Source organism: Pipistrellus hanaki (genome assembly GCF_964339955.1).
Source record: "Pipistrellus hanaki genome assembly, chromosome: X".
NCBI lineage: Eukaryota > Metazoa > Chordata > Mammalia > Chiroptera > Vespertilionidae > Pipistrellus > Pipistrellus hanaki.
In genome coordinates, this window is record NC_140524.1 from 10,507,450 (window position 1) to 10,637,464 (window position 130,015).

Genomic DNA, 130,015 nt, shown 5'->3' on the forward strand with positions numbered 1-130,015 from the left:
TGCCCATTCTTTTGTTCCTAAGTTTTAATTTTATTGTATTGTTGCCAGAGATTGAACTGCAGGATATCTACATTTTGGAGATTACTGAGATTGTTTTCATGTTTGTTTGTTTGTTTGTTTGTGTCCACACACAGATTTTTTTCTTCTAACAAGTTTACATCAGTGTATAGCAATTATAGACACTTATCTTACCTAATAATAGACAAACATGTAAATTGACCATACATCCACTACACCCACAGCCAATCAAAGTGAGTATGCAAATTAGAAGGCCAAAGATGGTGGCCACCCAGCTGCTCCAGGTACGGTGTGGCCAGGTGGGACAGGATGCCTGCTATGAGTGGGGGGAGGTGCAAAGGGATCTACAGGGGTGGAGTGCTGCAGCAAAAACAAGACTACAGACTCAGGTGTCTACAGCGAAGACAAAGATGGCAGACTCCAGCCAGAGTCTGCAGCAAAGATGAAGATGGCAGATTCCAGCCGGAATGGAGGTCTGGGTCCCAGGTGCCGGAGGAAAAGTGGAAATGGAAGCCAAGGGAAGGAAGGCCTACTGCATGAATCTCTTCGGGCAGTGGGCCTGTAGTTTCATATTAAGAAACAACCATACTTGAGGTGAGGTAGGTAGGGAAGAGGGAGGAAAGAACATTCAGAAATGTTTTCAAACTAAAGCCCAGAACTAGTCTCTAAAATGACACAGACACCATCCTCCCAAATGGCAGACTCTTTCCTTTCCTTAGGATGAGTGGGAGAGGGTTCAATGGTCACAGCAGTGCTCCTGATGACTCCTTCTCTAGTCCCACTTTCTGTTTCCATTCTTGGCTATCAGATGGCATTCTGGGAACCAGAAATTATTACTATCACCAATAAGTTATCCAGAGAATTGAGAGTTATATCAATAAGCATAAAAAAGAAATATGAGGAGTAGCTGTTCACATTGTGGGGCAGGAGGTGGGATCAAGGACTGCTAAACAACACAAACCCATGGGAAGGAATCCCACTGAGATAATTTCTTCATGAGTTAACCATTATTTCTTAACTTAAAAATAAGGGCAGCGTGGCCAGTGTGGCTCAGTTGTTAGAGCATCATCCTGTGCACCAAGGGGTCACAGGTTTGATACCCAGTCAGGGCACATATTCAGCTTTTGGATTCAATCTCATCTGGGTGTGTATGGAAGGCTAATGTGATAGATTTATATTTCTCTCTTTCTCCCTTTCCCTTCCTCTCTAAAATAATTTTTTAAATAAGACAAAGTTATGATGGGAAAGTATGTGAGACTCATCTTTGAAAAACTTTTAAAAATATATTTATTTTTAAACATACTAAATTTATGCACATTGAAAGAAAATTAATTAGAAGAAATATTTTAATATTGCCATTTGCCCTTTATAATAGAAGTGTCAGAAATTTAAGAAAATTAGTAAAATGTACATGAAATAATATATAAATTGATTACTAATAAACAATAACAACATGATATAACAATGAATATTTTCCATGAAATTTTTATTGTCAGAATCTTTATTTATCATTCATTTAAAAAAATATATATTTTATTGATTTTTTACTGAGAGGAAGGGAGAGAGATAGTTAGAAACATTGATGAGAGAGAAACATCGATCAGCTGCCTCCTGCACACCCCCCATTGGGGATGTGCCTGCAACCAAGGTGCATGCCCTTGACTGGAATCGAACCCGGGACCCCTTAGTCCACAGGCTGATGCTCTATCCACTAAGCCAAACCGGTTTCGGCATATCTTTAATTTTTTAAAATATGCCAGGTATTCTGAAAAAAATTTATATCATTTGGAAAATCTTTGCCTTTGCTACAACATAGAATAAATTTTCCATCGTATGGTTTTTCATCAGAGAAATTTAGGGATAGGCAAAATTGACATGTAACAGTCATTCCACCACAACTGTGTTCAATAATTGCATCCTCATTTACCTCACTTTTGCTATGAAGGCAGTTTCTGCCAGTATTGGTAGTACTTGTCAATGACTCTTCTTTAGACATATTCTGTCGATGGCGTTGCTTTCTTTCAGCTTCAGCGGTATGTTGTGCCAATAGTTGTTTTTCAGACATATTCTGTCAATGATACCAGCTTGTTTCAGCTTCATAGGTACGTTGTGCCAATAGTTGGTCTTCAGACATATTTTGTCAATGATGCCACTTTCTTTCGGCTTCAGAATGTCAACAAAAGCAACCAAATTATGATTGACAGTGACAGATCAAAACACACACGTGCAATTGATGCCAGTGAGAGCTTTATATGTATCGCACATTTCTGAGTCAGCTTAGCCTTTTATATCTTATACTAGAGGCCCAGTGCACGAAATTCGTGCATGGGAGGGGGGATGTCCCTCAGCCTGGCCTGCACCCTCTCCAATCTGGGACCCCTCAAAGGATGTCCTACTGCTGATTTACAGGGATTGGGCCTAAACCAGCAGTCAGACATCCCTCTCGCAATCCAGGACTGCAGGTTCCTAACCGCTCACCTGCCTGCCTGATTGCCCCTAACCACTCTGCATGTTGGCTTGTTCACCCTCAAATGCCCCCCTGCCAGCCTAATCACCCCCAAATGCCCCCTGTGCCAGTGTGCTCACCCTCAACTACCTCCCCCGCTGGCCTTCTCACTCCCAACTACCTTCCTGCTGGCCTTCTTACCCCCACCTTCCCTCCCCACTGGCCTGCTCACCCCTAATTGGCACCCTGCTGGTCTGCTTCCCTCCAATAGCCCAGCCATCACCAGCCTGATCACCCACAACTACTATCCCATCCTGGCCTGATCATTCACAACTGCCTTCCCCTCTTGGCCTCTAACCGCCTCTACCCCGCCACCATGGCTTTGTCCAGAAGAATATCCGGAAGGTCTCCTGGAAGGTCTCTCAGTCTAATTAGCATATTACCCTTTTATTAGTATAGATAGAGGCCTGGTGCGTGGGTGGGGGCCAGCTGGTTTGCCCGGATCAGGGTGGGGGTTCCTTTGGGACATGGGGCAGCCTGGGAAAGAGGCCTGTGGTGGTTTGTAGGCCTGCCATGCCCCCATTGGGTGAGGATCCCCACTGGGTGGTGGCTTGGCCAGCCTGGGTGAGGGGCTGAGGGCTGTTTTCAAGCTGACCACAGCCCCTTCAGGATGGGAGTCCCACTGAGGTGCGTGGCCAGCCTGGGTGAGGGGCTGAGGGCTGTTTGCAGTCTGGCCATGTCCCCCGGATAATCCAGGCTCCCAGCTCCTTCCTTTTTTCTTTTCTTTCTTTTTTTTAAGTGCCTTCTTGAGTGGAGGCCAGGGTGGCTGGAAGCAGGGATCTGGATTTATTTATCTTCTATAATTGAAATTTTGTAGCCTTGAGCGAAGGCCAGAGCCGGCCAGGGTGGGCAGGAAGCTTGGCTTCCTCCATTGCCCTGGGTAACCGAAGCCTCCTGCTTGCTCCAGCTCCATGCAGCCACCATCTTTGTTGCCCTAATTTGCATACTTGCTCCTGATTGGCTGGTGGTATAGCAGAGTGATGGTTAATTTGTATGTTTCTTTTTTATCAGTGTACATAATAAAAGCTTAATATGCAAATTGACAGAATGGTAGAACAACTAGCAGAATGACCAGTGGCTATGATGCACATTGACCACCAAGGGGCAGATTCTCAATGCAGGAACTGCCCCCAGCTCACAGGCCCAGGCCAGCCAAGGCAGGTGCCAGAGGGTGGTCCCCCAATTGCCCCACCAGTCGCCCTGCAGAGGGAGACAACCAGCAGCGGCGGCAGAAGGGGGGATGGCGTGGGGGGGGGGGCACCAGCGAGCAGATGGTGCCAGGCCAGCCAAGGCGGGTGTCAGTGTGTCAGTACCCCCCCCCCCATAACCCTGCCAGTCACTCCACAGATCAGCCCTGATTGCCAACCAGGCCTAGGGACCCTACCAGTGCACAGATTTTGTGCACCAGGCCTTTAGTATATAGAATAAACTTGTTTAATTAGACCTGCTTTCTAATTTAGCTAAACTTTTTTCAGCCCAGTGAAGCACCCCAACTTGTCTTTCAGGTAATTGTCAGCAACACAGTAAATATCAACACGAAGAAAAACTATTATTGTAGATCATGCAGGGAGAACAAAGGGTAAAATATTTAACTGCAGCAGTGTTTGACTATATTCTGCACAGTGAGAAAACCTAAAGTCATTTTCAAGGTCCACCATTTCTTATTTCTTTTCAGTTGGGTCAAGTTTCTAAACTTTCTAAATTTCCATTTTCCGGCTAATGAAAAGAAAATAGGATTCTATCAAGTCTCCTATCTACCTACTCCAGGACTTCTGTGAGGATCAAATGAGATGAGGCACAAAAAATGCTTCACATTCATCTGGTTAAAGTGTGAAATGTTTGCACCTGGCTATAAAGCAAGTCATGTTCCTGGGTTGAAGAAACTTCGAGGAAGCTAGTCGCTAGGGAGAAGAAGCCTGGCATTGTTATGTGACATCATTACCTGGTGCCCACAGTGAACGTTTCCAGCTGGGCTGGGATGGGCTGTGGGCTGCATTTTGCACCATGGGGTCTTGGCAGCACTGGCTGCAATTTGGTGGGGTGTCACTCCGGGGTGGTGTGGGGGCCTGTGTCCCACTTGGGGGAAGCCAAGTGCTGCTTTGTCGGCACCAGGTCCATGGTGGTGTTTCTTTGTAAATTGCTAGTGTGCTCATGGCAGCTCCTGCATCGAGCATCTGCCCCCTGGTGATCAGTGTGCATCATAGCGACTGGTCAGATGGTCAGAGGAACACTTAGCATATTAGCCTTTATAGAGATAGATTGATTTCAGAGAGGAAGGGAGAGAGAAAGAGAGATAGAAAAATCAAGGATAATAATAATTGATTGGCTGCCTCCTGCACACCCCACACTGAGGATTGAGCCTGCAACCTGGGCATGTGCCCTGACTAGGAATCAATCTGTGGCCTCCTGTTCATAGGTCAACATTCAACCACTGAGCCACAACCAGCCAGGCTAGTCCTTGAAAATTAAATAGAAGAACCCAAGAGTGTGTTTTATTTTTCATTTTCTCCTTTATTTTCAATCTTTCCCTTTTCATGATACACATAAAAGCTCCACAACTCTTAAGGTATTGATTTATGCTATTAAACTGATTCTGTCTTTATTCTTTTGGGTTTTAAGATATCCAGGGTTTTGTGTGTGTGTGTGTGTGTGTGTGTGTGTGTGTGTGGTGGTGGTGGTGGTGGTGGTGGGTTTTTTTGTTTGTTTGTTTTGTTTTGTTTTAGTACAACAATAGTTGTGCTTCATACTAAAGATAAAGAGAAAGGAGGGGGAAACACCAAAATTAAACAAACAAACTTGGAATGCAGGCTCAGGCTGACACTGAACACATTTCTTCAGAGTACAGGTAACAAAATTATGACTATTAAATTATGTCTTAGTAACTGTGGCATTTCTGGTTTCCATGTAACTTATTCTCCAAAACTAACAATTCCAGGTAGTTTTGCTTAGATTTTTTTTTTTTTTTTTTTTTTTTTTTTTTTTTTTTTTTTTTTTTTTTTACCATGAGCAAAGCCAACATAGTGATCAATCTGGATCTTGTACTTCTCACAGACAATCGAAACATTGAAAATGAGCAGTTCAGCAAGAATCGGAAGGGTGATTTCATTGAAAATGGAATCAACAAGGTTATCAGTCACATTAAGACAACCAGCTTTAAGTACTCAACCAGATCTTCTACCAGAAAGAGAGAATAATGAGTTTCCCACGGCCGCATTCGCGTATTTAAGGAAAGTTTTGAATGGATGGCCTTCTTCTGAATTCTGTATAGCATGGATGGCAACCTTGTAGATCCTGAAGCTGATGGTGACAGAAAAGAGTCAGGATGCGGTAAGAAATCACACTGATGACACCTAAAGCTTCCGGGGAAGGCAGCATGACCAGTGTGGTGCCAAAGACAAACCTTCACATCTCGCCAGGAAATCAGATCATGCACTTGATAATGTCATATTGAGACAGATTAACATCAGTGTTTGCTGATCACTTCCTGACAGGATGGATTTCAGTGGATCTCTGTTGATAGTCCTATGGCTCGGCCAGCATTAAACACCAAAACCATCTCAAGTGTGGCTGGTAAGGGTTTGAAGCTGGTGAAACCAAAGGCTCAGTCTCAAGGCTAGGCTTCAGGTAGGACCTGAGATTTAAAAAATATATATGCTTATTGATTTTAGAGGGAGGAAGAGATGGGGGAGAGAGGGAGATAGAAACATCAGTGGTGAGAGAGAATCATTGATCGGCTGCTTCCTGCACGCCCCACACTGAGGCTGAGTCCACAACCCAGGCAAGTGCCCTGATAGGGAGTCGAACCGTGACCTCGCAGTTCACAGGTCAATGCTCAACCACTGAACCACACCAGCGGGGCAAAAAAAATGTATATTTTCTATCAGTTCAAGGAATTTTTAGACAGATGGAGTAGAAGTTTGCACTCTGTCTGCCATAGCCATAAAATCCTTGTGGTTGTTAGTTTTCTGTCAATTGCTATCTCTATGACATTTTCCTGGTTTTTATCTTCTATAGTCCCATTTTTAAGGAGAGCCATTTTTAAAATGTTATAGTCCCATTTTTTAAATGACCCATTTTAAATTCTTCTAGCAAATGCTTTAAACTATTTTCCTACTTTCAGATGGAAAGGGTGAAATTGTATCATTTAACTCTTATTTATTCAAAGTAAAGATTTTATTTTATTTTATTGATTTTTTTTTTTTTTTACAGAGAGGAAGGGAGAGAGATAGAGAGCTAGAAACATCGATGAGAGAGGAACATTGACCAGCTGCCTCTTGCATACCCCTACCAGGGATGTGCCTGCAACCAACGTATATGCCCTTGACCGGAATCGAACCTGAGACCTTTCAGTCCGCAGACCGACGCTCTACCACTGAGCCAAACCGGTTTCGGCCAAAGTAAAGATTTTTTAGCAAGACCCTCTTCATTGGTATTCTCTTTCAAAAGTGTCTGAACTTCTAGTCTTGTATACTTACTCTTCTCGGTCTAGCATTAACTTCTTACAGACTATAAAAACTCCTGGAATTTTACTCAGGCAAAGAATTTCCAGATTAATTTATGAAGAATTGACATATTTATTATTGTCAACTCTTCCCATAGTACGGTGGTCGGCAAACTCATTAGTCAACAGAGCGGCAAACCACGGCTCCAGAGCTGCATGTGGCTCGCGAGCTGCAGTTTGCCGACCACTGCCTTAGTAGTTTTTTTGTGTGTGTTTTTTTCAGGTCTTCTTTTATGTTTTCAGTAAAGTTTTATAGTTTTTTAATAGACATTTTAGCTTTTTTAAAATTAAGTTTATTCCCAACTATTTTATAATTTTTGTAGCTAGAGTGAGTTGAATCTTTTCTCCTCCATTTCTTTTTCCAGCTTTTAATTACTACTAGATGGATTTCCATCACTGCATTCTAACAACCAGAGAATCGATTTGGGATTAATGTGTCTTTCTCCTCATGGTGAAACTCCAAGGATGAAAGTTAAAAGAGAGTGGGAGGAAAAGCACATATTTGTTTTAATTTACATGAATGATATTGTACTGTAGATCTTGTCTGTTCTTGCTTCCTTTCCACTTGATACCATTAAATATGATGTTTGCTCTAAGTCTTTTTATAGATACCTTTGATTAGAGAAGTTCCACTCTATTCATAGTTCTCTAAGTTGTTGTTGTTGATTCTTTGTGTGTCTGTTGTTGTTTTTTTAAACCTCACCCAAAAATATTTTTCCATTCATTTTTAGAGAGAGTGGAAGAAAGTGGGAAAGACAGAGAGAAATACCGATGTGAGAGAAATATCTCAACTGGTTGCCTCCTGCATGCGCTTCCCCCATCCCCCACCCCCCGGCTGTGGAGGAGCCTGCAACTTGACAGGAATCGAACCTGGGACCTTTCAGTTCCTAGGCCGATGCTCTATCCACTGAGCCACGCTGGCTAGGGCTTGTTGTTAGTTCTTTGTTTTTGTTTTTTATCATAAGTAGGTGTTGAATTTTACCAGGTCCCTTTTCTGCATTGATTGGCATAATCATATAATTTGTTCCTCTTAAATCTCTTCACTTTGATTTTCTAATTTTAAACCATCCTTGCATTCTTAGGATAAAACTCAACTTGGTTATGACATATCATCATATATTGCTGGATTCCGTTTATTTGTCTAGGATTTCTACCCCTATTTTCACATCCTGTGTCACACTTTCATTGGCTCATTATAATAGTTATATTGGTCTCATAAAAGTTTGAAGAGACTTTTTTCTTTTCCGTCTATGATTGGAATTGCCCACTCACTAAAGATTTGGCAGAACTCCTCTATAAAGCCCCCTGAGCTTGTTCTTTTTGGGAGGTAGATTTTTAAAATATATAGTCAATTTCTTTGTGGTTCTAGAGGGTCTAGCCAGGTTTTCTGTTCCTAGAGTCAGTTTTGGTAAGCTGTTCTTTTTCTAGAAATCTATTCCTTGTGCTTATGTTTTCCAATTTACTGACATACAGTTTTGCATAATATCCTTTAAAAACGTATCTGGACAATCTTTGCGGAGAGTCACTGTGGTTTCCTGCTTCAACAGTGCTTGGGCAGAACCTGGAGCTTGAGCTATCCCAGCCAGCTGCCCAGATCCAGCCTTCCGCCACCTCCTCAGTGTGCCCGCCCTCGGACAGCCCCAAGGCCCCTGCCACCACTCTGACACTGTGCGGCAGACTCTTCTCAGCTGCCCACCATGAAGACTGGGTCCACCTCGCAGGTGCACTAGACCTACCACCAGAGCTCGGAGGCCACCATGGACCACCAGATCAATCTGGAGCTCTATGCTTCCGAATCTTCCTGTCCATGTCTTACTACTTTGACCGTGATGATGTGTCTTTGAAGAACTTTTGCCAAATATTTTCCTCACCACCTCATGAGGAGAGGGAACATGCTGAGAAATTGATGAAGCTGCAGAACCAGCGAGTTGGCCGAATCTTCATTCGGGATATCAAAAAACCAGACCATGATGACTGTGAGGCTGGGCTGAATGCAATGGAAAGTGCATTACATGTGAGAAAAAGTGTGAGTAACATCACTACTGGACTTGCACAAACTGGCCACTGACAAAAATGTGTGTGACTTCATTAAGATTCACTACCTGAATGAACAGGTGAAATTCATCAATGAATTGGGTGACCACGTAACCAACTTGAGCAGGTTGAGGGCCCCTGAAACTGGCATGGCAGAGTTTGTCTTTGACAAGCACATCCTGGGAGACAGTGATGAGAGCTAAGTCATAGGCTGGCTTCCCGTAGCCATGGGAGTGACTTCCCTGGTCACCAAAGTAGCACGTGCATGTCAGAGTTGCCTTTACCTTCTCTATAACTTGTACCAAATCATCCATTCATGACTTTCATTTGTACCATTCCTTCAAATGAAGTAATTTGGTACCCCCCCTCAAAACACACACACACACACAAAAAAAAAAAAAAAAAAAAACCCAAAAAAACACCCCCACATGTATCTGTGTTATCAGTCATCTATTGTATAATCTATTGTATCTGTAGGTTATGTTTCCTCTTCTTTTCTAATATACATAATTGACTTTTCTCTTCTCTCCTTATATCTAGCTTTTCAAAAAAATATATTTTATTGATTTTTTACAGAGAGGAAGGGAGAGAGATAGAGAGCTAGAAACGTTGATGAGAGAGAAACATCGACCAGCTGCCTCTTGCACACCCCCCACCGGGGATGTGTCCACAACCAATGTATTGTACATGCCCTTGCCCAGAATCGAACCTGGGACCTTTCAGTCCGCAGACCTATGCTCTACCGCTGAGCCAAACCGGCTTCGGCTATCTAGCTTTTTAAAGGGTTTGGTTTTGTTTTTTAGCTTTTCAAAGAACCAGCTTTTGTGTTCTCAATTCTATCACTTGTTTCTGCTTCATCAATTTCTGCTCATCCCATTTTTCTTCTACGTTTTCTAGCTTTACTATGCTTTTCCTTTTATAGCTTCTCAAGTCGAGTGTTCAGCTTGCTGATTTGTTGACTAGTTGACCCAACCACCTACTCAATATCTCCACTTGCACATCATAGTGAAAGGCATACCTTTACTTAGTTGCTTAGGCCAAAAACTCCTTGTTTCTTCTCTTTCTTTATGCCCCACAGCCAATCCTTTCTGCTTGATTTTGAAAATATAGCTTGAATCTCACAGTTTCTCAGAACCTCCACTGCGACTACACTAATTAAAGTCACTATCATTTTTCCTAGACTGTTGTGAGAGCTTCTGACTGGGCTCCTGCTCCTAATGTTGTCCTAGCACAGGTAGTTCTCCATGCTGCACTTATGACATAGATCTGATTATGTCAGCTGCTCCAAGTTCAAAATTACTCATGGGTTTCTCATTTCAGAATAAGCTCCCAGTTCCTGTAGTTGCTCCAGCTTCCTTTCCAACTGCACACCCCAGCCCTCTCTAGCCACATAAGCTTCCTTGTTAGCCCCCCAAATGCCAGACATAATCTTCCCTCAGGATATTTGAATTTGCCTGAAATGTTCTCTCCCCAGATGTTCATATGGGAGAATAAAATGAGGGCAAAAGCCTGTGGATATCTATAATATTTTTAAAATATATTTTTATTGATTTCAGAGAGGAAGAGATAGAAACATCAATGATGAGAGAGAATCGTTGATCAGCTGATCGAGCCCACAGTCCTTGACCCTAATTGAACCTGGGACCCTTTAGTCCGAAGGCCAACGCTCTAGCCACTGAGCCAAACCAGCTAGGGCTGAATATCTAAATACATTCCCTGCACCCTTGTTTTATCTATCTCAAATCCCTTATCACTATGTGACATTATAATATACACTTATTTGTATGTTTAGTATGAATCTTCCATATAATGTTAGTTTCCTGTCTTGTTCAGTACTGTGCACCCAGAGCCTGGAACAGTGCCTGGCTGTTTAATGAGTGGATTGGAGCCAACTCAGAATCAGAGGGTTCCTCATTAATCATAGAACTAGCACAAGCACTGGATGAATTGGATGATGGCTGGAATCAGAGTAAGGTCGCTTTGACAAACAGTCTTGTCCCGAACACTCCATTGGTTAAAACTTTTCTCACACTCTGAAATATTTTTACAAAACAGAATTGCTGGACCTTAGCTCCCAAATCACCTCTTCTAGGAAGTCTTCCCTTTCCCCTCCAGGCAGAGCTTGGTCTGTTCTCCTGTGATCCCACTGTCCCTTCTTCACACCTCCACCAAACCATCTGATCCAACAATGTCAAGTGTCATGCAGCTTGGCATGTACCCTCTTCCCCCATGAGAGTGTTTCACCAAGGCCAAGGCTGTGATTTGTTGTCAGCTTATTCCCTGCCTCTATGAGAGTGAGACTCACGGCAGGCTCTGGTGAAAGAATGCAATGGGCCTATTAAATCAAGGTCCCTTAGCTGGATCAGGGCCCAGGACATGCAACTTTGCTGCTTCTACTGAAGGTGATGGGATTTAGGGAAAGTGGGTGCAATGGAACACTTATTGCAGCGTACTAGGTGCACTTGTGGACAGCATGTCAATAGCCAGGGAGGGCCGCAAAACCAGGAGTCTGGAGCCTAGGCCTTCAATTGCCCCAGCATCCGCAAGGGCCCATTAATCCTTAATATTCAAATTCCGCCCACTAAACCAGCCCCTTCGTGCCAAAGCCACCTCTCTTCACCAAATGATGGCCAATGGCAGCCAATAGGCAGCTGGACAGGGTACCCGCCCCCTTTTCCCTGGCTAGAATGGACACAAACTCCCGCCAATTGGTCGCGTCGCCGCCGAGGCCCCGCCCCTCCACGGCCATCGCACCCAATCGCGGGCGGGCTCGCTGCGGGGGCCGGGGGGCGGGACGCAGGCGCGCAGGTGCAGCTGCGCGCATGCCGGCCGGGAGGGCGGGGCGCGACGTCGGCCGTGCGGGGTCCCGGCGTCGGAGGCGCGCGCTCCCTCCTCTCGGAGAGAGGGCTGTGGTAAAAGCCGTCCGGAAAATGGCCGCCGCCGCCGCTGCCGCGCCAAGCGGAGGAGGAGGAGGAGGCGAGGAGGAGAGACTGTGAGTGGGACCGCCGCAGCCGCGGGCGGGGACCCTTGCCGAGGGGCGGGGGGTAGGGGCGGGACGTGGCGCGGGAGGGGCCCGCGGGGTCGGCGACACGGCTGGCGGATGGCGTCCCTCCTCTCTACCCTCCCCCTCCCGCCGCCGCCGGTGACGGGCTCCCCCCGGCCCGTCACCCACACTCGCGGGTGTCCGTCCTCGACGCGGCCTCCCCGGGCCGCCTTCGCCTGGCGTCCCGCTTCCTCCCGCCACCGGCGCGCATCCCGACCCCGAGCGCCATGGGCGCCTCTTTCGCCAGAGCTTCACTTGTCCGGGCTGCGTGTGCGTCGTGCCCTTCTAGGGGCTTCGGGCCCGCGGCACCGTCGCGCGCCCGCGGCCCCGGCCTCTCCCTTCCTCGCGCTCTCCCCTCTCCCTTCCCTGCGCGCCCCCTCTCCCGTTACTCGCCCCCCCCCACCGGCGCGCGTGCGCAGTCCGTCTCCTGTCGAGAGAGTGCGCCACAAGGGCTCCTGCGCTCTCACCCCCATCTCCAGGCTTTGCCTCCCCCTCCTTCTCGCCCATTCCATGAATTTCTGCCCCCGTTGCGAGCGAGTCGTCCACCATCTCCTTTCCTGTCTAGCAGGACCAAGTAGGTGAGAATTATTGTCAACCCGCAAAAGGAACTAGATATTGTGCGTCTGGTCCCACAACTCATCATAAAGAGGCTGTTCTAGTTCCCATCCAGAGCCGTGGGTAGGGGATTGCGTGTCCGGCGGCACCTGAGGCTCTTCTGTGTAAGGAGTGCCCCCGGGGTCTTTGGGGGGGTGCTGTGGCCTCGGAATATGAGTGCCCTTCCATCCTCCTCCCTTCGCCGGCGATCTTCCAGTTACATAAGTGGAATGGGACATAGTATGTAACGGGCTCCCATGGTCTCGGATCGCGAAGATCACCAGTACCAGATGGGGCAAGTTCATCTCATCGCTGTGGTTCCTGTCACTCGTCCCTGAAAGTTGATTTTCTTTCTAGTTTGGTTATGCCTGAATCACCCAAACTGAGACTCAGGTGACTTGTGCGTGGCGATGTGTCTGTCTGTGGCTTTGCACTGAAGACTTACGGGGTCATTGTGAAGAGTCTTAAAAGGGTGCTCTTACAGAGGAGACCGTGTATGACATTGCTAAGTATGGCCCCGAGAAGGGGAAGCTTGCTCTGGAATATCTCTGTGGCAGTCGCCTCTGTTGTGTGTTCGGTGTGGATTGGTCACAGCAGAAATGGGCTCCACCACAACATTGATATTCCTGACTCATGGTCAGGCAGATGTGTGCTTCTGGTTATTTTTCCAGGAACAGGAATGGGCTTTGCAGAGCCCTTCACATGTTGTGTCTGCTGTGTTCGCACGTTGTGTCTGCTGTGTGGGATCAGTATCCTAAATAATGAGATGATAGGATCAAATTCAGGGGGTGGTTGGTGATCGTGGAGCCAAACCCTGTGTGTTGCTAAGTGGCTTAGACTTTGTAGAACTCTCACAAGTTGTGGGCGTAGTAGGAAAAAAATGAAGCATAGTCGGACCTCGGTAGTAAAATTCGCTGTTAATAGGGGAATGTATTACTTTAGAGGAGAAATTTGGGTTTTGTGGCTGGCATTTTCATCTGGATCACAGCGACTGCAGTAAATAACAAGATCGAGCTGATCTCTTGGGTCGTTTGAAATATGCTGGATCCTTATGAAAAATGCAGGGTCTGGATTTTTCGGTCTTTGGGGAATTTCCCTCTGGGATTCAGGGAAATGGGATTTTTTAGGACTCCTACTTAAAATCCTAGCGGGGAAGCCTCGGACACACTTCCTTTCAAAGGGCACAATCAGTCTCGTACAAGTACAGTTGATTAAGTCGCTAGAGAGCACCCATTTGTAGCATGTCAGCGAGGTGGCTGATCACTGAGGTACATCCTATCCATGCACACAGACACACAAGCCTCACTTGACTAAGATTCCAAAGAATGCACTTCTAAACCTGAGATGTGGCCCGACAAGGGCTCTGCTTTGTTTTGCCATTATTGGCAGTGTGTTCACCTCCTCAGACGCGCTCCAGCTAGTTGTTTGTTATGCCCCCAGCCAGCCCTTCAAACAGCACCGGCAGCATCCAGAATGCAGTTTCTCTGCAAAGTTCCTGGTGGCATTTGAAGTCAGCATGTCCTAACAGCTTGAAGGCTTTCTTGCTAGTACTGGCTTATCACACTGTCCTATTTCTTGTTGTTACAAATTTGCCTGGAATGCTTTAAACCTAGAGTACTTTGTTGCACCTGACCGAGCATGATGCAGTCAAATCCTACTGTTTTTGTGTCGGTGGGGGTTAAAATACAAGTTTTGCATTCTATTTGCAGTTTCTAACCGGAGTCATTGTTTCCCTGTCTGCCCTGCCTCTGAGTGGCCGAATCTAGTGGGGTGGGGAGGCGAGCTGTGGTGTTTGACAAAACTGGCTGGATGACTGCAGTGTTATGTTGCCCCCACCCAAATGTTCCTTCCCCCGCATAGAGATGGAATGAGAAGCTCGCTTCTTTAACTTAGAATAAAGAAGAGCAGAGGTGAAATTGTTAGTCCCCGTCTCATGGCCGGTTTCCACCGCTAATGTACCTGCCGGGGACTATTTGCATGATAAATGTGTCCTGAAACTAGTAATCTTTTATAAAGGTGAATATCAGTGGAAATATTTAAATGGCTAAGAGCAGTGTGCTGGCAGGTTGCCTGGGTATCTGTGAGGAGGGGAGAATCAGACTCCGGAGATAGATGACGTTTGTAATAACTAGTGTTTTGAACGCACGGGGGTAAAGCACAGTCCTAGACTGGCGGCAAGTCCCAGGGAGTTTGGCAGGACACTTGCCTGTGCTCACTGCCCTCTGTTATGGTGACATGAGACCAGCCTCCTCCGGCCCACAGGCACAACCTTTTTCTTGGGTACAGCATTATTGCCGCCCCAGTGGAAGGACCTTGTCCTCGATGCTTCTGTACAGTGTTCAGGCAAACTGCCATTGTCACCACTGTGCTTCTACCTTGTTTTGGTTATGACAGACAGATGTAAATGGGTTCCTCTCATTTGGGCTCACTCACACAAAGGTTGTGCTCCTCTGCCTTTTACCTGCGCTCTTCTGCCTTTCTCTCGCAAGGATCCTTTTCCTATTGAAAACCTGACTTGCATGCCATTGCTTAAAAACTTGGTTCCACCACTTGGATGGGAGGTATGGTGTGTAGGGGACCTGCGTGGAAATGGGTATTTGGGGGTGGGCAGGGCATCCCCACTCAATGGGCGAAGTGGCTATTCTGTCAGATAAAGCCTTGGCCTGTATAGCTTTTTCAAGGCACACTGGTGTTGGGTCTGCTGGCATATGGATGTGTTCTCACTGTAGCTGTTTTGCTGTTACTGCAGAAGTCTGGACTCTCGGGAGCAAGCCTGAGGAAGCGGTCACTTGTCTTCCTTGCCTAAGAGCTGGGGCTGTTATATATATGGACCTGCAAATCACCGCTTTATTGGGTTTTCACCTAACTGCTCTCATCTGCTGGCTCTTTTATTTCCCCCATGAAATCTTCAGTTAATTAAAGATCTTAAACTTTCAGAGCTGGAAGGAACCTAGTCCAGCACCCTCAGTGTACAAGTAGAAAAACAGTTGTGGCTGTGAGAAATTGTGGCTTTTCCAGGGGTTCCAAGCCAGGATAGCAGTTTGATTTTTATTACATAGCTAACTGAGTAATACCGTTACTTCGACTTTGGGGATTTCAAAGCATTCTATGACTCGACTGTTTAAGGGAATTGTAAGGCCTCACTGCACCTCAATAGGTAATTTTAGGTACCATCCTGGTAGTTACAGACCAGCCGTGAGTAAAAGACTTGCTTGGTGATGTCCTTCTGCGTTTGATTACACAAGTAATTATGTGAATAGTCTCTCTAAGTTGTACACACTAGACTTTTTTTTTTTTAGCGTAAAGATGAAAGTGCTGCTTTTGGGCCTGCTAGGTATCCGAGATTAGCTAATATGGGCCAGTTTGGGTTTTAACAAGGAAATGATGGTTATCTTAATGATGAAAAATGTGATGACAAAAGTCCTTTTTTTGAGCATGTGTTCAAAAGCAAAAGAGAAACTGTCAAACTAATAACTCAGCTTGTTGAACATGGCAATTTACTGATCCGAGAGGCTTTTAGAAAGTGATTGCTCTGAGTCAGACTTGTGTATTTTGGAGGTTGGCTTTGGATCCCCCAGGGCACTTGGTTTCCATTGCTACTGCTTTTTGCTCTTACGGTGAGAGCCCTATTTGCATAATGTTATAGCAACTTGTTGCAGCTTCAGCTGCTTGAAAAAGAAGGAAGATTTTGCCTCTGGGTTTCACGTGTTCTTTTGAGGATGAGATATTAATGTCGCATGTTCTCTTGAACATGCATTCTATCCCTGAGTGTTTCTGTATGACATGGTATAAGAAATACTTACCAGAGACCATCACTAACGATATGCTTTATAGTGTCAAAGTGTCCTTCAGAAGTGACAGGACCTGTGATGGTGTTGATTCTAACCCATGAATCTTTCCTTTATTTTAGCACTGTGTTTTATGTGCCAGTAATTTGCAGTTTATCCTTTGTTTCTAGCTAGGTAAGCTGGGAACTAGCATAGTACTTTGTCTATATGTTTATCTTCAAAATGTCCCAAATAGCCCTGGGAAAAAGGTCGTGCAGCACAATGGGGGCTTTCAACTTACGATTTTCTTTGTTTTAGGCTCCATAAAAATACAGACTCACCAGTTCCTGCTTTGATGTGACATGTGACTCCCCAGAATACATCTTGCTTCTGTAGACCAGCTCCAACAGGATTCCATGGTAGCTGGAATGTTAGGGCTCAGGTAAGTAACCTTCCTTTTTTTTTTTTTAGTATATGTCCTGGTTTGGCCATCTGTTTTTAAAAAACAAAAATGAAAACAAGGAAAAAAAAGATATACTACTCTTGGACAGTATAAAAGTACCCCAAAGACAAAAGACATAACTGTGCCAAACTGTGCCATATAATAAAAAAAAGTCACTTCCCTGAGCCCTGAAAGGTCAGTTTGGGTAGGGTTACTTGGTAGCCACAGCGTGATCTGGGGGCGGGCGTCAGATTAGAGCCGGAACTGGTGATCTGCAACTTCAGTTCACCTTGAGGCAGGTCAGCTGAGCCGAGAGCGCTTTGACTGAGCTTTTCACCTGCCGCCGCTGCTGTTGCCCAGTGGTCTTCAGCATGGTGCTTTGTTTGCTTTGGTTTTGGGCAAATGACTTCCTGGTCAACATGAGTGAGCAGCGGTAATGAATTTTCAGATCCGGAAACTGGTGTATGGTCCCCTGGACGGAGAGCCTCCTGAAAGCTGTCACAGAACAGTGGAGCCCATGGCTAATGGCACATACTTGCCACTCTCCTTCCGTGGGAACTAAAAAGAACACCCAGACACGTTTCTGGCTCTTGACACTCTAGAGCAGAATGAATGCTTTTTGAAAAGCTGGGGATCCGAGCTGTTGGAGGTCTGACACTCAGGTGCTCTGCCAGCCACACTTTTTGGCTACTTTGGTGCCCTTGTGTGGACTTAAGTTTTGCAAAAATGAGTGGTTCCTTAATTTCTCGGTTGTCAGGCTCAATATCGCAAGCTTTTTAAAAATCCGTGGCCACTTCACATTTGATGTTTTGACACCTGGCTTTCAAACATTCCATGTGCTAAGGCAAAACATTCTAATTGATTTTTTTCCCCATTTCTTTTCTTAAGAAAAAAATGTGAGTTTACACATATGCTACCACTGTGATTCCAGCTGAGCCTCCCAAGTAGCACTTCGTTGTGTGTCTAGTGGTTTCTGGCATCTCAGTCTAAAGCTGTGTGGACATCTTAGACGATAGCCTGTTTAGAGACTATGTGAGGGGCAGTGTTTGGGCAGAGGAGAATAGAAGGTGTGGAAGGGAAGGGAAGAGCATCACACTGCTGCCAAGTCCCAAATTTGGTTTCGCTCCTGATCCTATGACTCAAATTGTCATTCCCCTTTGCTGTGGGGTGTGCCTTGGGCCCTGCTGACAGGACATTCTTTGTACTCCGTGTATTTATGCTGGTGGGAGTTGTGTGGTTGCGCTTTGTGCATTGTCTCAGGAATTGTGTGGACTAAATGTAATATGGGCGGTAAATGGGTTTCTTCTGGATTTTATAAAACACGCGGTGATGACTCTACAGTTTCTTCTAAAAAGTATAAAAAGGAAGGGATCTTTTAAAAATATCTCGTGTTACTTATGAATGGGAAAGACAGCGCTTTGAGTGAGCATCAAGGAACTTTGAAGGGAATACTCAAAGGACAGAACCTGTCTTTAGTAGATGAGTGCTTGTATCTTACTAACTTTCTTCTTTTTAAAGAAGCTGTAAAAAGAATACATACTTTTCTGGATACATTTTAAAGTATATCAAGTAAAAAATAAAAGCTTTCTATTTACTTTCTGTGCCCACTCCCCAGAGTGACCATGTTAATAGCTTAACATAGATCCTTTTGAATCTTCTTCTCAGGCTATACAAATATGCACCTTTTGTGTTTTTAACAAAATGAGGTTAGTATTATACATATTTAGCTCTCTGCCTCATTTTTGTTAAATAGCACTATAGTCTAGTACTAACGTTCTGTCATGCATTGTCCCCCTATTGGTTTTCCCAATGGTTCCCTCTTAAATATACTACTAGATTCAACTTACTCATGTGTCAGTCTTTTTGAAGAACTCCTCCTTAGACAGGAAGTTGCTAGTCGGTACCACCACATTATCTTCCTAAAATGGCTATTCCAGTTCCCATGACAGTCTGAGAAAGTGCCACTTTCCCCTCCCCTCCCAGAATTGGCTAGCCATCGTTTACATTTTTGCTCTTTGGGTTATTAACTGAGGCTGAACCTCAGTAATCATTGGTCATTTGTATTTGGTCTTCGCGAATTGCCTGTTCGTGTTCTGCACTCATTTTTCCATTGAGATATTTTTTAAGTCAATTTGTAGAAATGCTCAGTGTATTAAGGTTATTAATTATCTTTCATCATGCAGATATTTTTCCTACTTTATCATATATCTTTTGATTCTGCTTGTCTTTTTTATATATTTCTGTTATGATTTCTCCTTTTATACTTAGAAAATCCTTTCCTACTATTGAACACATCAATATTCATCTATATTATCTTTCTTCATTAAAAACTTGAGTCCTGGCGGTGTAACTCAGTTGATTGAGTATTGTTCCATGCACCAAAAGGCGCCGGTTCAGTTCCCAGTCAGGGCACATGTCTGGGTTACAGGTTTGGTTACCTTCCCTTCTCTCGAGCATCAATAAAAACATTTTCTTGATTTTTTTAAAAAAAAAAAAGCTTGGTATGCCGTATTCATACATGCATATTTGATCTGTACAAAAGGATCTTCTAGGTAAGTTGTCCTATGTTTTTTGTATGGTTTTTAAAAATAACAGTTTGTATTTAACTTTAGGATAGAATGAGGTATAGAGCCCACTTAGCCAGTTGTGTCATAGCTATTTGGTGAGCCAATAATATAGTCTTCACCTTTATCATGTGCTGACTTCAAATGAACAAAGCATCTCTTACTTTTTTTTTCTGATTTTTTTCTTTGTGAGGCTTGGTGACAAGCCTGTCAGCGGATAATCATTTATTCATTCACCCAACAAATATTTGAGCCCCTGCTTTGAGCCAGGGGTGGTACTGGATCCTGCAAGTGCTGCCTTCTCCTTGACTGGCTGCAGCGCTCATTTTGGAAGATTCGAGAAAATAGTGGATCTTCACCAAAGTAGGTTTTAGATAATCTAGGAGGAAATTTGGAGGCTATGCTTGTGTGTGTGTTTGATTCTGACATATAAGTATCAGCTTTAGGGTAGACTGCAACATAAAGCATAGTTCGTTTTATAACTCATGTAATTGCAGGCTGATTTTTGTCTTGAATTATGATGAGGGCTTTTTGCTGTTGAAACAGTTCTATATTCAGCCAGCTTGATTGTTATGATAGAATAAAAGTTACGTACTGATAAAAATGGTAATTTTCTTCTATGATGATTTTGAAGCTTTCCTGTAAAGGCTGATAAATATAAAGACAGGCTTTTGGTGAATATAATTTCAGGAGAACAAGAGTAATTTTTTACAACTTGCATTATTTAAATCTAATAAATACCCACAAAACTGAAGTGGAATCCTGATTTGTATTGAAAATATTTTTTATTTAAAAAGGGTATAAATGATGAAGGAAAAGGCTTCTTATATAAGGCCGGGGTGTGTTTTTTTAATGATTTTTGCAGGTTTTTTGAATAGTTGAGTATATAGTACAGAATGAAAAATGTAGTATTAAAGGTTATATGATAAAAGATCTCCTTGCCATCCTCTCCTGGATATCCATTTCTGTCCCTGGAGGCAGCCATCATTACCAGTTCTGTGTGTGTGTGTGTGTGTGTGTGTGTGTGTGTTTTAAATTGTGTTATAATACATAATATCAAATTTACCATTTTATACGTTTTAAGTGTACATTTAGTGACCTTAAGTACATTCTCATTGTTGTGCAGCCATCACCAATATGCATCTCCAGAACCCTTTTCATCTTGCAAAAGTGAAACTGTCCCCATTAAACCATTAGTCCCCATTCCTTCCTCCTCCCCCTGCTCCTGGCAGTCATCCTTATACTTTCTGTCTCTATGAAATTGGATACCTTATATTATATATATTGTACTAGAGGTCTGGTGCATGAAATTCATGCATGGGTATGGTCCCTAGGCCTGGCCAGCGATCAGGACTGATTGGGGCCTTCCTCCTGCTGGCCGGGGCCTCCCTTCCCCAGCTGTCGGCCGGGACCTTCCTTCCTTCTGCATTGCCTGCTGGTGGTCAGCGTGTGTCATAGTGAGTGATAGAACTCCTGGTCAAACTCCTGCGGGGACACTTTGCATGTTAGCCTTTTATAAGTATAGATATGTGTTTATGTATATATTTTGTGTGTGTGTTTTTACACTAAAAATACTGTGCACATTTGTGATTGCTCTTTTTTAGTTAATGTATCAGTTTGTTTGGTATCAGTTCCTATAAACCCATTTCATTCTCTTCTTCTTCTTTTTTTTAATCCTCACCCAAGGATGTTTTTTCCATTGATTAAATTTTAGAGAGAATGAGAGGGAGGGGAAGAGAGAAAGAAACCAGAAGAGAGAGAAACATTGATGTGAGAGAGAGACATTGATTGGTTGCCTCTCGTACTCGGCCTCTGAATTTTCTCCTAGATTATCTAAAACCTAGTTTTGTGAAGATCCACTATTTTCTTGAATCTTCCAAAATGAGCACTGCAGAATGAGAACCTGCCACCTGTGACCCTTCAGTGTGTGGTCTGATGCTCCAACCACTGAGCACACTGGATAGGGCCCATATCATTCTTTTTAAAAGGGTTGGTTTAGTAGTCCATTATATGGATTCACTGTAATTTAACTAGTTTTCTATTGGTGGATATTTTTGTTTCCAGTGTTTTTAACTTCGTCAATACTGTAGTTAATAGTCTTTTACATATAACATATTCCTTATAGCAAATATAGGAGAAATTCCTAGAGATAGGACTTGTTGGATCAAAGGTATATGCATTTTAAACTTTGATAGATATTGCTAAATCAAGGGTAGCCTTTTACTTGCTTAGTTTTAAAGAAAAGACTACATATGAGTGGATAAGCATGGAAATTTATGATTGCAAGGCCATTTGTAGAGATTAGAGAGTCTAGGCAGACAGTTTATAATAGCACTGGAAAGTAAAAAGTCAGAAGCTTCCATTTCATCAGATATGAGCAGAACCTGTGAGGTAGGACCCTTTAGTTGGCAAGAGGAACTTCAACCAGTTCTCATTTGTGAATCTTGAGGAAAATGGAACACTTTAATTTTTGTACTGTTCTAAGTTGCAGTGGCTCCTCGGGACTCAAGGTTGAAAAGTCTTCGTGGCTGCTGGAACAGATTGCTGTTGCTTCGTTTCTCTTTCACTATTGTACTCTTTATATTGCAATACTTTATTCATTTCCCTATACTAATTGAGCATATATTATATGTCAGTTACTGTCCTAGATGCTAGGGATTGTCTCTAACCCTTAGTAATATTTTTAAAAAAATAAGCATATTTTTATTGATTTCAGAGAGGAAGGGAGAAGGGAAAAGAGATAGAAACATCAGTGATGAGAATCATTGATTGGCTGCCTCCTGCACGCCCCACACTGGGGATCGAGCCCACAACCCAGGCATGTACCCTGACCAGGAATCGAACTGTGACCTCCTGGTTCATAGGTCAACACTCAACCACTGAGCCACACAGTCAGGGCAACCCTTAGTAATCTTAATGGCCTAGCCCTAAAGGAAGATCCAGACAGATAAACAGGCCACTGCTCTAAAAGGGGCTAATGCTACAATGGAGAAGTACTGGCCCCTGAGGGAGCATATAAATTTAAGAGGGGTCCCATCTAGACATGGGAGTGGGATGAGGGAAGTTACTTCTTTGAAAAGTGACCCCCAAGATATTAGCTTAGTTCCGGGCAAGTATAAATGGAGGAGAGACCAGCGTATATGGAGGCTTGGGCCAGAGAGAACTGTTGGGCTGGGTCTGAAGAGTTTGGAGTGTGGAGGTGAATGAGACAGGCAGAGCAAGTCAAGCTGTGGATTGGGAGTGGTTCTGTTTGCAGTGTGCTGGTAGGAAATCAGACACAGCCTTACCAACTGTGCTGAATAGTTTCAGCTTTTCTTCCAAGCTGCATCATACTTGAAGATGTTCCCAAGCCTCAGAAGGTAATGTGAGGCCCTCTGGCCATCCATTATGTCCCCTTTCTACCCCTCACTGCTCTGGAGGCCATCTTCCCTGAGCTGGCATCCCATACCCACCCATCAGGCCCTGAGGGTTGCCACTCCAGGTTCCTTCATGAAACTTCCCTTCTCTCCACTTCTCCTCCAGGAGACCCTGGAAGACTCTTGAAAAGGCTTTCCCTACTTCAACACACTTTATTTTCTGATCTTCAGTACTAAGAGAGCAAGAGCTTGTATGGTGTGTGAGTCAACTATGATATCAAACTCACTGCTTAATCCTTCTGTTGTTGTGTTTTGGTTTTTTTTGTTTTGTTTGTTTTTTTAAAATATATTTTATTGATTTTTTATAGAGAGGAAGGGAGAGAGATAGAGAGCCAGAAACGTCGATGAGAGAGAAACATCGACCAGTTGCCTCCCGCACACCCCCTACTGGGGATGTGCCCTCAACCAAGGCACATGCCCTTGACCGGAATCGAACCTGGGACTCTTCAGTCCACAGACTGATGCTCTACCACTGAGCCAAACCAGTTTCGGCTGTTGTTGTTTTTTGAATTTTATTTTATTTTATTTTATTATTATTATTTTTTTTTTTACCCAAGACTTTCACCGTGAAGGAAGCAGTGTGTAAGCAAGCTTGCTCCTGGCTTGTCAAGGATCGAGTCCACCCTGACAAGCCCTGGTGGATGGCCCACTGTAATCTCTGCAAGCATGGACTAAGGCGATGGGATTGGAGCCTTCCTCGTTTGCCTGTTCGTGTGCCTGCCTTTGAAGTCCTGCTATCCTGCAGAACTTCAAAGTGGTAGCTACTCAGGTATTTTTCACTCTGACTTTGGAAATATTAGCAGTTTGTCCAATTTACATCAGCCTCCTTTTATGAAACTCAAACGTGACAGCTCCTGCAAAATCCCAGCCTGTGGTTGCACTTGCTGCCCTGCCTCCCCAAGGTAGCCTGTTCCTCAAAGGTGATGGGGATAGTCTCCACGCTCCATTAAAGCTTTATGCTGTTACACATAACCAATATATAACATTGGAAAGTGTTTTTGCAAATTTACAGGGTGGTATTGGAGATGTAACATTTTGCAACTTACTCTGATTTTCACTAATACTTAGCTTTTGAGCCTGGTCCATGTTGCTCTATGTACACATTCATTTAGTACGTCTCCTGGTGCCATAGAAACATCTATCAGAAGCCCCACCAGAGCCCTGAATGGAATTGTAGATAAATGAGGATTGACATCTGGTTTATGTTTACATCCTTTGGTCCTATTAACCGAGAAGATATTTTTATTTCTGTGTTTGTTAAAGCTTTTCTCAAAAAAGGCATCCATTTTCTAGACTTATTATTATAATAGGACAGTTTAAAGGTTTTATTTTTAGATTTGAAAGAAAGCAAAGTCTGCTTCTAAGATATGCACATTTCTCTTTGTTTTTATCTCCTTTGCAACATTTCACATTACTGCTAAAATATGAACTTGAGCATTTTTAAGCATGAACTGATTTTGTACGTGTGAGTATTTTTGAAAATATTTAAAGCATTTTGTTTTTTCTGAGGCTTCTAGTGGTTAAGTTTTTGTTTTGTTTTTAAATATGTTTTTAATGATTTTTAGAGAGAGAGGAAGGGAGAGAAAGAAACATAAATGTGAGAATGAAACATCAATTGATTGTCCACGTGCCCTCACCAGGAATTGAACTGGCAACCTGTCGGTTCACGGACGATGCTCAACCAACTGAGTCACAACAGCCAGGTCAAATTTTGACATTACTTTGACAGGCTGTATTTTAAATTTCTTTATGTGTATTTACTAACCTATTTTTTAAATATAAATTTTCGTGTGTTTCTGGTTTTCGTGTTTTTTTTGTAAACAACAGAAGGTATTAGTCCATATTAAGTACTAATTTGCTCTAATATTTTCAGCTGTTTTGGGAATAACACTTGGCAAAAAAAATAGACATACGTCTGCAGTTGTGACAAGTTTGTCTTTTTGTTCCTTTTAACTCTAGAGTAAATAATTCTAGTGAATTTTTTTCTAGATTTGCAAGAACATGGGGATGATTAAAGTCCTCAATACCTAAGTGGTTAGGGAAGATTGAAAGTCTTTTTTCAGTGGTATCACCCAATTAAAAATATGTTAATGTAGCTTGTAAGCAACTGTATAAAATTTCTTAGTCACTCTTCCGGGTTGTTTAAGACAAAGCAAACAAGCAGAAATATGGTATTTATCTTTTAATTACACAAGTAAAACATTGCAAAAATATTAGATGTGTATGGAAATTATTCTGGAAATTCCATGCAGAGAAAACTGCTGTTACTATTTGGTATGTATTTTTCTAGACCGAGGGCTCTGAGAATTCAGGGGTTCTGTGACCTTGATTGGGAAAAACACTCCATCTTTATTTTCACCAACCTCTCACTGAAAATTCAGATTTCCATCAGTAGGCAACAGACTATGGTAGTGTTAGGAGTACCTGTGACTTTGTCACCAATGAAAATCAAAGATGCTATCGTATTATAGTTGCAGATGTTTTGAAATATCATTTGTGCTCATCATTCCTTCAAACTTTGGGTAGTTGTTTGACCCACCACTAGATCTGGATATTTAATGGTTTACTAAAGAAGCCCATATTGCTCTAGCTCCAATTCTCAAAGTATGTTGTTAATAAATTTTTCTGCATTTTATTTTATGCATTTCAAATTATTCTTGCCCTAGCCAGTTTGGCTCAGTGGACAGAGCGTCGGCCTGCAGACTGAAGGATCCCGGATTCAGTTCCAGTTAAGAGTGCATGCCCAGGTTGTGGGCTCAATCCCCAGTGCGGGCGGGGGGGGGGGGTAATGCAGGAGGCAGCCAATCAATGGTTTTCTCTCATCATGGATGTTTCTATATATCTTTCTCTCCCTCTCCTTTCCTTTCTGGAATCAATAAAAATATATTTTAAAAAATAATAATAGAAACATTCTTCTAAAGGGGGAGGCTTCAGCCCTAACCAGTTTGGCTCAATGGATAGAGCGGTGGCCTGCGGACTCAAGGTTCCCAGGTCAAGGGCATGTACCTTGGTTGTGGGCACATCCCCAGTAGGGGGTGTGCAGGAGGCAGCTGATTGATGTTTCTATGTCTCTATCCTTGTCCCTTCCTCTCTAAAATTAATTAAAAAATACATTATTAAAAAAAACTATTGTGTACATTATACCATGCAACTACAAATAGAACAGCCAGCATTGAGTAGTCAGTAAGTGGGGGAAAGAGACCAAGGAAATCTCTAAAGCACAAGTGCAATTTAGGGAGATGAGATGACATTTAAAGCTTAGTTCCAATTATCGTATCAAACATTTTTATGAGCACGTTTGTCTTTTTACAGGTACCATGTAAAATGTAATGCAACTAAAACTGCTTAAGAATTGTTAATATGCATACATATTATTTTAGATAAATGGGATCATATAGTATGTGCAGTTGTAACTTGCCTTCTTTCCTCAACAATACTTTGTAGATATCTGTCCATGCCAGTAAAAATAGGCTTGTATCATCACTTTCCCTAAAAGGAAAATAACTTAATTGTATTTTCTAATTAAAAAAGTAATACCTGATGAAAAAAATTTTAGAAAATGTGGGAAGAGAAACATTAAGAATTGCTCATAAATCTGCTATCTACAGATAACATCTGGATAATGTCTTCACACAATCATTTTTAATGACCACTTGACATTTCATTGATAGTTATGCCTTGACTTAATTAGAGGCATTTCCATTGTGTCTGTGTTTTCATTGCTCTGAATGACAGGTACAGTTGTGTGCTGATGATTTCACTCTGTGCCTGTATCTCTAACCTCCCTCTTAAGCTCCACATTGGATGACCTCTTCAGTATTTCCACTTGAGTTGCTTATAGACATCTCAGACTTGATAAGTCCCAAACAGAATTCTTGCCGCCCCCCCCCCCATTTAAATCTGCTTCATCTCCTGTCTTTTCTGTCTCAGTAAACAACAATATCCACCCAGTTACCAATAAAAAATTCTAGTAGTTGTCCTTGATTCTGCTCTTTCCTTCACCTTCCTCTAAATTCACCAGCAAGTCCTGTGGGGCTTTACACCCAAAAGGTACTCCGGAACCATCTCTACTTCTAAGACCTCATCCAAGCCACAGGTTACCTCTCAGATGCAGCAGGACTCTGGGTGATACATTGAACAGCTTTTTCACCTACACACGTTTCATAAGACTATTTGTTAAGATGACAATTCTAAATGATGGGATTGTTCCACGTTTAGTAACTTTTTCATTTGGCCAATACAGTTCAGTTGGAGTGCTGAGTTCCTTGCTGCTCCATGCCAAAGGGTCTGCAGCTTATCAGGCTGTCATCCAGCCATTCATTCCACGACAGTCGGGTGTCTGTGGTACCCCAGGCAGAGATTAGTGGTACCTTTCGTCATGGAGCCTAAGTTTGGCAGGAGGGACAGACTTTAAATATTTCCCAAGTAATTATGTAATTACAGTGAGTTAGTGCTCTGAAGGAAAAAAATACGTAGGGCTCACTGTGATCATGTGTAATGGGGGAACAGCCCAGCCTTGGGAGGGATAAGAAGGCAGTGCTAAAGCTGGAAATCAAGGGGGGACAGAGGTGTTAGACAAGGTGCGGAGTGGATGAGGGCTTTTTTTCCAAAGGATAAATGCATGTGAGGCACCTCTCCCCTCCAGCCTGACAGGAGCTTAGTAGTCATCTGAGGCTCTTAAGCCCTGTGTAGCTGGAGCAGAGCAGGATTTTGGCGGGGGGGGGGGGGTAATAGATGCGGGCAGAGAGGTTGACAGGCTTGGTGCAGGATTTTTTATGTTAATGTCAGAAGAGTAGGAAACTATTGAGGGTTAGGTTTGGATTTTGAGTTTTTATCAAAATATTACAGCCACTCAACAACAACATAACCTCTCTCAAAAGAGGTTATGGTGAAAATAACAGATTACTTCTTCCCATTCCTGTTCCATGACCCAGAGATGATGGCTTTTAGCTGTTTTCTATCAATTTCTTTGATGGTTACCTTTAAAACTAAATGATGCCCTAGCCCAGTGGTCGGCAAACTCATTAGTCAACAGAGCGGCGAGCTGCAGTTTGCCGACCACTGCCCTAGCTGGTTTGGTATGGTGGATAGAGTGTCAGCCTGCAGACTGAAGGGTCCCAGGTTTGATTCCGGTCAAGGGCACATGCCTGAGTTTGGGCTTGATCCCCAGTGGGGAGTATTGCAGGAGGCAGTCGATCAATGATTCTCTCTCATCATTGTTTATATCTCTCTCTCCCTCTTCCTCTATGAAATCAATAAAAATATTGATTTAAAATATTGATTTAAAATATTGATTTTAAAATAAAAATTAAAAAAACTAAATTATATGCTTATACATTTTTCTTCACTTGCCAACTTTATGGGATTATATTAGCTCCTTAAAATGAAAGAGGAGCCGAAACCGGTTTGGATCAGTGGTAGAGCATTGGTCTGCGGACTGAAGGGTCCCAGGTTCGATTCCAGTCAAGGGCATGTACATTGGTTGTGGGCACATCCCCGGTGGGGGCTGTGCAAGAGGCAGCTGATCAATGTTTCTCTCTCATTGATGTTTCTAGCTCTCTATCTCTCTCCCTTCCTCTCTGTAAGAAATCAATAAAAATAAACAAACAAACAAACAAATAAATAAATAAAATGAAAGATGATGACCGCCCTGGCCAGTTTTGTTCAGTGGTTAAAGTGTCAGCACACAGACTGAAGGGTCACAGACCCGATTCCGGTCAAGGGCACATTCCTTGGTTGCAGGCTAAATCCCTAACCCCAGTCGGAGTGAATTTGAGAAGAAGTCAATTGATGTGTTCGCTGACATCGATGTTTCTCTCTTTCTCTGTCTCTCTTCCTCCCACTTTCACTAAAAATCGATGTGGGGGCGGGGGGGGGGGCGGATATCCTCATGAAGATTAATGAAAAAGAATGACTTAGCTTACATCACCTCCCATGTTGAGATTCATAATCACATTTTCTCTATAACTTTAAACAGTGGTTTCTGTTCTATCTATTTTAGTCCATATAGCACTTCTCTCTGTATAAGAAGAGGATATTAATGACCCAATTTTTCTTCCACGTGCCCCCCTACTTCTACCACCTAAAAGCTGTACTTGATCACTTCCATTCTTTTTTTTTAAATATATTTTATTGATTTTTTTACAGAGAGAAAGGGAGAGAGCTAGAGAGCTAGAAACATCGATCAGCTGCCTCCTGCACAACCCCCACTGAAAATGTGCCCACAACCAAGGTACATGCCCTTGACCGGAATCGAACCTGGGACCCTTCAGTTCGCAGGCCGACGCTCTATCCACTGAGCCAAACCGGTTTCAGCGATCACTTCCATTCTTACAATTGTTAAGTTTATGCCCTGCTCTGCATCCACATCCAGTGGTCATAGGTTAAAGTTGAAAGAAGTCAACAACATTGACATTTTTGCACATATGTAACTACTGTTCATCACAAGGCTTAGTAATGAAAGTGAGGATTACATTTCTTTGTAGGTCTAGAATCACAATCCCCCTTTCTTAGACTCTACCACCTGCTTAAATTTCTTGTTTTATATTTGAACCTTGGCTTTCTTGTACAGTTCTTTGTTTTCCCCCACTGCTTCTGATTGCTTTTCACTTTTGTTTAATACAATTTCCTGATCTCATAAAAAATCCTCTCAGCCATGCTATTTCTTTCCTGCAGTTCTGCGTTTCTCACCCTCAAAGGCCTTCCTCTCGGAGCTCTCTATTGGCCTGCAGTCTGAACAAGCACTTGCTCTCTAAGGTTGTACACACTGCCACCTGGATCTTCCCTTCCCTGAGCTCTGCGGTTTGAGCTACTGTCTTTTACTTGGTTTACTCCTTGTTTTCTGGAATACATCTTTACATAACCTGCTAAGAGAGAGGGCATGGGCAGTAAACTGGAATGGAAACTGTTGCTTACCCATATCCAGTTTCTAGAAAACTCTGGCATTACTCACCTTTCTACATTATTCCCAACTCTAACAAGGATCCTGAAGTCACTCCACACCTTGCGTTCCCTTGGCAAGAAACTGGTATTGATTGAGGCTGGACCTGAGATCTCCGTTGGTCCACTCATGCCGAAGGGAGGGGCTTCAGTGGCATGTCAGAGGAGACCTCTTTCCCTCACTGTATGTAAACAAGGAAGGTGCTGCTGGCAGCTCTGTAACCTCAGTCTGAGGGACCAAGCCTGAAGACAGCACTTCCTCGCCAAGGATGAAGGAGGAGGAGGAACCCCAGCTCTGGGCTTCCAGTTAAATGAGAGAATACGCTTTTGAATTTTGTAAGCTATTTTGAATTGGCTTTTCTCTTATAATACTTGTGGCCAAAAGCACTATAACAGACATGTCTTCTGAGTAACTGCATGTCTGAAATGCCTTTTTTTTTTTTTAATGTTGAGATTCATAATCACATTTTTATTGATTTAAGGGAGAAGGGGGAGAGAGAAACATCAGTGATGAAAGAGAATCACTGATTGGCTGCCTTCTGCATGCCCCCTACTGGAGATCAAGCTGGCAACCCTGGGCATGTGCACTTGGCTGGAATCGAACCTGAGACCTTTCAGTCCACAGGCTGATGTTCTATCCACTGATCAAAACCAACTAGGACTGAAATGCCTTTCTTTTTCTCTTCTACTTGATTGGCTAAGAATAGGATTTCAAGGTTAAAAGTTACTTTCCATTCTGGACCTGGAGAGTATTAAGGTAAGCCAGTGGTCGGCAAACTCATTAGTCAACAGAGTGGCAAACGGTGGCTCATGAGCCGCAGTTTGCCGACCACTGAGCTAAGTGAAATAAGCCAATCAGAAAAAGACAAGTATCACATGATCTCATTCATATGTGGAATCTAATAAACAAAATAAACTGTTGAAGAAAATAGATCCAGAGACATTGAAGCGTGGAACAGACTGTCGAATCTTAGAAGGAATATTGGGATGGGTAGGCGAGAAGGAAGAAATCAACCAAAAAACTTGGACACAGACAATAGGTTTGGTAAAGGCCTGGGGTGGGGGGTGGAGGGAGGGGATGGGCTAGAAGGGGTCAATGGGGGAAAAGGGGGACATATGTAATACTTTCAACAATAAAGATTTTTTTAAATAAAAATAAAGACAATATTAGAAAAGAAAAGAAAAGAAAAAGTTATTTTTTTCTCCTAACTTTGAAGGCATTGCTATCATTGTCTTCTAGCATGCAGAGTCACTAAGGAAACAAACTAGCTGTGGTTCTTTTGTAGGTGGTTTTCTTTACTCTCTTCTTCCCTGGAGAATACTTTTGTCTCTTGTCAAGTCTTTTTAAAAATACGTTAGCTTCCATTCCTTTTTTTTTTTTTTTAATATATTTTATTGATTTTTTGCAGAGAGGAAGAGAGAGGGATAGAGAGTTAGAAACATCGATGAGAGAGAATCATCAATCAGTTGCCTCTTGCACACCCCCTACTGGGGATGTACCCGCAACCAAGGTATATGCCTTTGATCGGAATCGAACCCGGGACCCTTCAGTCCGCAGGCCGACGCTCTATCCACTGAGCCAAACCAGTTTCGGCTAGCTTCCATTCTTTTATTTTCTTTCTTATGAAGACTCCTGTTCACTTAATTTTGATCTTCCCTCATGTTTTTCATTTATTAATTTTTGCTCTGAATTTTGTAATATCTCCTAGACTTTATTTTCTACCTTTTCTGCTAAATTCTTTATTTCAGCCCAATTTTTTTCCCTAACTTATTGTGAAGCCTGTGTGTCCACTGCATAGAATCAGTTGTTGGCATTTTGACATATTTGCTTGGTTTGCATTGCTATGTACATTTTTATATCCTTTTGCTGACCATTTGAAAGGAACTTGCTACCTCTAGTCTACCTGTGACTTTGACTTTATGAAGCAACCAGCCCAGTTGTCTTACGGAAGGCCCACATTTTACAATAGATGTGTTTCTTTTCCTGTTTATCCCTTACATTAATTGCAAATGAGAGGTTATATCTGCGGGTTTGTTTAGGTAAACATTTGGGGTAAGAATATTTTGTATTAGCATCAGACTGATTGGTTCTCCTGTGGTTCTTGATGCTACATTTTACCACTTGGTTGACGAAAGAGGTTACTGCCAAGTCTCTCCATTGCGAATATACAGTTTTCCTATTGTAATTGATAAGTAATCTGTGATGCTTTGGCACCATATGAAGATCCTGTTGCCCAACAGCCATTCACCTAATGATTTTAGCATTCATTGATGATCCTTGCCTGCAGCTATTATTACATTGGTGTTATAAAATGATGGGTTTCTGTAATCTCTTGTACTTTTAATATTGGCATTCAGTAAAGAACTTTCCTTCATCAGGTAAGGAGGAACTATATTTCCTTCTAAAAAGGCAGTATAAATGCTAAATCTTTGCCTTTACTTGCTAAATTAATTACCTAATTCTAGAGTAAGGAGTTGGTATAATGAGCACCTCAGATGGTGGCAAAATATTTGCTGTTGGTCCTAGCCAGTTTGGGTCAGGGGATAGAGCATTGGCCTACAGACTGAAGAGTCCTGGGTTTGATTCCAGTCAAGGGGAATCCTTTCTTGCCTCTTCCTAGTTTCTGATGGTTTGCTAACAATCTTGGTATTTCTTTTTTTGTTTTTTTTTTTAATATATTTTATTGATTTTTCACAGAGAAGAAGAGAGAGGGATAGAGTTAGAAACATTGATGAGAGAGAATCATCGATCACCTGCCTCTTGCACACCCCCTACTGGGGATGTGCCCGCAACCAAGGTACATGACCTTGCCCGGAATCGAACCTGGGACCTTTCAGTCCGCAGGCCGACGCTCTATCCACTGAGCCAAACCGGTCCCGGCACAATCTTGGTATTTCTTGACTTGCAGTTGCATCATTCCAGTACCTGCCTTCCTCGTCATGTGGCATTCTCTGTGTGTGTCTGTTTTCACATAGCTGTCTTCTCATAAGGTCACCAGTCATATTGGAATATGGGCCCACCATACTCCAGGATAAATTCATCTTAATTCGTTGCATCTGTAAGGACCTCATTTCCCAATAAGGTCACATTTATAGGTACTGGGATTAGGATGCATCTTTTTTGAGGAAGACACAATTTAATACACAATACTACTTCATACCATACATAAAAATTTAAGCCTTGGTGTGGCTCAGTTGTTTGTCGTCCTGTGCATGGGAAGATTGCCAGTTTGATTCCCGATTAGGGCACGTGCCCAGATTGCTGGCTCGATCCCTGGTAGAGGTGCATGCAGAAGGAGGCTGAACGATGTCTCTGTGTGTCTCTGTCTCTTTGTTTCTCAGTCTCTCAAAATCAATTAAAACATAGTAAAAGAAAAAGTCACTGAGAAAATAGTTGAGACAAGTCATATCTGACAAAGAACTTGTATCAGAATATATAAAGAACTCCTATAACTCAATAGTAAAAAGACAACCTATTTTTAAAATGTGAAAAAATTTTAATAGATACCTCACAAATTATGGCCTCTGAATTATAACCAATATACTCATGAGGAAGTGTTCAACATTAGTCATTAAAGAAATACAAATTAAAGCACAATGAAATAATAGTACACACCCACCACAGTGGCCAAAATTGACAACACCAAATGTTGTTGGGGATGTGGGGTGGGGCTGACTAGGAAGTAGTGCCAGGGAACTCCATGTGGCTATGGTGACATCTATCTTGATATAAGGGTTTAGCTTATACAGGTGCATGCAGTTGACACAACTCATCAAATTATAAACTTAAGATTTGTCATTTTACTGGATGTAAATTTTAACTGAAAAAAGGACATGCATTTTCAACTCTAATTAATGATATGCATGCAGTAGTGTAAGTGTACTGGTGTGTGAACTTTGAAATGCTTCAAGAATAAGAATTGCCCTAGCTGGTTTGGCTCAGTGGATAGACCATTGGCCTGCGGACTGAAAGATCTCAGGTTTGATTCCGGTCCAGGGCATGTACCTTGGTTGTGGGCACATCCCCAGTGGGAGGTATGCAAGAGGCAGCTGATCGATGTTTCTCTCTCATCAATGTTTCTAACTCTCTATCCCTCTCCCTTCCTCTCTGTAAAATATGAATAAAATATTTTTTTTAAAAAATAAGAATTAATGGATGGATGAATGATGTCAACAACGGTAGAATCTAGGTGATAAGTATGTGGGTGTTCTTATACAGTTTGCTCAATTATACTGGATGTTAGAATTTTTCTTTACAATATGTTGTGGAAAAGTCACTTGGAATAATTCTTTTCTGTGTGGTTGTTATTGATTTGATACATAGTAGGTTTATTTGCTATTTTATGGTTTGCTTTTTTCCCTATTTTGGGGATACATAAAGTAGTTAATTGGTTCAAAAATCATGCCTAATATAATACAGGGAATTGCTACATAATTGATCTTTGTTTAGTTTGTGGAATAACAGAAAGCTACGATTATAATAGTGATTCTTTATATTAGTGGAATAACAAAAAGTTATTATTGCGGTGGTGTTTATTTATATTAATGGTTCATACATACATTTTATGTACATGTAAGTGTGTGTGGTTTTTGTAATTATCTGGTTATACTTGTCTTGATTATATTTATTGAAATGCAATTTGATGTCTAGTATAATAGGCTTGAATTTAAAAAAACACACCAAACCAATATATTGTATTGTAGAAAGGTATACTCAGCAGTCACATTTCCATCTCTATCCCCTTGAGGCTATTTCCCTCACCCCTTTATAGGTGACTATTTTTATCGGTTTCTTGCTCATCCTTCTATGGTTTCCTCTTGCAAAGATAAGCCAATAATTCTCTTTCTCCTTTCTTACACACAAAGTTAGCATGCTGGATATACTGTTTTTGCATCTTGTGTTGTTGTTGGTTGTTTTAATATATTATTGATTTCAGCAAGGAAGGGAAAGATAGAAACATCAATGATGAGAGAGAATCATTAATTGGCTGCCTCCTGCATCCCCCGTTCCCCACTGGGGATTGAATCCGAAACCCTGGCATGTGCCCTGACTTCCTGGTTCATAGGTCGCTGCTCAACCACTGAGCCACGCGGTCAGGCTTACATCTTGTTTTCAGTTTATTCTCAGTCCGTCCTGAAGGCCACTTCCTCTCAGCATAGATACACACCTTATTATGGCAGTATAGAACTTAACCTTCTTCATTTTTGTTGTTGTTCCCGCTGCATAGACTCTGTTGTATAGATCAGCCATGCTTAGTCAAGCAGCTCCCTGAGGATGGATGTTTGGGTCCTTTCAGTCTTTTCCTATTGTAAACAGGGCCCCACTGTTTCTTTGCATTTGTAACTAACCCATGGTTAATCTCTGAATTCTTTTATCATCTGTCTGTTTCTTTCTTGTTCTAGCCGTTTTTGTTCTGGTTTTATGGCTGTATTATCTTCTAGAATTTCTCGTTTATGGACAGAATCTTGGAGACAAGAGGCCTGGTTATCTGGCACACTGCTCCTGCTCTGTTGGAGTTGTCGTTTTCTGCAGGGTCCCCCCCCAGGGTGGAGGTTTGGAGTAGAAGTTATGTGAGGAACAGGACAGAGCAGGTTGACCAACAGACTTGGCTTTGCAGGGAACTAGACAGGGGTCAGCCCTCAGAGGCCAGAAAGCGGTGGACTTCACCTGGGCTGCTCCCAGCCACACCAGGAGTCTTGGGAGGAAGGGAAGGTTCCAGCCATTGACCGAGAAAAGACCCTTTGGTTTCTTGCCTGTGGGAGGAAGTGGCACCTTACCACTCAGAGAGTGCTCCATTGACGAGCCCAGAACCATCAGCTTCACCTGGGAGCTTGCTGGAAGTGCCTATCCCAAACCTACTGGGTCAAAATATGATGGCCAGCAATGCCCTCCGGGTGACTAGTGTGACATGAGAGAGTCTGAGGGGCACTGCTTGCCCCCAGTCTGCTCTAAGAACCTCTTTAGGGTTCTCATCTCCTTTGTAGCTCCTGCTCTACTCTGTTAGTCAACATATTCCTCTTACTTCCAGCATCTAGAAATTTGTGAAGTACATCTCATCTGTTCACAAGTCCCCTCCTACTGTCATCTCTGTGGGATATTTCTTCCTCTTTATACATCTGTGTACTTCGTTTCTTTGAGGTTTAAAGAGTTAGGTCATAGATGATCATCCTCTAGTGGAGGATTTGAAGCAGGGAACTAGCTGTGATGTGGTGAACTTTTATCACAGGTGATGAGGACAGAAGCCAGCTTGGAGTGGGTAAGTGGAAGGTGAAGAAATGGAGACTGGTTATAGACAACTCTTTTTGAAAAGTTTGCTCTAATGAGGACCAAAAAAATGGGGGTGGCGTAAAAGGTGATGTGAGGTTGCGGAGGATCTTTTTTAAGATGGGTGGCTCTGAGAGCGTGTTTGCACAAAGAGGAAAAAAGAAGGAGGAGACCCGACCCTATGAAGTTGCAGAGTAGAGTCTTTGCATGGAGAGTGACCACCTGAAGGCGGGCTTGGGGCAGGCACTTCCTCTTTGGTAAAAGCAAGAGGATAGAAGGCGCATGGATCCTTTGTTAAAGCTTAGGAGTCTAGGGAGAATTAGAGCTCAAGTAGAAGCTGGTGAGTTTATATGACAGCTGCAACAGGGGCAGCAGCATATTCTTGCAGAGTGCTGGATGCCAGATGTCCAAAATCAGGGTGTCACAGGGCCCTCTCCTGAGGCTCTAGCAAAGAATCCTTCCTTGCCACGTTAGCAGCTGGGAGCTGCCTGGCAATCCTAGACATTCCTTGGCATGTGGTTGCACCCCTCCAATCTCTGCTTCCATCTTCAGTTGGCCTCTCTTGTATGTGTCTTCTCACCCTAAATTTAAATGGTCTCATGTTGACCCGGCCAGCGTGGCTCAGTGATTGAGTATTGACCTGTGAACCAGGAGGTCATGGTTCGATTCCTGGTCAGGGCACATGCCCGGGTTGTGGGCTCAATCCCCAGTGTGGGATGTGCAGGAGGCAGGCAATCAATTATACTCTGTCATCATTGATGTTTCTATTTCTCTCTCCCTCTCCCTTCCTCTCTGAAATCAGTAAAAATGTTTTTTTTAAAAGATGGTCTCATTTTGTAATTCTTCACTTAATTTCATCTGCAAAGATCCCTTTTTCAAATAGAGTGCATTCATAGGTCTGATGGTTAAGACATATACATACAGTGGTGCCTCACACAACGAACTTAATTCGTTCCAGGAGCAAGCTTGTTATGCGAAAAGTTTGTTATGTGAAACGCGTTTTCCCATAACAATACATGTTAAAAAAAATAATTCGTTCTGTAGCATAAAATATGCTAAGATGACATAAAAAAAATATGCTAAGATGACATATTTTTATTTAGATACATCTAAAAACATAATTTTTAAAAAAAAAAAACACACATTTTTTTAATTTTAAGACAGACTAAGTAGAGTCTACCGAATCTTGCACATCTTCATCCATTTTCTGCTTTTTGGCCGATGGTTTCATGAAAAACCTGTCCAAAGTTCGCTGTGCGAGGCGTTCGTTATGCGAGGCACCACTGTACCTTGTTGGGGCTACCATTGAACCCACTATAGAAGCCTGTCCATCTCCAGAATAAAAGGGCCCAGAGAAGACCAGGATCCCCACCGAATGGTTGTTTTCAGTGGAATCCAAGCTATAAGTTGATGGGCAGTGGCAGTTCAGTCCCATTCTGTGTGGCATGACCACAGTAGTTCAGCTAAAGGAGTTCACAGTAGACTTAATGAGATGCTCATCTTGTCTTCTACTTAGGACCCACATAACTTGTCTGATTGTCACAATCTGGCAGCTGTAATAGGACAACTCTCATTATTCACTGGAAAGTTTGTGTAGTTAAAATGAAGTGTTCCCTTATTTGGCTGTTTAAAAGAGAGAAGAAGGAAATCTTACCTTTTGTGACAGCTTGGATGTAGCTGAGATTACAAGTGAAATAAGCCAGTTAGAGAAAAACAAGTATCATATAATTTCACTTATATGTGGAATCTAATGTTTAACAAAATAACATTAGAAATAGAAATAAAGGCATGGATGCATGGAATAGACTGGCAGTTCTCAGTGGGGAGGGGGGGTTTTGAAGCTGGATGAAAGAAGGTGAAGGGATTTAGCAAGAAAACATATACTGTAAAACACAGACAACAGTGTGGTGACAGCCAGAGGGAAAGGGGGGGTAGGCAAAGGGGAGAAATGGGGCCTGAAGGAGACTTTGCTTGGGGCGAAGGACGCATGATGCAGTGTGCAGGTGATGTTTTGTTGAGTTGTACACTTGAAATATATGTTTTTGACACCCCAATAAATTCAATTTAATTAAAAAAATAAAATATAGCCAAAACCGGTTTGGCTCAGTGGATAGAGCGTCGGTCTGCAGACTGAAAGGTCCCGGGTTCAATTCCGGTCAAGGGCATGTACATTGGTTGCGGGCACATTCCCAGTAGGGGGCGTGCAGGAGGCAGCTGATCGATGACTCTCTCTCATCGATGTTTCTAGCTCTCTATCTCTCTCCCTTCCTCTCTGTGAAAAATCAATAAAATATATTTTTAAAAAATAATAAAATAAAATATAGCCCTAGCTGTTTGGCTCAGTGGATAGAGTGTCAGCCTATGGACTGAGGGTCCCGGGTTCGATTTTGATTAAGGGCACATGCCCAGATGCTGGCTTGGTCCCCAGTAGGGGACGTTCATGAGGTAGCCGATAAGTGATTCTCATCATTAATGTTTCTATCTTTCTCTCTTCCCTTCCTCTCTGAAATCAATAAAAATATATTTTAAGAAAATAAAATAAAATAAAAAAGGAAGAAAAACATTAAGTATTCCCTTAAATCCATTCTGTACTTATATACCTTGTTCTATGATTCAACATGGAAATGAAACATTTTTAAAAGTTAAAGTACTTACAACTGTGTCTTCAAGACAACCTTTTAAAGATGCACATGCTCTGAAGAATAGCCACATCTTGCCTGGCCAACGTAGCTCATTGGTTGAGCTTCAATCTATGAACCAGAAGGTCATGGTTGGATTCCCAGTCAGGGCACATGCCCAGGTTGTGGGCTCAATCACTGGTTTGGGGTATGCAGGAGGCAGCCGATCTGTGATTCTCTCTCATCATTGATGTTTCTCTCTCTCTCTCTCTCTCTTCCCCTCTTCTCCTTCCCTCCCTTCTTCTCTGAGATAAAAAGAATAGCTACATCTTATTCATTCTTTCTCAAAGTCAAACAACTTTTAAAATGGCTGGTGCTAGTGCCAGAAAAATTAGCCCTAGTCATTTTATTATCTGCAAAATAAGAGATTCTCCTGTGTGTTCAGCTCACAGCCTCTATACTAAACTCCATAATCTTGTGCCTTCACTGGCACTCAGATGCCATTGATGGTTCCATCTTCTCTCTGGTCCTTGCTGCCCTCGTACCCTCATCTCTTTCCCAGGCAGTTGTAATGCTCCCTGGCATACCGCCTCCAAGCCTCACCACTTTCTTGCTTTGTCATACTCAACCAGTGAAGGCCCAACCCTGCTGAAATTCAGTCATCCATCTGCCCCATACCTGTTCTGCTATACAGCTGAATGTGGCCCCCTGACTGTTCTCATTTCAGGTTCACATCTGCTTACTTCAGGAGAACTTCACACTGCCCAGCCATCATACTGCAATTTCCCAATCTCTCCTTGTGTCTCCCACCCTCCTCATCAGCAGCCGCACGCATCTTGTAGCTGTTAATCTCATTTCTTGTTCCCAAAGAGGCTGGGAAGCAAACTGAAGAGAACGTCTGCAGGCCCCGTATCTCCTTATTAGCATCTGCCACCCTCACCCCCCTTCGCCCCCCAATCTCCTCAGTCCTCTCCTGGGCCCTTACTCCTTCTGTTCTAGGCCATCTCTCCAGCCCTCTCTTGCATTAGAGATTTCTCCCTCAAAGTTGAGTCCTTCCTATCCCCCCCCCCCAAGAGCCTGCTGTTATCTCTCCCACCTTGATAGAAGCTTCTCTTGGCCCACCAACCTTCCAGCTTCTCTGCCTCCCTTTTCCAGCAAGACTCCACTATGTCTCTCCATATGCTCTCTCGAGCCCTCTCTACTCAGTCCTTTGCTGATGTGAATGATGACCTTTATGTTGTTAGATCTGGAAGCCAGTTGTCACTTTTTCTCTTCCCCAACCTGTCAGTATCAGTGATCCCAATATCCATGAGTCTGACCCTTCTGTCCCATGTGTGCATCTTCTCACTAGGGCATACCTAGAATGCCCTGTTTCCCACCCAAACCACAGCTTTGGTTCCTTTCTAACAAAATAGGTGACTAATCATGTTTATCTTAACTATGTCGTCCCTGCTGGGGCAGAACCCTGCAGGGCAGGATTGTTCACTGTATTCACAGAGGTACCTAGAATGGAGCCTGAATCTTCCTCAATGCCCACATGGTGTTGGAGGTTTAGACTTCTCCACCCTCACTTCCAAGGTGATCTTATTCAGCCCCTTGCCTCTCTATTCCATCTGTAGACCACTGGCTACCAAATTTGTCTCCATGCTGACCAGCCACCTGTGCTCCCAGTGCTGACTTAACATCTCTGCTCAGCTTCTAACGGGCTCTTCCAACTGAGCAGAGATGTCAGACCCCAGCTCCCAACCCCAACACCTTCTCCTTCCCTAGTCTTCCACTTCCCGTTAAACAGCAACTCCATCTTCCTACTCCTTAAGCCAGAAACCGGCTGCTGGTTACCCAGAATGCTTTTCTGTCACACCACATCCATTTATCCCCAAACCCTGTTCATTCTCCCTAAAAGGTCTCCCCATCTCCACTGGTCACATTCTGGTCCAAGCACCCAGCATGCCTCTGCCCTTGCCCCCTGCATCTCTGTTCAGCCATGCAATATTTGGGCTAGAACGTGGTTCTCTTCTGTTCATGACCCTCCAGTTGGCTCCCCTGTTGCTCAGTCAAAGCCGAAGTCCTTAGCGTGGTCTACAAGGCTCACTCATTGTGATCACCTCTCCTGCTACTCTCCTGTCACTTACCCACTGAGGTCTCCCTGGCCTCCTCGCTTTTCCCTGGAACCTCCAGGTACACTCTTGCCACAAGGTCTTGGCCTCAGAGTCATTCCCTCTGTTAAGGCATTCTTTTGGGTCTCCTTCAAGTCTGCTCAATTGTGGCCCTTCCTGAAGATTGGTGTCTGCTTCTACCCTACCACTTCCCCCTGCCTGGCCTAGCACTTGTCATCATCTTCTATATGCTATTTTATTCATTCATTTTGTGTTCCCTTTCCCTCTCTCCCTTTCACTAGAATCTAAGCCCCATGAAGGAAGAGTTTTCCCCCACCACCACCTCTTGTATGCTGTATCTCCAGTTCCTAAAATTGGCAAGGAGGATGAATGGATAGATGAGTGAATTCTGAAGTGGGACCTTGTCCTAAGATTTTCTCTTATGCTAAGAGGGGCATAGTGGACTGCATCCTGCTCTGCTGTTGGCCCATTAGCTTCTATGTGGCCCAGAAGAACAATATTGTTTATGGATTCATCAAACCTGCAGTCCGGAGTCAGAAGGCACCCATAAGGGGCAGATATGTGGAGTTAAAGTTTGAGTTACTTTGGGGGATTTGTGGTTATCAAAAAACATGGAATAAATTGACGAGGGTCTAAACAGCACCTACACAGTTTGCCCCACATTTTAAACATACATCCTTTATGAGTGTACAATTTAATAGTATGGTTTCCCAATGCAGCTTTGAAAAACAGGAGAAATGAATTTAAAGGCTGTCAGGTGCCTTTGCAATCTGTGGCTTGGTATTTGTGTAACAACATTTGTGTTTTGCCAACAGATGTGTTGCTTGAAGTACCCATGACAGTGGTCTTTGTGGTTTTCTGCCTGACTGGACGAAACCTCAGGAACTGATTCCTGAGAAGAGGCTGACACTGCCCACCCCAGCTCCCAGGCCTGAGGAGCCTGACCACTCTGCCCTTAGTGACCCCTACAGACATCTGGTGCAGCCCCTATAGCCAGAAAGGACAATGATTTTCTCACATGTTGCTTTTTCCCTAGTGGGTTATGAACTTCTGGACCAGAGACCCCATGCAACTTCTGAGGGCCTTCCCCTGCATAGTATGGCACCTGGAATGAGTGGCTGATGGGGTTTCTCCTGGGACCCAGAAGGGGCAGGGATTCTGGCTCATGGCGTGGCTTTCCCGCTCACCTCCACTATCTGGACCTGGTGTTCCAGTTTCACGCACCCGGCTTGAGCCACACTTGTCTCCCTACTTGGCAGCTGTAGTTTGGAAGAGCAAAATGCTCTGGCCCGTTAAGTGAACTTTCTGAGTCTCAGCAGTTCAAACAATGTTTTGTTTTGTTCTGGTCAGGTTATGACACCCATACTATGAAGGAAAGGAAAGCAGTCTGGTAGGAGGTGGTGAGTTGTGTTGTTAATTGTTTTATTTTTAAGTTTTACATATTTTTGCAGTGAGTCAAGTTTTCTTTGAATAAATAATGCCGGGAGCTTATCACATAGAAAGCATTTGTGTTGTCCTTCAGTACATTCTGAATTATATAGGTTTATTTTTGTCTCTTGATTCACTTATAAACAACTCAAAGGGCTGCATTTTTAGCCAACAGAAATAGGAAGAAAGAATCTCAGAATTTATTTTGTCATTTCTCAATAGCTTGAGTTATAGTGATTGTGATAACTTAGTGGGAAAGCTGTGTAGCGAATAAATCTCACATATGGTTTATCATGAACATTTTGTTGTGCCTTTTTTTTTTTCCTTCTAAGCACTCAGATTTATTCTGGGGATGCAAGGCTGGTACAATATTCACAAACTAATAAATGTGAGACATCACATAAAAAAATGAAGGATAAAATCACATTATCCTATCAATAGACACAGAAAAAGCATTCGATAAAAATCCAGCACCCAGTTTTTAAAAATATCTTTTATTGATGTTTTACAGAGAGGAAGAGAGAGTGATAGAGAGCTAGAAACATCGATGAGAGAGAAACATCAACCAGCTGCCTCCTGCACACCCGGAGATGTGCCCCCAACCAATGTGCATGCCCCTGACTGGAATCGAACCTGTGACCCCTCAGTCCACAGACCAACGCTCTATCCACTGAGCCAAACCGGTTTCGGCTCCAGAACTCATTTTTGATAAACACTATAAGCAGAGTTGAAATAGTGGGATATACCTCAACATAAAAAAGGCCAGCCCTAACCAGTTTGGCTCAGTGAATAAAGCATCGGCCTGTAGACTGATGGGTCCCAGGTTTGATTCCCGTCAAGGGCATGTACCTTGGTTGCAGGTGCATCCACAGTGGGGGATGTGCTGGAGGCCGCTGATTGATGTTTCTCTCTCATTGATGTTTCTAACTCTCTATCCCTCTCCCTTCCTCTCTGTAATAAATCAATAAAATATATATTTTTTAAATGGCCATATAGCCTAGCCCAGTGGTCAGCAAACTGCGGCTTGCGAGCCATGGTTTGCCACTCTGTTGACTAATGAGTTTGGCAACCACTGACCTAGACTCTCGATTCCAATAATTATAGGCTGTTGTTGTTCCTTGTGATTAAGCCCTATCCCAGTGGTCGGCAAACTCATTAGTCAACAGAGCAGCAAACCGCGGTTCTTGAGCTGCAAGTGGTTCACGGAGCTGTAAGTGGCTCACGGAGCTGTAAGTGGCTCACGAAGCTGCAATTTGCCAACCACTGGCCTAACCAGTGTGGCTCAGTGATTGAGTGTTAACCTATGAACCAAGATGCCACAGTTCGGTTCTTGGTCAGGGCACATGCCCAGGTTATGGGCTCAATCCCCAGTGTGGGGTGTGCAGAAGGCAGGCAATCAGTGATTTTCTTTCATCATTTATGTTTCTATCTTTCCCTCTCTCTTCCTCTCTGAAATCAATTTAAAAAAAAAACTTTTAAAAAAGGCTATTTAGCCGAAACCGGTTTGGCTCAGCGGTAGAGCGTCGGTCTGCGGACTGAAAGGTCCCAGGTTCGATTCCGGTCAAGGGCATGTACGTTGGTTGCGGGCACATCCCCGGTAGGGGGTGTGCAAGAGGCAGCTGGTCGATGTTTCTCTCTCATCGACGTTTCTAGCTCTCTATCCCTCTCCCTTCCTCTCTGTAAAAAATCAATAAAACATATATTTTTAAAAAAATAAAAATAAAAATAAAAAAAATAAAAAAGGCTATTTAGAAAGATTAACTACCTTGTGGCCCAAACAATGGAGTCCCACCCCAGCCTCCTACTTCCCATGCCCTGTAGTCCCTGCCTCCCCGTGTAATCCTTGTCCTACCCTATATAAGCAGCTGGCTTATGAGGGGCTGCAGAGCAAGTTTTGGTGGATGACCTGCTGCTCTCCCATACTGCCGGCAGTATTGGAATAAACACGCATATATGATTTTTTTTTAAAAGGCCATTTATGGCAAGTCTACAGCCAACATCATAATCATTGGGCAAAAACTGAAAGTGTTTCCCTTAAGAACAGAAATAAGACAGGGATGTCCTCTTTCACCACTCTTAGTCAGCATAGTTCTGGAAGTCCTAGACACATCCATCAGACAAGAAGAAAAAATAAAAGGCATCCAATTGAAAAGGAGGAAGTTAAACCGTCATTATTCACAGATGGCATGATACTGTACATTGAAACCCCTAAAGACTCCACAAAAAAACTGCTAGATTTAATAAATGAAATCAGGAAAGTAGCAGGATACAAAATTAACATCTAAAAAGCAATGGCATGTTTATACACCAATAATGAACTCTCAGAAAGAAAAGCTAAAACAGTCCCATTTACCATTACAACAAAAATCAGATACCTAGGAATAAACTTAATCAAGGAGGTAAAAGACCTGAATATTAGGCTAAGTCAGTGGTCTGCAAACTCAGTCAACAGAGAGGCAAACCACGGCTCGTGAGCCACATGTGGCTTGCAAGCTGCAGTTTGCCAACCACTGGGCTAAGTGAAACAAGCCAGGCATAGAAAAATGACTATCTCGTGATCTCACTTATATGTGGAATCTAATGAACAAAATAAACTGATGAACAGAATAGGTCGAGAAGCATGGATGCATGGAACAGACTGACAGATCTCAGAAGGGAGTAGGGAGGGGGGATGAGAAGAGGTTAACCAAAGAACTTGTATGTATACTAGAGGCTAACTTGTATGTATACTAGTGGGGTCCCTTTGGGTAGCCTGCAGGGATCGGGCCGAAACCCGCAGTTCAATGCTGCCTGCAGCTCCTACCTGCCACTCCCACTCATCCCGGCCTCACTGTTGCCTGCCACAGGCTTATGCCCAATCAGTCCCGATCCAGAAGAGGCTCATGCTGCCACAGCAGTGCCCGCCAGCCATGAGCCCTGTGTCTGGCGCCCTCCCAAGGGGAGTGGCCTGCGGGATCGGGCTGAAACCAGCTCTCCGACATCCCCAAGGGATCCCAGATTGCAAGAGGATGCAGGCCAGGCTAAGGGACCCCACTGGTGCACAATCAGGCCAGTGAGGGACTGCGGGAGGGCTCCAGGATGTGTCAGGCCCATCTTGCTCAGTCCTGATCGGCTGGACCCCAGTAGCTAGCTAAACTACTGATTGGAGCATCTGTCCCCTGTCCCCAGGGGTGGTGGTCAGTGCACACCATAGCAAGCAGTTGGACAACCTTCGCATATCATTAGCATATTATGCTTTGATTGTTTGTTCTGCCGTAGGGTCTATTTGCATATTACCCTTTTATTATGTAGCATTATTATATAGGATTTATTGTAATGTCCAGAGATAGGCATAGTCCATGGACACAGACAATAGTGTGGTAAAGGCCTGGGGGGTGGGGCTGGGTGGAGAGGGGTCTAAGAAAAGGGATATGGGGGACATCTGTAATACTGTCAATAATTTTGGAAAAGAATCCCACATTGTGTGGATCTAAGAAAGCCTAAATATGGGATTGGAGACTTGTGGTGTCCTCTTCTCTCATGTGCCCTGAAGTCTGAGGCAGGCTGTCCATGGCCATTACAGTCAGTGGTTCTGTCAATATCTGGGATCCAGTGCCCTTCAGTCTTTTTCCTCAATCACCTTGAGCAAGAGACTTTCATTGTCGAGGTTACCTGTAGTCACAAGATGGCAGTTGCAGCTCTAGCCATTGCATCTTCTTCTCCAGGTAGAAAGAAGGAGAGATGGGGAAAGGACAGTAGGGACTTGCCACCTTACCTTACCTTACCATTCCATTCCATTCAATCATTTCCCTTTCCACATCTATCTCTCTTTTTTTTTAACTGAGGAACAAATAGTGACTATAGCGAGCAATTATTTATTTCTCACTAATGGATCTGGATGCAAGATGGGGTTCAGATCTGTTTGCAAGCCTATGGTTCTTGAACTCAGGAAGGGAAAGCAACTGCCAGGGACAGTTTCTTCTTAAGTGGACATTTTCTTCTCAAGAGCCCAAGAGGAGTGAGCGGACTTATCCTCCTTAGTCCCATCAGAGAAAGCTAGAGCAAGTGTGAGCAAACGCAGAGCCAGTGGGCAGGGAGATGCTCTGTCCACGACCCATGGAGCAAGAGCCAGCCAGAAGAATGAAGAGGCAGCACATACTGCCTCCGTCTCATTGGCCAGAACGTTATCCCAGCTCTGCTGGGAAGCTGGGAAGTCTCTCTTCTTAGCTGACTACAGGGTCCCATTAGGAAGGCAGATGGAGGAACTGGGTGTCAGCAGCTGGCACCTAGGGGACAATTATTCCTCCCTTGCTCCCTGCAAGCTAAGGGATGGTGATAAAACCGAGGCTTGGTCAAGCCCATTTTGCCTTCAGGGACTTTGACTCTTGAGGGATAGTGAGAGAGAAGTCATGGTAGTGGCATTGCATCAGAAAGTGAGCAGTGGTGGCTAATGTCCAGAGATAATCTGGTGATGCCCAGGGTGGGTTTCCCAACCAGATGGTCCCTTTAGTACACCTTGGCTATGTTTTCAGTTGTGTGGCTGCTTTTCTGAGCTTTGTTTTCAGTTATGTAAACACTTTTCTGGCTTATTTCTTTAGTCTTCTCTCCATCTCCAGATCTGCCAAAACAAAAAACAAACAAAACAAAAAACCACACACACGCAACTCCTTTGTAATTGCAGTAGCTAGATTTGGTTTCTGTTGCTTGCAACCCAGGTCCTTGATGTATGGGCAAGGAAAAAACATGCTTTCAAATTTTTATCTCAAGATAGAAGAGGAGCATAGGCTTTTTGAGCCATGTTGCCCTTAGGATTAAATCTCAGCTTTTATACCTACTAGTTGTCAATTGCTTTTTCTGTCCTTGAGCCTGTATTGCCTTTGGTTACCTACTTTAATACATTGCTGAGCATTTGGTGAGATTGTGTGTAAAGCAGTGATTGTGCAAGTATTAGGAAAATGTCCTGGTCTGAGCTTTTGGACTGTTCTATATCATTTGAGTAATGGGCTAATAGCTTAGCAGTACTGGTAACAGCTAAAAGGGCCCTCTGGAAAGGGGGTAAAGAGGGTGGGAAGTGCGCTGGTGCCCACTGAATGGCGCTCACCAACAGACCCTGGCCTCCATCAAAGCACAGTGCTTGGCAAACAGAGGCTGTTCTGTGAATAAATGAATGCATGCTTGGGTGTAATTCCATGGGGTTTGGATGAGTGTTGAAGTGTTTGGATTGGGGAAAACAATTCAGCTGCATAGCACCATTCAACAACTCATCCTAGGCTTAATTAAGTGCCTCTAACCCAGCAGTTGGGACAGTTATCTTGGGTTATTCAACAATCACTCATTGTGAGTATATTTGTGCAGATTTTTAAATTTCCTTTTTAGTCTAAACATGAATGCAACAGTGTTTATTACTGCCTTACCATTAGTCACCACTAATGAACAAGAAATTCATAAAAGAAGAGATACAGGTGGCTAATGAAGATGTAAGAAAAGAGTTCTGCTTCAGTGATAATCAAAGAGACACAAATGAAAACAAAGATGATGCCATTATCACCTACCAAATATGTAAAGATTAAAAAGACAGAAAGAAAAGATCTAGTGCCAGCTAATGCTGGGATCTGCTCCTGCTGCACAGCTTGCTCCCCACCTACTGAGCCGGCCTGCACATGCAACCAGGTGAGGCCTTTCCTTGTCTCCGGCACATATGGATCCATTGTTGAGCAGGTGACTCCCCACACAGTTCACAACTCAGGAAGTGCAAACTCTAGAGTAATGATTGGCCTGTGAGTGTCCCTGCTACCACCCAGGCCCCTCTGTAGGGAACAGCTGCTTCCAGGATCCTGTGTATGTTTTTTGACATGTTCTGTGCATGTGCACATGCACGTACACACACTTGAAAACCTATTTTTATTTTCCCTGCACTGCTCGGATCAGGTATATTTTTGTCCAGCTTGTCTCCGTTACTAGATTCATTAGCACGAAGTTGCATCTCTTTTTTGTAAACCTCTGTAATATATGTATTTATGTCTCCTTTTTCATTCTAGAATTCTTTGCTTGCACCTTCTTCCTTTTTTCCTTGTCTTGGTAGAACTTTGTCAGTTTTATTAGTCTTTTAAGAGCAAACTTTTAGGCATAATTGTCTCGTATTACTCTGTCCGCTTTCTAGTTTGTTAAATTTTACTTTTATCTGTATTATATCTTCTACTTTCTTGGGGTATGTTCTCTTGTTTTCTTTTTCTTTAAGAAAATATCTTTATTGATTTCAGAGAAGAAGGGAGAGACGGATAGAAACATCAGTGATGAGAGAGAATCATTAATTGGCTGCTTCCTGCACTCCCCACACTGGTGACTGAGCCTGCAACCTGGGGCTGTGCCCTGATTGGGAATCAAACATGACCTCCTGGTTCATAGGTTAGTGCTCAACCACTGAGCCACACCAGCCGGGCCTTTTTCTCACTTCTCAAACTGTAAACTTAGCTCATTGATTTCCAGCATTCTTTTCAAATATAAGCATTTAAAGCTGACCCTCAAACTATTTCAGCTGCATCCAGCAAATTTTTTCTTGTGTAGTACTACCACTTTAAGTCAGCTTAAAAGGTTTTTATCCTTTATGATTCTCTCTTTGAACCACAAATTATTTAAAAATGTATTTTTTAAATTTCTAAGCACATAGCTTTGTGGTGTTTTCCTAGTTACTGTTTTTAAACTCAAGTTCTAGCTAAATTGCACTGTAGTCTGAGGACTTGGTATGTGTGACATCAGCTCTCGCAACTTGTCGATAAGTGTGTGACTGCTTGAATAGAGCATACAGCTGCCAGGCAGGGCTGCAGAAGGCTTCAGCTCATCATCTCGTCTTGTCCATCCTCTCTTTTACTGTTATTTTTGTCTGCCCGATTTGCCCGTGGATGGGGAACATTTGTCAGAGTATCTTGTCATGTTGACGGTCACATCAGTTTCTCTGTGGACTTTATAAATTTTGGCTTTATTATTTATTTTAAGGCCTTTAGGAGCGGTATTATTTTCCTGGTAAATTGGACTTTTGGCATTATGAATAACCCTCTTTATAATTAACAGTGCTTTTGCTTTGAATTTTACTTTGTTGGATAATAATAACACTGCACTATCTGTGTTTTTGGTGGGCACTGCCTCTTTTCATTTTTCTTCCTTTTGTGTCTTTATGGGTTAGATGTAACTCTTGAAAAGTGATAAATAGCTAGATTTTTTTTAATCCATTCTGTCTTTCATCCATTGACATCTATTTAATTACTGATGCATTTATATTTGTTTATACCATTTCATTTTGTGCATTCCAGTTTTTCTACATTTTCTTTTCTTCCTTTCTTGCCTCCTCTTAGATTGGTTTTTTAAAATTGTGGTAAGATACACATAACATAAAGTTTACCTTCTTAACCATTTAAGTATACAGTTTAGCATTAAATAAATTCATATTTTTATACTATTATCTTTTGAATTAAATTTTAATTGGTATCATATAGTATATGTAGTACCATACCCTGCACTTACATTTTTCATTTAATAATAGAACATTTTTAGGGACTAAAGTGTTTATGCCCCCCCCCCCCAAAAAAAAAAATTTCCAAGTTGATAACCAAACTCTCAATGGGAAAATATTTGGAGACGGGGCCTTTGGAAGGTAATTAAAGCTATATGAGGTCATGAAGGTGGAAATAATCATGGAATTAGTGTCCTTTAGAAGAGACACCACCGAGCTCGCTTGCTCTCTGTTATGTGCCATGAGTACACAGTGAGAAGGCAGCTAGCTGTCTGCAAGCCAGGAAGAGGGCCCACCAAACATCTAATCTGCTGGGACCTTTCTCTTGGACTTCCTGCCTTAAAACTGTGAGCAATAAATTTATAATGTTTAATCCACTCAGTCTGTGCTATTTAGTTATGGCAGACCAAGCAGACTATTATATCCATGTTATGAAAAACAGTAAATGTCCTTTTAAATATACCTTATATTCCATTGCAAATTTAGCGTATCTTCTATCTTGGCCTTCCGTTGGCTCCCTACCCCTTACCTCTGAATACCCTGCATCTTCTCTGTGCCAAACTTTCCAAAAGAGTCGTTTATATTCATGATCTCCACCTCCCCGTTGGTCAGCCCCTAGGATCGCTTCTCGACTCTGTCCTTCCACGTGCAGTGGTTCTGGACAAGCTGCTGTTTGCCTGCCCGATCAGGATCCACTCATGGAATCCACACCAGCTCAAGAGGCAGACTCATCCTTACACAAACTCCGCAGGTGAGAACTTAACCAGACTCAAGCATTTAGTGCCTTTCCATGGCATGTGAAAATGTTGATTTCCTTCTTGCAGCTCTTCACTGGCAAAAAGGGGAGTTAAACCAGGTCATATTCTTGGTCCCTCGTCACTTTGTCTCCTTCCCTGCACTGGGCTCTGTGTCCTGCATTGAGGTTCCTGTGGACCTCTCTCCAAGTGGTCCCAGATGGCGGTGAAGTTACTCTTGCTGCGTGTGCCCCCTGCTCTGCTGAAGCCGCTGAGAGCAGTGACTGCCTCTGCTCGCCCACCACAGCTTCTCCTTGTTACCTCTAGTAACACTAAAACGGCCCTTATTACACTGCTTGTTCCTTTGAATAACATTTGTAGGTATGTGGAACTGTGGGAAGAAGGCAGTTAGCAGGCGGCACATTAAATACTAGAACCAAAAACTGAGTTCAACGAGGCTCAAGTGTCCCAGAACTTTTGTCCCACCAAACAGTTTCATGCACATCTACACAGTGGTTCCCCGAGCATGACTCAGTTTGATGGTTGATCGTGAGAGTACAGAGAAGTAAAGGTTGAAGCACGTCTGTGGAAAATGATCTTATGGTGAATAAGGTATTATGTAATGTCTCTGTTAGCCCCAGGAACCTCTGATCTTCCAGAAGATGGTCCCGTGGACCCTAGAGGTGGTGTCAGATGGGCACTGTCCCATACGCCTGCCCGACCTGGGCAGCTACTCTGTCAGCCTTCCTTCTGTTGCCCACCTGACAGTCCCCAGGTTCAATCTTTGGGTTTCAGCTGACATCCCATTAGGTGGCGACAGAGAGCATTAAAATGAAGTATGAAGGAAATTGAACTTGTTTTGCTTCATGTTAGAAAAAGGCTCATGGGGTGTATATACAGTTTAGTCAGATTTTACCGTGCAAGGTAAAATTTGAAGGTTTTTGTCCTTTTTTCTCCCTCCCGTTCTCAACCCACTGCTTGCCTTACCACATCCCTTGCCTCTCCCTATATAAGGTGGTTAGATCAGAAGACCTATCAGCCAAACCCCATGTCCTCTGCTCTGTGTCACACGTGATAGCAGCACCAGTCATGCAAGCTGAGAACCCAAGTCTCCTGACCTACCCGTCACTGCCCTTATCCCAGGAGCCAGCCAGCCTTGTCCTATGTTTATTTCTCCAACCTCTCTCTTCATCCCTCCTCCACTCACCTGGTTCAGTCCCTCATCTCTCTCTCTAGAACTCCTACAATAACTTGCTAACTCTTCTACACATTTCTGTCTTCCATGCAGTCCCTAGAGTCAAATATCACTCCCTTGCTTTAAACTTGAGAGTGGCACCCATGTCTTCCAATGGTGTTGAGGCCCCCTAATGTGACCCATGCCTCTTTCTGGCTTCTGTTGCTGCCCCTTTTCTCATAGGTGTTCCCCGCAGCCACACAAAACTGCTCTCTATCTGTGTTTCCCCTCCTATTTATTCTTGAAGACTCAGCTCAGGTATCTCTTCCTGCAGAAAGCCCTTCCTAAGCCCTCAGACCCCATCCGGGTTAGATCCCTCCTCTTTTGCTTCCACTTCATACCAAGAGAGAAATCTGTTAACTGTCATGGCTCTTGTACCCCAGGCAGGAGGAGAAGCTGTGTCTTCCACGTTCACAATACATGCGCTCAAGAAAGCATCCTGAGCCCTGGCTGGGTGGCTGAGTTGGTTGGAGCATGGTCTGAGTATCCCACTGGTCACGGGTTTGATTCTCGGTCAGGACACATACCTAGGTTGCGGGTTCAATTCCTAGTCTCAGAGGCAACCGCTCAATGTTTCTCACATTAATGTGTCTGTATCTCTCTCCCTCCTCCTCTCTCCTCCCCTTCCTTCCTCTCTAAAATCAACCATATTTTTTTCAAAGCATGCTGAGCCCGGCTGGCATAGCTCAATGGTTGAGCACCGACCTATGTACTAGGAGGTCACAGTTCAATTCCTGGTCAGGATACATGCCTGGGTTGTGGGCTCAGTCCCAGTAGGGGACATGCAGGAGGCAGCCGATCAATGATTCTCTCTTATTGATGTTTCTATCTCTTTCTCCCTCTCACTTCCTCTCTGAAATCAATAAAAAATATATATTATTTAAAAGCATGCTGAGATGTTCATTCCCCTCAGCTTTCCAAGCCCACACACTCCCTGTCATAGGCTTGCTCAGCGCCCCGAACAGTCACCCTCCATTAAGGATTCAGTGCCAGACCCACAGTCTTTGTCTCTCTGACCCAGTCCTTTCCATCCCACAGGTGACTTAAGTGCACACATAGATGACCCTCATAACACCTGGCTCCCCATCTCTTTGACCACCTCTGCTCCCATGATCTCAGCCACCCACTGCCACCATCACAGCCTGGTCTTTGTCATCACTGGAAACTGTTCCACCCACGGAGCTGTAATAGCTCTGCTGGTGACAAAGACTTCCTGTGCTCTTAGCTCTCAAGTTCTGTGTTCCTTGGGACTCCTCTCATGAATCATACCCATCACCCTACAAACATATTTTAGAATTTCCTATCTTCACTGAGCGCTGCCTCCTCCACTTCTGCCCTGTTCTCTGTTCCCCCATTGGCCATGCTCTTCAAGAGTTGTCTACTCACCATCCCCTCTCCTTACCTCCCACTCATGCTCAGCCCCACTCCAGAGGCTTTCTTGCCCACATTCCACAGTCTCAGCCCCCACTGGATGTCCACATTGGTATGGCCATTGGCAAGTCCTCCTTTTGACATGGTTATTCCCTCCTGGAAACTTTGTCTCTTCCGGGACCTCACTTTGTACAGCATCCCTGGCACCCTTATCTCACATCTGAGCCACATTCTGTGTTTGGAGGGATCCCCTCACCTTATGAGTTTGATGGGAGGTCAAGTGACCTCTGACTGTAGTCTCTTCTTAGGTTCCCTTTCAGCTGGGGAAGCTGTCAGCAAACTACATCCCAAAACCAAATCTGGCCCACTGCCTGTTTTTTGTAAAAAAAAAAAAAAAAAAAAAAAAAAAAAAAAAATTGATTGCAGTCTAACCCCACCCCTTACTTGAAGCATTATCTGTGGCTTCTCCCCACTGCACTGCAATATGAGTGGTTGTGAGAAAGGCCATGTGACCCGCAGAGCACCAGATAGCAAAACAGAAAATATTTGCTCTCTGGTCCTTTACCCAAAAAATAGCCTCAGTCCGGCCAGTGTAGCTCAGTGGTTGAGCATCTACCCATGACCCAGGATGTCACAATTTGATCCTCAATCCTGGCATATGCCCAGGTTGCAGGTTCCATTCCCCGTAGGGGGTGTGCAGGTGGGAGCCAATCGATGATTCTCTCTCATCATTGATGTTTCTCTGTCTCTCTATCCCTCTTCCCTCCTCTCTCTGAAATCAGTAAAAACATTTAAAAGATTTTTTTAAAAGACCTGAGCCCTGCAGGAGAGTATGGGCATGTGCCTAGGATCTGCCACTCAGACCTACCTGCCTGGGCAGCAAGAGAAGTCCTTGCTCAGTGTCAGGCCTGCAGGAAGGACCCCAGTGACCTGTGGCCAGTGCTGCCCCCTGCAGGGTGGCAGAGGCATTGCTGGTTGCCCTGTGCCAGCCTGGCTGCAGGATTTGGAATGTTGTTTCTGGCCAACTTAGCTCAAAACCTTTTCCTCCAACACTAGGGATTCTCTGGCCACCCAGTAAGCCTTTCCCCCAATTTGTTATTATGGTAAAATACACATAACATAAAATTTACCATTTTTAACTGTACAGTGTCGTAATATTAAGCACATTAATATTGTGAAAACATCACCACCTTCTATCTTCCAATAGCCTTTTAATCAAGTCCTTGTCTGTAAATCAGCTAGAGTTGATCTCCATTGCTTGCTGCCAATAATCTGGACAGATACACCTGATTGTCTTGCTGCCACCTCACTCCTCTCCCTCTGTCTCCTTTGCTGACTCTTCTCATCGGAACTCCAGGTAGGGGAAGAAAAGTTGTTCACACTCACATCTGAGGTGCCAGTCCTGCGCCAGTAGATTTTGGATTTTATTCTGAGAGGGATGAAAGGCCTACAACCTGGGCATGTGCCTTTACCGGGAACCGAACCGGCAACTTCTCAGTTCACAGGATGACGTTCAGCCAACTGAGTCACACCACCAGCTAGGGCTCAAATTTCTCCATTTTTAGATAAGGGGCCCTGTATTTTCATGTTGCATGGGGCCCTGCAAATTGTGTGGTCAGGCCTACCTCATTTAAAAAAAAATTTTTTTTTATTGATTTCAAAGGAAGGGAAAGGGAGAAAGAGAAACAATGATGAAAGAGAATCATTGATCGGCTGCCTCCTGCACGCCCCAGATGGGGATCAAGCCCACAACCCAGGCAAGTGCCCTGACCGGGAGTCGAGCCATGACCTCCTGGTTCATAGATCGACACTCAGCCACTGAGCCACACCAGCTGGGCTCATTTTGAGCACAGTTTCTCTGCCTTTATCATGCCGCTCCATTCCATCACTCCTGATTTTCTTAGAAAATGCCAGATTGTTGTCTATGGCCATACCACCCTGAACACGCCCGATCTCGTCTGATCTCAGAAGCTAAGCAGGGTTGGGCCTGGTTAGTACTTGGATGGGAGAAAATGCTAGCTTGTACCTGGGGTCAGGGCCTTGGCTCTTGCTGCTCCTTATGCCTAGGCCCCTCTTTATATGGCCTCCTCCCCTCACTTCCTTCAGAATCACTTCAGAGAGGCCTCGGGCCCCTGCCCATCTCTCAGGCCTCACCTCTGACGGTGTGCGTTTGTGTGTGTGTACACATACACAGAGAGAGAGAGACCCGTAACAGCTATGCCAAGATTTGATCTCATGGCTTGCTGGCTTTAGAGCTTCTGCTCCTTGCCACTGCACTGAACTGTCTTGGGACTTTGTAGATGTTACATACTTCTGGTCTTCTGATGTTTCTCCCCCGCCCCCCCAGGGGGGAGTCATTTGCTTTTTCCCTCAGGGTGCCTGCAGAATTCTTTTTTTATCCTTGAAGTTGAGGAAGTTGACCAGAGTGTCACTGTTGAGTGTTCTTTATCACATTTTCATGGGAACACAATGTGTTCTTTCGAGCTGCATATGCAGCTGGTCTTCTTTTCAGGTCAGTTCTCTTATAAAATATCTTTGATAGTATCTTTTCCATTTTAGAGGTCCCCTACTAGAGGAACACAAGTTATCCTTCTGTTAGATTGGCTTTGCCTTTTTTCCGATGCTATTAGCTTTGCTCTAATTGCTTTTTATTTCTTCATCTGCATTCACTGTTTGTTTTGATTTGATTTTCAGCTATGTATATTCCGTTTTGTGCTCTTTTAAAATGTAGTTATGAGTTCCATAATGAAGGGATTTGGTCTGCAGTTTGTTTCTCTAGGTTGGGAATTTGCCCTTTTACCTTACTGCTTTATCATCTCATCTTTGAACTTCTACTGAAAACATGTTCTTATAAAGTGGTGGGGGCTTTCCTTCTCTTCCCTGTGGGGGACTTTGCCTTTCCTGAGCCATCTCCTTTCCGTCTCCTTTCCCCCCCTGTCATCTGGGCTCATGCAGTCCTTCTGTTTGCTTTGGTGCAGAGGGGGAATTCTTGGCCCTCTTTTCCCAGGCTCTTGGCATCGGCTCTCGCTGCTTCCCCCCCCCCCCCGGGCTATGGTGAGCTGTTTATCCTGTGGTAAGAGAGAAGTTGCACATTGCGGGAGCTGTAGTGGGGGATAGTCTTTGGAGCATCTAAATTCTTCTCTCTGTCCTAAGAATTGTACTAAACGTCTTACACCAGTGCTCGGCAAACTGCGGCTCGAGAGCCGCGGTTTGCCGCTCTGTTGACTAATGAGTTTGCCGACCACGGTCTTACACCAAGGCTCACTCCAGCTGCTTGAAGGATGTGTATGCCATTCCTGTAGGGATGCAGAAGGGGGACAGCTCAGGCTCCAGGTGGTTCCCTGAGTCTGTGTGTACCCAAGAGCAGGTGCTTTCCCCAGAGCCAGCCTGGCGCAAAGGCACTTTACCTGTTTGTCCCGCACCTCCCAGTAGGAGCTGCAGTAGTTCCTGGGCCAAAAAGGAAAAAGTTACTGATTCCCACCTAGTTGCTTCTTTCCAGCTTAGCGGAAAGAGGTCTATGGTGGCTTAGAGGTCTCGTGGTGTTATTGACTCCCCAGCATGGCTTCTGGGGATGGGCAAGGAAGGAGCTCAGTCTTGTTGCTGCTCTGTCCTCTGGAATCCTTTTCTAGGCTCCTGGGTTTTGAAATGTATTGAGTTCAATTTTATGCCCCTTCCTATGTGTAATGAATTCTTCCCTTCACATTCCTTCTCCCCGCCTTTGTTTAGTTTCTTATTTTATTAGGGATTAGGAGAGAGCAGTTCTGTGGGAAGTTGTAACCTGTCATTTGATTCTAAGTCCTTGATCCTTGTGAAATTAAGTTGTTGTGGTGGTGGATGCACTGACCACAAGAAGCAATTCACAGCCCCGCACTCCCATATGTTCTTTGGCCGTTCAGAGATGCGTATTCTAGGTGAATGTCAGGTTCCAAAGGGAATTCCATTGGGATCTTGACTGGAAGGACAGTATTCAATCTTCCTGTTGTATTTTCTAACCCATTTAGTGTTTGTACACAGACAGGTAACTGATATGTGTGTGTGTGTCTTGTCGCCAAGCATGTTACTTCTTTTTTAGCCAGTTCCCAGAGTTGTTTATGGGACAGAGACCTAGTCCCTGCTACTTGCCTGCTGCGTCCTAGTGGCTTAAACCCATTGTCAGAAGCGGGGTTGGGATAGAGTGGATCCCCAGGACGGTACTGTAGAGGTTGCCGAGACAAGTGGGATCTCCGTTAATCTCCGTGTGTCTCTTTCTGGGTGTCCCAGCAGTGCAGAGTCACTGGAGCGCCCAGCCCTTCTCAGCCCCTCCCCTGCTCTCAGCAGTGCCCAGGGGAACCCCTTAGCCTGTCACCGTCCTTTCCATGTATGGCACTATTGCTCCAGGCCCTTCATTTGCCACCACCAAACTGCACTTCAGCCAGCCTGGCTCCGGCTCCGAGGTCCTGTTGTTCTGACCTTGAAGATTTCCTAGGGCCCTGTTAGGACTTTGCGGCTCTCTCCCCCCCCCCCCCCCCCCCCGCCCCCAATGTTTAAGTGTGGCAGAACTTCTCTCACATTGACTCCTACTGCACCACATCTTACAGCGGTTTCTTAAAGTGCCTCGGTCATTGGTAGCATTCTTCTTTGGCAACACTGATAGAGAGATTTCCCGCTTTCTATTTTGTTGATCATTTCAGTGGGCTCAGATGTCATCATCAGAAAACACAAGGCTGTCAGGCATGCAGATGTGGGGCAACGTATGCTAGTAGAAGGCACAATAAAGAAAACAAGGCCATTCACTTCAAGTTAGTTAGGAGATATTCAGACAAAATAAGGGACTCTTATGGAAAGTTCTCTCTTCTGTTACTGGAGATTTCCTTTTTGCCCCTTCCTCTGCCCCCTCCCCCAAATATGTTGCCTCTGTATTAAAATTTTATTTTGCCAAATATTCCGTTTTTCTGTAAAAACAGCTTACACTTGATAAAAGTCTGTAAAATTTTACAGTGGTAAGAAGAAAACAGTATCAACAGAAAATGGTGAGAGGGAGGAGCAGCAGTGAGAATGCATTGCTGGGGACCAAAAAGGCAGGCACATGTGAGTGCCCATGGAGACCAGCTGCTGGGACCTTGAAGATTAGATATTTGTCATGGGGGCAGAGAATCTCCATTGAGCACACTGAAGGGTGTGCTCATGCACGGGGTGACATGATGGAAGAGAAGTTGCTAGAAGGGGAGGCTAGAGAATGGAAAGCAAAGTCTAACAACACAAGCCTTCGTGGGGCAGCTGGGGAAGCCACCCTGCTTGGGTTTCAGTTGTGGTCCATGGCTTTATCAGCTTTGGGCCTGATCCTTTCTCCACCCACAGTGGCCCCTCAGGTCACAGTGTCACCATCGCATCCATATTCTGGGGCTCTTGCCTGGCTCCCCGTTGGGTTCCCCAGCACTTAGTATCTCCCCTTTCACAACATGAATAAAAATAGTTACGACTTCATTATTGACTATCTGCCGTAAAAGAGTGACCACACCAGGAGAAAGAAATGGATGCAGGTAGAAAGCGTGTCTTGCTATAACATCCCTGGCTCTAGCACATCTCCTGCATGTGCTCTAGTAATGTTAGCTATTAAATGAGTGAGTAGGTGAAATGGAACGCCCCCGCACTGTTCCCAGCATTCTTGCTGTAATGACTTCTGTTTAAAGCTTGTCCCTGTCTGCTAAGCACTCCAGAGTGAAAGCAGTTTCTGCCACCCCACTTTTCTCCTACCTAGTTACAGAACATTTTCATCCCCCCAAAGGAAACCTCATGGGAAATAATCTGGCAGTTCCTCAGAAAGGTAAACATGGAGTTTTCATGTGAGCCAGCAATTCCACTCTAGGTATACACCCAAGAGAATTGAAAACATACATCTGTGCAAAATCTTGTGCACAAATGTTCATAGGAAACCACCCAGTTGTTCATCAGCAGAAGACTGGATAAAAAAATGGTATTTCCATACAACGGAATGTTATTCAGCCATAAGAAGAGATGATGTTCTCATACATACTACAACATGGATGAACCTTAAAAACATGCCGAGGAGGCTGGCAGTAAGGGGAATTGGGGGAATGACTGCTTAATGAATTGGGGTTTCCTCCATGGGTGATGAACTGTCCTGAAACTAAGTAGTGGTGATGGTTGCACGACATTGTGAAGTATTAAATGCTGCTAATGGTAAATTTTATGTTATGTTTTATCACAATAAAAAAAATTGATCAAATGCCCTCAGAAAATTTAGCCAACAACATTCAACTTGGCCAAATGCCTTGTCATTAAACTTCTTGAACTAAATTCCTTTCTGACTGGCATTGTTACCATGTCCTGGGCTTGGTCCAATCTAGCACGTGTCACCCCAGGTCCCCATGCTGGGCTTGGCTCTTTATCTGAGATAAATGACAGAGCTGCTTGCCTGGGCTCTGTGCCTGTAACCAGACAGGCTTGCTTGGAGCCAGCTGTGGGTTCTGAGTACTGCATGGGAATCATAAAACCTAGCTTTATGATTTAGGGTAATTGGTTAAGTCAGCTGTCATTTTAGTGGAGTATTACAAAAATTTAGGTACCGTGATCCCTGGCCCATATGACTCAGTTGGTTGGACATCATCTCATGTACCCAGAGGTCACTGGTTCAGTTCCCAGCCAGGGCACATGCCTCAGTTGCAGGTTCGCTCCCCAGTAGGGGGTATACAGGAGGCAGCCGATTAATATTTCTCTCTCTCCATCTCCCGTTCTCTCTATATATAATAAATGAAGACATATATTTAAAAAATAATTCACATACCATGAAATTCACCCATTTAAAGTGTACAGTTTGGTGGCATTTAATACATTCACAATGCTGTGCAAGTATCACCTCTATCTAGTTCCAGAAGATTTTCATCACCCCTACAAAACCCTGTACCCCGCTAGCAGTCACTCCCTGTTAGCTACTACCCCTAGTCCCTGGCAGTTACTGTTATACTTTCTGTCTGTGTGGATTTTTCTATTCTGGACATTTCATATAAATGGAATCATTCAATATGTCTTTTTGTGAGGGCCTTATTTCACTGAGCATCAAGTCTCCCAATAATTATCCATGTTGTAGCATATGTCAGAATTTCCTTTTTAATGACTGAATTACATCCCACTGCATGGATAGACTACATTTGTTTCTCCATATATCTGTCCATGTACACCTGGGTGGTTTCTACCTTTTGGCTACTGTATTTCATTCCTTTCTGAACATTGACTTGCAAGTATCCATCGGTTCCAGTGCTTGTTTTCAGTTCTCTTGAGTCTATATCTAGGAGTGAAATTGTTTGTTCATATGGAAACCCTGTGTGTAACCTTTTGAGGAACTGCCGGCTATTCTCCACATCCGCACTGCTTGATTAAACCTGCTTGTCTTTCCCCCTGTGTGGTGGACTCATAGTGTAAAGATGAGACTTGTTGTATGGTGCTGGTTGCCTTCATTTGGGGAGGGATCTATCTTTGGGCAAAAACTGTATTGTATTTAGCTTTTTAAAATGTATACAGTTTCTTGCATCTTCTAAAATTGGGGTATTAAAAAACATACTGAATTCAGAGCAGGGCCACTGAATTTCGGGTTCTACCACTGTAGCCTGCAGGCTGAAGCACCATCCCCTCTTTTGTTCCTGGACACCACTGAGACTCTGCCAGTGCAGTTTGATTTCTCGCAGATCTTTAACACGTTAAGTGCCTAGTCAGTCACCGGTGACTGACACTATACTTTCCATCCGGAGGACAAAACAGGCTGGGTGCTTAATGGGTTAAAGGGCTGAAGCTGGCGTCTCAAAGTGCTGCTGCCTTTATTGATTTGTGCAGAGAAGCTTCCTTGATTCTGAGATTGTGCAGCTCCTATTAGAAGTAGAAAGAATCGGAAGCACCAAGTGAATGACACTTCAGGATGGAAGCAGCCACTATAAGGAGTCCATTTCTCTCCTCTGGTCCCTGACCATTGACGGGAAAGTGGCCGCTGGCCTGCCCTTGTAGCTCATGTCCTTTTTGTGGTACTTGGGCTCTTGCTGCAGCTCCATAAGATGGATGACTAGAAATGAAAGGTACTGAGAAATAACATCTGGAATTGGCATAATGCAAACATGACTGGCATTGGGAAAGGTCAGGATATTGCTGGGGCTCTGGAAGGTTCTATGAAGCTCACTCTGAGAGGAGCTAGATTCCAATTCAAGTGAAAAAGTTTCAGCTGCTGCTTTCACCTGGCTTTTAAGCTTTTTTAAAAAAAATCTGAAGACCTTGGGGATTGAGTAGTCCTTCCTCCCATAGTTGTCTGGCCAGTTGTACCTACCAGCTATTGGTTGCTTGCTCCCCTGTAACGTACAGTAGGCTTGGGTCAGATGAGCACTGGGTACAGCCGCTCAAGGCTACCTTCTACAGGATTACTGTAGGTTACTTTCATTATTAAAATACAGGCAGTCCTCGCCATCAAACCCCTTGAGATAAAATGACTTGGCCAAAAAAAAAAAAAAAAAGATTGCTGCAACTCCAAGGAAGGATTTGGTCTAATGTAGCAGCAGAATCACTGAATGGTGTTTTATTACCAAGAGGCTTCTCATGCTTCATAGATATTTAAGATTTGTGAAAACCTTTCTGCTTAAATGCGATAGGTGCGTTCCTGGGGGGGGGGGGGGAATCTTGTGTTCTACAAATCACACAATAAAATATCGGAGTTGTTAAGGGAAGAATAGGTAGGGTAGACCATGCAAACTCTAGGAGAGTTGGTAACCAGAGTTCACTAACAAAACCACTGATTCTGTTTAAAAAAACAGAACACCAGGCCATTGCAATCTCTGTTGGCATTTGCACCCAACATCTCCATCAGCCAACCATTTTTCACCATACCCCGATTTGTGCTTCCTCCCACACGATGCATAGATTAGTTGTCCCATTGACAATTAAGAGTCAGGTCCTACCCGGCCGGCCTGGCTCAGTGGTTGAGTGTTGACCTATAAACCAGGAAGTCACGGTTCGATTCCCAGTTAAGGCACATGGCCAGGTTGCAGGCTCCATCCCCAGTGTGGGGCATGCTGGAGGCAGCCATTTAGTGATTCTCTCTCACTGATGTTTCTATCTCTCTCCCTTCCTCTCTGAAATCAACAAAAATATATCTTTTAAAAAGTCAGGTCATAAGCAAGACTTCCTTCAGCAGTGATTTTATTTTAAACACAGGGAAATATCTTGACACTTCATTCATACAGCTTCACCATATATAGTACATAACACTGGAAGATGTGGTTCTTTTTCTCTTAATGTACTTGTGTAACATGAAGGCTTTCTCTTTAATTGTTAGGAAGCTTTCCTAAAACTGCTTCAAACGCTTCCGGTTATATTGATGTTATCTCCTCCCTTTTAAACATGTTTTCCCTGAACCCTTTACCACTGGAGGGTTAGTCACAGTCATTGTAACATTGCACTCCCACGTTCTTATGCAGTTATGACACTCTGGGAATTTCACTTTGAGCTAACATGGAACCATATTTACATTCCCCAAATGCCTCATTACTGCCTCTTTCAGAACCTTCGAACCCAGGGCCAGTCCAGGATTGCATGTTGCTTTTGATCTGTTTCTTCGGTCTCCTTTAACCAGAGCCAGTCCTCAGGCCCACCCCCCCTTTTTTTTTCCCCCATGCCGAAGACCATTTTGAAGAGTCCAGGCCCATTGTTGTGTGGAGTGGACCCTCTCTTTGGACTCTTCTGGCTGTTTCTTCATGGCCTCAGTCACCCCTTCCTGCAAGATGGGGTGGTGCCAGTGCTCCTACTCTCCCACAGCACTTCTGCAGGCTGGCCGGTCAGTAGTGCTCAGTTTGATCTCTTGTTAAGGGGCACTTGCCAGATTTCTTCAACAAGCAGGACACCTTCCCTTCCTCCCCTTATTCTTGCCCATGTATTCCTTCATTTCTTTCCAGCTGTGTGTGTAGGTAAGCGTTGTTAAACACTGTCTTCTATAGCATCTTCTAAATGTTCAGTCCAGCCTTTTTAGTCATTGTAGAAGGTGGGGTGTCTGTGGATCTGACCACCTCATTGCTGGAATCCAATCTGCAGAAGCCTAGAACCCGTCCTCCCAGGGTAACCATCTCCCATGCTGCTTCCCTCGTGAGCCCTCCCTCCCCATCACTGTACATATCACTGTGCTCTTAGGCGAGCGAGACACCAAGGCCCTCGGTAACTATCTCAGCCTCGTCTCCTGCCAACCCCGAACCACTAGTGACCACCAGGCTGCTGGTAGTGCCCAAATTCATTATTTGGTCACTGAGAGCCTGCTTGCTTTGGATGCTAAGCTAGCCCCTGCTCCTCAAAGCTAATGGCCCCAGGGATACAGCCATCAAAAAAAGGAAAGGGCCCTGGCTGGTTTGGTTCAATGGATAGAACATCAGCCTGCGGACAGAAGGGTTTAATTCTAGTCATGGGCACATGCCCATGTTGCGGGTTCAATCCTCAGCGTGGGGGGTGCAGGAGGCAGCTGATCAATGATTCTCATCGTTGATGTTTCTCTCTCCCTCCCCCTCTCTCTCTCTGAAAACAATAAAAATATATTTTTTTTAAAAGAAGGAAAGATACCAGAGCATCTGAGTTGTGATTGCCACTTGGCATGTAACTATTAAGTGCTATTGCTGTGCTGGAACTCAGTGTGTGTTGAGCAGGGAGATGACAGTAAAGAAGGCACACATCTAGGGGGAGTTGCCCATCACTGGGGGATATTCTAAATACACTGGGGTGGGGGCAACGGGGGGCATAGGGTGCTCCTATGCATGGGCGGGGTGGGGGGAGACCAGGGAAGGCTTGTCAGAGTGCCATCGTAACCCAATTGAAGATGGGAGCGAGGGCCGTCCCAGAACCTCTGGTCCCTCCCAGGAAGGGCATCATAGGACAGGGAGGGACTGTTGATATTGCTGCCTCTGCTCATCTGACCTGGCTTGCCTTGAGCCCTCCTGATCAGCCTGTGAAATTCCGCATGAGTCTTAAAAACCAACTTCCTCCTCCAGGAATCCCCATCTCTGGGTTTCCCCTCTGCCTAGAACGGGGGAGAATGTCACTATTTCTTTGTGACCTCTTTGTCTGTTTCTCTCTCTCTCTCTCTCTCTCTCTCACACACACACACACACACACACACACACACACACACAACTTGGAGCTCTAGAAGGCCAAAGAATGTTGCTAATTCTGCTCTGGCATCTCAGCTCTTAGCAGTCTTGTTCAATGAAAACACATTGGCTCAACTGTGACCTCATACAAGTTGAACTTCCTTGTCTGGTTGTACTTCTTTTTTTTTTTTTTTCTCATTTGTGACACCGAAGAACAGAATAGGTGATTTTTCTAAAAATACATGAACTTGTGAACTAGGTGCTCAGTTCTCCTCATAATCAGGATTATGTGTGTGCATGTACATGCGCGCGCGCGCGCGCGCACACACACACACACACACACACACACACACACACACGCTGTAATCACAGGGAGGATGAAGAGAGCTCTTTGGTTTCTTTGAAAAGTGTATGCTTCAGAAAACCCCACAACGTCCTGGTGTGTGTGTGGGAGGGGTGCTTAGGGAGTTGCCAGGCCTCCTTCAAGGTCACCCTGGGACCGAGCATCATCTGAGCCAGGGGTAAACTCATTTGGATTACCTGTTTTGCATCATTTTTACCGATACACCCAGCATAATGGCTTCCAGGCTTTAGGGCTTTTGTTATTTGTTTTTAAGTACCAAATACCTGTGTTCCCCTTGATGCACAGAATTGAAAATCACTATCTTGTCATAAAGAGTTAGAATACTGCAGATAGAGTTAAAGGTCCTTTTATTCCCCCATCATCTTTGGTGCTATTAAAGTTCATTGGTGTCGCTCAGTTGGTTAGGCGTCATCCCGTGCATTGAAAGGTTGCCAGTTTTTGCCGGGACTGGTTTGGCTCAGTGGATAGAGCGTCAGCCTGCGGACTGAAAAGTCCTGGGTTCGATTCTGGTCGAGGGCATGTACCTTGGTTGCGGGCACATCCCCAGTAGGGGGTGTGCAAGAGGCAGCTAATCGATGATTCTCTCTCATCGACGTTTCTAACTCTCTATCTCTCTCTCTTCCTCCCTGTGAAAAATCAATAAAATATATATATTTAAAAAAAAAGAAAGCTTGCCAGTTTGGTTCCCAATCAGGGCACATGCTCAAGTTGCCGGCTCCATCCCTGGTAGGGAGTGTGCAGGAGGCAACCGATTGATATTGATGCTCCTCTCACATTGATGTTCCTCTCTCTCCCCACTCCCTTGCTCTCTCTCTCTAAAAAATCAATGAAAATTATTTAACAGTGCTCAGCCATGCCAGCCAATCAGTGATTCTCTCACATCATTGATGTTTCTCTCTCCCTCTCCCTTCCTCTCTGAAATCAATAAAAATATATTTTTAAAGAAATATTTAACAATTAAAAAGTTCGTTATTGTACACATAGGAACTCTTAAAAAGATAAATTTTATATTATATACATCTTATCAGAATAAAAACTTAAAAACAAACAAATAGTTCATTTAATCAGAGTTTGGGCACAGCTAGATATCCCATCTTTGTATCTGGTAACCAAAGATGTATGTTCTCTTCTTGAACTCCATCCTCCAGACTTTGCCGAGGTCCTTAACTCATCTGGCACCCCCCGCACCAGTCCGTCAGCCAGCAGGGTTGCTTCACCTCCTGGTCTTGTCGCCAGTCCTCTGCTGTCCCCATTCTGGGCCACACCAAGACAACTGCAGAAGGCTTCTCAGGGCTCCTCCCTGCTTCCCTCTTAGGTCTCCAGTAGTCTGTTTAGAGTGATTCTTTCAAACGCCCTGGTCCCTGCCCCCTGCTCAAAGCTTCCCATCACACTTGGAATAAAACCCAACAAAGCCCGCCATGTCCCTCCATGTCTCCACTGTCGGGAGCCTTTTGCCCACATGGCCACATGGCCAGCCCTTACACTTCATTTAGGTCTTTCTCTCTTCTCTCCCTAATATCACATGGCTTATTTTCTTCATTGTGTTCTAATCAGTTCCTTCTTTTGAACACACCTGGTCACAGCATTGCCCAATACAAGGAACCCTTCCACTCAACGCCTGTGTCCTTTTCATTCTCGTAGATGCCAGCCTGGTTTCCTTCCATGGGCATTAGACATTGCAGTTATGCTCTGGCATATCCATAGAGGCCTCGGCAGTTCTATTAGTTTCTGCTGTGTGCTTCCTAAAGTCCCCTTCTCTCTCACACAAAAGGCAGCCTGCAGTATGCTGTCTTTTTACCTTACAGTAGATTCTAGGGATCACTCCCCAGTGGTTTGGGGCACTCTCCCTGGTGCGGGCCTGCTGTCATCTGGTCAGCAGGTCCCTGGTGACGGCTGTCTGAGTTGTCCACAGTCCTGGGCTAGTAAAAACAATGCTGTTGTAAGTAACATCGTCCTCTGTTGTTTTGACTTTCTAAAGGTGTCTCTTCGGGGTAGATTTCTAGAAGGGATTGCCCTGGATTGCATCAACACCCTTGATTGCATCTAAGAGGCATTTCTGGGTGACACGCTTGTACTTGACCTCATGGTGGTGAAAGTATTGTAGAAATACAAATGAGAGTTCTGAGGAAGCCAGACCTGTTCCATTGGTGCAGTGTTTCTCTCTGACTCCCGGAGCAGCCCTGGACGTTAGCGGTGCGCTGTGAACTGTTTGGAAGCGGTGGTTACGATCTATTCATCACTTCGCTGCTGGCAGAGTTTTCCTTCTCCCTAAGACTGGGAGCACTGAAAAGTAAGCTCTGCCGGAACAGGTTAGGAACCCCACTTTTACAGCAAGAAAGCGTCTCCTGTGAGTCAAGGGCTGACTCTGGGTGACACTGGCAGCCATGCTTGGAGCCCCAAACTTCTGAAGAAGTTCCAGAGAACTCAGTAAGCCTGAGGGGGGCTGAGACACACCCTCACCACGCTCGGTCCCCACACCTGACCTGAGCTGTTCAGGAAAGCCATGTCTTCATGGCGCCCAGTGAGTCCTGGTGCTAACCTTCTTTCAGTGACTTACCCAAGTCATTCAAGTCATTTCGAGTGCACACTACAGTCTCCACAGTGTGGACCAAAAGGGACATCGCTTGGGATAGACCAGCCACGGGACAGTGATCAGTGCCACGTGAGCTATATAAGAGGGCAGCTCTAGGGCTGCTATGCAGAGGCTAGGAATAGCCTTGGCCTTTTCCATAATGCGCTGCCAGCTGAGGGACTAGCCGATGGCTAATTCTGAGCCCACAATTCTTCCTAAGCCTTCCCTGGCCTCGTGTTCTTGTCCTCTCAGCCCGGCCATGAGAGCATCATGGTCAGACTCTGATCTCAGGGTCCAGGGCCTCAAGTGAGCATTTCTGAAGCATACAAGGAAGGGGCTGAGCCACCGGATGGGAAGGCGCTGCTGTCAGTGTGAAAACGGGGGATGCCCAGCCTGGGACGGCGGTGAGGGTGCTCCTCCGTGCCCTTCTCCTTGCTCTTTCCTTTCACCGGCACGGCTGTGCTATGGCCTTGCGTGGTAAGGGAGGGTCTGGTGACCAAGGCTTACCTGACGGGGGGGTCACTTTTCTTATGCCAGAACCCTGTGCAGCGGTTTCTGGTTCCCCGGGTCGGCCAGGATTTATGCAGTGCCTTTGTGACTTTTCTTCCTCTGGGGTGTTGGTACCTGCTGTTGAAATGAGGAGACGGGCCTGCTCGGATCTGTGTTTGGAAATGGCAAAGCCAGGATTTGAGCTCAGGTTGGCTGGCTCCAAACCTCTGTGCCCTTTCTGCGGTGCTGCGTTGTGTGCCACCCCCCAAGGGAGTAGTGCAGTAGTGCTCCTGTCGGCACGTTGTACCGTGCCCCACAGCAGCTCTTTGTTGGGTACACGTTTGAGAAAACCCCAAATACAGAAGCTATAGTAGCACCCAAGCCCGGCCTTTGTGAAAAGGAGCTCCACCCCCTTCTGGGCTGACAGCTCTCTACCCCAGTGGTCAAGGCAGCGTGCAGAAAAGCCACATAGTGTTTCTACTCAGAAATGCCACCTGTGCAGGCCGCTCACTCTCCTGCACACCAGGAATGGGACAAAGGGTGATCACAGTGCAGTTGGCCGCCGCCAGCAGCCAGAGCCCTAAGGAAATCTGTGAAGGAAAGAATATCCAGGCCTGGGTGAGCGCCAGCGGGCAGCCCCGGCTTCCGAGCCCTGCCACTGGGCGGCCTCGAGCCTTCCAGTGCTCACTTTTTCTGCAACCCGGTGTGTCCTCTGTGATACTTACATACTTGTTTAACACTTCAGGGAAGAAAAGTCAGAAGACCAGGACCTCCAGGGCCTCAAGGACAAACCCCTGAAGTTTAAAAAGTTGAAGAAGGATAAGAAAGAAGAAAGCAAGCATGAGCCCCTGCAGCCGCCAGCCCACCACTCTGCTGAACCAGCAGAGGCAGGCAAAGCGGAGACCTCGGAAGGGTCGGGCTCAGCCCCAGCCGTCCCGGAAGCTTCTGCCTCCCCCAAACAGCGGCGCTCCATCATCCGTGACCGGGGACCCATGTATGATGACCCCACTCTGCCTGAAGGTTGGACCCGGAAGCTTAAGCAAAGGAAATCTGGCCGCTCCGCTGGGAAGTATGATGTGTATTTGATCAAGTAAGTAAGGGCAACTCCTGCCTCTACAGAGCTGGGGGCCCTGGTAGGTGGGAAGTTGGGGACAGGTGCTGAAAACTAATGGGGGTCCCTTGGAGTAGGAGCTAGTTGCTGCTAGTTGATCGAAAAAATGTGTGTGCATAACCCCACCTGGGGTAAGGTGGCTTCAGTAATGAGCACCGCTTGCAGGCATTACTAGGTACGCTTGGAACGACTGTGTATGGAAGCCACTGCCCTGAGTGAAACATGCACAGATTATAACAGTGTGATTTACCCTGCCAGCCCTTGAGGCCTTGAAGATGGAATAGCAGTAGAACCTACCCAGGGTCACGATGAGAATGCCAGGAGGGATCACCTGGGAACTGCGGAGGCCACAGGATCTGCCATATGTAGTGGCCTGGGCTCAGGAGGCAAACAGAGCTCCCTGGGGTTCCTGCCATTCCTCAGCTGGAGAGCATCCAGCTGCGAGGCTCCTCTCAGAACCCATTACCCTCATCTTCTTTCTGGGGGAGTGGTTCTGTAACACTGCTTCATGAACCAGAAAAAATAAAATAGATGAGCCGTAGAGCACAGTACACTCTGTGACCTGTGCTGGGAAAGGTGGGCTCTCAGACAGGGCCTCCGGGGAAAGACACAGACAGGTCCCATGTACCTTTTCAACTGTCCCTTTTGCATTTGCCCAGCCTTGGGGGAGGGTCACTGGGTGTTTTTGTTTGTTTGTTTTGATCTTAGGGAGAGATGGGGGGAAAGAGAGAGACATTGATATGAGAGAGAGACATTGATCAGTTGTCTCCCACACACGTCCTGACCATGGGAATCAAACCCCCAACCTGGGTATGTGCCCTGTCCGGGAATCGAACCCACTACCTTTCAGTGTATAGGATGATGCTCCAACCAACTGAGCCACACTGGCCAGGTTTTGGGTATTGTTATTTTTTTTTTCTGGGTGTTTTCTGTTAAAACAGTAACTTCCAAGCCTGAGCTACAGAAAAGTGAATAAGTACATGTCAGGTCAGCCCCTTAGACAATTTTCAAAGGACATTTACGGACATTGGCAACCTTGTTTGGTCCCAGCAAGTCTGAGAAGGGTGAGCAAAGCATTATCTTATTGTCATATGAGGAAACCAATTCCCAGAAGTGCTAAAACAGCATGCCCAGATTCAGACAGGGTGCTCTACTGGCAGGTCACGCCCAGGCACCAGCCAGCAGAATGGGCATCATCGGCCTGATGGCTAGGCAGTGTCCCCAGGTCATCAAGCTATTCTGGTATAGGAGCAGGCCATTTAGATGCCCACCACTAGCCTGATTGCTTCATGTATAACCGCAGCCATGCCCCTCAAGTGTTAGCTCATCTTGGCTTTTCTTAAATGTGACTGGCTCAGTGGTACCATCAGGTACATCAGCTGCAGAAGCTCTTCTGTTAAAGTTCGCCACTGCCTTCTGCTCTGCCCTATCTCCAGCATTGCTGTAGAAGCTTCTAATCACCTTTTGTGTCTCTCCACTTGTTCCCACAGTCCCCAGGGAAAAGCCTTTCGATCTAAAGTGGAGTTGATTGCGTACTTCGAAAAGGTAGGCGACACCTCCCTGGACCCTAATGATTTTGACTTCACGGTAACTGGGAGAGGGAGCCCCTCCCGGCGAGAGCAGAAACCACCTAAGAAGCCCAAATCTCCCAAAGCTCCAGGAACTGGCAGAGGCCGGGGACGCCCCAAAGGGAGTGGCAGCGCGAGACCCAAGGCAACAGCATCAGAGGGCGTGCAGGTGAAAAGGGTCCTGGAGAAAAGTCCCGGGAAGCTGCTCGTCAAGTTGCCTTTTCAAACTTCGCCAGGAAGCAAGGCCGAGGGGGCTGGGGCCACCACATCAGCCCAGGTCATGGTGATCAAACGCCCTGGCAGAAAGCGAAAAGCCGAAGCCGACCCGCAGGCCATTCCTAAGAAACGGGGCCGAAAGCCAGGCAGTGTGGTGGCAGCTGCTGCCGCCGAGGCCAAGAAGAAAGCCGTGAAGGAGTCATCCATCCGGTCTGTGCAAGAGACCGTGCTCCCCATCAAGAAGCGTAAGACCCGAGAGACAGTGAGCATTGAGGTGAAGGAGGTGGTGAAGCCGCTGCTGGTGTCCACCCTTGGTGAGAAGAGTGGGAAGGGACTGAAGACCTGCAAGAGCCCCGGGCGGAAAAGCAAGGAGAGCAGCCCCAAAGGGCGCAGCAGCAGTGCCTCCTCGCCCCCCAAGAAGGAGCACCACCACCACCACCACCACTCAGAGCCCCAGAAGGCACCCACACCGCTGCTCCCGCCCCCGCCCCCGCCCCCTCCTGAGCCCCAGGGCTCCGAGGACCCGGCCAGCCCCCCTGAGCCCCAGGACTTGAGCAGCGGCGTCTGCAAAGAGGAGAAGATGCCGAGAGGAGGCTCGCTGGAGAGCGACGGCTGCCCCAAGGAGCCAGCTAAGACTCAGCCCACGGTCGCGACCACCGCCACGGCCACAGAAAAGTACAAACACCGAGGGGAGGGAGAGCGCAAAGACATTGTTTCATCCTCCATGCCAAGGCCAAACAGAGAGGAGCCTGTGGACAGCCGGACGCCCGTGACCGAGAGAGTTAGCTGACTTTACACAGAGTGGATTGCAAAGCAAACCAACAAGAATAAAGGCAGCTGTTGTCTCTTCTCCTTATGGGTAGGGCTCTGACAAAGCTTCCCGATTAACTGAAATAAAAAATATTTTTTTTTCTTTCAGTAAACTTAGAGTTTCGTGGCTTCAGGGTGGGAGTAGTTGGAGCATTGGGGATGTTTTTCTTACCGACAAGCACAGTCAGGTTGAAGACCTAACCAGGGCCAGAAGTAGCTTTGCACTTTTCTAATCTAGGCTCCTTCAACAAGGCTTGCTGCAGATACTACTGACCAGACAAGCTGTTGACCAGGCTTCTTAGGGTATGCCTGCACCTCCCCTCCCACCCAGACCTCCCCCCGCGTGGTCGCTAAGGACAGAGAGCACTTAAGAGGACACTCCGTTTTTGGTGCCATTGGTGCCCCAGCCTCAGCTCTCCTCTCCCCGCACCCTGCCCCAGCTCCCCCACCTCCCCCCCTCTCACCCAGGTTGGGACAAGGAGGTGTGAGGCAGGGGATACAGTTGTATTCTTTAGAGAAGAAGGCGGAGATGGCCAGTGGCTACAGCCTGTGTGACCCCACTCATGGTGGCACAGATCTGGCCCCACTCCAGCCCCAATCCAAAACTGACAAGGACATTTCAAGGACAGGAAAGTAGCACCTGTTCGCTCCAGTCTGACATGGCTCAGAGGGAGTCACCCTTCGAGCTGCTAGGTGTAGACTTGCCTGAGCCAGAGGAGAGGCTGGCCCAGGGCCGGCCTCCAGTGGACGGCACCAGAGAGAGGCTCTGGAGGCAGCAGGACGAGGTGTAGGCAGGTTGGCCCAGCTGCGGCCAGCAGAGCACAGCGGAGACTCCTCGGTTGCTCAGAGCAGTCTGTGACTGGCAGTTAGCAGCTCAGTGGGGTGGGGGCCCCGGGGAAGGAGGGGAGAATGTTCTTCCAAAACTTTCCAATTCTACTCCTTAGGGACAGCTTAGAACTATTTGCACTATTGAGTCTTCATGTTCCCACTTCAAAACAAACATGCTCTGAGAGCAAACTGGCTTGAATTGGTGGCACTTTGTCCCTCAAGCCACCAGACGCGATGATGGTGTTTAGAACTGCCTGGATCTGTAGATACCTGCGCTTGTTTTAAAGTGGGCTCAGCACATAGGGTTCCCACGAAGCTCCGAAACTCTAAGTGTTTGCTGCAATTTTATAAGGACTTCCTGACTGCTTTCTCTTCCCTCCCATTTCTGCCTTCCATCATTTGGTCATTTGATCCTTTCATTTCTTCCCCTCCTTCCTCCTCATTCATCCCTTCCGTTCCAAGCAGCCCCAGTGCCCAGCTGTATCCCGAACTGATTCTGGTTAGTTCACGCCCCCCCAGAACTCACCGCCACCAACCCCAGCCCAGCCTCACTCCATCCTGAGCCCTGAGGAAGCCCCGGGCTCCACTGAGCCGGCCTGGCCCTAGCACCTCAGCCTCTCTGAAGGGCAAGAGAACAGCAAGGTCTTGCTCTCCTAAGTCAGAATCCAAATACTGAGCCTCCTCAACCTTCCACTTGAGAGAAGTGGGTGGGAGGAATGAGACCAGATTTGGATTTTGGAGCTGAGGGCAGAACAGAGGCCCCCGTGGTCTGTCATCGTCATCGAGAGGCCCAGCCATGACCTTGGCCTCTCCCAGGCCTGGCTAGCGCAGTGCGGTGTGGCAGGGCAGCAGGCAGAATAAATGCAGATGCCCCCAGACCTAGGCTGTGACCTTGGCTAGGGTGCCCCCCCTCTGCCCACCCAGGCTCCTCTGTTAACCACAAGTTCTTTTCAAATGGAAAACATTTGGCTTTCGCTTGCTGGAGACTGGCCAGGGCCAGTGTAGCACACATTTTCACGTCTGCACCAGGGTTATGGTGTAGGGGCTTAGAGGCTTGGGTTTGCTGTGGGATCCCATCCTTTCCACCTCTCTGTTCAGGAAGTCCTTATCTAGCTGCATATCTTCATCATATTGGTATATCCTTTTCTGTGTTTACAGAGATGTCTCTTATATCTAAATCTGTCCAACTGAGAAGTACCTTATCAAAGTAGCAAATGAGACAGCAGTCTTATGCTTCCAGAAATACCCACAAGCACGTCCCATGTGAGCTGCTGCCATGAACTGTCAAGTGCGTGTTGTCTTGTGTATTTCAGTTACTGTCCCCTGGCTTCCTTACTTTGGTGTAACCATGAAGGAGTAAAACATCCTAGAAACTGTCTAGCACTTCCTTGCCAGTCCTTAGTGATCAGGAACCATAGATGACAGTTCCGATCAGTAGCTTAAGAAAAAACCATGTCTGTCTCTTCCGGAATGGTTAGAAGCAAGGGAGTTTGCCCATTCTGTTCGTAGAGTCATAGTTGGCCTTCCTAGCATTTTTGTATCCATTTCCTTATGCTGCAGAAGCAAGTCCCACAAGCAACCCCACTCTGCTGTCGATTATCCGGGCTTCACTTCTGACTCCTCCCCAGGAGGGAAGGGGGGTCGGAGGAGAGAGCGAGTCCTTCGGGACCCCTCTTCCTCCAAGGACAAAAGGCTCCTGACCCCACAGTGGCCTTGCACTCCTGGCATCCCCAAAAGACGCCTATCCGTGCGAGCGCGGCATTAAGCCAGTTTGTCATGGAGACGCTATCCATTCTGGTTGGTCGGTTTTTTATGTGTTATATACGTAGTCCAGTGAAATGTGGCTCCTGGGACTAATGTCAGGAGCTGGCTGGCCACCCCATCAGCTCATTCATCTGGTCCTGGGAAGAGAAGTGTGGGGCTCACCAGGCCCCCCTTTCACCCATGACAGTTATCCAGGGGCTGACTGGGCATTTATGGTCAAGAACACAGCATTTCAAGGGTCATTTTCTTTGTGTCCGGCCGGACCTGCAGCCCCCTCACTCCCCAGCTCCTTCCCCCTGAGTTCCAGAGCTGCAGGCAGTGCCTGAGGCTCCTTATGGTTTTCTCTCCCCCCTTTCTTCCATATTCCCTCTTCTTCCCCAAATAAGGGCATCGTGAGTGAGTGACCTTTAAACAGGCCACCTTGGTGGTTTGTCACCGCGGCAGGCAGAGGCCCTAGAGCTCCGGTGCCACCCCTGTTCCTAGAGTCAGGTGGATGGAAGCTTGGAGGGAAAGCCCAAGCCCTGGGATTCTCACCAGCTGTGTCCAGCCCAGTGCAGGGTGTGACCTTGATTTTGTGTGAACTTGAACACCACGGAGATTGGGGGAAAGGCATCTTTTAGGGACTGGGAAGAATATAGGAATTGACTGACAACTTTCAGATCCCCATGGGTCTAGGTCACAGAGAGTCCTGTTCCGTCTCCCCACCCGTCATTCTAGTTGTTAGTTACTACCTCCTTTCTTGACAGAATTCTGTGTCCTCGAGCTCCTCCCACAATGCCCAGCCCTGCCCTGCCCTACCTGTCTGCCCATTGGTGAGCTTGTCCTTACCAGTGGAATTGCTGACTTTGACACTTCAGTGAACTGGGGAACTGGGCCACAACCAGGCTCTAGGGCAGTGCCCTTCTGTTGGCATAGAAGACACCTACAAATGCCATGTCCCCAGCCCATCAGTGCCAAAGTAGCCAAGGACCCCAGCCCCTCAGCTCCCTGGAAGGTGAACGTCATGGTGGTAGCCTGGGGACGCTGGCCACAGCCAGCACCTGGCTTCTACTGAGACCCCATGCAAGCATGGGCAACAGTCTCTTCAGTGGTGGCATCATTTCAGACGAGAGCCAAAAACAGTGGCAGCGAGACCTGCAACAGCCCCAAGTTGTTGCCTGCTCCTCTGTCTGGTTTGTCATTGTCGTGACAGTCATCATGAAAGGGTACTAGCCAGAAACAAGCTTTCATGTTCAGTGGGAAAGGAGTTTCTTAGCTGACAGGCCCTCTGGATTTTAAGTAACTCTTAATAAGCAGATCGAGCCCAGGAGGGAGCAAAGGTTATGAACTAACCCCACCAGGGGCCTGCCTGGATCTTGGGGCGCATTCCCACCGGCTCTCTGGACTGACGCGATCAGGGGAGGTCGCAGGCACTGGTTCTTGGAGACCCTTGTGCATCCATTCCTAGCTGGTGTCATCGCCTCGAATTGCTTCCTGATGCGAGTTTCACGCACAAAGTCTAGGACCAGCAGCCCAGACCTCAGGAAGCAAGCAGTGTCGAGAGCCGAATGGGTGTTTGCCTAGCCAGTCCCCCAAGTGCCAGCTGCTGGTGGCGGGGGTAGGCACAGCATTACCAGGCCTGTGGCCATGCTCCTGCTGTGTTGGATTCCTGCTCTTGCTCTGCTTTCGGCAAGGGTCCATCTTTGCTCTCGGTCAGTGAGCCCGTCCACTCTGGAGGGGCTTGGTGAGTCTCCATTTTTGTGTCTTTCTCTTTTAGATCAATCTTTAGAAAAGGCCTAATTGTTATAAATAGCTAGGATACTGCCTCTCCAGGGTCTGAAGTTACATATTTTAGGGGGGTGAACAGTGAACACTGAAACCCACTCTCAACAATTCAGAAGGAAAACCTAGAGAATATAGGTCAAAAAATACATGTTGATGTCTCTGAACAAATAAGAGCAAGCTTTTGTGAAAATTGTGATCTAAAACTACTTGGAGCTTGGCCTGATGTGTGGCGAGCGCTGCAGGCAAAGGGGATTCCAGCCCCAAGCCACTGGATCTGAGACTCGGGGCCATTCTGGCATTGGAGAACCCGTCTCTCCTTGGGTAGCATCCCTGAGGTCTTGGCTTCAGCTCTGTCCTCTGGGGCGGCCTGGAGGTCCGTGGCCCACCTGGGCCCAAAGCTGCAGGAGCCCAGCTCTTGGTGTGGGAAGCAGAGTGGTCACAGGGACTCGTGAAGGCCTACATCAGTCTCCTTCCCAGCACCACCTGTTTCTTGCTTCATTCTCCTGTCCACAGAGCCTACCCGGAGCTCTGACTTGTCAAGGAAAACATGGGCTCTAACTAAGGCCCAGGTAACCGGAAAGGAGAGGGTGATGCCTCCCCTCGGCCTCTGCCTGGGGCACAGCCTGTGCCCTGAGGACATTCCCTGCTCTGCTCTCCTTGGGGTGTAGGGCCTGATGAAGTGGCATCCCTTCTGAACTCGGAGGGGAGGACAGAGGCCTGAGCATTCACTGCGGTGTGTGCCCCACTCGCCCCTCCCCCTCGAGAGCCCCTGGGGTGAAGGGGAGGCTGTGAGTGAGGATAGGTGTCCGCACCCCTAGCAGAGCTGAGATCCTCACAGGGGAAGTCTGGCCTTTTGGCTTTCAGAGCATCTGGGAAACTTGCCAATGGTCTCTGCTCCTCTAGCTTCCCCTTCTCTCTTACCTCTCCTCAGGTCCTGCTCAGCAGTGAGAGAGAATGAGATGAAAAGGCAAAGAGGTTTGGCTTCTATCACTGGTAGTCCCTCTCCCTGCAGTGTTTGTGTGTCACGTGACAAAGCTGTTTTCCCTGGTGACCCTGATTATATCCAGTATCTTATAGACTATAAGCATAGGCCTGCTTGGTCCTCTCTGTTCTGGGCTTTTGTTTTTTGCTTTTTCTGCTTTTAGCTTTTCTGTCCCTTTTATTTAATGCACCGATTAGACACACAAAGCAAGTTGAATTTTTATATATATATATCTGTATATTGCACAATTATAAACTCATTTTGCTTGTGGCTACACACACACACACACACAAACACACACCTGTTAAAATAATACCTGTTGCTTAATTACAATATTTCTGATAACCGTAGCATAGGACAAGGGAAAATAAAAACAAACAAAAAAACAACAAAAAAAAACAACAACAACTGACAAATCTGTCTGCTGGTCACTTCTTCTGTCCAAGCAGATCTGTGGTCTTTCCTCGCTTCTTTCAAGGGCTTCCCTGTGCCAAGCTAAGGAGGCTGCAGGCAGTGCCCGGGTTTTGCACTGTTTCTCCAGTGCTCGTGAGAGAGGTCCCAGGACACTAGTGCAGGGCAGTTCACCTCAGTGGGTGGGTGCGAGAGCGCTCCCTTGCCCTGGCAAAGTCCAGACTGTAGTTGGCACCGTCTGGTCCTCTTCCACCTCTGGGTGGGGCAGCTGGAGTCCATGGGGGTGGCCTGGTTCTCCCACCCCTTCCAGTGGCCAGTCAGAGTGATCACGTGTGGAGAGTCAGCTCAGCAGGCCTCCCCAGCAGTAGGGCTCCCACTTTGCCAAGTCCAGGGGCTGGAGGGAAGACGGGAGGCCTGCCGTGCCCTTGAACGTGTGAGCTGCACCAGGTAGAACGCCAGGGACCCAGAACCACATAGAGAGTCCATTCTCCTCTAGGAGGTAGCGAAGACTCCAGAAACGCCCCTTTCTCTCTTCCCACATCCCGCATTTGCTTTTGTAATTCTTAATGAGCAATATCTGCTAGAGTTTAGCTGTAACAGTTCTTTTTGATCATTTTTTTTTTTTTTTTACGTAATTAAAAACACCAAAAAAAAATCCAGAAACTTGTTCTTCCAAAGCAGAGAGCATTATAATCACCAGGGCCAAAAGCTTCCCTTCCTGCGTCAATACTGCTTCTGAGGCCTGAATCCAAGAGAGAAACACTCATAGGCTCTTTGTGGGGCTGGGCTGCCCTCAGGCCCCGCGGAGGACCTGGTCTGGGCCGAGGAGGTGAGGAGGCCGTTGCCACCGATGCTTGGCCACTAACAGGTGGGTGTGCGCATGTGTCCACGTGCATGCTTTCCGACTGAAATGTGAAATCAGCACCCGAGTTAGCCTCACCCAGTGACCTCGCCCCGCCGGGCTGGAGCGGGGCGCGCCCGGTCCCGTGTTTCTGGGGAGCTGGACAGTGGAGTGCACAAGGCTTGCAGAACTTGAAGCCTGCTCCTTCCTTTGCTACCAAGGCCTCCTTTTCCGTTTGATTTGTCACTGCTTCAATCAATAACAGCCGCTCCAGAGTCAGTAGTTGATGAATATATGACCAAATATCACCAGGACTGTTAACTCAGTGTGTGCCGAGCCCCTTTATTGCGCTGGGCTCCTGTGTACCCGGACACTGTAATGTGTGCTGTGTTAGCTCTCCTCACCCTCCCCTCGTTTTTTCTGGGGGTTTTCTGTTTGGGTTTGGTTTGGTTTTTATTTCCCCTTTTGTGTTCCAAACATGAGGTTCTCTCTACTGGTCCTCTTAACTGTGGTGTTGAGGCTTATATTTGTGTAATTGGTGGGTGAACTGAAGTTTGTATTGTAACCATGTTTAAAGTAATTGTTCCAGAGACAAATGCTTCTAGACACCTTTTCTTTACAAACAAAAGCATTCAGAGGGAGGGGATGGTGGCTGAGACAGAGGGGCTGTCCTCTATTTCCCCGGGAGGGGAGACCCACAGAGGCGACCCCTTGCTCAGATCAGCCAGAAGCCACCCGAGAAAATCAATCTTAAGCCAACAGACCGAATAGCCGATTTGTTGCCATTTTCCAAGTCAGAGCAAAACCAGACCTTGTTCCACCCAGTGGACATTTTTGCCTTCCCCTCCCCTCCCCGAGATTATTAGCATCATTGATATTTTTAAGGACAGTCAAGGCTTACGTTCCTGGGAGGGGAGCCAGGTGGGGTGTGAGCAGGGCCAACCCGAAGCGGGCCTGAACCGAGTGGCTCAGACAAAAGGTGGGCATCTCCCTGGAGATCTCCCCCCACTGTGGCCTCCGGTCAGGCACATGGTGACAGGGCAGACTGGCCACTCTTCACCTGACGCAGCTCTTTCTAGACAGGCCAGGCAGTGGGCATTATCGTTTAGGACACCTCCATCACATCCCACCCCTTCCCTGGAGGGCACCACACGAATGTGACCTCTCAGTCCCCAGCCACCCCAGGTGATAGCGATGTGGGATGGGAGGGTGCACTCTCTGCTGTCATAAGATTCCCAGAAAAAAAAATTGGATGTGAAAAATCCCCTTCCCTTTCCATGGCAAAACCAGAGCCTCCTCGGAGAAGCCGTTACCCCCACCAGACATTATCTGGGGTTCACAGAACAGGGACAGACATGTGCTCCCTTAGCGCCTGGCAGCCCTTCATCTGCAAGGCGATGGCAGTGCCGATTGTAGTGACCACTACACACGGGGTTTAGCAGCAGGAGGAACCAAGCAGGGTGGCTGCCCCCTCCCGAGTTGCAGTGACACATGCCAGCCACTCTGTGCAGAGGGTGCCCGCTGAGGGCAGGAGAGGTAGGCAAGGGGCGCGGGGAGCTGCCCGGGCCAGGCTTGGCTGGAGATGTCTCTGAAAGCCCTCTATTGCATTCACCTTCAGTTTTTGTGTTTTGGGACAATTACTTTAGGAAATAAGTAGGTCGTTTTAAACAAAAAAAAAAATATTGATTGCTTTTTTGTAGTGTTCAAAAAAAGGTTCTTTGTGTATAGCCAAATGACTGAAAGCACTGATATATTTAAAACAAAAGGCAATTTATTAAGGAAATTTGTACCATTTCAGTAAACCTGTCTGAATGTACCTGTATACGTTTCAAAACACCCCCCCCCCCCACTGAATCCCTGTAACCTATTTATTATATAAAGAGTTTGCCTTATAAATTTACATAAAAATGTCCGTTTGTGTCTTTTGTTGTAAAACCAAGTGATTTTTTCATAAGGTTCTTTTACTATTTGAAAAGATGGGCAGCACGCAGTTTTATTTTATTTTTGTAAGTTTTTTAATACGTGTGAAAGCAAAAGACTACTCGGCATGCCTTTCTAAGTGACGCGTTTGCACCTTTTGTTGGGAAGTACTGTATCCTTTGCTGTTAGCATTCTCGATAAATCTCTCTGTGAAAGTGACTCAAGGTCTGGGCTTTCATTATCTGACAGCTCACAGGACAGCATGGTGGTGTGTCTCCTGATCCGGTCCGCTGTCCCTGCACCCAGAGGAGAGCCACCGCCTTCGGGACTGCAGGTCCATACACTGCCGCCCCTGGGGCCCCGAGGCCACGCTGTCCAGGCACACTGCGCCTGCGTGCAAATCTGCCCGCTGTGCCCTAGGCCCGGAGGCAGGTGGGCTGCGGGCCTTCTGCACAGTAGCACATGATAGGGCCACCTCTTCGGTCTAGGTGTGCCAGGTGTTTTTGCAAATACAACCCCCCACCTTCTACCCTCCCCCAGTTCAGGCTCCTTCTGTGCTTATCAGGAAGATGACAAGACCTCAGTTCTACCTTCCCCCCTCCCCCCGTATATATTTGTATTGATATCAGAGAGGAAAGGGGAGGGAGAGAGAGACCTAAACAGCAATGATGAGAGAGAATCATGGATTGGCCGCTTCCTGCATGCCCCACACTGGGGATCAAGCCCACCACCAGGCATATGCCCTGACCAGGAATCAAACTGACTTCTTTTTTTTCTTTTTTCCTTTTTTAATCTATTTTATTGATTTTTTTACAGAGAGGAAGAGAGAGGGATAGAGAGCCAGAAACATCAATGAGAGAGAATCATCGATCATCCGCCTCCTGCACACCCCCCCACCGGGGATGTGCCTGCAACCAAGGCACATGCCCCTGACCAGAATCGAACCCTGGACCCTTCAGTCCGCAGGCCAACGCTCTATCAACTGAGCCAAACCGGTATTGGCCAAACTGTGACTTCTTGGTTCATGGGTCGATGCTCAGCCACACCGGCTGGGCTGTTCTTGTCTTCTTGAGGGAAAGATTTCAATCAAGAGACAGTGTAGAAAAGCAAGCAAGGATGTAACGGTAGCAAAAATATCATGGAGTCCCCTAGACTTTAGTGGATACATGCCTGAGGAGGAAGACGATAGCATGGGCTTGCTTCCTCCGGGGAGAGCTCTGGGACCTTAATTTTCAGGGGTTTTTTAAAAGGTTGGGTGTTTAAGGGAGGTCTTGAGGGCAGATCAATAGAATATTCATCAACTTTATGCTGATGTACCAAAATGAGATTTATTCTCTCGCCTGTCCTTGGGTGTGGTTGGCGAATGGCAGTAATTGGATTTCTATCTTCTCCCTGAGTAGAGTGATTTAAGATATATGCCCTCTGATTGGGGAGGAGAAGTGCAGACTACTCTTTTGTTGTCATTGTTAATCCTTACCCAAGGATATTTTGCCATTGATTTTTAGGAAGAATGAAAGGGTGGAGAGACAGAGAGAGAGAAATATCAATGTGAGAGACACATCCATTGGTTGCCTTCTGCACATGCCCGACCAGGGGGCCTGCAACCTTGGTGCATGCTCTTGACTGGAATTGAACTCAGAACTGCAAGTTGTCGCTCTGTCCTCTGAGCCAAACTGGCTAGGGCCATTTACTCTTTTTTTTTTTTTTTTTTAATGTTTTTATAATTGATTTTAGCAAGACGAAGGGAGAGGGAGAGAGAGAAACACCAATGATGAGAGAGAATAATTGATTGGCTGCCTCCCACATGTCCCCCACTGGGGATCAAGCCCTGACCTCCTGGTTCATAGGTCAATGCTCAATAGCTGAGCCACACCAGCCAGGCCAAACCATTTACTCTTAAGTATCTTTGGTTTAGGGAAGATAGGGTTTACTAATTGGCTGCAAACTGTTGTTTAACCATCTGTCTTAGTTTCTCTATTCCACTTGTCCTGGAATTTTCCCAGCTTCTTAACCATTCTATACTAGAGGCCCGGTGCATAAAATTCGTGCACAGGTAGGGTCCCTAGGCTTGGCCTGCAATCAGGGCTGATTGGAGCTGCTGGCCAGGGCCTTCCTTTGTTCCACGCCGCCTCCTGGTGGTCAGCACACACATAGCAAGCAGTCAAACCCCTGGTGGGTTGAGCTCCTGAGGGGATAATTTGCATATTAGCTTTTTATTATCTAGCATAACACTATCACCTGAGACCCTCCCATGGCCTCTGCTGAACTGTCTCCCTGCCCAAAGGGGGCGCTGTCATCACATTTGTAGAGATCATACCCTGCCTGTGCTACCTGGCTTTTGCATAAGGCTCTCAGGAGTTACCTCCCCTTCACAGACATCCTCACCAGGAAGTTGCAGGGCTGGAGGGGACAACAACTGCCCAGTGTCCAGCTTCACACGCAACTGTGGACATATCCATCAGGAGGTGCATTTGAAAGTCCTGGACTTGAAGGTTAAAACAAAGGGTTGAAATTCAGCATGTGTGTACTGAGTGTCTCTTGTGTGCTAGGCGTGTCTGGGGTGCTGCAGTCCAGCAGTGAGCAAGTAGGATCGAGTGCCTGTTCCCTTAGAGCTTGGTGTGTGCGTGCGTGATAATTTCCCATACTCAGAGTTGGCCGCCTTTTGGGGAGTGGTTGTGGCTTCTGGGAAAGGGTTCCAGTGGAGGCCCATATTTGGGTGGACCTCATTTCTGTTTTTTTTGTTTTGTTTTGTTTTGTTTTGTAATATATTTTTATTGATTTTTTTTTTTTTTAGAGAGGAAAGGAGAGGGATAGAAACATAGATGAGAGAGGAACATCATTGATCGGCTGCCTCCTGCATGCTCCCCACAGGGGATCAAGCCCACAACGGAGGCATGTGCCCTGACTGGGAATCAAACCAGTGACCTCTTGGTTCCTGGCTCAACACTCAACCGCTGAGCTGCACACTCGACCTGGTTTCTGGAAACAGCCCTAAGTCCCTGGTAGGACAGCCTGGGAAGGCGAAAGTTCCCTGGGTTCAGGATCAAGAGGACAAGGGGGATAGTGAGTGAAGGAGACCTATTGCCTTGCAAGCACTCATCTATCTGGAGAAGCAAAAGAAGACACCTGGTGCTGCTTGTGGAGGTCTTCCCTCCTCCAGTGGGGGAGGCTCAAGAGGATGCACACCCTAGATGCCAGGCACAGCGGGGGCTGTTTGAGCTCAACCTTGGCACAGGAGGGCAAAGTCTGCAGAAGCCCTGGCCCATTGTAGGAACCCCAAGGAGTTCTGGATGGCTTAAGGCTGCTGACATGTGCAGAAAGCTAGACGTGAGGTGGGAAGGCAGGGGCTACATCGTGACAGCGGTGGAGGCTGCACTGAAGAGCTAGGACCCATCAAAATGCTTCGGAAAGCACAGAAAGGTCTTCGGCAAGAAAGATTTGTGCCCGGGAAGAACACCAGGGTAGGGACAGGCAGGGAAGCCAGGAAGTCAGCACACTTGTCCGGGTCAGAGGTGGTAGTGAGGGCAGGGGGCAGGTCGGGAGGAGATGGACTCGAGATGTTCAGGAAAGCAGTGGCTGAGGATGCGGGGTGGAGGGGTGGAGGCTGCAGAGCATTGTGGCAACGGGCAAGAGAGACCCGAGTGGCCAAGACGTCAGCAGGCTGGGGACTGAGCTTGGTGCCTGTCCGCTGCTGCAGAAAAGAGGGTGGGAGAAGCCACCCTCACAGGAGTGAGTGCAAACCGAGCCAGAAACGTGAGAACAAGAGGGCAGAGGGACAGCAGGGGCTAAACTCCCTTTTTAAAGAGAGAGACACGGTTCATGGAGCAGGAAGGAGCCAGCAAAGAAGGAAAAGGGGAAGATATTAAGAGGCAGCACATGCTGGTGCAGGTTCCCGAAGGAGTGGGAAAGATGGGATCCAGGGCACAGGAGGTGGGCGAAAATACTCCGAGTTGGGGCGGGCAGCTGTACAAATTGCCAGAACGTTCTCCCTGCACCCAGCCAATCGGCCAGCTGACAGGACACAGCCAGGGGGCCTTTGTATATGTAACCCCCATCTGACCCGGTTCTGCCGGCATCTCTGCGGACTCCCGATGCCTCCCAAATAAAGCCAAAACATCTCATGGGACCTCCCTGTGACCGTCAACAAGGCCCGACTCCAGCCCCTTCTGGAATGCCCCATGCCTTTGCCACAGCCTCCGTCGTCCTCCTCCTCCGTGCTGGGAACCGCTCTCCATCCCCCAGAGCCCCACTCCACGGCCCCCCCTCCTGGAAGCCCATCTGCCCGCCTGAGCCCGCGCAGTGGCGCTGCCTCCCCGGGAAGGGGCCGCGCGCGGCGCCCCCGTGTGGCCGAGGGCGGTATCGGCGGCGGCCGCAGCGGGTAAGATGGTGGCGCCCCGGGCACCGCCTCTTCCGCCAGGGCGGGCGTCGCACGAGGCTGGCTTAAAGGGGAAGTGAGTCAGTGTCCGTGGACCCGGCCGGCCGAGGCCCCAAGAGGCCCCGGCCTGGCGGCGGTGGCGGCGGCGGCGGCAGCGGCGGCCATGGCTGGGGGCCCGGGCCCGGGGGACCCCGCGGCCCCCGGCGCCCAACACTTCTTGTACGAGGTGCCCCCCTGGGTCATGTGCCGCTTCTACAAAGTGATGGACGCCCTGGAGCCCAGCGACTGGTGTCAGTTTGGTACGTGGCGGCGGGCCGGGAGGGGAGGGGGAGGGAGGGGCGGGGCAGGGGGCGCGCCGGGCCCCCGGCGCCTAGGCCTGATGGCCCTTGTCCCGCAGCCGCCCTGATCGTGCGTGACCAGACGGAACTCCGGCTGTGCGAGCGCTCCGAGCAGCGCACTGCCAGTGTCCTGTGGCCCTGGATCAACCGAAATGCCCGCGTGGCCGACCTCGTGCACATCCTCACGCACTTGCAGCTGCTCCGTGCGAGGGACATCATCACGGCCTGTGAGCGCGCAGCCCTGGGACCCGGGACCCCGGAGCTGGAGGCCTCCCACGGGGCTCCTCCCCCTGCCAAGGCCTAACCAGCCTTTCCTTCCTTAATGTCCCAGGGCACCCTCCCGCCCCCCACCCAACCCCCAGCACCAAGGCCCTGAGGACCAGCCCCATCCCTGCACCCCCTGAGGCCAAGGTCCCCAGCCCCCCGAAGTTGCGGTCATCAGCTTCAACGGTACTCTCCCCAGGTAAGATGGCTCTGATGTTGGGCTTGAAAGACCTGAGGGAAAGGCCACCTTGACCATGGCCGTGGCTCTAGACCTTGTCACTGGTCTCTACCTGCCTCTCACTGGTGTCTTTATGAAGCTTTTCCAGGCTTCCAGACCCATTCTGGGCCTGAGTGCAGCCCTGTCCCAAGCCCTGCTATCCTCCAGCCACTGCCACCGTCTCTAGAACCTTCTTCTACCAAGGTAGGTGGTTCCCCCGGAAAGGTTCCAGACAAGGAACAAGAAACCCAGGCTTTGGTACACGAGGGAGCCCCAGCCAGTCCAGCTGGGAGGCAGCTGGGGTGCGGGGGAGCTTGTGGCGAGGGCTTAGGGGCGGAGACAGGACGTCACCTGATTGGGGTCTCTTTCCACAGCAGAGCCCAGAGAACCCCGTGTCCTTCCTGCAAGGGAACCACCCGTCTCCCTTCTGCTGGCCCCTCCATGAGATTGCCCAGGGCACCCACAACTTCTCGGAGGAGCTGAAGATCGGGGAGGGCGGCTTCGGATGTGTGTACCGGGCTGTGCTGAGGAAAACGGTGTACGCTGTGAAGAGGCTGAAGGAGGTGGGTGTAGCATCCTGGCGAGGGCCCTGGAAGGCCCACAGCAAAGCCTCGCCTCTCTCATCTTCCCCCTGCCTCCCACACAGCCCTCCGATTCCCCTGCCCGGGTCCCCAGCCCCTTGGTTGTTCTGGGCCCGGGACAGATAGCGCTGGGAGTGGCCATCTAGCCTTGGCTGTAAGAGATTCATGCTCCCTCCCCCACCCCCACCCCCATTTCCCCTGGGGGCTGCAGGAGGCAGACCTGGAGTGGACCACTGTGAAGCAGAGCTTCCTGACCGAAGTGGAGCAGCTGTCACGGTGAGCTGGGGCGGCCTTCCAGGACCACACACCACGGGACAGCTCCCTAGGTCACGGAAACCTGCCTGGCCCAGCCTTGCTGAGGGACCAGTAGGGACTGCTCACCCCGCTACAGCGAGACGGAGGCTGGGGGTCCAGAGCACTCAGACCCCGCTTTTCCAAGCAGGTTTCGTCACCCAAACATCGTGGACTTTGCTGGCTACTGTGCTCAGAGTGGCTACTACTGCCTTGTCTACGGCTTCCTGCCCAACGGCTCCCTGGAAGACCGCCTCCACTTCCAGGTAGTCTCACCTGGGCAGAGTGGGCAGGAGGGCCGGGCGCTCGGCCTCCGTGAGTGAGTCCCACCAGCAGGCAGGGCCTGGGCTCAGTCTTTGGTCCAAGATGGGTCACTATTTTCCATGGCTTCTCCCTGGCTGTTCCTGTCTGCCCGGGAGCTGGGCCTTGGTGCCTCTGTAAGAAGGGAGTTATTGACTCAACTTTCTCCTCTTTTTAAAAAAAAAATAGATTTTTGCCGAAACCGGTTTGGCTCAGTGGATAGAGCGTCGGCCTGCAGACTGAAGGGTCCCAGGTTCGATTCCTGTCAAGGGCATGTACCTTGGTTGCGGGCACATCCCCAGTGGGGAGTGTGCAGGAGGCAGCTGAATCGATGTTTCTAACTCTCTATCCCTCTCTCTTCCTCTCTATAAAAAAAATCAATAAAATATATTTAAAAAAAAAAAAAGATTTTTATTGATTTCAGAGAGGAAGGGAGAGGGGGAGAGAGCACCGTTCATGATGAGAGAGAATCATTGACCGGCTGCCTCCTGCACACCCCACGGGATTGAGCTCAAAACCTGGACATGTGACCTCCAGGTTCATAGGTCGATGCTCAACCACTAAGCCACGCCTCTTTGCAAACAGAGTAGCTGAAGGGTGTTGTCAGCACTGCCCTGGAGGAAAGAGGGCCGTGGGCAGCAGGCTGTACTATCTGGACCCACATTTGGGCTCCTGTCCAGTGAGGTGCCCACAAAACACAGGGATGAACTGCACACTGTGTTGGCGGAAGTGGAGAGAGAGAGACGTCCTGATCGTCCTGGGACAAATGAATGAACTTTAGGAAGTGAAAACCGCCGAATTCCATGCTGACAGAGAGCATGTTCCTAGCCATTTTCCCAGCATGCTCTCTAAAGCAGTGGAATAGCTCACTCCATTCTCTTGTAAGGGAGCTCATGGAGATTTTGCTCCTCGTTTACAAGCGGGGGAAACTGAGGCCTAGAGAGGGACGTGTTTGTCCAGATCCCACAGTGACAGGTGGAGGGAGGGTTGGGGTCCAGGAACAGTGGCCCCCAGCCTCCCCCGTGCCCCTTTGCTCCCTCTGCTGCTCCAGACGCAGGCCTGCTCCCCTCTCTCCTGGCCTCAGCGCTTGGACATCCTTCTGGGCACGGCCCGGGCTATTCAGTTTTTACATCAGGACAACCCCAGCCTCATCCATGGAGATGTCAAGAGGTAAGGAGGGGACACAGCCGGGCCCCGGGGTCCCCTGAGAGCTGCAGGAGTGGAGGACCAGGTGAGGCCTAGGACCTCACAGCTGGGGGCCAGGGTCACTGAGTACCTGGCACGGGACAGATGTGGAAGCAAAAGCCAGGGACAGGCCCCACTGGTGTGTAGGGGCTGAACTGTGCAAGGGTCCTTGCAAGCCCCAGGTAGCGGATTGTTCGGACAGTACCAACCACTTTGTGTGGGCACGGTGCGGTTTGGCTGCTTCCAGTCCCATGGCATCAGGGCCAGGCAGGTGTGGGAGGGGAGAGCGAGCCGGGGCCAGGGCCAAGCTCACAACTTGTTCTTCTTCCCTCAGCTCCAACGTCCTTCTGGATGACAGACTGATGCCTAAACTGGGAGACTTCGGCCTGGCCCGTCTCAGCCGTTTTGCAGCGGCCAAGCCTGGTCAGAGCAGCACCGTGGCCCGGACGCAGACTGTGCGCGGCACCCTGGCCTACCTCCCCGAGGAATACATCAAGACCGGGAGGCTGGCTGTGGACACCGATACCTTCAGCTTTGGCGTGGTGAGCCACGGCCCCCTCTGCTGGCCGGAGGGGGGCAGCTGAGGCCAGCCAGGGCGGGGGGGGGGGGGGGGGGGGGCTAGAGAATTCCATGTGGAGACAAGGCCAACCTGCAGGAAGCTAACGGGAGCTTCAGCTGCAGGCCCCTCCCTCCCTGGCCCTGTTACCTCATTTCATATTTGTCATTTTGCTTTTTTAAAATATATATTTTATTGGTTTCAGAGAAGGGAGAGAGAGAGAGAGAGAGAGAGAGAGAGAGAGAGAGAGAGAGAGAGAGAGAAGCATTCATGATGAGAATCTGATCAGCTGCCTCCTGCATGCCCCCTATGGGGAACCGGCCCCAAAACTCGGGCATGTGCCCTGACTGGGAATTGAACTGGTGACCTCCTGGCTCAGGTCCACACTCAAGCACTGAGCCACTCCTGCCGAGCTGCCATTGTGCATTCTTTTTCTTCAAGTCGGTGCTCCATGCTGTCAAAGCTTCAGTCCCATGACTTCTAGCTGTGTCCCCATGGTGTGCTGATCCTGATTGGCTCATCCAAGGGCTGGGCCCGTATGTCTACCCCACAAGCTACCTCTGCTTGCAGTCCTCCCCACCAAGGCGTGGGGCGGCACCATCCCAGAAGCCACTGCTGTGTCCTTCATCCTGCTCTCTTTCCAGGTAGTTCTGGAAACCTTGACTGGCCAGAGGGCTGTGAGGATGTGTGGTGCCAAGAGCAAGTACCTGGTGAGCCTCCTGAGGCAGGGCAGGGAGGGAGCCAGACAGGAAGCATGAGAGGCAGACAGGGAAGGGAGGGCAGAGAGGCGCTGCTCCTGACAACCAACAGGTGCAGCCCTGGAGGGGTGGAATGTTCTGGAATGCAACCACAGAAGCCAACCTTTGCTGCTGCTGACTCACCTTTGAAAGTAGGCAGGGCACAGGCAGCTTCCTTTTACCTTGCTGAAGAGAAACCTGTCTTTCTTCTGTAGATGCTCTGGGCTTTTCCAGACCCCACCCGGACTGGGGGGAAGGGAGGGGGCGTCCCAGCAAATCCCTGCTCTTTCTGGACCCCTTTGCGGACCGATGAGGAAACAGACTTAATGCCCGAGCAGCACTTTACCAACTGGTGCACCTCCAGCTGCTTCTGCTCCTGGCCCGGGGCTGTTTCTGTCCATTGCCGGGTCTGGGACAGGAACCAGGGAGCCAGACAGGGACCCTCTATCCCTTCCTTTCCCCGCCCATCAGCACCTCCCACCAAGCCTGCTCTCTATTGTCATCGCTGCCCTGACTCCTCAGGGGGTCTTTCTTTGGATCCCTTCTATTTGTTCTCCAAATAGTGCTGCCAAATTAATTGTTTAAAAACATAAAGAGCCCTGGCCCTGTAGCTCCACTGGTTGGAGTATCGTCTGATGTGCCAAGGTTGTGGGTTCATACAGGAGTCAACCAATGAATGCATTAATAAGTGGAACAACGGGTCTCTCTCCCTCCCTCTCTCCCTCCCCTGCTCCCTTCCCTCTCTTTCTCCCTCTCTCTTTTCTTCTCTCTCTAAAACAGGGGTGGGGAATGTCCGGCCCACAGGCCTTATAAGGCCCTTGAAATCATTTGGTCCGGCCCTGCCAAGGCATTAGGGGTGAGTTAATTAAATGTTTGACCAAATCCAGCAGGCTAATGATTAACCTGATGATTTTGCATGGCCTGAGAATGATGTGATAAATATCCAAATGGCCCTTGGCAGACAAAAGGGTCCCCACCCCTGCTCTAAAATCAATAGAAAGGTGGGGAAATGTAAAGATAACAGGGAAGCCCCTTTGCTTTCCCGTTGTACTGGGGATGAGGTCCCACCGCCCCCAGCCTTCTCTCTGTCTTCCAGTCTCCCTGCTGCCTATCCTAGGGCCTCAAAAGCCACCCCCCACTCAGGTGCTTCCTCCTGGTCCTTCCTCTCTCAGAACTCAAAAGTGGCCTCCAGTCCCAGGGTGTCTCTCGGTGGTACGTCCCCCTTCTCGGTTCCGCCCTCTCTGGTTAACTTATGCTTTCGGATCCCAGCTCAGGTGCCAATTGCTCATGGGCCTCCATTGCTTTTCTGGGCTTCTCGTTGGCGTCTCTCCCCTCTAGGAAGTCCACTCTGTGCAAGCGGCCCAGGCTGTTCTGTTTGTCGCTGTATCCCTAGGGGCCTGGGGCAGTGCTGGGCACATAGTAGGTGCTTTATCACCAAGCACAGTGAGACCACAGGAGTCAGTGACCGCGGGCCTGGGGAATTCAGCCAAAGGCACTGCCTCCCTAGTGGCCATGCTCACAGTGTCTGTCCCACAGAAAGACCTGGTTAAAGAGGAAGCTGAGGATGCCGGGGTGGCCCTGACAAGCACCCAGACCACACTCCAAGCAGGTCTGGCCTCAGATGCCTGGGCTGCCCCAATCGCCTCTCAGATCTACAAGAAGCACCTGGACCCCAGGCCTGGGCCCTGCCCGCCCGAGCTAGGCCGGGCCCTGGGCCAGCTGGCCTGCTGCTGCCTGCACCGCCGGGCTAAGAGGAGACCCCCCATGACCCAGGTATCCTGGGGGAGGGGGACAGAATGCATTTGAGGCGCATTGCTGGCACTGCCCTGTAGCGAGCCAAACATCTTTGTGGCATCTTTCTGGAGACCAAGTCTCCATGGATTTCTCACCCGTTGGTTCTGCCTGGGGTGGCGGGAGCTCCACTGAACGCTGCCTGGTGTATAGAGGCAAAGGGCTTTTGTTGCGCCCCCTGCTGGATGCACCGCACCACTGCACCTGCCTTTTTTCTGTCCCTTCCCTGGCCCCCACCTCTTTCCCTCTGACAGCTGAGAATAGAGAAGCCCCATGGGAAGGCAGCAGGGCAGTGAGATTTACACTCTTTTCTCTGAAATCTATTTTTATTGATTTCAGAGAGGGGGAGAGAGAGAGAAACATCAATGATGAGAATCATTGATCAGCTGCTTCCTGCACGCCCCCTATGAGCGAGTGTCCTGACCAGGAATGGACCCGCGACCTCCTGGTTCATAGGTCGACACTCAACCCCTGAGCCATGCTGGCCAAGCGAGATTCACTTTCTAGAAGGCATTCTCAGTCTTTAGCTTTGGCCGTGTCTCAGCGCTCCTTGGGGCAGGGCCAGGGGGGCCAGGGACAGCTTTCCCAGCTGTAGGACATACCATCTTAGGAGGCCCCGCAGCCTCCAGAGTGGCTGTGTGGAGCCTGGAGTGGCAGCCGAAGCCCCAAGGCGGGTCCCAGGTGTCTCCTGTGAGGGCTGTGATTGATCATGGCCTAGCTGGCCTGCCCCAGAGCAAGGGAGAGCCAGCCCACCACTCGCCCTGAGCCCCTCTTTCTCCTCACAGGTGTACGAGAGGTTGGAGAAGCTTCAGGTCACAGTGGCAGGGCCGTCCCCAGAGGCAGAGGCTGCCGGCCGCAACCCCCATTCCCCACAGGAAAACTCCTACGTGTCCACCGCCAGCAATGCCAGTCCCTGGCAGCCCCTGGCAGTGCCCTCCGGAACCCCGGCCCCGGCGACAGAGCGACTCCAGAAAGGCCCCAACCAGCCCGTGGAGAGCGATGAGAGCGTGTCTGGCGTGTCTGCCGCCCTGCGTTCCTGGCACCTGAGCGCAGGCTGCCCTCCAGGCCCGGCCCTGACAGACAGCCCTGTGCAGGGGGCTGCCACGTGGACCCCTGCACCCCTCGGGCAGGCCAGCTGTACTCAAGCGAGTGCCACCCGAGAGTCATGGGGGAGCAGCCCAGAGCCCCGGGCCACGGCTGTGGAAGGTAGCTGGGGGACACGTGCCCAGAATAGGGACCAGGGGCCTCCTTGGGCAGCGCTCCTCATACCTTGCACCCCCAGCCTCTGGGATGAGGCCACTGTGGCCTGCCTGGCCAGTTCCCGGCCTCCATCCTGGGGCAGGTGGCCTGCCCAGCCTTGGAAAGGGGCCCAGAGGACAGCCCGGTGCTGTCATCTCCCCAGGCTGTGCCCCCCAGATGGGTGAGAGGAGGCCAGAGCTCACTTCCTGAAAGCTGAGGACAAGGGAAGCTCTGTTCATGGCCACCAGCCTCTTGTACTTGCTGGGTGGCGGAAGCCCCTCCTAGATGCTGCCCTCGGGGCATGAGGACTTCTGCCCCGAAGGGGCCGGAAGCTAGGCTGGCGGCTGGGAAATCTCGGGAGACTGAAGTGTCTCGCGAGAAGTACCTAGGGTCAACAGCTCCTGAAGCTAAGACGTTGCTCTCTCTTCCCCAGGATCACTCCTGGGCAGTTCTGCATCATCACAGCCACCACAGATTGTCATCAACCCGGCCCGACAGAAGATGGTGCAGAAGCTGGCCTTGTATGAGCACGGGGTCCTAGACAGCCTGCAGCTGCTGTCGTCCAGTTCCCTCCCAGGTACCCCGCGTGCGCTCTGCGGCCTCGTGCCAGCCCCAGACAGCAGTGTCCTTTCTGATGGCGCCGATGAGGCCCCCGCTCCCTCAGGGCGTGGGCCAGTGCAGGGGCAGGCCCCCACCCGTCTCACCATGGCTGGGAGCCCAGCCTGGCTCTGTGCCTCCCTCATTTTCTCCTAAACAGCACCTTCCCTTAGCCCCGGGGTGCCAGTGCCCCCGTTGGCTTCCAGCAAGAATTTTCCATGCAGGTGCCATCTGAACAAGGAATAGAAACTCCTCTCATCCCAGAGAGCATCCTGGGAGCTGAGGGGAACCATGGCCCAGCCCCCTGGCAGCTTAGGGTAGGGGTGTCGAACTCAATCAGAGAAGGGGCCAAAATCTAAAATCCAGCCTAAATCGCGGGCCGAATGGTTTACTGAACAGTCATAAACTGACAATGTCATAAACTGACAGCGGAGTGCAGTGATGACAGCGCGGTGCGGGCCACATTGCAAGGCCTGGCGGGCTGGATTTGGCCCGCGGGCCTTGTGTTTGACACATGTGGTTTAGGGGGTTCCCCCATCTGCTAACTGGCATCTCCTCCCTCCGCAGGCTTGGGCCTGGACCACCGAAGCAGGCGGGGCCCCGAAGAGAGTGATGACTTTCAGAGCTGATCTCTCCACGCAGGCGGATCCTCCAAACCCAGAAGTCAAAGTTCTCATGGTTGGAAGTTCTCAGAGCACACACAAACCCTCAGGAGCCTGCGGGCAGTGGGGATGGGCCCCTAGCCTCGTGGGGCAGAGCAGATGGCGGCCCCTGTGCTGTAAGGGTGTGGGCACAGGCCAGACTCAGAGCCACCGGGGCCGGCTGCCGGAAGCCGTCCGGAGGGCAGGACATCTCAAAGGCCTGCCTGCAGCCCAGCGCTTGGGGGAGAGGAAAGCCACTGACTGTCCTGGGAGGCGTGTGTGGGGGAGGAACGCACGTCTGAAGGCTGCTGGCTGCCCGGACAGAGGAGAGTGGGTGGGACCACTAGCACAATGGGATGCAGCGGGGAGCCGGCTCCCCTGGGGCTGGGTAAGGCGTGTGCCGCCCAGGCCAACAGCAGCAGCCCGCAGCCCTTCCCTCTGCCCTTCGCCAAAGCCCTGCAGGAAAACCACTCTGTGCAATAGTGCAGGTGAGGCCCGGGGGCCTCCCACCTGCTTATAATGTGGAAAAGTGAGGTGTGGTCACCCCTATGGTTCAGTCCACTAGCTAGAAGTGAGGGTTCTGAGATACCCCAGAGAGGCCAGCAGCGCCCCACATCAAGCTAATGTCCGTAGGCTTCTCTGAGGAGCTGGGAGCCAGCTGGGAGCCAGCCTCACGTGACTGCCTGCCAGCCAGGCCAGCCCTGGATGCTGGAGACGGGCTCCCAAACCAGGTCAGCCTCCGGGGGCTGCAGGCTCAGCACCAGGCCAGGCGCTGGTGTCACAAAGGGGCCACTCGTTAAGGCTCGCTTAGGCCCGAGTCCTGTGTTACCCAGACAGTGAGAAGCCCCAAGGTGAGAAGCTGGGATCACGACAGAGAAAGAGGAAAACGAAAACGGGACTTGCAGTTTGAGAAGCAAGGGAAGTCTCGCGAGAAGGAGTGTCCTCAAGAGCAGCCCAGGGCTGTAGCACATGCTTACGGTGATTTTGTGTCCACACTCATGACACACACTACATGCCCCACAAAAGCTAGGCATCGGTGAAGTCCAAGTTGTACTAGAGCAATAAAATGTTATGTTTCAATCTCCGGTGTACTTGTGGAATTTGTTGCACCGAAAGCTTCAAGCTTTCCCAATGCTTTTCAACTCAGGCTTCCAGACTGCCCGACACAAAACCCCAGAACCTGCTCCCCCTCCCCCCAATCCTCTGGCAGCTCTTATTCTATTCCCAGTAAGTCACCATACTGGTGGCAGGTCCCCAACACCACTACCCATCAGTACTCTCATGGGTTGTTAAATCTCCCCTATGTATTTTATGGGGTTTTAAAAAATGACTTTTTTATTGATTTCAGAGAGGAAGAGATGGAAACATCAATGATGAGAGAGAGTCATTGATCGACTGCCTCCTGCACGCCCCCCTACTGGAGATCCAGCCCACAACCCGGGCATGTGCCCTTGACCGGAATCAAACCTGGGACCCTTCAGTCCGTAGGCCAATGCTCTATCCACTGAGCCAAACCAGCTAGAGCTATTTTATGAGTTTTGATAGTATTGTAAATGATACCTTGATAGCATTTTCTAATTGGCCACTGATAATGTATAGGAATACAACTGGGTTTTATCTGTTGGCTCTGTATTCTGTGACCTTGCTTAAATTCACTTATTTAGTGTTAGCAGTTTTTTGATAAAATGCCTTTGGACAGTACACAATCACTTTATCTGCAAATAAAGGCAGTTTTAACTCTTCCTTTTCCAATCTGCCTTTTAGTTCTTTTTCTTGCCTTATTGCACTAGCTAGAACCTCTAATCAAATGTTAAATACAAGCCCTGACTGCTTTGGCTCAGTGGATAGAGCGTCGGCCTGCAGACTGAAGGGTCCCAGGTTTGATTCCCATCAAGGGCATGTACCTTGGTTGCAGGCACATCCCCAGTGGGGGGTGTGCAGGAGGCAACTGATCGATGTTTCTAACTATCTCTCTCCCTCTAAAAAATCAGTAAAATACATTTTTTTAAAATGTTAAATACAAGTGGTGAAAGTAGACATTCTTGCCTTGTTCTCAATTGTAGGTGCAAAGTATTATCTTTCCACATTAAGTATGATGCTAGCTATAAGATTGTCAAACACGTATTTTGTCAATGTGTAATACATCTATTGATTTTCCAAATATTAAACCAACTTTGCATTCCCTATTTAAAAAGAGCACTTGCTGAAATGCATTTGCTAATATCTCCTGAGAATTTTTGCATTTATGTTCATGAAGGATATTGATCTGTAGTTTCCTAGTAATATCTTCATCAGGTTTTGGTTCAAAGGCCTCATAAAAGAAATTCAAAAGTGTTCCCTTCTCTTATTTTCTTAAAGGGCTTGTGTATGCTTGGTGTTCATTTCTTTCAATGCTTGATGAATTCACCAGTGAAGGCTTCTGGACTTCTTTGTGGGAGGTATTTAATTACAATTTCTCTAATTATCTATCAGCCCATTCAGATTTTCTGCTTCATGTGTCAGTTTTAGTAATTTGGATCTTTCAAGGAATTTGCCTATTTCATCTAAATTATAAAGTTAATAATCCGCTCCAAAACGTTCGATCAGCAGTTTTCAATATTTTTCATCTCATGGCACACATAAACTAATTACTGAAATTCTGCCGCACACCAAAAATATTTCTTGCCGAACTGACAAAAATAGGTATAATTTTGATTCATCCACACTAGATGGCTATTGTGTTGGCTGTTGTCATTTTTTTATTTGACAACCTAAGAGAAAAGAGGTCAGTGCCCATGACTAAATAATCAGGTACTGCATGTTTTGAAAATTCTTGGCAGCACACTGGTTGAAAATCACTGTCCTAGATAGCTTATCTCGATTTTATCAAACATTTTTAAAGTACCAAATTTTGGTTTATTTGATTTTTCGTCCTTGTTTACCCATTTTCCATTTTGTTGATGTCCACTCCTTAACCTTTCCTTTCTTTTGCTTACTTCGGAGTAATAAAACTTCTTTTGGGCTGAAGCCGGTTTGGCTCAGTGGTAGAGCGTCAGTCTGCGGACCCAGGTTCTATTCCGGTCAAGGGCATGTACCTTGGTTGTGGGCACATCCCCGGTAGGGGGTGTGCAAGAGGAAGCTGGTCGATGTTTCTCTCTCATCGACGTTTCTAGCTCTCTCTCTCTCCCTTTCTCTCTGTTAAAAATCAATAAAATATATATATTTTAAAAAAACAAAAAAAAAAACTTCTTTTGGTTTTCATTTGCTCACCTTTTTCCAACTTCTTAAAATGTAACCTTAAAATAATTGGTTTTAAACCATTTTTTTCTAACATAAACATTTAAAGCTACAAATTCCCTTTGAGAACAGCTTTAGTTGAATTCTACTTATTTGGATATGTTCTATTTTAATTATCATTCAGTTCATAATGTTCTCTTTCCGTGCAATTACTTCTTTAACTAATGTCTTCCGTAGAAGTACAGTGAGTTCCCAAATATTTGGGGATTTTGCAGATAACTTTTTGTTATGTGTTTTTAATTCCATTGTGGTCAGAGAATTTACTCTATATGGTTTTATTCCTTTTAAAATCATTGAGACTTAGCGTGGTGAATGTTCCATATATTTTTTGTAGTTGTTGTTGTAGTAATCCTCACGCGAGGATGTTTTTCCATTGATCTTCTTAGAGAGTGGAAGAGAGGAAAGGACAGAGAAAAACATCAACGTGAGAGAAACACATCGATTGGTTGTCTCCTGCACACACCCTGACCAGGGCCAGGGGAGGAGCATGCAACCAAGGTACATGCCCTTGACGGGAATTGAACCTAGGACCCTTCAGTCTGCAGGCCAATGCTCTATCCGCTGAGCCAAACCTGCTAGGGCTATTCTATGTAGATTTTAAGAGTATATATTTTGCAGTTGGGTGGAGTATCAATTAGGTCAAGGTGGTGGATAGCGTTGTTCAAGTCTTCAGTATCCTTCCTGATTTTCTTTCTTTCTTTTTTTTTAATATATTTTATTGATTTTGTACAGAGAGGAAGGGAGAGAGATAGAGAGTTAGAAACATCAATGAGAGAGAGTCATCGATCAGCTGCCTCTTGCACACCCCCTACTGGGGATATGCCCGCAACCAAGGTACATGCCCTTGACCGGAATCGAACCCGGGACCTTTCAGTCCCCAAGCCGTTGCTCTATCCATTGAGCCAAACCAGTCTCGGCTCTTGCTGATTTTCTGTCTACCAGTTCTCTCTGGCAGACTGAGAGGAAATATCAGTCTCCAATTGTAATGGTGGATGCGTTTTCTTTCAGATCTGTATGATTTTGCAGCATCTATTTTGCATTGGGTGCATACACTTTGAGAATTGTTAAGTTTTCTTGAGAAATTGACCCTTTTATTATCTTGATATGCCCCTCTTTATCTCTGGTAATAGTCCTTCTTTTGATGTCTGCTTTGTCAAGTCTGAATATAGCTACTCCAGCTTTTTTTTTTAAATATAATTTTATTAGAGGCCTGATGCGCTAAGATTCATGCAAGAATGGGCCTTCCATCCCCTGGCTGCTGGCATCATCTTCACTCTGGCCAGAGCTACCTTTCCTCCTTCCCACGCTGCCCAGAGGCCTGGAGCGGCTGGGGTGGTGCCGGAACGCCTGTGTCATCACCATGGTGATAACACAGGTGTCCCACCCCTGCCGCTCACTGCCTGTGTATGCAAATTAACCCGTCATATTTGTTGGGTTAATTTGCATGCTCACTCCTGATTGGCTGGTGGTCATTGTGAAAGGTAAAGTCAATTTGCATCTTTCTCTTTTATTAGTGTAGATTGATTTTATTTATTTATTATTTTTTTTAAAGGAATGCATTTCCCCTTTCCCCTTTTTTTTTAAATTTTTTTTATTGGTTTCAGAGAGGAAGGGAGAGGGGTGGGGAGAGAGAGAGATAGAAACAACAATGATGAGAGAGAATCGCTGACTCAGCTGCCTTTTGCACGCCTACTGGGGACTGAGCCCACAACCTGGGCATGTGCCCTGACAGGAATCAAACCCGGGACCCTTCAGTCCACAGGCCGATGCTCTATCCACTGAGCAAACCCAGCTAGGGCTGTAGATTGATTTTAGAGAGAGAGGAAGGGAAACATCAATGCGAGAGAGAAACATCGATCGGCTGCCTTCCTGCTTCCTGCATATACTCTGACCACAAACCAGGTATGTGCCTTGACCCAGAATCGAACTGGTGACTTTTTGGTGCACAGGAAGACACTCAACCAACTGAGCCACACCAGCCAGGGCCAACCCAACTTCGGTATACTTAATTTGTTTTGCCGTGTAACTTTTTCTCTTTTAACCTATCTGTGTCTTTATATTTAAAGTGCACTTGTAAGACAACATATGGTTTCAGCTTACTTTTAGAACCAGGTTGATAATATCTGCCTTTAATTGGTTTGTTTAATCCATTTACATGTAATGGTTGAGCTCAAGTCTACCATCATGCTATTTGTTTCCCATGGGTTCCATCTGTTCTTTGTTCCTTTTTCCTTTGTTCCCCAACTTCTTTTGAATTCATCAAATGTTTCTGGTGTTCTGCTTTTTCTCCACTATTGGCTTATTCACTCTAATAACTCGTTCTGCTCAAGAGCCCCCTTTCTGCCTAGCTGGTGTGGCTCAGTGGTTGAGTGTCATCTTATGAACCAGAAGGTAACAGTTCAATTCCTGGTCGGGGCACATGCCCCGGTTGTGGGCTCACTCCCCAGTGGGGGACATACAAGAGGCAGCCGATCCATGATTCTCTCCTATCATTGATGTTTCTATCTCTCTCTCCTCTCCCTCTCCCTTCCTCTCTCTGAAATCAATTAAAAAAAGATTTTTTTAACAAAGAAGTGTTTGTTTATAGATTAAACAGTATATTAGACATGCACTGTATATAAGAAAGGTTAAAACAAAATCATTTGGGGGTCTGGAAGGAATTCATTCCATTTACATTATTTCTAATGGGGAAAAAATGATTTGGCCGAAACTGATTTGGCTCAGTGGTAGAGCGTCGGTCTGCGGACTGAAAGGTCCCAGGTTCGATTCCGGTCAAGGGCATGTACCTGGGTTGCAGGCACATCCCTAGTAGGGGGTGTGCAGGAGGCAGCTGGTCGATGTTTCTCTCTCATCGACGTTTCTAGCTCTCTATCTCTCTCCCTTCCTCTCTGTGAAAAATCAATAAAATATATTTTAAAAAAATGGTTTGGTTTTCAAACAAATGGCTTCTCGAAAAGCCTTCCAGAACAAATCAAGCCTGGGAGACAAGATCCACTGTAATTTTTCGCTCTTCAGGTCACCCCATCTTTCTCCTCACAGGTGCTATAGCTTACCTGACAAAGCAGAACTTTTTTTTTTTTTTTAATACATTTTATTGAGTTTTTACAGAGAGGAAGGGAGAGGGATAGTGAGCTAGAAACATCGATGAGAGAGAGTCATCGATCAGCTGCCTCCTGCACACCTCCTACTGGGGATGTGCCTGCAACCAAGGTACATGCCCTTGACCGGAATCGAACCCGGGACCTTTCAGTCCACAGACCGACGCTCTACCCACCAAGCCAAACCCGTTTCGGCCAAAACAGAACTTTGGATTTCCAGTTGCCCCAAGCTTTCAGTCTCTGTGTGCCACTACCACCACCTTCCCAGCCAGCTGCTCGAGTCAGACCTCAAAAGTTAGGCTTTTTAAATAGAATTCATTAAGGAGGTTTAACTTAAAGGCAGAAAAGTACACAAACTGTACATGTATAGCTCAGTGATTTTTTTGTGTGGGTTAATTCTTATCCAAGGATATTTCTTCCATTGATTTTTTTGTTTTGTTTTGTTTTTTTGAGAGAGAGAGACAGAGAGAGAGTGATGTAAATGTGAGAGACACATTGGTGGCACCTGGGCTGGGATCGGGCTTACAACTCAGGTGCATACCCTTGACCGGAATCAAACCTGGACCCTTTGGTCCAAGGGCCGACACTCTAACTACCAAGCTAAACCAGTCGGGGCTGCAGTCCAGCTTTTGACGACAGGAGTGCCAGAGAATTTGTGCACATGTTTAAAACCAGTACAAGGGCATTTCTGTCACCCTGGAGAGGTCCCTCACACAAGAGAGACCAGGGACACATAGATTAGCTTTGCATGTTCTTGAACTTCACAAGGTCGTGAAGATACTGTCCTTCGACTTTTAGGGACTTGGTTGCTTTACCTTTCATATTTAGGTCTAGCCCAGCTCCGTGGTTGAACCAGGAGGTCACTGTTCAGTTCCCCGTCAGGGCACATGTCTGGGTTGCAGGCTCCATCCCCTATGGGAGCAGTGCAAGAGGCAGCCGATCAGTGATTCTCTCATCTTTGATGTTTCTATCTCTCTCTCCCTCTCCCTTCCTCTCTGATAGCAATAAAAACATATTTTTTAAAAGGTGTAATATCTTGCCAAAACTGGTTTGGCTCAGTAGATAGAGTGTCGGTCTGCGGACTGAAAGGTCCCAGGTTTGATTCCAGTCAAGGGCATGTACCTTGGTTGCGGGCACATCCTGGCGGGGGGTGTGCAAGAGGCAGTTGATTGATGATTATCTCTCATCAATGTTTCTAACTCTCTATCCCTCTTTCTCTCTGTAAAAAATAAATAAAATATATATTTTTTAAAAATGATGTCCTGCTTTCCCACATGGACATCCAATTTATCCCACACCAGTTAGTAAAAAGACTCTTTCCCCACTGAATCAATGTGGGAACTGTCTCATCTATCTCTTTTTTTAAATATATATTTTATTGATTTTTTTTTTTTATAGAGAGGAAGGAAGAAAGATAGAGTTAGAAACATCAATGAGAGAGAAACATCAATCAGTTGCCTCCTGCACACCCCCTGCTGGGGATGTGCCCGCAACCAAGATACATGCCCTTGACCGGAATTGAACCCTGGACCAATCAGTCGGCATGCCGATGCTCTATCCACTGAGCCAAACCACTTAGGGCTCTCAGCTAGCTCTTGACTGTATTTGCACAGGCCTGCTTCTAGCCTGTGTTCTGTTACATCAGTCTATCTGCCCCTGCAAAATACCACACTAGCTTAATTACTGTAGTCTTAGAATAAGTCTTGTTTTTGTTGTTGTTTTGTTTTAAATATATTTTTACTGATTTCAGAGAGGAAGGGCAAGAGAGAGAAATAGAAATATCAATGACGAGAGAAAATCACCAATAGGCTGCCTCCTGCACGCGCCACACTGGGGATCAAGCCCAAAACCCAGTCATGTGCCCTGACTGGGAAGTGAACCGGGACCTCCTGGTTCATAGGTCGGCACTGAGCCAAACCAGCTGGGCTAGAGGAAGGCTTAATTTCTGTTAGCAATAATTGCAACAATTTGTTCTTCTTCAAGCTTGTCTTATTTATTACAGGCCCCTTGCATTTCCATATAAATGATGGAGCAATGGGAACTCCCACCCGCTGCCGGTGGGAATGTAAAATGGTTCTGCCACTTTGGAAAATGGTTTGGCAGTGTCTTAAAATATCCACTTACCCCAGGGGTGGGGAACCTTTTTTTCTGCCAAGGGCCATTTGGATATTTATAACATCATTCTTGGGCCATGCAAAAGTATCAACTTAAAAAGTAGCCTGGTATGCCCAGCCGGTGTGGCTCAGTGGTTGAGCGCTGACCTATGAACCAGGAGGTCACAGTTCGATTCCCGGGTCAGGACACATGCCCGGGTTGCGGACTCGATCCCCAGTGTGGGGCGTGCAGGAGGCAGCCCATCAATGATCTCTCTCATCATTGATGTTTCTCTCTCTCTCCCTTCTTCTTTAAAATCAATAAAATATATATATAATTTTAAATTAGCCTGCTATATTTGATCAAACATTTAATTAACTCACCGCTAATGCCTTGGCAGGGCCAGACCAACTGATTTCTCAGACCTTATATGGCCCGCGGGCTGTACATTCCCCACCCCTGACATACACTGTGATACAAATGCCTCAACTGAGGGTTTCCCAGGAGGAACGGATTTATACTTCCACACAAAGCCTTGTACACAAGTGTGCACAGCAGCTCTATTCACAGTAGCCAGACAGTGCAATCAATCCAAATGGCCATCAGGCAGCTGGGCGAACAAATTGTGTGTTCACACAAGGAAAGACAACTTAGTATAAGGTGACCAGAAAGAAAGATTCTTTCTTTCCAAAAATCGGGACTGTTTTAAAACACCACGAGATGTGGGACAAATTGTTAAAAATTGGGACTGTCCTGCCAAAAGCAGGATGTCTGGTCACCTTAACTTAGTAACAACAACAACAACAACAAAAGTCTATTGGAGTCAGAATAACTACACTGGCCACAAAGAGCCAGGGAAAAAGAAAAGAAAAGAAAGAAAAAGGCATAAGGGCAGGGATGACGTCATTTACATACAATTCCAGAAAATGCACTTATCTCTCTTTACAGACAGCTGATCAGTGACTACCTAAGGGTGGCCGCTGAGGGGTGGGCCAAGGTACAAGGAAACTCTTGGGAGTGATGGACGTGTTCATTCAATTGTGGTGCCAGTTTCACAGATAAAACCTTCAAAATGTGGGCTTTAAATATGTGGTTGATTTTACGCCAACTCTACCTCAATAAAGCTGTTTTTAAAATATATATCGTGTCTCAGCCATGGCCAGTAGCTCAGTTTGTTAGAACATCATCCGGATATGACAAGGTTTCCGGTTCCATCCCCAGTCAGGGCACATTCAAGAGTCAATTGGTGAATGCATAGATAAGTGGGGCAGCAAATCAATGTTTCTCTCTCTCTCCCTCTCTCTCTAAAATCAATCTATAAGTAAATTTAGAATATCTGTCTCTTTTAAGCAGCATCTTGTTGGGGGGTTTCCCTTTGATCCAGCCTACCAATGATTATTTATCCATTTATATTTTATTTTATTTTTTAATATGTTTCTCAGTGAGGAAGGGAGATGAAAAGATAGAAACATCAATGATGAGAGAGAATCATTGATCAGCTGCCGCCTGCATGCCCTCCACTGGGAATGGAGCCCACAACCAGGGCATGTGCCCTGATCGGGAATCGAACTATGATCTCCTGGTTCAGAGGTCTCCCCTGAACCGCTGAGCCAAGCCAGCTGGGAGGTGGGCTATATACCTTTACATTTAAAAGTGTTTGCTAACATGTTTTTTTTTTTTAATTTGTGTGTGTGTGTGTGTGTGTGTGTGTGTGTGTGCGCTTGTTATGGTAAAATATACATGACATACTATTTATTATTTGAACCATTTGTGTGTAGTTCAGTGGCAGTAGATACGGTCACAGGGTCATCCAGTCACCACTAACTGTACCCCAAACCTCTTTCATCATCCAGTCACTGGACCAGTAAACGGTAACGCCCCTGCCCCGTCCCCGTGTGTACAAGAGCCCATTTGCTGTCTGATGGCCCATCTGCTCTTCGTCCCCTCCCTTCTCACCTTCTCCCAGTGTCACTTGTGTGATTACTCTAGTTACCCTCACATTTGGGTCTGCATCCTGGCATTGACCCCTCCTCCTTGCCTTTGACACTGTTCTTTTCATACATTTTTAACCCCCTAAGGCTTTTTAAAAATATATATACATCTTTATTGACTTCAGAGAGGAAGGGAGAGGGAAAGAGAGAAACATCAGTTGATGAGAAAGAATCACTGATCGGCTGCCTCCTGTACACCCCACACTGGGGATAGAGCCCTCAACCTGGGCATGTGCCCTGACCAGGAATCAAACTGTGATCTCCTGGTTCATAGGCTGATGCTCGACCACTGAGCAACACCAGCCGGGCCCCAAAAATATTATTGGTGTTGCTTTAAACATCCATTTTTTGTTATATTTACCCACACATACTCCCTTTCTAGTGCTCTCCATGTTCTCCCATCTTGGATGCCTCCCTCCCTTCCTTTTCTTTCTCAAATTACTTCATTTCTTGGCAGAAAATAAGGCCAAGGAAATAACCAGAGGATAACATCACCACAAGAAACATGACCAAATATGAGCCATTTCAGCTGTTTGCTAGTCTTGACTACAGTACGCAGACCCTCCATGGATCTGACACCAAAGAAGTCCATATATTTTGAGTAACACCTTACATAGCAAGTACCCTATTGCTGGCCCCCTTTAATCCGAGCGAGACGTGTGTCCCCTTCCTGTGTTTATTAAGAGGGCTGGCGAGAATGTGCTAGAGTTTTCCACAGCTTTATTAAGACATAATTCACATCCCCTAAGGTCCATCTGTTTAAAACATGCAATTCGACGGTTTTTCATATAGCTGCGGAGTTGTGCAACCAGCATCCTGACCTATTTCGGGGCATTTGTATCACTGCTAAGAAGCACTGTGCCCATTAGCAATCACTCCCCATCTCCCCATCCTCTTCCCAGCCCGAGGCAATTACTAGCTTACTTTCTGTCTCGATGGCTTTACTGATTCTGAATATTTCATACAAATGGGATCATTCAAATGCGATCTTTGGTGTTTGACTTCTTTTCCTTAACATAATGATTGCAAGGTTCACGCAGACTGTAGCATCTGTCGGTACTCCATTCCTTTTAAATACATGTATGTAGATTTTTTGTTTGTTTCAAAGAGGAAGAGAGAGGGAGAGATAGAAACATCAATGATGAGCCCTGACTGGTTTGACTCAGTGGATAGAGCATCAGCCTGCGGACTGAAAGGTGCAATTCCGGTCAAGGGCATGTACCTTGGTTGCGGCCACATTCCCAGTAGGGGATGTGCAGGAGGCAGCTGATGGATGTTTCTAACTCTCTATCCCTCTCCCTTCCTCTCTGTAAAAAATCAATAAAATATATTTTAAAAAGAAAAAGAAACATCCATGGTGAGAATCATTGATCCGCTGCCTCCTGCAGGCCCCACACTTGGGATGGAGCCCGCAACCTGGGCGGGAACCCTGAGGGAACTGAAACCGTGACCTCCCGGTTCATAGGTCCGTGCTCCATCACCGAGCCTCGCCAGCTGGGACAGGATTCCATTCCGTTTTATGGCAGAACAATATCCCATTGTATGGACAGGCCACGTTTTGTTGAAATGCGTGCATCAGTTCACGGACAGTTGGGCTGCTTCCATTTGGGCTACCATGAATAGTGCCACTGTGAACTTTTGTGTAACCGTGTTTGTGTGGCCTTGTTGTAATCTCTCTAGGAGTGAAATGGCTAGGTCACATGGTCATTTACGGGATTGACTTAGCAGCTATGTTGCTTAATATCTGTAACCTTCTTGAATCTGGCCTTTCAGGGTTTTTTGTCAGCTTTGCAAAATTCTCAGGCACTATCTCTTTAAACATTGCTTCTGTCCTGTCTCCTCTGCCGTTTGGGGATAAGCCAGGGTGCTCGCCTCCGCCTCTTACGTGGGCCCTTATCTCAAGGATTGTAGCACTTGGAGTCATGCCTTTGCTGCTTGTTCTCCAATTCCTTCAGGGGTTCATTACAGAATACATTTTGCACATCTTTTTTTTTAACCCTCACCCAATGATTTTTTTTTTTTGTTTTTCATTTCTTTTTAGGGAGAATGGAAGAGAGAGGGAAAGACAGAGAGAAATACCGATGTGAGAGACACACGTTGATTGGGTGCCTCCTGCACGTTCCCTGACCAGGGCCTGGGCTGGGGAGGAGCCTGCAACTGAGGTACGTGCCCTTGACCGGAATCAAACCCGGTACCAACACTCTGTCCACTGAACCAAACCAGCTAGGCTTTGTCCATCTTTTTAAAAAAAAAAAAAAAAAAAAAAAATATATATATATATATATATATATATATATATTTTTTTTTTTTTTTTTTTTTTTTAATAGCCGAAACTGGTTTGGCTCAGTGGATAGAGCATCGGCCTGCGGACTGAAGGGTCCCAAGTTCGATTCCGGTCAAGGGCATGTACCTTGGTTGCGGGCACATCCCCGGTGCGGGGTGTGCAGGAGGCAGCTGATCGATATTTCTCTCTCATTGATGTTTCTAACTCTCTATCCCTCTCTCTTCCTCTCTAAAAAATCAATAAAATATATTTTAAAAAATATTTTTAATAGATTTCAGAGAGGACAGGAGAGGGAGATAGAAACATCAACGATGAAAAAGAATTTGTGTGTAGTTCAGTGGCAGTAGATACAGTCACAGGGTCATCCAGTCACCACTAACTGCACCCCAAACTCTTTCATCATCCAGTCACTGGCCCAGTAAACGGTAACGCCCCTGCCCCGTCCCCGTGTGTACAAGAGCCCATTTGCTGTCTGATGGCCCATCTGCTCTTCGTCCCCTCCTTCTCACCTTCTCCCAGTGTCACTTGTGTGATTACTCTAGTCACCCTCACATTTGGGTCTGCATCCTGGCATTGACCCCTCCTCCTTGCCTTTGACACTGTTCTTTTCATACATTTTTTACCCCCTAAGGCTTTTTAAGAATATATACATTTTTATTTATTTCAGAGAGAAAGAGAGAGGGAGAGAGAGAGAGGAGAGAGAGAGAAACATCAATGATGAGAGAGAATCATGGATCGACTGCCTCCTGCACGCCCCACACTGGGGATCAAGCCCACAACCCAGGCATGTGCCCTGACCAGGAATGGAACTGAGACCTCCAGATTCATAGGTCAATGTTCAACCACTGAGCCATGCCGGCTGGGCCATTTTGTCCATCTCGAATAGCCATTTTCAGGGCGAGTCTGATATACCATCATGGCCAGAATCAGAAGTCTCCAGAAGTTATACTTGACTCCTCCCATCCCCTCGCATCCCCGACACCAAATAACCAACACATTTTATCTTCTTCCAGGTTTGTGTATATCTCCAATTTGCCTGGTACCCGTCTCCACGGGCCCCACCCTAGCCACCATCATCTCTGTGAAGGCTATGGGTACCCCACCCTGCCTCGCCCTCCAGCCTCCTCTGCTGCCTCAGTTCTAGCAACACAGCAGGGTCACTGGGCAGTAGCCAGATGGGGAACTGATCTGGTTCACCTTCATTCAGACAGATCTGTGCCCGGGCAAGACAGAGGAAGCCAAACCGAACCTGTATCCCTTAGCTCTTGTCTCAGTCCAATTGATGAACCATATTCGTGTGTGTGTGTGTGTGTGTGTTTCCTAAAAACCTCCCAGAACCATGCCTGTGGTCTCCAGGCCACCAGTTGCTGTAGCAACCTGAGTAAGCACTGACGCAGGGAAGCTTGCTTCACACAGGCAGGCGGCAGAAGGGTCGAGAAGGGAGCACCGCCAGTGCGGGCTGCATGTCAGGCAAAGCAGAGCGAGGGAGTCTCCCGGGAACAGGAGAGCAGAGAGATGATGCAGAGCCGGTGAGGAGCTAGAAGCGGGGGCCACTTGTCCTCTCAGCAGACTGCAGATGTGACATCAGAAGCCCCCCCTCCCCGCTCTTTTCTCTGGAAGAGAATGAAAGCAGGTGAAGCGGGAATGGAGACCGCCCTCTGGGGTTAGCTTTTCTGCTGAGTCACTGCCTTAATGGCCACCCCATCTACCCGACTCCCCCTCTCTTCGCTTGTTTCTAAGGCAACCAGCGAGCGGGCTGGAGTGTGGCCAGCCTGGGATCGCAGGGACTCCCGTTCCTGGCCACCATGTGGCCATATTTGTTTTTCTCGCCCGAACGTTTCTCTACAGTCCGATTTTGAAAAAAAAAAACAACCACCGTTTTCTTTTCCAAATGCCTGATCATTACAGAGAAATCCAAACAGCGCTGCAGGGTGGTGTACAGAGTAAGCAAAAGCCCTGCCCGCCCTCCCAGCCTGCACTCGCCTCCCCATCCACTTCCCGTGACTCAGACCCCGGTCGCCTGCCTGCACCTTGCACCCGGCCTAGTACCCAGCACGCAGGCTGCTCCTAGCACAGATGGGCCTCATTTTCTGTCTGCAAAGCTGCAGCGTAGACACTGTTGGAATATATCCTCAAGTTCCTGAGCTGGTCCTCTGTGGAGGGTCCGTTAGATTATTTCCAGTTTTCCTGTTTGTGCTTTTGCCATCATAAACAATCCTGCAGCCCTGGCCGGTTTGGCTCAGTGGATAGAGCGTCAGCCTGCAGACTCAAGAGTCCCAGCTTCGATTCCGGTCAAGGGCACATCCCCAGTGGGGGTTGTGCAGGAGGCAGCTGATGGATGTTTCTCTCTCATCGATGTTTCTGACTCTCTATCCTTCTCCCTTCCTCTCTGTGAAAAATCAATAAAATATATTTTTTTTAAAAAAAAAACAAAAAACAATCCTGCAGCGCGGCCAGCATGGCTCAGTGGTTGAGCATCAATCTATGAACCAGGAGGTCATGGTTCAATGCCCAGTGAGGACACATGCCTGGGTTGCAGGCTCCATCCCCAGTGTGGGGCGTGCAGGAGGCAGCCAATCAATCATTGTCTCCTCATGGATGTTTCTGTCTCTCTCTCCCTCTCCCTTCCTCTCTGAAATCAATTTTAAAAATATTTAAAAATAAAAATAAACAGTCCTGATCCTTGCACGTGCGTTTTTGCACCCAGAAGCGAGGGTATCTTGAAACGAAACCCCTGTTGGAACGGGACGGCTAGGACATTTTGATAAATGAAAAGTAAAGTAGCCTCCGGGACACCGAGCTGCGGCAAAAGTTTCACTTTTGCAAATGTAATCAGCGAAAAAGCACATCTTGTTTTTTATTGCCATTTCTCCCCGTCTGAGTGAGATTAGCTATTCCTTTATTGTTTCACGGGCCTTTTGAGCTTCTTTGCATGTGGGCTTGCGAGTCATATTCATCGTCAGATTTCCACTGGGTTGTGGGGTTTTTTCTTATTGGTGAGGAGAGTTCTTTCCAAATTCAAGAGGGAGGTAACCCTTGGTCTCCGCTGGGTTTTGATGTATCTTTAACATTGTTCATGCAGCCAAAACCAGTTTGGCTCAGCGGTAGAGCGTCGGTCTGCGGACTGAAAGGTCCCGGGTTCGATTCCGGTCAGGGGCATGTACATTGGTTGTGGGCACATCCCCGGTAGGGGGTGTGCAAGAGACAGCTGGTCGATGTTTCTCTCTCATCGATGTTTCTAGCTCTCTCTCTCTCCCTTCCTCTCTGTAGAAAATCAATAAAATATATTTTAAAAAAACATTGTTCATGCAAAAATGTGCTCATCTTTTAGTCTATGGCACCTGGCTGGCAATATCAGGCTTACAAAGGGTTTCCCCATTTTGAGATCATTCTTAAGAGCTAGTCCTATTTTCTTGGGTTATGAGTTTATCTTTTTTTAAAATATGTTATATTGATTTTTTACAGAGAGGAAGAAAGAGGGATAGAGAGTCAGAAACATCGATGAGAGAGAATCATCGATCAGCTGCCTCTTGCACACCCCCCACTGGGGATGTGCCCGCAACCAAGGCACATGCCCTTGACCGGAATCGAACCTGGGACCCCTCAGTCCACAGGCCAATGCTCTATCCATTGAGCCAAACCGGTTTCGGCTGAGTTTATCTTCTAATGTTTAAATATTTTACGCAGAAGACAACATTGATCTGATAGGTATACACAGAGAAGTGTGCCCGACAAACAGGTTACTCACTCTTTCCAAACACACATGAGACTTTCAGGAAAATATTGTGCTGTGGGCCACAGAGAAAACATGTCAAGCACTTCCAATAAGTGGAAATGAGACAGACCACCAACTGCCACGCAAGGAAAAGATAGCACCTCCTCCCTGCAAAATGTCCAACTGGACTTTTAAAACTACCCTTCTAAATGAAGTGTGGGATAAGGAGGAAATTAAAAAGAAAAAAAAAAAAGAAAAAAGACTAGCCTCACCTGTGTAGCTCAGCATGGTTGAGCATCAACCCAGGAACCAAGAGGCCACTGGTTCGATTCCCAGTCAGGGCACAAACCCAGGTTGCAGGCTCCATCCCTGGTAGGGGGATGTGCAGGAGGCAGCCGATTTATGAGGTTTCTCTCTTATCGATGTTTCTATCTCTCCCTCTCTCTGTAAAAAAAAAAAAAAAAAAAAAAAAAAAAAAAAAAAAAAAAAAAAAAAATCAATAAAAATATATTTCAATAAATAAAATAGAATGAAAAAGACTAAATGCTACATATAATTTTAGGCCAATACGTTTGACATTCTAGATTAAATGAACTTTCTTTGAGAAGTAGAAATCTCCAAATGTGTCTCAAAAAGAAAAGTGAATACACCGAAAATGATTTGGCTCAGTGGATAGAGCGTCGGCCTGCAGACTAAAAGGTCCCAGGTTCGATTCCGGTCAAGGGCATGTGCCTTGGTTGCGGGCACATCCCCAGTCGGGGGTGTGCAGGAGGCAGCTGATTGGTGATTCTCTCCATTGATGTTTCTAACTCTCTATCCCTCTCTCATCCTCTCTGTAAAAAAATCAATAAAATATATTTAAAAAAAGAAAGAAAAGTGAATAAGACAAAGATCACATAGGAGATGGAAGTGCCAGCCACAGCACTGAGCCTCTGTAGGGACAGGTGCAACCCATGGCCTGGGTTGAACGCATTGTTCTGTTAGGGGCAAAAATATTGTAGAAGATCAGGGGCCAGCGATGGTTATGGGAAATATTAATCCTGCTCTGTTAACCATAATTGCCTTGTGTTGGTTCAAGTAAGCACATTCTAACCTGGCTGGAAATTGTACGCCCCCGGGACCTGGGAGTCAACCTTGGACCTGAGAGTCAACCTTGGAGCCTCCATTCGGGAACTGCCTGTCATCATGGAAAGATTAATAGCCTTGTGATCTAGACGGTAGAGTCCCGCCCACCCCAGCTTCCTACTTCCGCATGCCTGAGGTCCCAGCTTCCCCCGTCATTCTTGTCCTGCCCTATATAATAAGCTGGCTTATGAGGGGCTGCAGAGCAGGTTTTTGTGGGTGACCTGCTGCTCTCCCACACTGCCGGCAGTATTGGAATAAACACGCATATATGATTCACCCCTGTCTCTGCTGAATTGCCTCAAATAGTGGAAAGACAGCGCTGACGCATGATTGTCCAGTTGTAATTCTAGCCTTTCATAAAGGCATTCGTGCAAGGCGGGGAACTCGGAGATCCTCGTGTGTAAGAAGAAATGAACTCTTCCCATACTCAGGGGCCTTGCCTGGCTGGGGCCTGTCGGGGGTGGGAGGCTGTGTGGCCAGCTGGCTTTGGACACTACTCTGCTAATTACCTTGGAAACCGAGCACGGCCCACGTTGAGGATGTGCGTGTGGTTTCTCTCTACCTGTGGGCAGCCACCGGAGCCACTAGAGGTGATAAAGGGGGACTTCCCCCCCGTTTTCCCAATTGCAACTGTTGGCTGGAGACTCCCCAAAATGACCACCGAAAAAACCTGTTGATCAGACAAAGCTGGGTTGACTGTAATGAAGCACCACCACAAAGGAAGCGAGAAGAAATGCACGAATCTTTGGAGCGTTTGGTGGCAGTTTCAAGGTGGGACCTCAAAAGTGTTGGGGCACAGTATTACCTTCCCGGAGCAAGTATGTCCTGGCATCAGAAGTTACTTTGGCCCTGGCTGTTTTGGCTCAGTGGATGGAGCGTTGGCCTGTGGACTGAGGGGTCCCGGGTTCAATTCCCGTCAGTGGCACGTGCCCCAGTGGGGGCGTGCAGGAAGGAGGCATCAGATGATGGTTCTCTCTCATCATTGATGTTTCTATCTGTTTCCCTCTCCCCTCCTCTCTGGAATCAACAAAAATATATTTAAAAGAAAAAAGAAAAAAAGAAGTTACTGCCGAAACCGGTTTGGCTCAGTGGATAGAGCGTTGGCCTGCGGACTGAAAGGTCCCGGGTTCGATTCCAGTCAAGGGCATGTACCTTGGTTGCGGGCACATCCCCAGTGGGGGGTGTGCAGGAGGCAGCTGATCGATGATTCTCTCTCATCGATGTTTCTGACTCTCTATCCCTCTCTCTTCCTCTCTGTAAAAAATCAATAAAAAATATATATAAAAAAAAATTCTCCTCAGGTTTGGGCGTGCGAATGTCAGCTACTTCTATGTGGTTAAAAAATAAAAATAAAAAATAAATAAATAAATAAATAAAATAAAAAAGAAGTTACTTTGTTTTGCTCTGTTGCCAGTTTGACAATAGGATGAGGAAGGATTCCCTGTCCCAGACTGTTTGTCATGGGGACAGGAAGGCATGTTGGCTTGCAGTGTGTTTAATATAGGAAAGGATGTTGGTTTATTTTTTTAAAATATATTTTATTGATTTTTTACAGAGAGGAAGAGAGAGGGATAGAGTTAGAAACATTGATGAGAGAAACATCTATCAGCTGCCTCCTGCACACTCCCCACTGGGGATGCTCCTGCAACCAAGGTACATGCCCTTGACCAGAATTGAACCCGGGACCTTTCAGTCCGCAGGCCGATGCTCTATCCACTGAGCCAAACCGGTTTCAGCAAGGATGTTGGTATAGATTTCATAACTAAGACACCTACGCCAGTAGGCTCTCACTCCTCTGTAAGACCACCAAGATGACTTGTTGCCCAACTGGCACAACTCAGTGATTGAGTGTCCACCTATGAACCAGGAGGTCACGGTTCGATTCCCAGTCAGGGTATATACCTGGGTTGCTGGCTCCATCCCCAATGTGGGGCGTGCAGGAGGCAGCCGATCAGTGACTCTCTCTCATCAATGTTTCTATCCTCCTTCTCCTTTCCTCTCTGAAATCAATAGTGATAAATTTCTTTTTTTTTTTTTAAAGATGACTTGTTGGTTAAGCCAGGCCAAGATCATTGCTCAAAGGGAGGCACAACCAGAGCCTTAGAAGCTTCTGGGAAGGGTGAGGTCAGGGGTGGGGTGTTTTTAATAAGGGTGGGTACTTAAGGGCGGGCTTTGAAGGTGGAGGAATGGAGAGCCCTCTTAAAAGCCCCGCTGAGCGAGCGATTGTCCTCAGCCCGGGGCTGTTACTGGGAGGAGGGCTGGTTGAATAATAATCTAATGTTTGGATAAATGGATTTTCAGGAGTTCCTGAAATTAACAATTAAGTTACTTGCAACTTCCTCTTCCTAAACAAGAATTTCCTGGCAATGCAAAGCCTGTTACTACGGGGAAGACGAGAGGCCGGGTGAGAAGCTATGGTTTCAGTTCTTGCCCAAGTAGCTTCCAGTCGGAGCTGCAGTCTGGGGGAAGCGGCGGGGCCTCGCTGAGGGGTGCAGGACCGGCCCTTCTAATGCCACCAGCTGCCACAGTGACGTCCAGACATGACGTGTGCCATTCGAAGTTGTTGGGAGGAGGGATTTGCCCTCTGCAAAGCCAAGAGAGGGAGGGTTGCCCCAAGAGGATGCCTCCTGGAGACCGGGGAGGGTGTGTGTGTGTGTGTGTGTGTGTGTGTGTGTGTGTGTGTGTGTTTGACGGGTCCCTGTCTGACTTGGGAGTGGCAGAGCTGGGGGCTGGAGGCAGCTGGGGGCAGCAGCTGAGGGCCCAGCTGTGTGCAGTCTGTTCGGCCAGCTTTCGGCAGAGCGAGGAAATGGTTGTGTTTTTCTTTTAATATATTTTTATTGATTTCAGAGAGGAAGGGAGAGGGAGAGAAAGAAACATCCGTGATGAGAATCATTGATGGGCTGCCTCCTGCACACCCCACACTGGGGATCGAGCCTGCAACCCGGGCATGTGCCCTGACCAGGAATCAAACCGTGACCTCCTGGTTCATAGGTCCGTGCTCAACCCCTGAGCCACGCCAGCCAGGCGGGATGATGGGCTTCAATGGGCTGTCTCTCTGACTCCCGCCCATGAGCATCTCCTACTGGGCCCCCAGCACCAGAGCTGACGAGCCGGGTAGAGGTCGGAGCCCAAGGCCGATGGACTTCCTGGCAATGGCGCGTTTTGAACTGGGTACAAGGGTAATTTTTGAAAGCAAACACCGTTGGTTTCAAGAACCATAATGAGACCTGACAAACTATATGGACTCCGCCTTTGAGATCGTAAGGGGGATTTGGTACAACCCAACGGTGGAGCAAGTGCTGGTAAAAATAAAGCCACTTTGCCCTGGCGCAGCGGTCAGCAAAAGAGCCAGATATCAACAGGACGATTGACATTTCTTTGGAGAGCCACATTTTTTAAACTCCAGCTTCTCCTAACACCACTTCTTCAAAACAGACTCGCCCAGGCCGTGGTCTTTTGTGGAAGAGCCACACTCAAAGAGCCAAAGAGCCGCATGTGGCTCGCGAGCCGCAGTTTGCCCACCACGGCGTGGATCGCCTCAGCAGTTGGAGCGTAGGCCTCACACACCAAAGGATCACAGATTGGATTCCCGGTCAAGGGCACATACCTGTGTTGGAGGCGGCAGGAATGGCACCAGGTGTCTGAGCGGTGGGGTCAGACCAACCCTGGGTTCAGCAACCTCGGCTCTTGGGTCCTGGCTGGGAAAGAATTCAGAGCAGGACCCCACCTGGAAGAGAGCGTTTCTTGGGTAAATGACAGAGGCAGAATAGTCAATCCTAGACTAAATGGGCTTAGGAAGCAAGGTATGAAGGTAAAAAAAAAAAAGCTCGGGAGCTTGGGAGTGAGAAAGCTAGTGATAGGTGGGGTAAGGAGAAGGGAAGCGCATACTGGGGCCCCCATCCTAAGGGTTGTAAGGGCGCAGATTTTAGGGGCGGTCCCAGGGGAAGATCTCAATAGAACATCCAGCAGTTTTCCAGGCGTGTCCTCTCAGGGCTGTGGTCCCCATGACTGATTGGCGGCACCAGGGCGGGGCCGTTTTTCCATGCAGCTGGTCCTGAGGTCACAGGTTCAGGCGCTCATCTGGGCCAGGAGCTGAAATGCAACTGAGGCCTGGGTGTCATCTCCAGGGAGGAAGGGCCAGGGGCTCCAAACCACAGGACCGGCATCTGCCGGGGAGGGAAGGTCACCCTGGGGATCGACCCTGCAACCCAGGCATGTGCCCTGATTGGGAATGGAACTGTGACCTCCTGGCTCATAGACAATGGACAATCCATGGTGGGGTGGGACCACGCAACTCCTCCTTTCCACCCTCCCTCCCGCCCCCCTCCCTCTAAAAATCAACGAAGAAAATATCGTCGGGTAAGGGTTAACAAAAAATAAACCCACTTCATGGATACGCTTCCAAAGAGTTGAGACTTCTACAAAAAGCCTGGTTGGAGGAGTGAAAGCAGATGCGAAGAGAAAATGATGCCCCGTCTCAGAGGAGGCCCGGTGAAGAGAGCCAGAATCCGGGCTGGCAATGCGACTCCAGTGCTGCCCCGCGAGCCATTCCAGCAGCCCCAAAGCAAAGGACGCCTCCCTGACTGATGATGGGGGGGGGGGGGCCTCTGCTCCCTGACACCCCGCTGTCTCCCAGCACCCCAGTTGGAGCCTCGGCAGGCAGCGGGCGAGCACCCTGCACTGAGGGGCCCAGTTGCCAAGAGAAACACAGCTGCATGTCACCCAATGAAATGATGTCATGATGGCCGCTCTCTTGCACACTGGTTGGTTTTTCTGGTTGGTGGTATTACTACAGGAGATGGAAGGGAGAGGGATAGAGAGCCAGAAACATCGATGAGAGAGAATCATCGACCAGCTGCCTCCTGCACACTCCCCACCAGGGATGTGCTCGCAACCAATGTACATGCCCTTGACCGGAATCGAACCCGGGACCCTTCAGTCCGCAGGCCGATGCTCTATCCACTGAGCCAAACCAGTTTCGGCTTGTGTGTGTTTTTTAAAAGACTTTCCATTGTTTCTCTTGGACTTTTCAGTGGTACAGTCATCTTATGTACAGATAATGAGAGCTTTGTTTTGTCTTTTCTAACACATATTCCTTGTATTTCTCTTTTTCTTTTTAATATATTCTTATTGATTTCAGAGAGGAAGGGAGAGGGAGAGAGAAATAGGAACATCAGTGATGAGAATCATTGATCAGCTGCCTCCTGCTCACCCCACACTGAGGATCGAACCCGCAACCCAGGTATGTACCCTGACTGGGAATTGGACTGCGACCTCCTGGTTCATAGGCTTATGCTTAACCATTGCACCACACCGGCCAGGCAATATTTCTCTTTTTCAATAATGATGATTATGGGACTATGGTCTTGTTCTCAGCTAATGAAATTGCTCTTGTGGCTTTGCCCTTAAGCATAACACTGCCTTTTGGCTTGAGATAGATATACTGAAGAAAGAAAGAAAAGAAAAAATATATATATATATGCACAGTATCAGCTCATGAAGCTATCATCTGTTGCAGATTTCACATTCTAAAAATGGCTGGGATAATATTTCCCATCTTGCTTGCGTTTCCAAGACATTTCCAGTCCCTCATCAAGAAGTGGGGTCCCAGCCGAAACCGGTTTGGCTCAGTGAATAGAGTGTCGGCCTGCGGACTGAAGGGTCCCGGGTTCGATTCCGGTCAAGGGATGCGGGCACATCCCCAGTAGAGGGTGTGCAAGAGGCAGCTGGTCGATGTTTCTAGCTCTCTATCTCTCTCCCTTCCTCTCTGTACAAAATCAATAAAATATATATTAAAAAAAAGAAAAGAAAAAAGAAGTGGGGTCCCGCCCGGCCAGCACTGCTCAGGAGGTCACGGTTCCATTCCCTGTCAGAGCACATGCCCGGGTGGTGGGCTCCATCCCCAGTAGGGGGCGTGCAGGAGACAGTCGACCAATGATTCTCTCTCATTGATGTTTCTATCTCTCTCCCCCTCTCCCTTCCTCTCTGAATTCAATAAAAAGAAAATGATGCCTAGCCGGTTTGGCTCAGTGGATAAGAGAGACAAGCCTGCGAACTGAAGGGTCCCGGGTTCGATTCCCATCAAGGGCACATGCCCGGGTTGTGGACTCGATCCCCTGTGTGGGGCGTGCAGGAGGCAGCCGATCAATGATCCTCTCTCATCATTGCTGTTTCTATCTCTCCCTCTTCCTTCCTTTCTGAAATCAATTTTTTTTTTTAAAAGAGGTGGGGTCCTCTTGACCCTGGTGGGCCTGACTGCTTTGACTCAATGGTGTGTGGCGGAAGGGAACTAGTCGAAACTTCCAAGGTGAGGTCCCTCTCTTGAGATGGCCACCCTTGGAACTATGCACCTGCTGTGGGGAAGGTGACATGAAGAGGCCTGTGAGCACTGGGGTCAGTGCCCTCTGTCCTCAGCCCCAGCTGAGCGCCCAGCTGACATTCAGCGCCAAGTTCAGAGATCTCCATGCCTGCTGATGTCATCTTTTCCTCCTCTGATGCTCTCACATTACTATTATAATGACGTACTTCCTAATTGAGTCATCGCTGCACTTTTGGAATGAACTCCACTCGGCTATGGTATATTAATTTCTTTTTTTGTAAATATATTTTATTGGCCAAAGCCGGTTTGGCTCAGCGGTAGAGCGTCGGTCTGCGGACTGAAGGGTCCCAGGTTTGATTCCGGTCAAGGGCATGTACATTGGTTGCAGGCACATCCCCTGTAGGGGGTGTGCAAGAGGCAGCTGGTCGATGTTTCTAGCTCTCTATCTCTCTCCCTTCCTCTCTGTAAAAAAATCAATAAAAAGAAAAGAAAAGAAAATATATATATATATATATATATATATATATATATATATATATATTTTATTGATATTTTACAGAGAGGAAGGGAGAGAGATAGAGAGCTAGAAACGTCGATGAGAGAGAAACATCGACCAGCTGCCTCTTGCACACCCCCTACCGGGGATGTGCCCGCAACCAAGGTACGTGCCCTTGACCGGAATCGAACCTGGGACCTTTCAGTCCGCAGACCGACGCTCTACCACTGAGCCAAACCGGTTTCGGCCATGGTATATTAATTTCTTAATCTGCTTTTGGATTACATGCATTTTTTAAAAATATGTTTTTCATTGGTTTGAGAGGAAGAGAAACATTGATGTGAGAGAGGAAACACTGATTGGTTGCCTTCACATGTTCCATCCACCCCCGCCACTGGGGATCAAACCTGCAACTAATTTTTGTTTGTTTTTCTTTTTTTGTTAATCCTCACCTAATGATATCTTTCCATTGACTTTTAGGGAGAGTGGAAGAGAGAGGGAAAAAGAAACATCCACCCTGACTAATACGTTTTGGCTCAATAAAAAATAATTTAAATATGGGAACCTCTAAAGCTGTCACTCTAAGGGCTGCTTTCACTATCACCCACCAGTTTTATGTAGTTATTCTTACTAATGTAGTTCTAAGTATTTTTATATATGTTTTTATTTTAGAGGGGGAAGGGGAGGGGGAGGGAGAGGGAGAAGGGGGAGGAAGAGTGGGAGGGAGAAGGAGAGGCGGAGGGAGAGGGAGATGAAATTTTTATTTTTTAAGAGTTTTTTAAAATATATTTTTATTGATTTCAGAGAGGAAGGGAAGGGAGATGGAGAGAGAAAAAGAAACATCAATGATGAGAGAGATTCATTGATTGGCTGCCTCCTGCATGCCCTCCACAAGGGATCAAGCCCAAAATCCGGGCATGTGCCCTTGACCAGAATCAAACCTGGGCCCTTCGGTCCACAGGCTGATGCTCTAGCCATTGAGCCAAACCAGCTAGGGCATTTCTGTCACTTCTGACAGTCCCCTGATCTGACGTCCTCTCAGAGGTGGTATCTGTTGTTTGCTATGCTCCCCCCCCCCCACGCCCCCGCAGAAGCTTCTAGAGGGGCTGGCTCAGCTGGTTGTTTTCAGTGTCACGGGCTCAGCTCCTCCACCTGTTGGGGTGTACAATAGAAAGAACAATCAGCAGGGGGAGGCCCATCTGAATAGCAGAAAAGAAGAATTTCAGAATGTAAACATTTCTGAATGGCTTGCAGGGCAGGGCGCTCTCTGCCGAAGCTGAGAAGCTAAGGGCGGGGCACCATGGCCTCCCATGTGTACACTTGACCCCGTGACACATCCAAGTGCAAGTGCTATTGCATTCCTGATGAGAGACTTTTGAAAATGAAGAATGTGCTTTCAAACCATAATAAGATACCACCTTCACACCCACTAGGATGGTTATACTAAAAAAAAAAAAAAAAAAAAAAATCAAGCCAGGCCAGTGTTGCCCAATGGTTGGGCGTCAGCCTATGAAACAGGAGGTCAGGGTTCGATTCCCGGTCAGAGCACATGCCTGGGTTGTGGGCTTGATCCCCAGTGGGGGGCGTGCAGGAAGCAGCCAATCAATGATTCTCTCTCATCATGGATGTTTCTAGCTCTTTCCCTTCCTCTCTGAAATCAACAAAAAGTCTATTTTTTTAAAAGTGGATCAGTGGGTGCCAGGGGCTGCAGGGAGGGGGATGGGGACTGAATGCTTATGGGCCCAGGGTTTCTTTTTGGGTTGAGGAAGATGTTCTGGAAGCTGAGACCGGTTTAGCTCAGTGGATAGAGCATTGGCCTGCAGACTGAAGGGTCCCGGGTTCGATTCCAGTCAAGGGCATGTACCTTGGCTGCAGGCACATCCCCGGTGGGGGGTGTGCAGGAGGCAGCTGGTGGATGTTTCTCTCTCATCGACGACGTTTCTAGCTCTCTATCCCTCTTCCTTCCTCTCTGTAAAAAAATCAATAAAATATATTAAAAAAAAAAAAAAGATGTTCTGGAATTAGTGATGATGGAGGCCTGGCCCTGTGAATGTACTAACAGCCACTGAAATGTACACATTAACAGGGTAAAACTGCTATGTAATTTATATCTCAATTTTTAAAAAATATATATATATTTTATTGATTTTTCACAGAGAGGAAGGGAGAGGGATAGAGAGTTAGAAACATCGATGAGAGAGAAACATCGACCAGCTGCCTCCTGCACACCCCCCCACTGGGTACATCCCTTGACCGGAATCGAACCCAGGACCCCTTAGTCCGCAGGCCGACGCTCTATCCACTGAGCCAAACCGGTTTTGGCTGTATCTCAATTTTTAAATGTATTTTCAAAATGAGGTCTGGATCCCAGGTCGGGGTGGCGAGGGCTCCAGTTATAATACAAACAACAAAGTAGCAGCCAAGAGCAAGGGAGGGAAGTGGCCAGGGTCACCTTGACCACTTCCCACCTCCAGTGAACTTGAAGCTCAACTTCTCTAAACTCGCTTTCCTCGACAGTAAGACCTCAGTCACGGTTAGCTCGTTCCCAGAACGGTGAGTCTCCTCCTCCAGAATGCAGCGGGGGGCTGGGAAGAGTTGACACCTTCTTACATGATGAGCTTGAGCGGCCTTTGTGGGTTACCCCGCCTAACCCTCACACCCACCCCACACCGCAAGGGAGAGGTGCTGGGAGAAAGAGAGAAAACTGAGGCACGAAGAGCTTAGGAAACTCACTCAAAGCCTCTAGCCTGGTGAATTGCAGAGATCAATGTTGTTGTTTTCTGTTTTTTGTTTTTTTTTTAAAATATATTTTATTGATTTTTTACAGAGAGGAAGGGAGAGAGATAGAGAGCTAGAAACGTCGAGGAGAGAGAAACATCGACCAGCTGCCTCTTGCACACCCCCCACTGGGGACGTGCCCGCAACCCAGGTACATGCCCTTGACCGGAATCGAACCTGGGACCTTTCAGTCCGCAGACCGACGCTCTACCACTGAGCCAAACCGGCTTCGGCTGTTTTCTGTTTTGTTTTTTTTTGTTTTGTTTTGTTTTTAAATATATTTTTATTGATTTTTTTACAGAGAGGAAGGGAGAGAGATAGAGAGTTAGAAACATTGATGAGAGAGAGTCATCCATCAGCTGCCTCTTGCACATCCCCTACTGGGGATACGCCCGCAACTAAGGTACATGCCCTTGACCGGAATCGAACCCGGGACCTTTCAGCCCGCAGGCCAATGCTCTATCCATTGAGCCAAACCGGTTTCGGCTCTGAGTTGTTTTTAAAATATATTTTTATTGACTTCAGAGAGGAAGGGAGAGGGAGAGAGAGAGAAACATCCATGATGAGAGAGAATCACTGATCAGCTGCCTCCTGCACGCTCCCACACTAGGGATTGAGCCCCAACCTGGGCATGTGCTTTGACTAGGAATCAAACCATGACTTCCTGTTGGGCCAGAGATCAATGTTGACTTTAAAAAAATGAGGCTGCCTGGCCTAGGGAATTGCCCTTGACCAGAACCCACCCAGGATCCTTCAGTCCACGGGTGGGTGCTCCATCCACTGAGCCAGTGGTCGGCAAACTCAGTAGTCAACAGAGCCAAGTATCAACAGTACAACGATTGAAATTTCTTCAAAATAGTCTCACCCAGGCTGTGGTATTCTGTGGAAGAGCCACACTCAAGGGGCCAAAGAGCTGCATGTGGCTCGCAAGCCGCAGTTTGCCGACCACGGCTCTAAGCCAAACCAACTAGGACAGAATTTCCTTCCTTTTAATTCTGTTATGTCCATCCATTTTGTTGTCAAACCTTTTAGCTAATGTGAATAATACTGCTAAATCTCGTAGAGCCCCTGCTTCCATTTGTTGGGTACATTATCAGGAGTGGAATTCCTTGATCATATATTAAGTCTCTATTTATACTAAGTCACTTTTAAGCCAGGAAAGGCAAACAAGGAGGAAATGAAATTCTACACCACTCCTCACAGTACCAAGTACTGGCGAGGCCGCGGCGCTGTGGAAGCTCAGGTGGGGAGTCATTTCAGCAACCACTTTGGCAAGGGATTTATCAAGGTAAAGTGTAGCCGGGACCGGTTTGGCTCAATGGATAGAGTGTCGGCTTGGGGACTGAAAGGTCCCAGGTTCGATTCCGGTCAAGGGCATGTACCTTGGTTGCGGGCATATCCCCAGTAGGGGGTGTGCAAGAGGCAGCTGATGGATGACTCTCTCTCATCGATGTTTCTGACTCTCTATCTCTCTCCCTTCCTCTCTGTACAAAATCAATAAAATATATTAAAAAAAAAAAAAAAAAAAAGGTAAAGTGTAGCTGTGCCGCACGCAAGCTCATTCCCTGGCCAAGTGCTCACGCGTAGCACAGGGTGGACAGCAAGCTCCCAAGAAGGCGCTCTCCGCAGGGGCACCCTGGGAGACCCCTGGGAAAACGCTCACCAATCAGATCCCGCAGCCAGTGGGAGAAGGATTTGGACTGTGTGCTGCATTTATCGAAAGTTACAACACATGCAAAACAGTAGTACACACTGAGTGGCCAGATTAATGTGATCTCTGAACACATAATCATCTGGCCATCCAGTGGCAATCCTATATCATAAAAGGGTAATATGCAAATTGTCCCCTCGACCAGGAGTTCAACCAGCAGGCAGACCGGCTAACTGCCCATGTCCCCTCCCTCTGGCCAGGCTGGCCAGACCCCACCCATGCATGAATTGATGCACTGGGCCTCTAATACTCATATATATATACACACACACACACACACACACACCCCAGTGGTTGGCAAACCGTGGCTCGAGAGCCACACGTGGCTCGAGAGCTGCTGTTTGCCACTCTGTTGACTAATGAGTTTGCCGACCACTGATCTATACTGAGTGGCCAGATTATTATGCGTTCAGAGATCATAATAATCTGGCCACTCAGTATATATGGCTGCTGCATATGCCCACTTGTTTGAAAGGCATGAGAGCTTGGCCGGTGTGACCTAGCAGTTGAGCAGTGACCCAGGAACCAGGAGGTTATGGGTTCGATTCCCGGTCAGGGCACGTGCCCGGGGTTGCGGGCTCGATCCCTTGTAGGGGCATGCAGGAGGCAGTCGACCCATGATGTTTCTATCTCTCTATCCCTCTCCCTTCCTCTCTCTCTAAAAAGCAATAAAATAGATATTTTTTTAAAGGCATGAGACTATGTTTTTTGAAGTATTCCATGTTTTTTGGAGTATTGAACTTTATAGGGGCTTGCTTTAATCCCTATTTAGGAGTTCCGAGATGTATGCTCTATTATTCTACTTGTTAAAATGTTAAGACATTCTATGTAGCCCCAAAGGTGGGTGAAAGTATAAATAATACCTAAATAAATAAGCTAAAAGGTGTCACCACAGCTGGATTTTGGGGAGAAAATGAACATATAAACATAGGCTGTGTGTAATAAAAACAATGGCACCTTAAGATTGCACTATGTTATGCATTATTTTCTATGCCATTTCATAGCCTGCACTTGAATCTCCAAAGAAATGATGTATGATGTCCCAGTTGTCCCTTAGTAATAAACTTTTTCTCAAGACAAAAATAAAATAAAAAATAAATAAAATAGCCGAGACCGGTTTGGCTCAGTGGATAGAGCATTGGTCTGCGGTCTGAAAGGTCCCGGGTTCGATTCCGGTCAAGGGCATGTACATTGGTTGCAGGCACATCCCCAGTGGGAGGTGTGCAGGAGGCAGCTGGTCGATGTTTCTCTCTCATCAACGTTTCTAGCTCTCTATCCTTCTCCCTTTCTCTCTGTGGAAAATCAATAAAATATATATTTTTAAAAATAATAAAATAAAATAAATAAAAAGGCTTGAGAGCATGCCAGAAGCCAGATACACCCAACGCTGGACACTGTTACCCTGGGGCAGGAGGGCAGGGCAGGGACACCAGCCCCATCTGTTCGGTTTCGTATCTTTCAGAGGAAGAGGCCCGTGCTGGCTAAGAGGTAGGGGGGCAGACACCCCAGTGGGGGCCCCAGTGGAAGTGGGGCGGGGCGGGGCTGGAAGAGGCAGAAGTAAAACTAGAAGTCAGCAGTTCTGAAGAGAAGCAGAAGGCAAAGATCAAAGCGAAAGGCGGGGAAACAGGAAAAAAAAAAAAAAAAAGGCTAGAAAAGCATGAAAATGGTTAGAAGGACCTGCTGTGCTGCCGCGGCCCAGGCTGCCACGGAGCTCTGAGGACTCAGCGGGCCCTGGCCACCAGCCCACCCCCTGCCCGGCCATGAGGCCCAACAGCCGCCGTCACTTCCCAGCGAGGCAGCAGGGACTCAGGGGCCACCGGGATGAAGCCTGCTTGTCTTAGCCACGGGCATGGAAATTGCAGAAACGTATCGGGGCTGAGAAAAATGGGCCCCAAGTCTCCACTTAGTAGGGGAAGAGGTGACCCTGATCACGTGGCTATTTGGGGGCTCGCTTGAGGACACAGGTCACTTAGTTGATATTTATCCAAAGATGTCTACTCGTGGAGACATTCGTGGTGAGGAGGAAGTGCTTTGCCTGTTGGATGTGCCCAACCGCAGACAAACAAAACAGCCATTGTTCTCTGGGGCGCCAGGAACATCTCACGCAGGGTTTGCAAGTTTCCTCCTCAATTAAAACGTGATCGCGCCCTGGCCAGTGTGGCTCAGTGGATAGAGCATTGGTCTGAGGACTGAAGGGTCCCAGGTTTGATTCCGGTCGAGGGCATGTACCTTGGTTGTGGGCACATCCCCAGTAGGAGGTGTGCAGGAGGCAGCTGGTTGATGTATCTCTCTCATCGATGTTTCTAACTCTATCCCTCTCCCTTCCTCTCCGTAAAAAAAAAAAAAAAAAAAAAAAAAAAAAAAAAAAAAAAAAAAAAAAAAAAAAATCAATAAAATATATTAAAAACAAACAAACAAGCAAAAAAAAAACACGTGATCACAAGTGTGCCAGTGAACTAGCTTCGGTAAACCACATGCTGACAATGAGGAAAGCTGCTCTGTTTTATTTCTAAATGTAAATTTTAACTAGTTTTTTTATAATTATTGTCCTTAATATTTTTAAAAATTGGTTTTGAGAGAGAGAGAGAGAGAGAGAGAGAGAGAAACATTGACAGGATCAGCTGCCTCCTGCACGCACCCCAACTGGGGATCAAATCTGCAACCTGGGCATGTGCTCTGACCGGGAGTTGAGCCAGCCACCTTTTGCTGGACAGAACGACATCCAAACGGGACGACATCTAAGAAACTGAGCCACACCAGCCGGGACAATATTTCTATAATTAAAATGTTATCATGAAAAAGATCTGAAGCAGCTATAGGTGTTAAGATTTGACAAAGCTGGCTGATGTGGAGACAAGTAAAATCTAGACAACCAGAAAACTGTTTAAAGCAAGACTAGAAACCCAGAAGCTATGAAGGAAAAGTCAGACAGAGCACTGGCGGTGTGGTTCAGTGGTTAGTGTCAGCTGCCCTGGCATGGAAGCGTCTTGGGTTTGATTCCTGCTCACGGGCATGTACCTGGGTTGATAGTTCAATCCGGGGCCTCAGTTGGAGCCTGTGTGGGAGGCAACCTATCAGCTGTGTCTCTCTCACATCGACGTTTCTCTATCTCTCTCCCTTCCTCCCTTCCACTCTCTCTAAAAAAAATCAATGAAGAAAATATCTGCAGGTGAGGATTAACACAAACAAGAAGAAAGAAAAGACATATAGCCGAAACCGGTTTGGCTCAGTGGATAGAGCGTCGGCCTGCGGACTGAAAGGTCCCGGGTTCGATTCTGGTCAAGGGTATGTACCTTGGTTGCAGGCACATCCCCAGTGGGGGTGTGCAAGAGGAAGCTGGTCGATGATTCTCTCTCATCGATGTTTCTAACTCTCTGTCCCTCTCTCTTCCTCTCTGTAAGAAATCAATAAAATATATATAAAAAAGAAAAGAAAAAAAAAGAAAAGACATATAGACACATGTGACTACATCAATCTTCAAGCACGTTGCTTGGAGATACCCACAAAGCCAAAAGCCAAACTTATAGCTGAAGAAAACGTATTTATCATCTGTATGACAGATGACTGGTTAATATTTACAATATAAAAATGGCTTCTGCACAAAGGATATAAACAAGCACCTTCCAGGACAAACACAGACTCTTAATAGACGAATGCACAAGCACCAGCTGTGCACGTGTGTGCATGTGTATGTGCACATGTGTGGAGAAGGCACGAGTTAGATCAAACAGTGTGCTAACACCTGCTGGTGGGTGGGGGCCCAGGGAGCTTTCTCTCATCCCTGGTAGAAATGTGAATCATAAGAGTCAGTGGGGAAAGCAACCTAGGTGCCCTTTTTAAAATAAATATTTTTTTTATTGATTTTAAGAGAGAGAGAGAGAGAGAAAGGGAAAGGGAGGGAGGGAGAGAGAGAAACATCGATGTGAGTGTGAAACATCAACTGACCACCTCCTGCACACCTCCCACCAGGGATGAGCCTGAAACCTGGGCATGTGCCCTGACTGGGAATCGAACCGGCAACCTTTCGTTGCATAGGACCACGCCCAACCAATTGAGCCACACCAGCCAGGGCCCCTGCGCCCTTCAATCACACTCCTGAGAATGACCCACAGAAAGACGAGCTCCAGGGTGCAGGGGGCACCTGTGCACTTTCTTTTTATTTTATTTTAATTTTTTGTTCATCCTCACCTGAGGATATTTTTTTCATTTATTTTTTTAGAGAGAGTGGAAGAGAGGGGGAGAGACACAGAGAGAGACACATTGATCTGAGAGAGACACATCAATTGCTTGCCTCCTGTATGCGCCCCGACCTGGGGCTGGAGACCCAGCCTGCAACTGAGATGTGTGCCCTTGACCGGAATCGAACCCAAGACCCTTTAGTCCACGGGCTGACGCTCTAGCCACTGAGCTAAACGGGCTAGGGCGCGCCTGTGCATTATCTGGCAGGGAATCAGTGTGCTGGGTGAGGACAGGGTGAAGTAGTCGGAGCATCACAGAAGCCCACTGGGGCCTGGGGCAGGGCCTGCGCCCAACACCGTGGAGTGGGGAGAGCAAGTGCACGGGAGTCCATGCTCCAAGGAGGAGCCACCGGATTCCTGACAGTCCTCCCAGGAGGCCCTTGTCCCTGCCCCCACCCTGAGCCAGGGTCACCTACGCAATCAGAGCAGAACCAGCACATCTAAGTTCCCTGGGGGCAGATCTCGGAGCCCTGGTATGCCACGGGACAGGCCGAGCAGCAGGAGTGGACAGGACAGGACAGGGCTTTGGCCTGGAGGGGGTGCCCGGGTTGCTGATACTGTGTCGCAACTTGCAGCCAAGACCAACTTCTAGAGTTTCAGTTTCTGTGAAATGTGGGGGTTGGCGCAGATGGTTGCTAAGATTCCTCCCAGCTCTGGAACCTCTAAACCGTTAGGCCAAACGTGTGGAGAGGGCCCCGTTTGGTAGCTATTGGCTTCTCAGCTGTGCTGTGGGGTGGCGGGGGGAGTGGAAGATGGAGTGGATGATAGTGACAACAACGGATAAAGGAACAGGGAGGGGCAAGAAGGAGGACTTCTTAGAGCACAGCCGGGTGGGGGCACAGCCACCAGCCTCCTTCCTTCAGCATCTCAAATGTTCCTGGCACCCTTGAACCCCAGGGAGGGGGGCGGGGAGGGCAGGGCTGAGGCGGTCTGTGGTCCCAGCCCCAGAAGCCAGGGCTGGAGGGACCAGGAGCTGCATGGTTAATGCTGGCCACGCTTTTTGAGACGCACTCATCAAAAACGGGGACAGAAAGAGAAAGTTCCAGGCCTCTGGCTTTAATTGGGTCAGTTCAATGGAGGGTTGTCTGACTTAGCCAATAGAAACACGTTCCCTGTTCAATCTGAATGTCAGATAACAACGAAGAATTTTTCAAGGTAAGCACATCTCATGTGATAGATATCTTGTTTGTTTATCTTTTTCTTTTGTTAATCCTCACCCGAGGGTATGTTTCCATTGATTTTTTAGAGAGAGGGAAGGGAGGGGGAGAGACAGAGAGAACCATTGATGTGAGAGAGACACATCGATGGGTTGCTCCTCCACTCACCCTGCCCAGCCAGGGCCTGGCATCTAACCTGCAACTGAGTTACGTACCTTTGACCGGAATTGACCCTTCAGTCCAAGGTCTGACACTCTATCCACTGAGCAACACCGGCTAGAGGCATCTCATGTGATATTTTATGTGTTTTGTTTTTTTTTTTATTTCAGAGAGGAAGGGAGAGGGAAATAGAAACATCAGTGATGAAAGAGAATCATTGATCGGCTGCCTCCTGCACGCCCCCTACTGGGGATTGAGCCTGAAACCCGGGCATGTGCCCTTGACTGGAATCGAACCCGGGACCCTTCAGTCCGCAGGCCGGCGCTCTATCCACTGAGCCAAACCGGCTAGGGCTCATGTGATAGTTTAGACATACTGATACTAAAACATTCATCGTCCCGCATTTCATCTGACAGGCAGGAGCGTGGGGAGGGCCTCTGGAGGTCTCTTCCGCGGGACCTTTGGGTGGAGGTCACCTTCCCCAGGTTCTCCCCAGGCCGAGTGGTGAAGTCCCGCTGTGGATCCCCCGCCCCCACCCCGGCACAGTGGTGTTCTAGTTCTCCCTGAAACCGTCCTCAATCACCCTAATCTGAGCCTACCACCTGTTTCCTGTGGGGACCCAGCCTGACACAGGCGTGGAATGAAAGCCAGAAGCTTCTCAGGGTCCTTTATGAAGTATTGGTAGAATCGAAGAAGTCATTGGTGCTTGTGCTCCCGATGGTGTGGAATGAGCAACGCGAGGCTGCAAGTCCCAGCAATTCTCAGAGGATCCACTGTGCCAGCCAAGTAAACAGCGACGGAGGGAGAAACGGCAAAAGGGGGCAAACCACCCAGATGCGAGGTGAACAGCCCGCCCCCGTCATTCCTCCATCCACCCTCATCTCTAACCAAGCCACCCGAGGAAGCACATCCTCTCTCCCTCCCTCAGGCCTCTCTGAGATAAGGGCAGCCTCTCTGGAGACGCCCACGAGCTTTTTCCTCTTGCAGGGCTCAGAGGGCCTCTGACACAACCGTAATGGAATAAAGCTGTTTCCCGGAGCAAATGCTGCCCCTGCTCGTCACCTGCTGGCATGCCTTGCCTCGGGCTCCCAAGTCCTGCGCTGGGCTCAACATCTGCCCAGGCCTTTGGGGGGGGGAGGGGGGGAGGCTGGCTGGCTGGCACCCAAGCAGAGGCAACCCTCATAGGCTGGCACCTGCTGGGTTCTTCAGGTGACAGCTTGGTGGAGACCCACCACCCGTTTTAGATGTGCCCAGCCAAGGAGAGGTCATCCAGCCCAGGTACCCCATTTCAAAAGCATCTTGGTAGTCATAGCAACGGACCGCATGCCAACCTGAGAGGCTCTAGGGCACATGTGTCAAACACAAGGCCCTCGGGCCAAATCCAGCCCGCCAGGCCTTGCAATGTGGCCCGCACCGCGCTGTCATCACTGCACTCCGCTGTCAGTTTATGACATTGTCAGTTTATGACTGTTCAGTAAACCATTTGGCCCGCGATTTAGGCTGAATTTTAGATTTTGGCCCCTTCTCTGATTGAGTTCAACACCCCTACTCTAGGGAAAGAGACCTCGGGGGGGGGGGGGCATTGAGCTAATGCACATGGATGACCAGTCCTGAGATGCCATTTGGCAGGGACAGGGCATCCTTTCTCTGCCCTCACCTTATTATTTTGTAAAAAATATATTTTACTGATTTTTTTGCCGGGACCGGTTTGGCTCAGTGGATAGAGCGTCGGCCTGCGGACTAAAAGGTCCCGGGTTCGATTCCAGTCAAGGGCATGTACCTTGGTTGCGGGCACATCCCCGGTGAGGGGTGTGCAAGAGGCGGCTGGTCGATGTTTCTCTCTCATCGACGTTTCTAACTCTCTGTCCCTCTCAATTCCTCTCTGTGTAAAATCAATAAAATATATTTAAAAAATATATATATATTACTGATTTTTTACAGGGAGGAAGGGAGAGGGAGAGTTAGAAACATTGATGAGAGAGAAACATTGATCAGCTGCCTCCTGCACACCTCCTACTGGGGATGTGCCCGCAACCCAGGTATATATCCTTGACCGGAATCGAACCTGGGACCCTTCAGTCCACAGGCCAATGCTCTAACCACTGAGCAAAACCGGTTAGGGCTGCCCTCACCTTTTCACAAAAATATATATTTTGATTGACTTCAGAGAGGAAGGGAAAGGGAGAGATAGAAATATCAATGATGAGAATCATGGATTGGCTGCCTCCTGTCACTCTACACTGGGGATCAAGCCTGCAACCCAGACATGTGCCCTAACCAGGAATTGAATCGTGATCTTCTGGTTCATAGGGTGACGTTCAACCACTGAGCCACACTGGCTGGGCCCACAATAATTTTTAAAACTATTTTATCAGAGGCACTGACCTCTTTTCCCTTACACTGTCAAAAAAAAAAAAATATGACAACAGTTAACACAATAGCTATCTGGTGTGAATGAATCAAAATTATACTTATTTCATTTTTTCAGACTGGCAAAAAATATTTTTTGGTGTGCTGATTTCTAGTAATTATGAGATGAAAAAGGTTGAAAATCTACTCTCAGGACATCTAAGACACACCTTGGCTGAGGGTGGACTCACCAAGCAACATTCTGTTGAGAATTCCATTTTTAACATTTGTGCC

General features: G+C 47.2%; 2 protein-coding genes and 1 pseudogene across 8 annotated transcripts; all 3 read left to right on the forward strand.

Annotated features, from left to right (window-relative positions):
• The first annotated feature begins 8,722 nt into the window (after nt 1-8,722).
• Nucleotides 8,723-9,432, forward strand: LOC311615595 (ferritin heavy chain-like; annotated as a pseudogene). Its single transcript has one exon. The product of its transcript is annotated as a ferritin heavy chain-like (transcript).
• A 2,418-nt stretch (nt 9,433-11,850) lies between these two features.
• On the forward strand, nt 11,851-80,038 carry MECP2 (methyl-CpG binding protein 2). 4 transcript variants are annotated; one of them, XM_084871092.1, is made up of 5 exons: nt 11,851-12,051; nt 16,782-16,905; nt 50,351-50,489; nt 68,350-68,694; nt 70,206-80,038. In XM_084871092.1, exons 3-5 carry the CDS (start codon nt 50,437-50,439, stop codon nt 71,287-71,289), a joined length of 1,482 nt encoding a protein of 493 aa, XP_084727218.1. In that variant the 5' UTR covers nt 11,851-12,051; nt 16,782-16,905; nt 50,351-50,436; the 3' UTR covers nt 71,290-80,038. The 4 variants fall into 4 exon arrangements, with proteins under 4 accessions (XP_084727218.1, XP_084727217.1, XP_084727220.1 ...); XM_084871094.1 differs by lacking the exon at nt 50,351-50,489 and having other exon boundaries at nt 11,891-12,051; XM_084871093.1 differs by lacking the exon at nt 16,782-16,905 and having other exon boundaries at nt 11,912-12,051.
• A 4,166-nt stretch (nt 80,039-84,204) lies between these two features.
• Nucleotides 84,205-94,011, forward strand: IRAK1 (interleukin 1 receptor associated kinase 1). Of its 3 annotated transcripts, none has more exons than XM_084871061.1 (14): nt 84,207-84,493; nt 84,592-84,759; nt 84,864-84,995; nt 85,114-85,217; nt 85,391-85,576; nt 85,806-85,870; nt 86,037-86,151; nt 87,237-87,355; nt 87,705-87,912; nt 88,571-88,636; nt 90,200-90,436; nt 91,240-91,660; nt 92,127-92,270; nt 92,858-94,011. In XM_084871061.1, exons 1-14 carry the CDS (start codon nt 84,358-84,360, stop codon nt 92,917-92,919), a joined length of 2,163 nt encoding a protein of 720 aa, XP_084727187.1. In that variant the 5' UTR covers nt 84,207-84,357; the 3' UTR covers nt 92,920-94,011. The 3 variants fall into 3 exon arrangements, with proteins under 3 accessions (XP_084727188.1, XP_084727187.1, XP_084727186.1); XM_084871060.1 differs by having other exon boundaries at nt 84,208-84,493; nt 85,388-85,576; XM_084871062.1 differs by lacking the exon at nt 90,200-90,436 and having other exon boundaries at nt 84,205-84,493; nt 85,388-85,576.
• The last annotated feature ends 36,004 nt before the right edge of the window (nt 94,012-130,015 follow it).

Excerpts from the sequence above, each read along its gene's own strand:
- MECP2 (XM_084871091.1), top strand. The coding sequence starts at position 11,990 with ATGGCCGCCGCCGCCGCTGCCGCGCCAAGCGGAGGAGGAGGAGGAGGC. Across the intron at positions 12,052-68,349 it reads GGAGGCGAGGAGGAGAGACT|GGAAGAAAAGTCAGAAGACC; the intron begins GTGAGTGGGACC and ends TTAACACTTCAG. Across the intron at positions 68,695-70,205 it reads TATGATGTGTATTTGATCAA|TCCCCAGGGAAAAGCCTTTC; the intron begins GTAAGTAAGGGC and ends TTGTTCCCACAG.
- IRAK1 (XM_084871060.1), top strand. The coding sequence starts at position 84,358 with ATGGCTGGGGGCCCGGGCCCGGGGGACCCCGCGGCCCCCGGCGCCCAA. Across the intron at positions 85,577-85,805 it reads CTGTGAAGAGGCTGAAGGAG|GAGGCAGACCTGGAGTGGAC; the intron begins GTGGGTGTAGCA and ends TGGGGGCTGCAG. Across the intron at positions 87,356-87,704 it reads ATCCATGGAGATGTCAAGAG|CTCCAACGTCCTTCTGGATG; the intron begins GTAAGGAGGGGA and ends TTCTTCCCTCAG.